At 41.7% G+C, this 142,359-nt stretch overlaps 7 protein-coding genes across 15 annotated transcripts; 3 read left to right on the top strand and 4 right to left on the bottom strand.

Moving 5' to 3' along the window:
* Positions 1–9,815: 9,815 nt before the first annotated feature.
* LOC136764541 (zinc finger protein 79-like) lies at positions 9,816–15,719 on the bottom strand. The gene has a single exon (XM_066718699.1). The coding sequence runs from the start codon at positions 15,717–15,719 to the stop codon at positions 14,577–14,579; it is 1,143 nt and encodes a 380-aa protein (XP_066574796.1). The 3' UTR covers positions 9,816–14,576.
* A 3-nt stretch (positions 15,720–15,722) lies between these two features.
* Positions 15,723–20,877, bottom strand: LOC136764548 (uncharacterized). Its single transcript, XM_066718713.1, has 5 exons — positions 20,578–20,877; positions 19,860–20,077; positions 19,030–19,196; positions 17,471–17,582; positions 15,723–16,036 (listed from the first exon to the last, which is right to left on the bottom strand). The coding sequence occupies exons 2-5, from the start codon at positions 19,918–19,920 to the stop codon at positions 15,723–15,725; spliced, it is 654 nt and encodes a 217-aa protein (XP_066574810.1). The 5' UTR covers positions 19,921–20,077; positions 20,578–20,877.
* A 3,499-nt stretch (positions 20,878–24,376) lies between these two features.
* Positions 24,377–29,097, top strand: LOC136764543 (zinc finger protein 235). 4 transcript variants are annotated; one of them, XM_066718706.1, is made up of 3 exons: positions 24,377–24,455; positions 26,054–26,124; positions 26,851–29,097. In XM_066718706.1, exon 3 carries the CDS (start codon positions 26,966–26,968, stop codon positions 28,064–28,066), a length of 1,101 nt encoding a protein of 366 aa, XP_066574803.1. In that variant the 5' UTR covers positions 24,377–24,455; positions 26,054–26,124; positions 26,851–26,965; the 3' UTR covers positions 28,067–29,097. The 4 variants fall into 4 exon arrangements, with proteins under 4 accessions (XP_066574803.1, XP_066574801.1, XP_066574799.1 ...); XM_066718704.1 differs by having other exon boundaries at positions 24,377–24,588; XM_066718702.1 differs by having other exon boundaries at positions 24,377–24,593.
* Positions 29,098–34,642: 5,545 nt separating this feature from the next.
* Positions 34,643–60,986, top strand: slc43a3a (solute carrier family 43 member 3a). 3 transcript variants are annotated; one of them, XM_066718689.1, is made up of 13 exons: positions 34,643–34,727; positions 42,263–42,578; positions 43,297–43,426; positions 49,557–49,603; positions 49,761–49,837; positions 51,306–51,398; positions 51,686–51,825; positions 52,486–52,631; positions 54,509–54,655; positions 55,926–56,039; positions 56,197–56,383; positions 58,589–58,712; positions 60,222–60,986. In XM_066718689.1, the coding sequence occupies exons 2-13, from the start codon at positions 42,398–42,400 to the stop codon at positions 60,357–60,359; spliced, it is 1,524 nt and encodes a 507-aa protein (XP_066574786.1). In that variant the 5' UTR covers positions 34,643–34,727; positions 42,263–42,397; the 3' UTR covers positions 60,360–60,986. The 3 variants fall into 3 exon arrangements, with proteins under 3 accessions (XP_066574786.1, XP_066574784.1, XP_066574785.1); XM_066718687.1 differs by having other exon boundaries at positions 56,194–56,383; XM_066718688.1 differs by lacking the exon at positions 34,643–34,727 and adding an exon at positions 39,904–39,953 and having other exon boundaries at positions 56,194–56,383.
* A 528-nt stretch (positions 60,987–61,514) lies between these two features.
* aldh3b1 (aldehyde dehydrogenase 3 family, member B1) lies at positions 61,515–68,817 on the top strand. Of its 4 annotated transcripts, none has more exons than XM_066718697.1 (10): positions 61,515–61,697; positions 62,663–62,832; positions 63,096–63,206; positions 63,922–64,042; positions 64,534–64,619; positions 64,738–64,819; positions 66,171–66,563; positions 66,801–66,967; positions 67,590–67,689; positions 67,935–68,817. In XM_066718697.1, exons 2-10 carry the CDS (start codon positions 62,671–62,673, stop codon positions 68,132–68,134), a joined length of 1,422 nt encoding a protein of 473 aa, XP_066574794.1. In that variant the 5' UTR covers positions 61,515–61,697; positions 62,663–62,670; the 3' UTR covers positions 68,135–68,817. The 4 variants fall into 4 exon arrangements, with proteins under 4 accessions (XP_066574794.1, XP_066574793.1, XP_066574792.1 ...); XM_066718696.1 differs by having other exon boundaries at positions 62,592–62,832; XM_066718695.1 differs by having other exon boundaries at positions 61,515–61,820.
* A 21,503-nt stretch (positions 68,818–90,320) lies between these two features.
* Positions 90,321–99,918, bottom strand: LOC136764523 (endonuclease domain-containing 1 protein). Its single transcript, XM_066718666.1, has 2 exons — positions 99,409–99,918; positions 90,321–92,233 (listed from the first exon to the last, which is right to left on the bottom strand). Exons 1-2 carry the CDS (start codon positions 99,688–99,690, stop codon positions 91,709–91,711), a joined length of 807 nt encoding a protein of 268 aa, XP_066574763.1. The 5' UTR covers positions 99,691–99,918; the 3' UTR covers positions 90,321–91,708.
* Positions 99,919–132,194: 32,276 nt separating this feature from the next.
* On the bottom strand, positions 132,195–136,229 carry rtn4rl2a (reticulon 4 receptor-like 2 a). The gene is made up of 3 exons (XM_066717925.1): positions 135,978–136,229; positions 133,718–133,944; positions 132,195–133,577 (listed from the first exon to the last, which is right to left on the bottom strand). The coding sequence occupies exons 1-3, from the start codon at positions 136,030–136,032 to the stop codon at positions 132,405–132,407; spliced, it is 1,455 nt and encodes a 484-aa protein (XP_066574022.1). The 5' UTR covers positions 136,033–136,229; the 3' UTR covers positions 132,195–132,404.
* Between the last annotated feature and the right edge of the window lie 6,130 nt (positions 136,230–142,359).

Raw genomic sequence — 142,359 nt, 5'->3', positions numbered from 1 at the left:
TGTAGTGTAGTACATACTACAGTATATTGTAGTGTAGTATTGGGTAGTACTGTGCAGTGTATAATGTGCATAATGTAAAGTGTAGCATAGAATTCAGAGAAGCAGGAGAAGCAGTTTATTAATTTAATTAATAAGTAAGTAACCGACTGATTGACTGTCCAGCTTAGGCCCTTTGCTATACCACACAGCACTGGCTCCAATCTGGTCCCTATACCATACTGTAGTTCACACATACTATAGTGCAATCACATTTGTTAAGGATTGTCTGCTCCCTATCTCTCTCCTTCTCTCCCTCTCTCTTATTTCCACTGTGCTGCATATTTTATTTGTAGTGGCTATTTATAAACAGTTTGTTTTTAACTGCCCAAATTGCTGTCGTAACGGACTGTTTGCATGCAATTTGTAACCTTAGACCTCTTTCTCTCTCTCTCTGTCTCTCTCTTTTCGTCTTTCTTTTTCCTTGATATGGCAGTTGGAAACATGTTAGTATCGATCACATAGCAATAAAATCAGATACTGTCTCTTTCTCTCTTGCGCGCTCTCTCTCTCCCCTCTCCTCTCCTTCTCTCGTTCTCTCTCCACAGGTCTCAAGAACAAGACCAGTCATTGACACTGGCATAGATAATTGATAGGGAGGATATTAGGTGGCAAGACATTCTTAAACAATTCAGAGAGAGAGAGATTAATCACAGAGATAGAGAGAGAGATAGAGAAAGCGAGAGAGGTAATGTAAGAAGGGGAGATTAAGGAGGGTTGCCTTTCAGTGTTAGTTACTGTAAACAGAGAGAGAGAGAGATGGGGAGAAAGAGAGAGAGACTTTTTGGACTTTTAAAACCTATAAATAGTTCTACACATAAAAAACAACATCACCATTATCCAATCTTCACCCCCTCTCTCCCCTTGACCATTAACACAAAAAACAACCCCTATACCCATTCAAACCTACACTAAAAACACCTTAAAAAAACACAAACCATACAAATAGTATATATACTGTATATATAAATAATTATATGTATATACTCAGCAAAAAAAGAAACGTCCTCTCACTTTCAACTGCTTTTATTTTCAGCAAACTTAACGTGTAAATATTTGTATGAACATAAAAAGATTCAACAACTAAGACATAAACTGAACAAGTTTCACAGACATGGAATAATGTGTCCCTGAACAAAGGGGGGGTCAAAATCAAAAGTAACAGTCTATCTGGTGTGGCCACCAGCTGCTTTAAGTCCTGCAGTGCATCTCCTCCTCATGGACTGCACCAGATTTGCCAGTTCTTGCTGTGAGATGTTACCCCACTCTTCCACCAAGGCACTTGCAAGTTCCCGGACATTTCTGGGGGGAATGGCCCTAACCCTCACCCTCCGATCCAGCAGGTCCCAGATGTGCTCAATGGGATTGAGATCCAGGCTCTTCGCTGGCCATGGCAGAACACTGACATTCCTGGATTGCAGGAAATCATGTCCAGCGAAGGTGGGTTTGTGTCCATAGGCGATATTGGCCCATATTGATAGGATAGCATCTTGCAGTTGATGGAGATTTGTGGGATGCACATCCAGGGCACGAAGCTCCCGTTCCACCACATCCCAAAGATGCTCTATTGGGTTGAGATCTGGTGACTGTGGGGGCCAGTTTAGTACAGTGAACTCATTGTCATGTTCAAGAAACCAATTTGAAATGATTCGACCTTTGTGACATGGTGCATTATCCTGCTGGAAGTAGCCATCAGAGGATGGGTACATGGTGGTCATAAAGGGATGGACATGGTCAGAAACAATGCTCAGGTAGGCCGTGGCATTTGAACGATGCCCAATTGGCACTAAGGGGCCTAAAGTGTGCCAAGAAAACATCCCCCACACCATTACACCACCACCACCAGCCTGCACAGTGGTAACAAGGCATGATGGATCCATGTTCTCATTCTGTTTACGCCAAATTCTGACTCTACCATCTGAATGTCTCAACAGAAATCGAGACTCATCAGACCAGGCAACATTTTTCCAGTCTTCAACTGTCCAATTTTGGTGAGCTTGTGCAAATTGTAGCCTCTTTTTCCTATTTGTAGTGGAGATGAGTGGTACCCGGTGGGGTCTTCTGCTGTTGTAGCCCATCCGCCTCAAGGTTGTACGTGTTGTGGCTTCACAAATGCTTTGCTGCATACCTCGGTTGTAACGAGTGGTTATTTCAGTCAAAGTTGCTCTTCTATCAGCTTGAATCAGTCAGCCCATTCTCCTCTGACCTCTAGCATCAACAAGGCATTTTCGCCCACAGGACTGCCGCATACTGGATGTTTTTCCCTTTTCACACCATTCTTTGTAAACCCTAGAAATGGTTGTGAGTGAAAATCCCAGTAACTGAGCAGATTGTGAAATACTCAGACCGGCCCGTCTGGCACCAACAAACATGCCACGCTCAAAATTGCTTAAATCACCTTTCTTTCCCATTCAGACATTCATTTTGGAGTTCAGGAGATTGTCTTGACCAGGACCACACCCCTAAATGCATTGAAGTAACTGCCATGTGATTGGTTGGTTAGATAATTGCATTAATGAGAAATTGAACAGGTGTTCCTAATAATCCTTTAGGTGAGTGTGTATATATATATATATATATGTATATATATATATATACACACACACAAACAGTGGCTCTCAAAAGAAGTCACCCCCCTTGGACTTTTCCTTTTTTTTTTCAACAATTGCTTTCCCATTTCCCATTACTGGAAGACAGTAACTCCTTTAGTTGCCATAGGCCTCTTGGTGGCCTTCCTGACTATTGCCCTTCTCGCCCGAATACTCAGTTTTTGAGGACGACCTGATCTAGGTAGATTCACAGTTGTGCCATATTCTCTCCATTTCTTAATAATTGACTTTACTGTGCTCCGGGGGATATTCAATGCCTTGGAAATGTTCTTATATCCTACCCCAGAATGGTGCTTTTGAAGAACCTTATTCTGGATTTGCATTGAATGTTCTTTCATCTTCATGATGTAGTTTTTGTTAGGAATTGTACTAACCAGCTGTGGGACCTCCCAGAGATGGGTGTATTTAACCTGAAATCATGTGACACACCTTAATTGCACAGAGGTGGACTCCATTCAACTAATTACGTGACTTCTAAAGACAATTGGTTTCACCACAGCTCAATCAGCTGTCATAGCAAAGGGGGTGATTACTTATGGGACATTACCTACGCAATGGGAAGTGGTGACAAAAACCAGGTGGTGGAGTGCACTTGGGACCAGTTTGGCAGGGTGAGCATGGTTCTCAGTCTGTGGCCCAGCAAATCCGTTGAGGATCAACATGCTTGCCTACAGATGAGGGCATAAGTCTCCTTCATGCCTTTCCTCCATTTTCACTCCTCCCAGCCTTACTGGAGAAAATCAGGAGAGAGAGAGATTGTCAAGCCTTCATCCTGCTGCTCTGTGGGGACCTCCTGTCTCATTCAGCAGAACACTGTGCAATTTGGACCCAGCGCTGTTCCAACTATGGGTCTGGCCCCTCTGGCCCTTTAGGCTCTCTGCCACTGTAGTCTGAGAGTTCCCTCTATGAGATACGTGTCAGCGAGCTGCACGCTTTGTCTGTACACCTGTCTTGTGCTTGCCTTTCTGGCGATGGCTCCAGGGTTTCCCTTCATACAAACCTGTTCCTGTAATTTCTCATTTCCATGTTAATTGGCCTGTGGAGTTGATGGCGTTCCATCCTCCCCCTTCTTATCAGAGGAAGAATGCTGTTTGCATCAGGCATTGAGGTGCATTGAGGATAGGACTAAAGGTGTCCATCAGAATGAACAGTTGTTTGTCTGTTACACAGCACGACTGTTGGGACAGACTTGTCTAAGCAGAGTCTGTATCACTGGATCATGGGCACAATTGCCATGGCTTATGAGTCTCCTGCTGCCTGAGGGACTGGTAGCACACTGGACTGGGGAAGCACAGGTTCGGCCTCTTCTATCAGCACCCCTGTGCTTGGCTCTGTTAAGCTACTCTGCAGACTCCTGCTCCTGAATTATTATTATTATACATTACTTACCAGAGGCCCTTATCCAGAGCAACAGCTCTGACAATTTACAGACAATTTCCCATTCATTCAGCTGGGTATTTAATGGAGCAATCTAGGTACAGTACCTGGCTCAAGTGTCCACCACCTAGGATTGAACCCATGACCCTAGTGGTTTGCTGCTCCTTAATACCTTTCTGTTATTCCCAGTGGTGGCCTCACATCCATGTAGACCTCTGGGCCTCAGCAACATGGCCTTCATGGGCTCTGTTAGCAATCCTCACTCCTGACGGCTTAGGTATATCCTATAGTCCCCCAAAACTCCCTCCTGGTTTCCAGTGCTTTTGCCCCACCTCCCCCCAGCAATACTTACTACTCGCTTTCGAAATCAGTGGACCACTTTATGGGTCTTGGCTGCTGCTGCTCCCCACTATTGTTCATCTCTCTGTGTGACATTGATCTCCAGCTGCCTCTATTGAAAGCCTGGGGAGGAAAGCACAGGTGAAAATGCATGGCTTGTGAATCTGTGTAGGGACATACCATCAAACAAGTAAACCATTCAATACAGAAACCAACTCACAATGAAGGGAGAGAAAAACAGCAACACAATTTCATGATAACAATAAATTAAAGAGAGCAATTAAATAATATAATAAATAGATCAATAATAAACAAGAAATAGCCTGAGTTGCAGTCACCTCCTGTGACCCTGATTCTAACCCTCCTTTGTCCTCTTCATGGAGTCAGCCCTCTTACAATCCTGACCTCCACATGTATTCAGTAAAGGATAGAAATCCCCTTAGCAGATTCGACTTACTACACTTCACTAATACGGTGCATATTTTGGGGGAGTACGGTCACTACAATATGATGAATCACATACATATTAACACACTTACACACACGTGTCTGTCTTGCAATATCTGGGGGGGAAGTCCCATTGAGTCCTATTGTTTTTTTATTCACTTTATTCTCCAGTCAAACCAGACAGAGGAAGTGTCACCAATACCAAAACAAACATTTTATTTGGTTTTATTAAAGCAGAATTAAATGTTAGAGTACTGTTAAGGTATCACTGATACACAACGATATACAATGATACATAGTCTTCCACACTGAGAGAGGCTGATATACTCTGATATGCACTGACACACACACAGACACTCTAGATGTGTTGTACTATAATGTACTGTGCTATATATTACTTTGTGACTGTAATATGTTGTGCTGTTCTGTGCTATGCTGTATTTTGTGTGTCTCTATGTCATTTGTATTGTTCTTAGGGGATTAAAGCTCTGAAATCTCTTCTCTATTTAATATTCTGAAAACCACAACCCACCTCTAATCCTGTCTAGGACTGGCCTCAATTACACCTCACTGAGAGAGAGTGAGGGAGAGAGTGGATGGGGGGAGGCTTAATACAATACTGACAGACACACTGACTGACTGAAAATGAAACTGTAGTCAAAGACATCAATTTCAAAACCTACGCCACCAGAATTGTATTGCTTCTTGCGTAACTAAGTTACTGATGGTTCTTTTCCCATCATATTGTTCAACAGTTGACCAAAACTTCTATTGAATGAGTCGTGTTAACCAAAATCAAAGCATTTGATTGAATTCCCATTGCATTAATGGATACCTCACATGTCCAAATGCTCAATTGATCAATTGATCAATCACCCATTGGATCTTAATCATAAATAAAAGTGGCCAAAGGCCAAGGCACAGTTGTTGGTGTCAAAGTGAGCAGGTCAGAGAGGGAGGATGTGAAAAACACAGCAACCTGGAGCCCTAATAGGCAGGGGTATCTGTAAATCTGTCACTAGGATTAGACACCATGACAAGGAGCAGTAAATACTTCAGTAACTTGTGTGCTGTATCACCTCCAGGAATGGTGTCATGTCCTTTATATTCCCACCACGGGCCCATACAACACAGAATGCCTACCAGTGTTTTAGATATGATGCACAATTGTCTTGTACCCCTACAGGAGAGAGGACTGGCAGGGCAGAGTTGTATGTAAGAGATCGGAGATAACTGTAACACTGCACTGAGGGTTAATACAGTACAGTAGAGACACACTGAGTGAGTGGTCACTGTAGTACGTTAACACTGCACTGAGAGAGAGAGGGTTAATACAGTACAGACACACTGACTGACTGACTGGACACTACAGTACATTAACACTGCACTGAGAGAGAGAGGGTTAATACAGTACAGACACACTGACTGACTGGACACTACAGTACATTAACACTGCACTGAGAGAGAGAGGGTTAATACAGTACAGACACACTGACTGACTGGACACTACAGTACATTAACACTGCACTGAGAGAGAGAGGGTTAATACAGTACAGACACACTGACTGACTGGACACTACAGTACATTAACACTGCACTGAGAGAGAGGGTTAATACAGTACAGAAACACTGACTGGACACTACAGTACATTAACACTGCACTGAGAGAGAGGGTTAATACAGTACAGACACACTGACTGACTGGACACTACAGTACATTAACACTGCACTGAGAGAGAGAGGGTTAATACAGTACAGACACACTGACTGGACACTACAGTACATTAACACTGCACTGAGAGAGAGAGGGTTAATACAGTACAGACACACTGACTGACTGGACACTACAGTACATTAACACTGCACTGAGAGAGAGAGGGTTAATACAGTACAGACACACTGACTGACTGGACACTACAGTACATTAACACTGCACTGAGAGAGAGAGGGTTAATACAGTACAGACACACTGACTGACTGGACACTACAGTACATTAACACTGCACTGAGAGAGAGAGGGTTAATACAGTACAGACACACTGACTGACTGAATACAACAATCTATCAAGAGAGAGAAGGTGAAGATAGTACAGTACAAACACATTGACTAATGGGACACAATACTGCATTAACACTGCATTGAGAGAGAGAATTAAGTTAAATAAGTTAATATAGTAGAGTACATACACCAATCAGCCATAACATTATAACCACTGACAGGTGAAGTGAATAAGACTGATAATCTCGTTATCATGGCACCTGTCAGTGGGTGGGATATATTAGGCAGCAAGTGAACATTTTGTCCTCAAAGTTGATGTGTTAGAAGCAGGAAAAATGGGCAAGCGTAAGGATCTGAGTGACTTTGACAAGGGCCAAATTGTGATGGCTAGACGACTGGGTCAGAGCATCTCCAAAACTGCAGCTCTTGTGGGGTGTTCCCGGTCTGCAGTGGTCAGTATCTATCAAAAGTGGTCCAAGGAAGGAAAAGCAGTGAACCGGTGACAGGGTCATGGGCGGCCAAGGCTCATTGATGCACGTGGGGAGCAAAGGCTGGCCCGTGTGGTCCGATCCAACAGACGAACTACTGTAGCTCAAATTGCTGAAAAAGTGAATGCTGGTTCTGATAGAAAGGCGTCAGAACACACAGTGCATCGCAGTTTGTTGTGTATGGGGCTGCGTAGCCGCAGACCAGTCAGGGTGCCCATGCTGACCCCTGTCCACTGCCGAAAGCGCCTACAATGGGCAGGTGAGCATCAGAACTGGACCACGGAGCAATGGAAGAAGGTGGCCTGGTCTGATGAATCACGAGTTCAAGGTGTTGACTTGGCCTCCAAATTCCCCAGATCTCAATTCAATCGAGCGTCTGTGGGATGTGCTGGACAAACAAGTCCGATCCATGGAGGCCCCACCTCGCGACTTACAGGACTTAAAGGATCTGCTGCTAACGTCTTGGTGCCAGATACCACAGCACACCTTCAGTGGTCTAGTGGAGTCCATGCCTCGACAGGTCAGGGCTGTTTTGGCGGCAAAAGGGGGACCTACACAATATTAGGCAGGTGGTCATAATGTTATGGCTGATCGGTGTATATTACAGTATTGACCGGACACTACAGTAAAGTCACACTGTATTGAGGGACAGAGTTAAAGAAAGGGTTAATACAGAACAGATACACTGACTGACAGCACACTGCAGTAATACTTACTGTTTATTCTACGCACCTGAACACACCAGCTTTACTGACAGTTCAGGCTGGAGTGTGACAGGGATCTGGTGGACAAACGAGGTACTGCAGGCCCTCTGGGAACAACCTTTCAGAGAAGCAGGGATGAGGTTTTTTTTAGTCGGTTGCCTAATTGCCTAAGTGGAGTTTGAAGCCTTTAAAACTACTATTAATTATAATTGTAAACACTGTATCTGTCCCTGTTTGCTCTCTTGTGGATGAGCTGTTTGGTGTTCAGGCTTTGCCCACAACTTAGACTCAAATTGGGTGCAGTGGTACACTGTCTCTCCAGCAGGCACACTCTGCTCTGTTTTAAAGGTGCTCACTGTCTGTGCTCTGAGGACAGTCTCTCCACTCCAGGACAGAAGCAACCTACAGTCTCTACTGACTCCTTCAGGCACTTCTTTTCAATCTTCAGTCCCACTGTCGTTCTCTCCTCTCCGATTCCTCTCTGCACTGCTGCTGCTGGGTGTGGGACTGTTCAGCTTCGCTATCTGTACTAGGTGAACACCGCAGCTTGGCCTCCTCTTTGACCTTGATACAATCCAAGCTAGTTACTCTGGGCTGATGTGATATGACATTATCACCTGAATCTTCAACCCGAACCTAAGCTCCTCCTCTGTGGCTGTCCTCTCTCCCAGTTCTCTTCGTGTGGCCCCTGCTGGGTGTGACCTGACGCAGCTCTTTCTCCTCCTTGTGTGTAGAGCACAGACAAGTGCAGCTCATTCACCTCTTTCTTTGTCTAGAGATCCTAAACAGGCTTGATTGGTACCTGAGCCCTGCTTTTCAGAGCAATTCCATTGGAGTTCATTGGTCTCTTCTTTAATGTGAACTGGATCCAGTCCATTCCTCTGCATCTTAGTGAGCACTCAATCGTTGGTGTGAATAGACTGGAGCTCAATAGCTTGTTCTGGTGTGTTAATGCAATCGAGTCTATCCCTCTGCATCTTACTGAGCTCCTGTGGGGCAGCCCTAATGAGCCATTGGCCCCCTCTCAACCTCCCACCCTAGCTGACTGAGTGTTTGTGTGCTGTGCTCAGGCCCTGACTCTACTATGTGGGTCCCCTCCATTGAGCTCTCCGACCCCTTGCCTCCTCCTGTGCTGCTCAGTGAGCTCATCTCTGCCTCCTGCAGCTGTGGACTCGGTCTCCTGCATCAGACTGGAGCCCCACTGCTCCTCACAGGGCTGCTGCTGTTGCTCAATAGGAGCTCTGTCCAAAGCCGCAGGGAGGGCAGTGGCCTCCACCACTCCCTGGGACACAGAAGAAGATTGTGAGAACAGGATGCACACATACTGAACTCAATAGGATTATAGTAGATGGAGTACTTTAAAGATTATTAAAAATGGTCAATCCTTTGCCAGCTTGTCTGAAATTAATCGTTTTTGGCTTTCTGCACTGACAATAGGTCATACAGTTCCCTGTGAAGAGAAACTGAAAACCCTCTCTATGGTTCAGCATAATACGTTTTACCTGTAGTCAACCTTACTACTTTAAGCAGTCCAGTTATGAGTTGTCCGTTCAAAAGGCAAAAGACACTAGGCTGTCCAATTACAGTTGTGTTATAAAATGACACTGACATGGAGGGAACACACCAACACAATATACAAAGCATGTTTTTTCTCAATAATAGTTAATTATAAAACTAACAAAAAGCATTTATTATGAGAAATGTTATGGAAAAAAAGAAAAAAAGAAGGAAAAGTAGTTTCTTCAAACTTCTTATGATTTATTCCTCTTACCGTATGACAGGTATTGGTGTATCATTTTACATGTAAACTGGGATTTTGAAACTACATATTTAAAACAAAGAACAAAAATCTAAACACCCAAGGCAGTGTAAAGAGATGCACACCATCAATCAGTCAATCAATCAATCAATCAATCATTCTGATTTAGCACTCTTTACAAAAACATTGCCCACAATGCAGATTTATTTAAATGACTGAATTAATTAAATGAAAATCTGATCCAACCATGTAAATTAAGGAGAAAAACTGCTAAAATTTTCAAATGTATAGATATATATTTTTGTTAGCATAGAGTTGCAAAATCTAAAAAGGAAAATTGACTATATGTATGTAAAATGTGCCCAAATTCCAGTCTTTTTGGTACAATTTGAGTCTTTTTAGAAGTTTTAGAACACCCCCATTTTTCCAGTTCTTATTGAAATTGAAGCAGTTCAAGTCCAGTGAATAACCTGAACTGGTACAAAGGTAAGCGGTAAACTGCCAGAGGTTAAAAAAAAAGTTTAGGTTACCAAAAACTGAAAAATAATGTACATTTCAGAGTTGTTATGTGTATTACTACACCATTATTTGGCAGTGTTATGTGCAGCTCCTAAGCATAGAAGTTACACTGTATTCCTACAATGCGCACATTGCTTGAAAGCTTATTCTCTTGGCTTGGTGCCAGAATATGTCATCATTGTCAATATTTTCTGAGATTTTGTATTCCTACACAGACCATTTATTAGATAGGTGAGCCGGTCAAAGTTGAAGCACATATATTTGTTTGGTTTTTTGGCACTATTTCTCGGTCATAATGAGCATTTGGTCGATCTGTGTGCAATGGCCGCCTTCATACCTCCGTGACATTCATTAGAGATATGGATCATTACAAAAAAGCATTAGTTCCTAAACATGCCAAATTAAGACTTATTTTCAAAAAGTTCTGGCTCTGCAGTGACAGTAGGCTAATTAGGCAATGGAGGATTTGGATGAGAACACATGACAGATGTAACATACAAATGTCCATTTTATTATGTGGGGTTCATATCCTTTTTATATCCTATTTATTGTACTTTAAATTGGGTGTCACTGGTGTTACAGTTATTCTCAATCCCTTTGGCACAATCGTCAAATGACTATCACATTTGGTCAAACAGTGTATGAAATACTCCACACCATTAGGTCATTGACATTGACATTCACTACAGTCATTTCTCATTGCTTTCACACAAAATGCATTGAGAAAGCCTTGCTGATCAAAATAGTTTACATTCATTTTCTGTTGAATGACATTATTCTTACATGCAATTATACACATGTTCATTGTGTAAATCCTAACATGCTAAATAGCACAACCAGCAGTCACAATAACCTGTCAAACATTTTGTAACAATACGGGCTTTTTGTTTGCCATATCGTCGTGGGAGTTCACCACCAACGGCAGGAATGACATAGAGGACGCAGCGTTAACCACAAACAGGAACTTTATTGAACACAGGCAGTATTCAGGCTGGAGCGACCCTCTGTCTCACTACTGCAACTATAATTACGACTCGAACTCCAACTCTCACCCACTCCTAATTTCAACTCCTCCGCGTGGGAACTGGGCACCCCTATTTATGCCCTCCGGCCCCGTGACTGGCTCCTCCAATCTAGGCGCCTCCCGTGTTCCCGCGTGGGGCAAACCCTTCACCCTGGAAATACCCCGCTACACTAACCAACACGCACCACACACGTGCACATCCAAGCATGCACTCACTCCATAAACTGCCCCACCACCCAACACACAGACAGACCCCCAAATACACACACACACACATGAACATGCACCCCCCCAAGTCCCAGATCGCTACACTATATTAGATAAATAGCAGTTATGTGGTATTGTTAGAATAGCTGACAGATTGATTGGCTTTGGCTAGATTTTTTTACATTTTAGAGCAACCAATTGCATATGCTGTCAAATTTATCCTACAGGTATAACTCATAACCTATCAGTTCTCAAACAAATTTATACTGCAAGGGCAAGACTGAATATGGAACAGGCAGGAGACAGACGGGGGCATTAGAGTGTGTGGTGGTGTGGTGAGGAGGAGAGGAAGAGCCAGAGGAAGGCAAAGGCACAGAGAAATCTCACATGATATACGGGCAACTATTATAGACCATGTAGTCAACCATGGCCTAAGTATGACAGAGGCTGGTCGGAGAGTGTAGCCTAATGTGTGCCAGTCCACAGTGTCGTCACTAATCCAGGCATTCAGGAGAGAAAACAGGTGTTTGATCATATATTGTACTGCAATATTTCTTCACATTGGTATTCCAGTAAACGTAGCCAATGCATGTTTCAGAATTCATGACGAATACATTGACTTTACTGTACTGTATTTACGGTCTAGGATTGAGCGTCTGCCCCATTGTAGTGGCAGAAGAGTTGTTTTCACTGTTCAACAAGAAATTGAAATCTATAATCTGGTCATAGCAAACAATGCTAGAAATTCAAAGTGCAGTCATACAAGATGACGGCATCTTTCAGAATGTCAACACCGTCAGCCTCTCCACAACTGATAGGGTGCTGAAGAGAAATCACATGAGAATAAAGCAACTCTACAAGGTGCCTTTTGAGAGGAATGGTGAGAGAGTGAAGGAGCTGAGGTACCAGTATGTACAGGTAAGAATTCATCACTGTACACTACACAGTGTGGTCATCTCTTCCTTTCAGTATTGACAAGTACAACCTGTATATGCAGAATATGTTACACCATGTGGGATATGTGTTGCTGTAATTGTATGATTTATAATGTCTACTGTAAATTATTTCCTAAATTGCTTTCGTATTTCTTACAGAGAGTGATGGAGCTGGAGGCTAATGAATGCCCACACATTTTTGTGTATGTGGATGAGGCAGGATTCAACTTGACGAAAGTCAGGAGACGTGGCCGTAATTTATTTGGTCACCGAGCCACTGTTGCTGTGCCAGGCCAGCGTGGAGGAACATTACAATGTGTGCTGCCATATGTGAGAATGCTGTCATCACCCACATTCCCACCATTGGGCCCTCTAACACACAACGTCTCAATTTCCTGGACACTCTTTACAGGGATCTCATTCCTGAAAATGAGAGGTGGCTGGTAAGAAATGACTTGCCAACTCATGTTAAGTTTGGGACAATGTAAGTTTTCATCGTACCAATACAATCAAGGAATGGTTTTTTGATGGAGTTTCTCCCACCCTACTCCCCATTCCTCAATTCCACTGAGGAGCTCTTCTCTGCATGGAGATGGAAGGTATATGATCACCGTCCTCATGATCAGTTGTCCTTACTGGGTGCAATGAAAGCTGGTTGTGAGGATATCACAGCAGATTGTTGTACGGGGTGGCTGCGTCATGCCAAAAGATTTTCCCCTCATTGCATTGCAAGGGAGGATATCAAGTGTGATGTGGATTAAATGTTGTGGCTAGACAGAGAGGAGAGATTGGATGACCCATGAGGTTGATAAACGTGCTGCATCTTTTCTTTATTCTTTTACATATACTGCAGTTCCTAATTTAAATAATTTTGCTGTTGTATATTTCTGTTCTGTACAAGCCTTTTTTATGTTCGGTTTGTTCTAAAGGAAGCTACATACAGTAATGAGAAATGTATGAATAAATGTTTTGTTGAAATTACAGTGTGCGCCATGACTTTTTGACAGCAATACTATTCAGTTGAACACATGTTGACAATGTTTAGTAATTTGACAGTATTTTAGAGTGGGCAACTATCACACTTTCGGAGTACACTGTCATTTGACGATATGTCTTGGCATTTTGACTGTTTTGGCTTAGGCAATGATAAAGGAACCTTTTGTTATTGTGGCAAAGATTTATTCATTGATGGATTTATTTACATTTGAAACATGCGATATCTCAAACAATTAACTCCTTTTGGAGGTGAAATAGTGTTGTGCTGAATGTACCACATGATGTGCGGATTGTACAGAAAAACTGTAATTAGATAAGGGGCTTTAATCAAGATGTTATAACTTTAATGTTGTTCAATTGCAACGCATTATTTATATTGTTCCTAAATCTGAAAATGTTCTGTTACAAACTGCATATGTAATTTGGGGAAAAATAATAAAACAACAATTCAAGTTCATAAATGATCCCTAACTGAGATATAAAAAATAAAAAGGTATGATTTGGGACATATTTAGTTTTCGTTGGGGTTCATTTTCTACTGCGCCCCCCCATTCTATGCAACCTTCGGAAATTGGCCCTCCATCACCAGACCCACTATCACTTTCCCATCACCATTTTCTGGGAATGTGATAGTGGGTGAATTACCTGTATGGTAATGAGCAACTGCCATGTATGCAAATGGGTCACCATCTTTTTTCATTTTAGAGGGAGGGATTGTATGGTAATGAGCCACTGCCACTGGACACTTAAGAGGGTGGGGCTTGTATGGTAACTGGCCACTTTGAGGGGTGTAGTCATTATGGCAGTGAGCCACTGGCACTTTGGAGGATGGGGTTGGACAGATCTGTGACTAAAAACAGAGACTGCGAATGTCACTCAGGGCATTGCATTAGCTTTACCTTGCTGTGCACAGTGTACAGTTCACTGTATTTTTCACTCTAAATTCACATTTAACCAGAATTGTCTTGGTATCATTAGCAGTTGTACTGGTGCGCTTTGAAGTTCAACTGAAAACAGAAGGTCTCTTTACAGCATAACATCGTCCCTTGGCTATGAGGCAGATTTTTAAGGTTGCCAAAACATGCCCACATTGCTGAGGGTGGGGGGGTCAATCATATGGTCACTGCTTTGTGTGAATCACTTGGTGCGCTCGGAAACAGTCAACGCACTGGTCGCAGCTGTAACTGGCCTCTCTCCCGTGTGAACCTGTCCATGTCTTCTGAGGTTGGATGCCTCGCTGAAGGTCTTCCCGCACTCTTGGCAGCAGTAAGGCCTCTCTCCGGTGTGCACACGTTGGTGTGCCCTGAGGTTGCACTTCTCAGTAAAGCACTTCCCACACTGGGTACAGCAATGGGGCTTGTACCCCCTGTGGCTGCGCTGGTGCCTCTTAAGTTTGAACAAGCAGGTGAAGCTCTTCCTACACTGGTCGCAGCTGTACAGTCTCTCTGTCAAGTGAATCTCCTTGTGTTTCTTGAGGCTACTAGCATGGTGGAAGCTCTTCCAGCATTGGTCACAGACATAGGGTCTCTCCCCCGTGTGAGTGCGCTGGTGAGTTTTCAGGTTGGCCAGGTGGCTGAAACTGTTGCCACAGTGGGTGCAGCTGTAGGGTTTCTCCCCAGTGTGGATGCGAAGGTGCTCCCGGAGCTGGGAGGCGCGCCCGAAGCTCTTCCCGCACTGGGCACAGATGTGTGGTCTCACTCCCATGTGCATGCGTTGGTGTGCTTTAAGGACACTGATATGATTGAAACTCTGGCTGCACTGGGAGCAGCAATACAGTCTCTCTCCCGTGTGAATGCATTGATGCACCTTCAGCGAGCTTGAGTAACTGAAACTCTTCCCACACTCGGTGCAGCTGTACGGTCTCTCTCCCGAGTGAATGCGCCAGTGTTGCTGAAAGGTGCTGAGGTAAGTGAAGCTCTTTGTGCACTGGGTGCAGCGATATCTGCCCCGAGTCTTTCTAGTGAGCAGTGGAGGGAGGCTGGAGGTCCCTGGCTGCTGCTGTCTGTACTGTGAAGACAGTCTCTCCAATCTAACTGAGCAGGGTTTCAGGATCATCATCAGCTGCTCTGAGGCCACTCCACTGAACTGCTGCCCATCTCCCCAGTCCTCTCTCTGCCCTTCCTGCAGGGGCCTGTCTGACTTGTCCGTGCTCTCCTCACTGTGTATAGACTGCAGGTCGGCCTCTTTGTGCGTGTAACTCACCTGAAGCTCAGTGTCCTCTTCTTTAATGCAAACTGCATCCAGTCCATCCCCCCCCACTGTACTGGGCACCTGTGTCATCAATTACTGCAGTTTACATTCTCTAAAGTTCTCAGACTCCAGATGATTGAACTCCTCTTCAATGTGGTCAACCCTTAATGGATTGAGTCTTTGTGTGCCATTCTCAGGCCCTAGCTCTGCCATGTGGTCAGGCTCCTCTTCACTGAGCTCTTCCACCCTCTGTCTGCTCCTGTGCTGCTCACTGAGCTTCTCTCTGCTTCCTGCAGCTGTGGACTCTGTCTCCTGCCTCAGATTGGAGTCCCAGTCCTCATCACAGGGCTGCTGCTTAACAGGAGTCATTTCCAAACCATCAGGGAGAGCAGTGGCCTGTACAGCTCCTGGGAAACAGAAGACAGAGAGAACACTCCCTGGGGATTTCGGAAACAAACCCCTGCACAAATTCTGCTGAATATTTGAGTCATTATCCCAATGACTCCTTAAAAGAAGGGAATTCACACCAGTTGTTTCTCTTTCAAATTCCCCTCCCCTCTCCCCATCCCTCCCTGCCCTCCACAGATATTGGACTGATGCAGTGGTAGAGCTTTGCAAGGAGCAAACAGAGAAGCAGTTTTCATATCAGGGGATACGTGGCATTCATACTAACATTCAGGTGTCTTTATATACAGTTGTATATCTATAAATCAACTGTATATATGATCTGTATATAAACTGTACATTTTTGCAGCAGTTGTATAGCATTATATATGTATATCAGGTACATACATATCTATATGTATATATTAGGTGTATGTGGCTAACGTTGTGGTCTTAAGCCCCATTGTTGGTGAAGGTTTAGCAAGGAAACTAAAGTAGACTTAATAATTTGAAACTGTGTTTTCTTTTAATCTGATGACATGCATGGTTTAAAACTGTGCACAGTAAAATATAACTTAAAAGCCACCTCTCCATATATCCATTCATTCATTACATGATAATGAGTTACAGCTTTGTGAATAGGACATGGTGGAATTTAAATCTTCCGTATGAGTTCGTCAGCTTTTTCTGTGAGTGTGACATACCAAGAAGCATGTGACAATGTTTCTCATGGCACAAGGAGATGCTGGAGCTGAGCTAAGAGGTTCAGGACAGGCTCAGATTCTGAAGTGGGCACGAATTAAGCTCTGTGTATTTATTTTATAATTTTATAATTCCATGCCAACAAAGATATAAGACAGAGCACTGCCTCTCATTAAAATCATAGAATAGATAGATTATTTTGTCTACACACAAAGATTGGTGGCCTCAAGATTTGAGTTTTTTATTTCAATACCTACTTTATTTATTTATTTTACCATGGACAATCCAGTATACATTGCAGGTTAAAAACACAGAACAGATGCACTGCATGCAGGGTTTCTAACCAAAGATAATTTGCAACCTCTGTCCATGATATCATAGCATAGAAGGAACTTCCATGCAGTGGCTTGTGTAGGCAAGCTCAGATTGGATAATATTGTCACTTGTTTCCAGGTATATGCTCACAATAAATGCTGAAATTCATTGCACTGCATAATTTACGGTGCAAACAAAGAGGAGCTCAATCCACTTGATTTCCATGGCAAGATGGTTGTGTTGCAGGATTAATCCCAAATGAAAATGTGATGAAACAAGGTTTGTTTTTAAATATATATTTAAAAACAAAGAAATACGGTTGCTCTTGGATGAAACACAGCATCACAGCAGGGCGGTGAGGACTCAGACTCTATGATGGAGGGGGGGCTGGATTATTAGACATGGTACAGGTGAGAATACATGACAAACTTTGCACTTACTGTTCACGACAATCCTCCAGCTTCCCTGTGGGTCACTACTGGCTGAGTTCTCCTCATATCGCTCTGCTTTGGTGAGGAGGGACTCAGGCGAGGGCTCTTCAGTGTCTATAGGCTATAACAGAAAAGAGGGCAGGGATTGACTTTGATTCTGTTACAAGTTATAGTGGCTTGAGTCTTGATCAGTCCTCTTAGTATATGTAGTAAAAGAAGAGAGTTGAGGGACTGGATTGCAGTTCTGCATGGCCCAGGAATTGTCATGGACACATCCTACATTGCTGAGTGTGGGACAAGTGGCTTCAGTGTCCATTCGTACTCTTATTACAGGGGTGGGCAGCCCTGTTACAGGACACCCACAATCATGAAAGTTTGACAGGTCTCTCTAAATCATAGATCGCTGGTATTCTTGAACACATGAAAATCTGGATAACTTACACCCAATTATTGGCTTAAGTAAACTATTTTCATAAAACAAAAACCAGAAGGTTTCAGCAGCTCTCCAGGACCAGGCTTGACCAACCCAGTCTTATCTTATATCACAAAGTTGGGATGGCAGCAGGGAGATACCATGTTCCTGCACATTTAGCACCACTTTATAAACACTGCTGCCTCTATGGGTGATGGGGCCTTTGTTGTTGTTATGCACCCAAATTCTGGAAATCCAGTCGTGAATGAAATAAGGAATTCAGTTTCTCTACTTCTCTTATGAATCTTGCTCTTTAGTCTGGAAGTTGTATGTGATATAGATTCAATTAACTGTTTTTCCTTGTGGTTTCCTTGAGGTGCTTTGTGTAGGTTTTATCACCGTTTTCTTCTTGTCGTTGTAAAGCGCTTTTAAAGGTGCTATATAAAATCATGTTTATTATTAGTATTAATATTAAAAAGTATAGGCAAGACAACAGCCTTGAGTGGTCTATTGCCAGCATGCAGGCTGAGTTGTGACCCTATGGAAGAAAAAAGCGCAAGTGATGGAGTGTCTAATTAGGGTATAAAAATGGTGCCATTCACACTATTCAGAAAGACTGTCGGAAGAATTCATCCCAAGACACCTTCCACCGCCTTGCTGAAAAAAGCAGTTTGGTTTGACTCGTAAGTGTCAGAGCTCATTGGGGGATAAGACTCATTTAAATTGGTGGAGCGAATTTGCCTGGGGGCTGTAGACTGCACAGCCAGTCTCTGTCTTTCTTATACATCTTATGAAACACCGTGCAGTTGTCCTTTAATAATCAGGGGGGGATCCGATCTTAAAAGGCTGGGAAGGTCATGAACTGGAGAGCTGGATTTTTATTTAACTGGTAGAGCTTGTCCAGGATCTCTCTCCTTGATGACCGGAGGTGGGGATACAGTCTTAACAGGGTTTGCAAAGATAACAGAGCACCCAGTCACACCTTCTAAACACACCCTGCAACACATCAATTCAATGCAAGTCAAACTTGCCTACCTGTGCCCTTCTTTACCTAGGAAGGAGGCAGGAAGAGGGGCACCGATGTAGCCAATTGGCTGGTAACTGAAAATAGTTTCAAATATTTGGAACCCAAGTCTGGCTCCTTCCCGTCACTGACCTCCTCTTTGATGACAAAGACTCGTTCCTTGGCAGAGTGGAGGGGCTGTGGCGTGCTGGCTTTTTCTCTGGTGTTCCTAGCCCTGGGCTCTCCAGCTGCCCCCAGAGCACTGCCCCAGAGCTGCCCAGAGAGCCACCTGGCAGGGGGATGAGCATCATTCTTCGTCCCTGCAGAGACAGGAGGGGACAGTGTGGGAGCCTCAGCCAGGCTGCAGAAAATCAGGAACGGCAGGCCAGAGCCCAGATTAGGACTTCTGCTCCTGGGAATGGGATCTAGAGCCCATCACCCCTGTGCCTCGGAGATCTGTCCATCGTGTACTGGGCATAGTGGGTTACAGATGCCTCGATTAAAACGCATGTACTGCATGTATTGTTTTCAGGTCCGTTTCTCAGTATTGTGAAAACCACCTACGGGTATGGCATATTCTGCATCTGCCCAGGGATTGTGGAACAGTGTCTGATTGGTCACCTGTGAAAAACAGGCAGAGTCAAAGGGGCTATTTCAGTTTAGGTTGTCTTGTTTATATAAACAAAGTATGTTACACGCACACAGTATTCAGAAAACTGGAGTGCATACAAGATCAATGTAACATCCCTCTGTTTGGTCACCGCATTGGGAGCACTGCCGTTTCTGAGCCTGCGCGACTGACGCGATCGAACAGCCCTTGAAGTTGTGGGAGAGTGTCAGTAAGGTGGGGTCACAGTGCTGCAGATGTTGAGATTGTACACAGGATGATCTGTTGTACTGATGTAATTAATAAATAGGCCAAAACCATTGCAATTCTCAATAACACATGCCTCTGGGTATTGTTTCTGGTATGGTTGACTCACCTCGATCCTGAGAACTGACTTGGGTCCTTGTGCTTTTCAGATAGGATTCAGCCATCTTCATCAAGGACAGAGCTGCAGACAGAGACGCAATGAGACCATGAGCAAACCTGAGCACATTTGAGCGATCTCTTCTACTCTGTAGGGTGTTCCAGGCGTCATGCACACACCACAGGATATTTGACACACAGTGGTCTTAGCCATAGCGGTGCTTGATCAGCCTGTAATAGGAGAAAAAAAAAAACATATATATTTTTTTAACGTACAAAAGGTCAACAAGTACAACAACATACAGTTACAAATCATTACATGTGGTGCTTGACTTCTTGAAACACACTGCAGAGGGAACAAGTTAATAATCACTCAGGTTTATGACGATTTGGACTGATGTTTCATTTTAACACTCTCCCAATATATGAATCTTGCACTGTATTTTGTTCCAGGCTGAAAATTACTTTAACCGGGACTATATCCAACCCAACACTCCGACTCCTACCTATTGTTGTGACTGCACCTAGCTCCCTACAGACTCATCTCTCCTTACACTGCCACTGTACACTGTCTCCGCTCTCCTTCCCCCCAGAGCCCCCTGCTTTTCATCCCGGGCCCCCTGCTTTTCATCCTGGGCCCCTAAGCGATGGCACGACCTTCCCCCTGAAGTCAGTACAGCACAGTCCCTGACCACCAGTGATCACTCAAGACACATCTGTTCACACCATACCTGTAATACAGCAGCCTGACCTCCTGGGCTGCCCAGCACCCTGTATTATGCACTTTATTTAAATATGCTTCCTACTTATGTATTGTAGTACTTCTATTTTTGTTTTACTATGATTTCTCCTATAACACACACACACCTAGGACTTAACTATATTTTGTCTGCACTTGTTAGATATTCATGCTAAGATGTATGCTTATTGATTGTATTATCAATTGCTCTGCACTTAATTGGGGAATATGGTATTTTACCATATTGGCATACACCGCCATTGCTGCATTGCTTGATTCATAAAGTCAGGAAGCGCCGCTGTGCCAATGCGCGCTGAGCCACTTCCGCATCCTGCCTCCCGGGATTCCTTTACCGTACACACCAGAGGAAGCGCGCAACTCGTTTTCATGTCCAGTAATCTTGTGTCAATTGTTCTGAGGTCAAATGTGTTGATGCCATTTCGGGGTTTAGGTTATTGTAACACGGGCGTAAAATTATAATTCTAATAATAATACATGCAATATTATAGTATTCATAATAATAAGAATTGGCTAGTGATTCATGTATAGACACTGCATTAAGGAACATGTCTAGGGTTGCCATCTGTGTAAAATAAATGAAATGTGTCGGTATCCCTCTTAACATTATGATTTATGTTCTCCCCTCTTCTATCCCGCCACTCATGAGGTCTTGCGTGCTCATTAAGTAGCAAGAAACAAACAAACAAACAGAACACCAACACCCAAAAGTCAGTTTTTGCTTTTTGGGGGGATATGTAGTACCTACAATTAACTGCGCCGGTCGCTTTGCAGAGCTGTAGACTTTTGAGGACGTGTTTATTTAGCATATGCTGCTTAAAATACGTTTTAGTGATTAGGTTATGCTGTGTGGTAGGGTGGGGTAATATGCCCAGTTGAGGTACAATGCCCATGCCCAAATATCCCAAAGCATGCATATAGAATTTAATGACAATATCATAGCCATCTTAAGCCAGAGATCTGTAATTGAATGCTTGCAGAAACTGATCTATCAGTAAAGGTCATTTTATTTTTACTCCACAATTACTTATTCAGAGAAATGCCCCTGTATTTGCTGATAAACACAGGCTAAGCCAAGGATGCCAGTTAAATCATTTTTAGCTTATCATGGTGATAGTGTTTGAGTGATAATAGCACTATACAATGCGTTATGGGAAATGTTTGTTCTGAAGCTCAAATTAGGTAAAATGCCCATATAACACAAGGGGGCAAAAGGTCTGCTGTGGGTATTTTGCCCTATCATAGAAAACATTGTTGAAATTGTGTTAGTACATTTTCTATTGACAGGCTGCAATGGATAGAAAATACAAAAGAAGGACTAAGAGGGGAAGTTATGGAAGTGAGCAGCTGTTTACTGCATAAAGACTATAGAGGAGGGGTCCTACCTAAACGAGCCAGTAATAATTATGTTATCCCTGCTGGCGTGTTTCAGACTCGGGGGCAGTAAAGTTAGGTCGACATCAACCCAAAGAAGTGAAATAGCAACACACAACCACATCCAGTACATGGTAAAAAACACTTTTGATGTCCGACGACTGGAAATTCAAGTAGCTGAAAAATGTTGAGGGAAGCATCCCTTTAATGAAGACAGCAGAGTGTCAGGTAAAGATGTATTAACATAAGAATAATAGAGAACCATAAGGAACAAGCCTAACCCATGCAGTGGCCTTCAAATGATATGTATTTAACCAAAGCATGTTTCCATTAAGAACAATGCATTTTAAAGGGGGAACAGCTGTTTGCTATGCAATAAAATGAGTATACAATTATCCAATATGCAATTCTGTGGAGTTGACTATATTCAAAATGAACCATAAAGCACAGACAGGTGAAACACCCACACATGACCCCATTAAAATATTTGTGTAATTTGTATCAAAATACAAAAATCTGACAACATAGACAATAACTCCCACTATAACCGTGTCTTCTTGTATTTCGGTTATACATAACTAACACAGTTATATGGTATATCTTCCTTAAGATGAGCTCCTTGCCCCCACCCTACCCTGCTGGCAATGGGAATTGTAGCCAATGAGGTGAATACTGCAATTTAAATCAATGTAAAAAGCAATCCAGTTGATGGTAATTCAGATCAATGTCTTCAGGTATTGTAACGAATGTATTTGTTTTGGCTTATCACTGGTATTATTATTAGTGGTGGTAGAACAGTACTAATACCTGACATTGTTTCCAAAATATATAATCTGTATACTACAGTACTTCCACTCGCTCTATGGAAACAGAAAGAGACCAAGAACCTTTACCGTAAATAGTAGAGCAGACGCCCAGCTACTGCTATTCACACGGCTCGAATACAGGTTACTATTAAATATAAATTGCGTCAAACGTGCAATTTTAAATCCAAGTGGGTTGCAATACTTAATTCATACATATTTACTGTATGATTGCATTAATGATGTCTCCAGACGAAACCCCTCCAGTTTTAAAAATAACCATCGCGTAGAACAATAATAATATTTAAAATAATGTAATTCCCATCATTATAACTTACGGTGGCTCGCTGAGGACATGAACAAATAGCCCTTCTGGCAGTGCCAGTTCTAGCTAGGTTGCCTACCTCTGTGAAGATGATTCCTTATTCCTTATTCCTTTTTTTTTTAATTCCTTATTTAAAAAATAATAATGAATGGTTACTTATTACTTATTTCTGATTTCTCAAAATAAGTAACGATTACATTTTTTTTGTCACTGTTTCTCAATAAATTAACAATGGATACTTATTTCTTGTTACTGTTGTCAGTTTTTCTGCAAAATAATTAATGCTAACTTATTTTTAATATCTGATTTGTGGTTTTCGAAAAAGAAGTAGTGGCCTCATTCCTTATTTCAGATTTTTGCGAAAAATAAGTAATGGTTCTTTTTCCTTATTTCTGTTTCCTGTTTTCGAAATATAAGTATGGTTACTTTTTTTTACTTTTGCTTGTTGGTCCTTGTTTGCCTGTTTGTTACTCATTTCTTATTTCTGGCCGTGGCCCCCCACCCCCGGCTCTGTAGTCCAGCGAGAGGCCGCAGCGCAGCGCTATGGAGCCCCGCACAGGGAAGGGACCTGTTGCCAGTATCTCTGTATTGTCATAGACCCCTGACGCTTTTTGTCACTGTTGTTCTGTATTGTTTTATATTGCCTTCATAATACAAATAAAAAGAAAAATCTGTTATAGTGTGTGACTCATCGATACTCATCGAGTACATCGATATTATAGGCTAACGAAGGCAACAGTTACTTATTTTTCATACATCAATTGTTGTTTTTGCTTTGATATCTTTTTTTTTTGTTTACAATATTTTTTATTTTGAATTTGTTACTTATGGCGCTAATTTGAGCCCATAGGTGTGAATCGCCTTGTGTCATGTCATGAATGATCTTAAGAATTTCATGCTAGATATGGCAAAGCACCACCACCATAATACCGTATACACCAAAAAAAGTTGTAATTAATTTGATCAGTATGTTAGTATTGAACCCTTAAGTGTCTCAACAAAGAGCAGGAATAAAACATTCTACAAATTAAACATTATGAAAGCGTCGTAAAGCTACTTAATCTGATATGAACTGATTAAATGGCACATTTTCTGATTACACTGTAAATTATGATGGAGTGGAGAACGAAGCGCACCCCCTCTGTCCTCCGTGTGCTCTGCTCCAGTCTGCAGCTGCACTGCCACAGCTGTCCGTCTGCGCAGACCGTGACGTCACAGCAGGCAGGGAAGTGTCGTAACGCCATGTCTCCACTTTACGATAAAAACAAAGACAGCCGCCTCCAGCGCCGCTGTGCAGGCGGGAGTGGGGAGTGAAGCGACACTAGGGTCCATCACCGCGTTGAACCGGCTGTGTGTAACAGTAACACGCCTGACTGTGTGTAACAGTAACACGCCTGACTGTGTGTAACAGTAACACGCCTGACTGTGTCTGCGTCGCAGTGTCCGGACAACACAGGGCAGCCCAGAGCAGTGACAGCAGCAGGTCAGGTCAGGCCTTTACGGTTTGCATTTCTTGTGAGTTGTAATATCGTGTCTTTAAAAATGATTATTTTCATTTGTTTTAGCCTACTGTCTGAAATATTTATGTTTAGTAGCTGTCTATTGTTGGTGTTGTGCAACAACAACTCCTGGCATGAAAGGCACTTAAATAAAGCTGATTCGTAGTCATATTATATCTGTACAGTCATTTTTGCTTCACCCAGTATAATAAGAGCAGTGATTGAGACTCAGTGTGGTCTAATTTATAATCTACAGTAGGAATGTGTCTATTATTATTACAACGCGTGTGCGATCCTTAAATTCAATTCCTATAGATAACGGATAGTAGTTAGTTGGTGACACAGAGGGGGAGGGGGTGTCTACAGTGCAGGCCCCGATCCTCCATATATAGGCCGTGCTGGGCTGAAAATAAAGGCAAGCTGTCAAAAAACATAACTAAAACTATAACTACTTTCGAGTATAATTATACTGTGACACGGGTCCCTCTCACACAGACCTGCATAAACGGGGCAAGACACGCAATTTGCAGTCAGTCCAAACGCAATCCAAATCCAGTTCACATCTTCAGTTTTCTTTTGGTATAATTATTTCTAAATGGTTTTGCTGTGTAATAAGGGAAGTAAAATAGAAAAGTATTATATATGTATACGTGTGTGACATCCATAACTCACAGTGCATATTCAAACAATCATCGGTTTTGACTGTATTGTATGATATTTGCATGATCTTTAGGGAATTCAGGAAAGGTCACCAGATTTGTAATAATGATTCTTCATCACCTTTCAAAACTGCACTGTACGGTTTGACTACTCCCCTTCGAGAGATCTGCTCTCATACAGTATTCTGGTACACATTGTTGAGCAAATAAACCAGTAACTTTCCATCAATCTGAAATAAATAGATGTCGGATCTAGGACAGAACTGTTGACAAAAATGAGTTATGAGTCCGTATGTATTCTGTGGTTTAACACTGCCCTTCCACCCATCTGTCTTTATATGTATCCAGAAATTAGCTATCACTGGGAGTGAACAACAAAATTACACATTTGTTTCAAGGCATATTTTTACACTTCATAAATGTAGGTGAATATACTCTCATTTTCCATTAAAAAGAGATACTCTTTAAACTGCAATGCAGAGAAACAGAAAAGTGCATTGCTCTGAAATGTTAACTAGTTGTGTTATCCACTGAGTACACTGTAAATGTATTGAAGTTACTAAAGTGTACTTAGAGTGTACTGAAGTACATTTATTTTTCAGGTTACAAAGAGATGATAAAAAGGAAATTAAAGTGTAACAGGCTGCCCTGACTCCACACAGTTGCCTGTGGCTCATATGCTTGCAGTTGGGCTCTGTAGCCACTCAATTGGAAACCCCTGCTGGCAATGATCTTGACCGCCTATGAGCACCTGTGCTTACCTTTTTTACCTTTGCCTTTTTTCTTACAGTGATGTCCCCTGCACAGACCGTTCTCCCTGTAAATCCCTTGCAGCCCACCATGGAAGCAGAGCAAGATAAGGTGGATCCAGTGTTTGTTTGTTTAGTTATATATTTTGTTTACAAAATTATTAAATTAATTCTATAAAGTATTTTTTAATGGGAGTTTGTCTTGAACTAGCACCATCAGGAATGCTCATTTTGAAGACTTCCCATGAGGGAGCTTGTTTTGATTTTTAGTTATATCATTATTTAATGATAATAAATAACATCCCTGCTGGGTTCTCCCATCCATGCCTCAGTGTCCTCCCTGCCCTGAATCGGCTGCAGAAAGATAATGGCTCACCGCTCCTCTTTCCGCTTTTCCTTGTCTCTTGCTCTCTCTCTTCCCCCTCACTCAGTTCAGTGTTAACCGACTAGTCAGTGAGTGTGACTGATACTCCCGTAGCTAGAAAAATAGAAGAACAATAAATAATACTGAAATGTTTTCTCCACACATCTTTCCTTTCACTCAAAGAATGTACGCAATGGCGTTCTGATTGATTGAGTGAGTTAATGACTGTAATGGGGCTTTGCACTGGTATCTCCCAATCAAATTAAATTACAGTGATTTGCCTGAAATGGCTGTATAACTAACCATGTCCATCTACAAATATTCTTATCCAGTTCCTTATCTCCTCACAGGGAGCTGTATAATTGATTGACAGGTTTTAATAATCTAGAGTCTGTCTACCAAGATACTTATTGAGTGCAGCATATATTCATCTTGTTTTCAAAATCCTATTCTCTGTGTCTTCTGTATCCCCAGGAGCTGTAGAGACTAGTGCTCTACCTGGTGGTGTGGGAAGGATTGTGAGGTAGAGTGGAGCTCCAGTCTGTGGCAGGAGACAAAGCCCACAGCTGCAGGAGGCAGAGAGGGGCTCATGCACCCACACCGGAGTGGACAGAGGGTGGAAGGGTGCACTGGAATGGAGTGGTGGAGCAGTAGGGTTGCCCCGCCGGAGCTGATGAGGATCCTGAGACCCTGCTCAGTTAGACTGGAGAGACTGTCCTCACAGCAGAGCAAGAATATAGCAGAGGCTAGCAGAAACTCTCGTGGTGCCCATCACTGCGCCCAGTGTGGCAGTAGTTTAACCACACTGGGCAAACTTAATAAACATCAGAAAATTCACACTGGGGAGAGACTGTACTCATGCACCCACTGCGAAAAGAGTTTCCATCAGTTTGCCCACCTTAAAGAGCACAAGCACATCCACAAGGGAGAGGGATCGTACCGCTGCGATGAGTGCGGGAAGAGCTTCATCCGCCGTGCAATCCTGCAGAGTCACAAAATGGTTCATGGGGGAAAGAGACGGTACAGCTGCAGTCAGTGTGGCAAGACTTTCAGCCGTGCAGGCCAAGTGAAGGAGCACCAGCGCACTCACACGGGAGAGAAACCATACCACTGTGCCCAGTGTGGGAACCGCTTCAATTTTTTAAATAGCCTCCGAGTCCACCAGAAAGCTCACACAGGAGAGAGACCATACTTTTGTGACCAGTGCGGGAAGAGCTTCAGCCAGTCGATCCACCTCAAGACGCACCAGCGCATTCACACGGGAGAGAAACCTTACTCTTGCGCCCAGTGCGGGAAGAGCTTTGGTCAGTTAATCCACCTCAAAACGCATGAGCGCATCCACACAGGAGAGAGACCATATGGCTGCGAACAGTGCGGCAGGGGTTTTGCTCACTTGGGCAACCTCAAAGAGCACCTGCAAATTCACGGGGGAGAACCTCTGCATATCTGCTCACAGTGTGGAAAACGTTTCCACAGGCTGGCCAATCTCACCACCCACCAGCGTGTCCACACTGCGGAGCGACCGTATGGCTGCGGGGAGTGTGGGAAGGGCTTCGCCGATCTTTCCAATCTGAAAGCACACCAACGCGTCCACACGGGAGAGAAGCCGTACAGTTGTGGAGAGTGTGAGAAGAGATTTCGCTTTTTGTCCAACCTCAAAGCTCACCAGGTGGTTCATGTAGGACGGTGATTCCATACTCCTGTGATGGGCAAGGCAGAAGAATTCTAAGAGATGAGGGGATGGGTAGGGGGGATGAAGTGGGGTTGGGGTTGTGTCTTTTGGGTATGTATTCCAATAGGAACTCCCAGTTTATCTATTAATTTAATTCATTTCTAAGTTTCCATCTGTGAAATGTATTTGGTTACTTTTAATTGTCTACATCTATCTATACATTTATTTTGGAGCTCTACATTGCTTGGTTTATTTTTTGCATCCATTATCATTGCAGGAGTACTGACCACCCTGATAGACGTATTTACAAGGTAAATAGTTTATTGTGGTGTAGTTTATTAACTGGCCATAAGAACAAGGCTAACAGTACCCCTCCAATTGGTGGAATGAGCCAAGGTGTTGTTTGAGGTGGGCTGCAAGGGCGTTTGTCGCCAGATACTTAAGCTTGTTAAGGCAAAAGTCAGGCATGAGACTGGGGTTCTCTTCCTCATGAATTAGATTAATATCCATTTATTAATTTCTCAGCAGATGACCCAATTTTGAGAATGGAGGGCTGCTCACACTTAACGACTATTTTTCACCAAATTTGTCTTTTATGTCATGAAGGATTGCAACTACACGATCGCTTAAGTCCAGGGTCACACACAACTGATCTGAAATCCTTTGTCGTGGGGACCTCCGACACAGCCTCTAAACTCCCCACAGCTTGCGGAATTGCAAGTGATCCATTCAGAGAAAAAGGTAAACGGACATGGACATGGACATTTACGAGGAGGATGTGTGTGAAGACATGGTTGGGGAGGTGAGGGCAATAGCCTGTCTACTCTGTGTGAGAGCTGGAGGTTAGCAACATTCACAGGCTCTATCCATCCCACAGTATGATCATCGCATTGTAGGACTCGATATTTTGTGCAGACCTGGGTCAATTACAGATACTAATGGGTATTTGTATGTGAAAATCTTATTATTTTCCCTGTATTAGAGTATTTTTACATAATGTGCCCCGAAACAACCATTGGTATTTTAATAAATGCGTATGAAAATCTAAATCTCCTATCATGTTTAGTCTTCCTGTTTGTTTTCTTCTTCAATCAGCTCAACTCTCATTGGCTGCTGCCTGTCTCGGTGTGACGCTAATCGCGTCATCGGTGTCAATCGTAAATATTAAACATGTTTGTTAAAATTGTAGAGGGAAAAGCGATTCCAGCGCAAGTGCAACATCCAGTGGTCACGATATTTAAAAAAGCTTTATATAATACACCGATCAGCCATAACATTATGAGCACTGACAGGTGAAGTGAATAACACTGATAATCTCGTTATCATGGCACCTGTCAGTGGGTGGGATATATTAGGCAGCAAGTGAACATTTTGTCCTCAAAATTGATGTGTTAGAAGCAGGAAAAATGGGCAGCGTGAGGATCTGAGCGACTTTGACAAGGGCCAAATTGTGATGGCTAGATGACTGGGTCAGAGCATCTCCAAAACTGCAGCTCTTGTGGGGTGTTCCCGGTCTGCAGTGGTCAGTACCTATCAAAAGTGCTCCAAGGAAGGAAAAGCGGTGAACCGGCGACAGGGTCATGGGCGGCCAAGGCTCATTGATGCACGTGGGGAGCGAAGGCTGGCCCGTGTGGTCCAATCCAACAGACGAGCTACTGTAGCTCAAATTGCTGAAAAAGTGAATGCTGTTCTGATAGGTGTCAGAACACACAGTGCAGCGCAGTTTGTTGCGTATGGGGCTTCGTAGCCGCAGACCAGTCAGGGTGCCCATGCTGACCCCTGTCCACTGCCGAAAGCGCCTACAATGGGCAGGTGAGCATCAGAACTGGACCACGGAGCAATGGGAGAAGGTGGCCTGGTCTGATGAATCACGAGTTCAAGGTGTTGACTCCAAATTCCCCAGATCTCAATTCAATCGAGCGTCTGTGGGATGTGCTGGACAAACAAGTCCAATCCATGGAGGCCCCACCTCGCAGCTTACAGGACTTAAAGGATCTGCTGCTAACGTCTTGGTGCCAGATACCACAGCACACATTCAGAGGTCTAGTGGAGTCCATGCCTCGATGGGTCAGGGCTGTTTTGGCAGCAAAGGGGGACCTACACAATATTAGGCATATAGTCATAATGTTATGATCATAAAGTGCTGTTAGAAATAAGTATTTGGGCAGTATTTTTTGTCAATGGGCGTTACTTGAATCTGATCCACAAAGAGACTAAGTAGCTTTGTTAAGCCTGCATCATTTCTTGTTTGCAATAGTTATTTTTACCCATCAGAAGGGGCTGTCCTCTCCCATATTATTGGAGCAAGCAGTAGTACAGAAGCAAACCACGACCAATGATAAGTTAGTCCAGCTGTCCACCTGGGTACCTTCAATTAGACTTATTTTTGATTAGCTAAAGATTGTTTTACTGAAAGCTCGTTGTCTAGGACAGGATGCATGACCTGCTTAGAACCATCTCTGGGGTCAGTCCCCCTGCCATGTGGGAGCGAGGCCCTGGTTAGCTCTGTGGTTGTGAGTATGTGACAAAAACAGAATGTGGTTCTATGGATAGACACCATGGAACTGGCATTATCAATATTAACCTTTTAGTCCCATGGAAAAGAAGAGACATAACCAGTTTTAAAACTAGCATAATCAATATTAACCCTTTAGTGGTGGTGGAGCTGGCATCATCATGAGTACAGTCAGGTGATTGAAAGTACTAGAGCAAGTACATGAATAGCAGTGTGAGGTAGGCGATTAGGACAAATTAGAAAATGCACGAACGTCAGACTTCTTTTTTAAGAAAGAGCTGAACCTAGAGTCTTACCTAGTTGGCAAAATGAACCTCTCCCTGTGAAAAAAAAAAGCCATTTCCCTGCCTGTACCTTGTATGACTATACTGGAATGGATTTAAATGGTGAAAAACAAAATGAGTGAATAATTAAGTTATGTGTCTGAAAGAGTACATTTTGTGATATTTTGTGAGGAGTGGTGGTGGTGGGGGGGGTAAGAAGAGATGAGAGACTGTAGGTGTATGGACCAGGCTGATCAAGACAACGTTTTGACCTTTTCTGCATTTTGTTTATTTTAAGTTATTGTTAAAAAGACTTGGCTGCTGGATCAGGCAGTACCGTGTGTCCGTACAGTAATGTGCTGCTTTAGACAGTTCAGTGTTCAGTCAGTAGGTATGTCTTTATTGTACTGTAATGTATTAAATCTCTCTGTCTCTGTCTCTGTCCATGCATTGTTACCGGTCAGTGTGTCTGTACAGTACTGTATTAACTCTTTGTGGTACAATAATACTTTGGCCACCAGAGGGAGCTGGGGTCTCGCACTTGTGTCGGTTACAAGAAAGGTTACAAGAAATGGTCAAAGTCACTGAATGCAGTATTCTCAATATTCTTCTTGCCGTTGGGAAGTGCAGGTCCAGCTGTGTAAACAGTCCCTCCAGCGCAATGAACAGCGGCTGCAGTAGCAGTGAAACTGTCTCTCTCTGACCACAGTGTAGTCGAGAGAGAGATGAGGGTCTGAGTATGTTTCTGTCTGTGAAGTTTTTAGTATTACAGTTCACTTTATCTCACATCTTCTCGGGATTTAACTTATAATCAGCACAGCCTACATAGTCACTGCGGGCTCACATATGAACTAGGTCACTGCAGGACTGCAATATGATAGGCCGGCGATTGATACAAATCTAAAAAGGCCTCATAGCGTTAATATAAAAAGTGTATTATTCTAAAATAAATTACTAGTGTTAATAGCTAGACAAAGACAAATACCCAAACAGTTTGTAATCTTAGTTTTATTTGATCGGCCTACTTAATAACATACTCATTAAAAGTACATCCCAGGATGAGTCACCTACTCGAAGTCTCAAAGAAAGCATGCATACTTCAACACAGCCCAAGAATTTGAGCTACCCTTAACCCCAAGATTTAATATATGCTTGTAAGTAAGTTGTGTTTTTGTATTTTTCAAAATAATTTGTATAAATTGGATGGTATTTATACACTCACCTAAAGGATTATTAGAAACACCTGTTCAATTTCTCATTAATGCAATTATCTAACCAACCAATCACATGGCAGTTGCTTCAATGCATTTAGGGGTGTGGTCCTGGTCAAGACAATCTCCTGAACTCCAAACTGAATGTCTGAATGGGAAAGAAGTGTGATTTAAGCAATTTTGAGCGTGGCATGGTTGTTGGTGCCAGACGGGCCGGTCTGAGTATTTCACAATCTGCTCAGTTACTGGGATTTTCACGCACAACCATTTCTAGGGTTTACAAAGAATGGTGTGAAAAGGGAAAAACATCCAGTATGCGGCAGTCCTGTGGGCGAAAATGCCTTGTTGATGCTAGAGGTCAGAGGAGAATGGGCCGACTGATTCAAGCTGATAGAAGAGCAACTTTGACTGAAATAACCACTCGTTACAACCGAGGTATGCAGCAAAGCATTTGTGAAGCCACAACACGTACAACCTTGAGGCGGATGGGCTACAACAGCAGAAGACCCCACCGGGTACCACTCATCTCCACTACAAATAGGAAAAAGAGGCTACAATTTGCACAAGCTCACCAAAATTGGACAGTTGAAGACTGGAAAAATGTTGCCTGGTCTGATGAGTCTCGATTTCTGTTGAGACATTCAGATGGTAGAGTCAGAATTTGGCGTAAACAGAATGAGAACATGGATCCATCATGCCTTGTTACCACTGTGCAGGCTGGTGGTGGTGGTGTAATGGTGTGGGGGATGTTTTCTTGGCACACTTTAGGCCCCTTAGTGCCAATTGGGCATCGTTCAAATGCCACGGCCTACCTGAGCATTGTTTCTGACCATGTCCATCCCTTTATGACCACCATGTACCCATCCTCTGATGGCTACTTCCAGCAGGATAATGCACCATGTCACAAAGGTCGAATCATTTCAAATTGGTTTCTTGAACATGACAATGAGTTCACTGTACTAAACTGGCCCCCACAGTCACCAGATCTCAACCCAATAGAGCATCTTTGGGATGTGGTGGAACGGGAGCTTCGTGCCCTGGATGTGCATCCCACAAATCTCCATCAACTGCAAGATGCTATCCTATCAATATGGGCCAACATTTCTAAAGAATGCTTTCAGCACCTTGTTGAATCAATGCCACGTAGAATTAAGGCAGTTCTGAAGGCGAAAGGGGCTCAAACACAGTATTAGTATGGTGTTCCTAATAATCCTTTAGGTGAGTGTATATTATACAATAACAATAAATCCAAAATAAATTAAATATATGTCAACAGTAACATTTTGAGTAACATTATTAATTTCTAATTATTAATACGTTTTTCCTTATGTAATCACTGTAGCGTTTGACCTTTTTGGCTGATGTTTACAGTGGATTGGCACATTTATTTGCATTTGCTTAAAATGGCCAGAATCCATCCAAGACTTGTGGTAATCAGTAGGGCCAGATTCATTCAAAATGATCTAAAAATGCACATTACAATTATGCACCCTGCAAGCTTCTCGGTGTCCAGTTAATGTGCATATCCTTTAAAACACAGGGTTTCTGTGCACAAATGGTCTGCAATTACATAGTTAGGATGATGAAATTGCCCACGTTGGTATGCCATTGTGACCAATCTAATATTTACTTATTAATGACAGGATTATTAACCTCTGTCTTGAAGGGTTAAATTGCTGTATCACCCCAAGACAAATGCTAGCAAGTGCAACATTGTTGTTTTTTACAACGTTTGGAAAACATCCCCTAGAGTTTACAAACTGCTGTCTCCATTAAACACTCTCACACACAAACCGCAGACAAATCCACTTTTCAGGCACAAGAAACACACCCACTAACACTTCCTCTGCCTGGAACTGACAGGCCACATCTGTTTCTCTTCTGAGAGCTGGATCCCAACACCGCATGGTTACGAAATACTAGGAAAAAACATATACGCTATAAGGTAATGCACATAGAGCTCAAGTCTCCAAAACGTCAATGCGTGAGATTTGTCACATTAAAAAAATCCGTGACAGACACCACTCGCCCACAGCAGCAGCCTGAGAGGGTGAAATGCATTTGGAGACGTTTGTAATGTATTAAGTTATGCATTCATAATTACAGATATAAATACATATTTAAGTAATGAGAGAGGAGAAATATGATCCTCTAGCCGCCCCACACCCTACAGTAACTGGAAGCCACAAGATCTCACACATCTTATTAATGCGCAGGAAAAAAAGAAAGAGAGAAAACTTCAAAAGGGACAACGTAAAAAACGAAACAGTGTATCCAAAGTATGTATCTATAACGCCTTTTTACATAACCGGATCAATTCATTTGCTCTATCTGGGGCATAGCCAGCATGTGGGTTCAGGGATGGCATCTACTGCGTTTGGGAGGAGTTTAGATGAAGAGCTGCCTTGGGAACGGGCATGCACTCTGACTGCATCACATTGCACGTTTCTAATGGCTCAGTTCACAAGAACCACACAGGAAATGTAAGATTGTCTCGATGCAAGAAAGTTATATGTTATTTCTCACAGGCCACACTGTCCAGTCTTTTCAATAGAGAGAGAGGGGGGGGGGGGTGCAACAGTGCAGCCGCAATTCATCCTCAGTCTCCGGGGACAGTGTGTGGGGGAGGAAGGGAGGGAGAAAGACACGGCGGAAAATACACTCACAAAAGGACTTAACAGTTTCTACTGGTAAGACGCAACAAAGTTTTGTTTTCTCCAACCGTGTTTGTCCCAAAAGTGAGCCGGAGGTTTTCTGTTAAATGCATACAGTATACAGTGTCGCAGCGGCAGAGGGGCCCCACATAATTTGAATCAAGTCATCGATGTATTAATCAATGTATTACTTGATGAATGCATCTCTCTGCTTGTGTCGTTTGCAAATACATCACACCCGTCCATCAGCTCTCTCTCTCTCTCTCTCTCTCTCTCTCTCTCTCTCTCTCTCTCTCTCTCTCTCTCTCTCTCTTTCTCTGTTGTTTATATATCTAAGATAGACTATCTACCGCTGTGTTCGTGCGTGTGTGTGTGTGTGTGTGTGTGTGTGTGTTTTAGATAAAGATGGGAATAGATCAAATAGGATGTCATGATTGTGACAACCCACAATCCCTTCAGTGCAGTTCAGGGTTAATGCTCTGCACTATCCAACCACAGCCAGTGTGTGTCATTTATTTATTTCGGGTTGCCTGCCTGTAAACAGTGCTGACTCTAGTCAGGGCCCCTACAGTGAGGGAAAAAAGTATTTGATCCCCTGCTGATTTTGTACGTTTGCCCACTGACAAAGAAATGATCGGTCTATAATTTTAATGGTAGGTTTATTTTAACAGTGAGAGACAGAATAGCAACAAAAAAATCCAGAAAAACGCATTTCAAAAAAGTTATAAATTGATTTGCATGTTAATGAGGGAAATTAGTATTTGACCCCTTCGACTTAGTACTTGGTGGCAAAACCCTTGTTGGCAATCACAGAGGTCAGACGTTTCTTGTAGTTGGCCACCAGGTTTGCACACATCTCAGGAGGGATTTTGTCCCACTCCTCTTTGCAGATCCTCTCCAAGTCATTAAGGTTTCGAGGCCGACGTTTGGCAACTCGAACCTTCAGTTCCCTCCACAGATTTTCTATGGGATTAAGGTCTGGAGACTGGCTAGGCCACTCCAGGACCTTAATGTGCTTCTTCTTGAGCCACTCCTTTGTTGCCTTGGCTGTGTGTTTTGGGTCATTGTCATGCTGGAATACACAGAAAAACACAATGTTTCCCCCTCCATGTTTGACGGTGGGGATGGTGTTCTTGGGGTCATTCCTCCTCCTCCAAACACTGCGAGTTGAGTTGATGCCAAAGAGCTCGATTTCACCCAGTTCTCCTCTGAATCATTCAGATGTTCATTGGCAAACTTCAGACGGGCCTGTACATGTGCTTTCTTGAGCAGGGGGACCTTGCGGGCGCTGCAGGATTTCAGTCCTTCACAGTGTAGTGTGTTACCAATTGTTTTCTTGGTGACTATGGTCCCAGCTGCCTTGAGATCATTAACAAGATCCTCCCATGTAGTTCTGGGCTGATTCCTCACCGTTCTCATGATCATTGAAACTCCACGAGGTGAGATCTTGCATGGAGCCCCAGACCGAGGGAGACTGACAGTTATTTTGTGTTTCTTCCATTTGCGAATAATCGCACCAACTGTTGTCACCTTCTCACCAAGCTGCTTGGCGATGGTCTTGTAGCCCATTCCAGCCTTGTGTAGGTCTACAATCTTGTCCCTGACATCCTTGGACAGCTCTTTGGTCTTGGCCATGGTGGAGAGTTTGGAATCTGATTGATTGATTGATTGCTTCTGTGGACAGGTGTCTTTTATACAGGTAATGAGCTGAGATTAGGAGCACTCCCTTTAAGAGAGTGCTCCTAATCTCAGCTCGTTACCTGTATAAAAGACACCAGGGAGCCAGAAATCTTGCTGATTGATAGGGGATCAAATACTTATTTCCCTCATTAACATGCAAATCAATGTATAACTTTTTTTAAATGCGTTTTTCTGGATTTTTTTGTTGTTATTCTGTCTCTCACTGTTAAAATACACCTACCATTAAAATTATAGACTGATCATTTCTTTGTCAGTGGGCAAACGTACAAAATCAGCAGGGGATCAAATACTTTTTTACCTCACTGTATATTCTGCAGTAGTCCAGTGGTCCAACTCTGGCCCTGGGGTACTCCCTACCCTTCTGGTTTAACTAATAATTTGCTGACATAAAATTGTGTTAAACTATTTAACTATATAAACTAATACAAAGTTGGTTCCTTAATAAGATAATAAGTTCTTTATACAACTTTAGACTTAACTGAAAACCCCTACTGTTTAAATTAATTAAAATGCTCTGATTTAGGATATTATCACTTCAAATAAGGGTTCAATTAAGAGAGCTCAGTTGGAACAAAAAACAGCAGGGTAGCGGGCCCTCCAGGACCAGGGTTGAGAACCACTGCTGTAGTCCATGCGACACTGGGGCTGTGTCCCAAAAGATCCCTGGCTCCCTCACTACCGTTCCCTGTGGGTGCGAGTAGTATCGACATCTTACGGGGCATTTATGTACCTCTGGGCAGGAGTTTTGCGCTCATCTCCCAGAATTCTTTGTATTCAATACAAGAGGAAAAATAGACACAAATTGTAGCAATTTATTTGTGAAATTTATTTTGAGTTGCATAGCTAAATAAAATCTAATTCATGATTCCAATATATGGTTAGAAAGTACACGACAAAAGTGTTGCACTATCTATCAATAAATGTCAGGGTTTAGAATTACTATGATTATTTATTTATTTATTAGCAGACACCCCTATCCAGGGCAATATACAGTTGACACAATAAATACTCTTAATAAGCATTACTAAATACAGTAATTACAATAAGTCTAAAGTGTAATAAGATGAGCATGTGTTCTAGTACACATGAGTTAAACCAAGTACAGAATACACTAAAAAAAATGCTTTCTATGAATTAATAATGAAGATATCTAGTTATATGATAAAAGTGAGCAATGTATTTGAAAGTTATTTGTTTTAGGTATTACAGGGACAGAGGAATGCACGTTATTTACCTGAATGCAAAAAAGGGAACAAAAAGAAGACATGTTGGTGTCCCACAGAACATTTTTCACTCTTTCCTGTACAAAACTCCCTCATTCACTCAAGTGCACACTGTGTGATATCAGTAAATTATCAATGAAGTGTTCACGTACCAAAGGGAGTGAGGGAGCAGTTTGGGATATAGCCTGGCTGTAATTTGGGCTCTATACATTACTACATTCCTCAAGGAATGGACTCCAGTCTGGGCCTTGTACTATGGTTCACAAAGTGCTGGCCCTAATCTTGGCCCCGATACTATTTTATTGTCTGCACAGCATTGGCATCAGTATGGGTTCTATACTACTACTACTAAATTATAATGTATAACATAATTAACAATTACATAAAACTGAATTAAATATTTCTGAACATTTCGTAACATCTTTGTAACAAAGCAGAAGTTAGAATCTCAGTGTGTATTATTATCTCTCCACTGTGTGTGAGTAGAATAGGAAGGAAAATGTGGCCTGGTGTCCCATGATAAAATATTTTGCTGACACCGTAAAGCATATTATTATTATTATTATTATTATTATTATTATTATTATTATTATTATTATTTATTTCTTAACAGACGCCCTTGTCCAGGGCGACATACAAAATATAAAACCAATACAAAGTGCAATAGCCCAGCGATGGCCTGGCATCCCATCCTGGGTGTATTCCTGCCTCGCTCCCTATGCTTGCCGGGATTGGCTCCGGCTTGCCCGCGACCCTCACCAGGATAAGCAGTTTTAAAGATGGATGAATGGACAAAGTGCAATAATACAGTGCAATTCAAGGCATAATACATTTTACGAATTCCAATTTACATAATTGTATACGAGATATACGAGAGAGAGAATGCTGTACTGTATTAACCCTCTCTCTCTCAGTGCAGTGTTAATGTACTGTAGTGTCCAGTCAGTCAGTGTGTCTGTACTGTATTAACCCTCTCTCTCAGTGCAGTGTTAATGTACTGTAGTGTCCAGTCAGTCAGTGTGTCTGTACTGTATTAACCCTCTCTCTCTCAGTGCAGTGTTAATGTACTGTAGTGTCCAGTCAGTCAGTGTGTCTGTACTGTATTAACCCTCTCTCTTTCAGTGCAGTGTTAATGTACTGTAGTGTCCAGTCAGTCAGTGTGTCTGTACTGTATTAACCCTCTCTCTCAGTGCAGTGTTAATGTACTGTAGTGTCCAGTCAGTCAGTGTGTCTGTACTGTATTAACCCTCTCTCTCTCAGTGCAGTGTTAATGTACTGTAGTGTCCAGTCAGTGTGTCTGTACTGTATTAACCCTCTCTCTCTCAGTGCAGTGTTAATGTACTGTAGTGTCCAGTCAGTCAGTGTGTCTGTACTGTATTAACCCTCTCTCTCTCAGTGCAGTGTTAATGTACTGTAGTGTCCAGTCAGTGTGTCTGTACTGTATTAACCCTCTCTCTCTCAGTGCAGTGTTGATGTACTGTAGTGTCCAGTCAGTCAGTGTGTCTGTACTGTATTAATCCTCTCTCTCTCAGTGCAGTGTTAATGTACTGTAGTGTCCAGTCAGTCAGTGTGTCTGTACTGTATTAACCCTCTCTCTCTCAGGTCAGTGTTAATGTACTGTAGTGTCCAGTCAGTGTGTCTGTACTGTATTAACCCTCTCTCTCAGTGCAGTGTTAATGTACTGTAGTGTCCAGTCAGTGTGTCTGTACTGTACTGTATTAACATGGTGACACAGTCAGTAACACTCTGAAGCAGGAACAAGGGGTATTGCATGTGCCTGCTGTCTTATGATACAGTGTGTGTGTCTATGTGTGTGTATGCACACGTGCACTCTGGCACACCATGACATCACTAGAAGTGCAAATAGAATACGCTGACAGTGCAATAGGCAGACACACACACACACACACACATACACACACAAAGACCAGAGAGACTGTGCGTGTGTTTGTGTCTGTGTGTGTGTATGAGAGAGAGAGAGAGAGAGAGAGAGAGAGACTGAGGGACACACTGCCACTGATGCTGCTACAGAGGACAACTGAGCAGCCCAGTGCTAGAGATGAAGTGGAAGGGACAGCACATCATAATAAAGAATAATAACAATAACAATAACAGAAATGACACTACTGATACTACTACTATAGTTAATATTCACTAATTAATACTGCACTGAGAGCAAGAGAGGCCAGGATGGGTTAAAAAGGCAGCTGTTGGCTAATCTTAACCGACAAACAGAGGGGGCGGGGCGTGGGGGAGTGGTTACTAAGGGTTGGAGAGAGAGTATTAATATATGTTGGGAGAGTATGTGAGTGTAATATTGACGATTTTGTGCTGAAAGGTAGGTACTGAAAAAATGTCACTACTACTATTACTACTATTACTACTACTAATAATAACAATAAAAATTATTAATCATAATATTTATTTAATTATGATTAGCTTTTTATAATTTTGTTTTACAACATGGTTTTGACAACATCCCCTGGAGTCTACAAATTGGTGTTGTCCTGTTCTCACTTTATTACTGTGTGTTACTGTGTTATATTATCCTGTGGTCACTTTATTACAATGTGTTACTGTGTTATATTATCCTGTGGTCACTTGGTTACAATGTGTTACTGTGTTATATTATCCTGTGGTCACTTTGTTACAATGTGTTGTATTATCTTGTGGTCGTGTTATTACTATATTACAATTAATAAGATGGCCTCCCTGTTCAAAATGCTGCCTAGATGAAGAATAACTAGATCAGGGACAGAAAAAGACCCCTATGTCCAGTGATAACACGGCCTGTGTACATTGTAAAAAACAATTGTTGTTTTAGATTTGGCGTCCTGTATACCCACATATCTTGTAAAAAACATTTTCACTGAATAGCGAGTCCTTGTTATGGCTGGGAATTCAAGACTCTGTTTATATGCAGTCTGTGTCTGACCCGAGGGTTTCCCCCCCACCCCCAGACGATATAAAGACAGAGAGGGTGGGGTTGGTGTAATAGAACACTGTGTTGCAAAGCAAAGAAAACACATGCACCCGCTTTGCAGCAGAACTGGAACTGTATTGTAAAGTTCTGTTACACACCTTCACACTTAGGCAAAACCACACATTCATAAGCCAGACCAGAAATGGTTGAACAATGGACTGGATTCAAAGCAGTACAAGGTGGGTGTAGAAGAAGAGAGGGGATCAGTGGGGAGCAAATGTGAACAGCAGGATAAACAGATGTAGAAAGTGAAAAAAGAGAAAATGATGAGAAAGAAGGGGAAGGGGAGGGGTGGGGGAGGCGGTAGCCAGTGGGAGAGTGCAGAGAAACAAGCAGAAATAAAGGAGAGAGAGTGATGGAGGGAGTTTACTGCACTTTGTGTTAGTTGTCAGTAGCTGGCACAACCCAAATATATTCACACAAGAATGGGTGCACTTCTATTGTGGAAATGCTGAATGGCTAATATTGAGAGGCAGTGGGGGTGATGAGATGTACTGTTGTTGACCTGAGTGTTGAAGTGTGTAAAGGGTGTTGATATTTCCCCATATGGAACACATATATATTTTTAAAAATAGAAAATGGCAGCGCTCAAAATTCACTAAACCATAGAAAGTTTAAAGCATATAGTTTGATACTGTACCACAGGTGTGTGGAGGTAGAAAAACTAATTAGAAATGAGAGATCCTGTCTACATTGGATAAAGACCAAAGTGAGCAAAAAATACCACATTTTATTTCTTTATGGAATCATCAGGTCATAAAGTGCTCATGTGAATTTATAAAGCAGCACTGATGAAAGCATGATCTCTACTTTCTGTTTAGTATATTGTAGAAATATATGTTCCTTCTATTTTTCATATGCCCCATTTTTATATATTTCAAGTATATATTTATTGTGTAATCCATAAATGTTTCTTATATCTTAAAAATATATACTACTTTATATGTGTGTGTATATATATATATATATATATATATATATATATATATATATATATATATATATATATACACATACACACACACACACACACACACACACACACACACGACTGGTTCATTTATACAATATATTTATTTATTCGTTTATGGCAGACAACATGTTTCAGTAAGACACCTTCAGTGTGGGTCTGGGTCTCTCCTACTATTGCTGTATTCCTACAGTGACCTGCCTATGAAATGCAACTGATCTGTAGCTGTGTTACCCAAAACCCGTTCAAAACTGAGTGGCACACTGATCATTTTGGAAACTTTGTTGTTTGTTGTTCTCATGCATGACTTTTCCAGGATTGAGAAGCGTGGTGTGTAGAATGGCATGGTGTTATCCGTCATCTCTAGACTGGATTTCAGTGATTCCCTATGGATTCAACATCACTGGTCTCCCATTATCAGCATGCCTTAGAAATATAGATCATGGTCCAGTGTAGTGCAGCACAGTGAAGGTGTGTTAAACCCTGTAGGAAACCACAGTAAATCTATAGGGCACAACCACAGTCACACTATGTTAAAAGTTTTACATTACACTCCACTACAATTAGGGGTGCCTTTTGCGTGTGTGTCTCTCCAGCACTGCAAAGAGTTTATGTCACTCAGAAGTGAAGTAATTGAACTTAAAAGATAGAGAGAGATTGGGCATTTATTTTTCTTTGCATTTTGTCATTGCAGGAGCCTTTAAAGGAACAACAAAACAAGAGAGATTACTCCTTGTGGGGCTGTTCTAGACCAATCTAGAAGCACACCAAAACCTGCCTCACACGCCACCACTTTCCATCCAAAAACTACCACAGCTCCACCGCAGAGATGGGTGTGCGGTGTGTGTTGGTGCAGCGATGGCTGACCATGGTGACGGGCCTGCTGGAGTGCATGTGTTTCTCAGGAGTGGTGTTCGGCTGGGCATCCCTTGTCTTTGTCCTGAAGGCCGATGGGTATTTTTCCTCCCTCTGTACCAACCACACTGATGGCAACGGCACAGTCAACACAGGTCCCTGAACAGTGTGTGTCTCTCTGTGTCTCGCTATTTTTGTGAGCTTCTCTGTGTGTGTCTGTGTCTTTCTGTGTTTCCCTGTCTTTGTGAGTGTCTGTTTGTGTTCTTTCTGTCTTTCTTTTTCTTTGTGTTTCTCTGTGTATATCTGTATAGGTGTTTTGGTGTGTCTCTTTGTCTCTCTGTCTCAGCATGTTTCTCTGTGTTTCTCAGTGTCTCTGTCTGTGTAAAGGAGTGTGTGTGTGTGTCTCTCTGTCACAGGTGTACTGTGACACTGCTCTTCACAAAACTCCCAAGTAGGCCACCCCTGTTATTTTTGAGGAAGGGGAACCTCATTACCCACCCTCATAAGCCATCCTGTGTAGGTTTGGCAAATCTGGGGACACAGACACATATAAAGGTTTCTGTTTTTTATTCCTTTCAGGAGCAGTAGCACTGGGTAGGAAACCAGCCTAAAGTAACAGAACCTAAACCTAAACTAACAGAAATAAAAAAAGTTAAGTTAAAACATGCTAATGTAATGCAAATAAAATACTATTTGATTCCCCCACAATATGCAAAATGGAGGGAAACAATATGCACAACCAGACAACAGATATAGATCAGATATAGATCTGGTTGTGCATATTGTTTCCCTCCATTTTGTTAATGTATTGTAGTGTCCAGTCAGTCAGTGTGTCTGTGCTGTACTGTTTTAACCCTCTCTCTCTCTTTTCAGACTGCAGTGCTCAGGATGAGCAGTTCTCTCTGGTGTTCACCATTGCCTCCTTCATGAACAACTTCATGACTCTGCTGAATGGCTTCCTATATGACCGATATGGTACCACTGTGGCTAGACTGCTGGCAATGTGAGTAACTGACTCACTGACTGACTGACCTATCAATTGACTGATAGAGTGATACACTTTTTGAATGACTGATATACTGTCCGATGCACTAACTGACTCATAGATAGAGAGGCATGCAGACTGCAGTGCAGTGGGACTGTGGTGCTGTGTATTTTCTTCTTATATCTATGCTCTCGCAGTCACAGTGCTAACTGTACTGAAGCTGTCTGTATCGATAAGAATAGGTTGTGTTATCTGCTGCAAACACTTCGGGCTGAGTCTGTGTTTGTGTAATCCATGTTAGTTTTACTGTTTTCATAGGTTTAATACAATATATAATGTAATTTTAGACCTACTGTGTTTTAATGAGCTAATCCACGTACAGATAACTTGATAAGAAACTTAGAAAATGGGTATTTTGCCATAGTGGTAGGGCAGGATGTCTTACTGTGATCTAACCACAGTATTGACACTGCAGAACAACACCATTCATGTGTGTTAACATGTATACAGTATTGTCAATCGCCTTAAATGATAAATGCATCTACTTAAATTAAATAATACTACTACTAATAATGTGATACATATCCATATGCTTAGGTCTAGGATGTTGTGATAGTTAAGGGAATAAAGGTTCTACATTGATTAATGTAGGCATGAATCTGGTAGAATACAATAGTTAGTTTCTGCAGCAAAAATATGTTATACATATTACAACGCTTACTGCATTGTGGTTTCAATTTAAAACTTTATTATCAGCTTTGTTTTCCATCCATCCATCCATCCATTTTCGAAACTGCTTATCCTGATGAGGGTCGCGGGGAAGCCGGAGCCGATCTTGGCAGGCATAGGGAGCAAGGCAGGATTAATTAATTTTCACAAATAATTTCACCTGGTTTCACTTAATGTTTTCGGAAGTAAGATGAGGATGATACTTGTTTTTCTGATACATATACCATGTCTGCAATGGAAATAAACAAACAAACAAACAAACTCAAAAAACAAAACAACAAAAAAATAGTTAAAAAACAAAAAACAAATCTAAAACACTATGGGTGTCATTTTAAAGTTTAACTTTAAATTGAAATCTGACCGTTAAAAGAAAACATAAAATACTCGTAAAAGCTGGCTGACTAGACACAGAGCTATACATTTGAATTAATGAGATGCAAAACATTGATTAATGGAGTATACTAGCATAGGGAAGGGTACTGGCAACAACATTTCTGAGGGGGCCCCCTGCCCGCACCCCGTCCCTTGGTGTGCATTTGTGTGAGTCTTTGTGTGTGTGTCTGTCAGAGTCTTGTGTGTGTATGAGTGTCTCTCTTTGCCTGGAAGCTGTTCAGACATATTATCTAATTAGACACACTCATTAAGCAGGTACTGTCTGAATGGTAGCCTTGTTCTGCTAACCAGAGGGTGAGAGCAATGTTTGTGTAGGGGGGGTGGGGGGGATAACATAGTACAGTACATACACTCTGACTGACCAACTGGGTGGAGATGACAGTACAACAACAGAGTGACAGTAGTAAGAGAGGGGGGGCAGGTTACAAAATAAATGGCTTAATCCTAACAGAGAGAGAGAGAGAGAGAGAGAGAGAGAGAGAGAGGGGGATGGGGGGGTTACAAAATAAATTGCCTAATCCTAACACAGAGAGAGAGAGAGAGAGAGAGAGAGAGGGAGGGAGCGTCACATATCCCTTTGTGTTTCTCCAGTACAGTAGTGTGATTGTGAGAGTACTAATACAGGACAGTAAGGACATACTAGGAGACTGACTGTGTAACTGCGACAGGACACTATAGTGCAGTAACACCTTGAGAGACACAGAGAGAGAAACACACACGCAATATGCAGTCATCTTTGATGTCCTTTCTGTGTTTCAGACAATAGAGAGTGTGTGTGTGTGTGTGTGTGGGGGGGGGTTATGTGGTTTTAGGTTACAAACTGGTAATTACAAGGTTATTATGCACAAAGGGTGGTTTATGAGGACATTGCCAATGTCCCCATAATTCAAATTGCTTAAAAAACATATAAAATGATGTTTTTTTGAAAATGTAAAAATGCAGAAAGTTTTTTATGAGGGTTAGGTTTAGGGTTAGCGTTAGGGGATAAAATCTATAGTTTGTACAGTATAAAAGTAATTATGTCTATGGAGAGTCCTCATAATGATAGCGGCACCAACATGTGTGCACGTGTGCATACACACACATAGACACACACACTGTATCATAAGACAGCAGGCACATGCAATACCCCTTGTTCCTGCTTCAGAGTGGGACTGTTAATGTTAATACAGTACAGCGTAGTACATACACACAGACTGACTGGACACTACAGTACATTAACACTGCACTGAGAGAGAGAGAGGGTTAATACAGTACAGACACACTGACTGGACACTACAGTACATTAACACTGCACTGAGAGAGAGAGGGTTAATACAGTACAGACACACTGACTGGACACTACAGTACATTAACACTGCACTGAGAGAGAGAGGGTTAATACAGTACAGACACACTGACTGGACACTACAGTACATTAACACTGCACTGAGAGAGAGAGGGTTAATACAGTACAGACACACTGACTGGACACTACAGTACATTAACACTGCACTGAGAGAGAGAGGGTTAATACAGTACAGACACACTGACTGACTGGACACTACAGTACATTAACACTGCAGTGAGAGAGAGAGGGTTAACACAGTACAGTACAGACACACTGACTGACTGGACACTACAGTACATTAACACTGCACTGAGAGAGAGAGGGTTAATACAGTACAGACACACTGACTGACTGGACACTACAGTACATTAACACTGCACTGAGAGAGAGAGGGTTAATACAGTACAGACACACTGACTGACTGGACACTACAGTACATTAACACTGCACTGAGAGAGAGAGGGTTAATACAGTACAGACACACTGACTGGACACTACAGTACATTAACACTGCACTGAGAGAGAGAGGGTTAATACAGTACAGACACACTGACTGGACACTACAGTACATTAACACTGCACTGAGAGAGAGAGGGTTAATACAGTACAGACACACTGACTGGACACTACAGTACATTAACACTGCACTGAGAGAGAGAGGGTTAATACAGTACAGACACACTGACTGGACACTACAGTACATTAACACTGCACTGAGAGAGAGGGGGTTAATACAGTACAGACACACTGACTGACTGGACACTACAGTACATTAACACTGCACTGAGAGAGAGAGGGTTAATACAGTACAGACACACTGACTGACTGGACACTACAGTACATTAACACTACACTGAGAGAGAGAGGGTTAATACAGTACAGACACACTGACTGGACACTACAGTACATTAACACTGCACTGAGAGAGAGAGGGTTAATACAGTACAGACACACTGACTGACTGGACACTACAGTACATTAACACTGCACTGAGAGAGAGAGGGAGAGAGAGAGATGGGGGGAGGCTTATTCAGTGAGTTATGAGCAAGTTAAAATAGGCTATATTCTCAACTCAGTGCCTGTTTACATTCCTTATCCCTGAATGTAAAAGATGTGGAAGGCAGATCTCCCTCCCCGACCTTCTCTTTGAAACACACATTCCTGTCAGTGAGACAGTATGCAGCACCCTCTAGATTTATTCCCCCCCACGAATAAATAGGAATAAAAAATAACCCATAACTGAAATATTTATGGATTGGACAACATATCCTGTTGATAAAAAACATCTAAACATGTTATATTGCAATCACTACATTACACAGAGCAAACTCATATTTGTCATAAATAAGTAACTTTATTCCAGAAAATACGAGGGTCACATTTATTCACATCTTTGTATTAAGTATTTACAAAATCCAGCTCTGGCATGGATTACTCTGACAAGATGCTTCCTGTAGTATTCTAGGAAGTTCTGGCACTTTTGAGAGGGGGATTCAGACCAATCCTCCAGTCAGAATTGCTCTAGGTCTTTCAGACCCTTTGGTTTCAGTTGGAACCACACATGTTCTATTGGTTTGAAGTCTGGAGATTGAAATGCCCAGTTGAGAATATGCATTTTGAGATTTGGACGTATGCTTTGGATTATTGCTGAAATGTCCTGGTATGTGTTGGATTTCCTCTTATCTTATCGAGGACTTGTGGTTGCAAAACAGCCCCACAAAATAATAGATCCCCAGTCATATTGCACAGTGTGCATGAGTGTTTTCTCAAAATAAGATTAACCTTTTTAACACCAAACATAACACTGATGAGCATGTTTAAAGAGCTCAACTTTTGTTTCTGACCATAAAACATAGTTAAAGCTGTCATTCACCTCTGTGGTTCACCCTCAGGAGAGGCTTCCTCCTTGTTACCCGGCCATGAATACCAGGTAGCACAAGGGTCAAATAGTGTTTTTCAGTGATTTGTATCCTGGAGATGCCAGTTTGTCTTGCAGATCTCTGTTTATGACAAACATGGCTTTGTGCAATGATATTAAGATTACAATATACATTTTTTAGGCTTTATTTAAGCAGGACATATTATCCAAGTCTGTTATATGATGTTTTTTGTTCTTATATATTCAGGGTTATGTATAATTCTGGCACTGTATTAACCCTTCCCCCACTATAAGAAATGGACCCTCCTGTAAAACTGACTTGATCTAAGACAATTCAGGTTAAATGCGATTTATTACAGAGTCAAGAATATAGAGCACAGTATCAGGATTGGGGTCAATTCAATTTAAACTGAAATTCATGGGCTAATTCCAAACTCAAATCTTATACTTGTATTGATCAATTCCAATTTGAATTCATAATGATTCTTGCAATTCAAATTCATGAATTGGAAATGTGATTCTTCTAATTGGAATTGAATTCGAATTGTGAATGTTTCAGTCTTTGGAATTGGAATTTATTGGAATTTAGACATTTTAAGCTGGAGTTGAATTTGTAATTGTCAATATTTCAAGTACATTAGTTTAATCATTTTACCATTTTACCCTTTTTAATCCATTGTGAATCCTCTATAATGATGTTCTTAAACTATTGTATTTTGTAATAATTGTGTTTTCATCACATTTTTCAATGATTTAGACAATACAATTTTTACAAGACAATGTTTTATTATCAAAATTACAGGCAAATGCTTCTCATCAGCTTCTCAGGTCAATTTTCCTGGCCTCCAAGCAACTGAGGAATTTACATTATCTGAATCTCAGCCAATGAGTTCCTCATCCACTTAATAGACACTCATACAAGACAGTGTCCTAGTCCTGCACTCTTATTGGGAAGGATATATCAGAAGAACCATCTCAATTACTTGGAATTACCCACTTTTCTAAAACGTACTATATAAGGACCTACCATGCTCTCCTTGTTTGTTGGGTAGAAGGATTGTGGTGGTTTGGATAATGAATTGATTTGATGAAATTTAAAGGGATAAAGAATTGAATTGGAATTGAATTAGTGGAATTGACCCCAACCCTGCACAGTATACAGGCATACTTGGTACAGCAAGGCAATTCTGATACCAAGACGTGATGGACAAGTCAGCTTTTATGATTTAAACCTCTGTCCAACTCCACCAAAGTGACCACCCCACCCACTGCCTATTAGTAAACAAGGTGACAATGGAGTCCTCACCCATATCTCTCTCGAAGGTGATTATTAACTTATCCCTCCCAACAGCATGTTAGACAGGCTGATCCTTCACCAATCTGTCAGACAGGCTGTCTCCTCAACTGTCTTTATCAATGGTTATTATTATGCTATTGACACAAGACATTCAGAACCCCCCCCCCCCAGCCCACTGTATCCACTTTCTGTGGAGCAGCACAAAAACTTTTAGAAAGATTGGACTTGTCCCAAACTGTGGAAGTCTACCAGGGTGGAATTTACCCTGTTTCAGATGGTTTTATTCCTTATACTCACTGTCTTCCTTTCTCCCTCTCTCTTCATCTCTTCTCTACACAAATACATTGAAATGATAAGTGTCTCTTAATATCTGACAACTAGGAAAGAAGACAGAAAGACCCGATCTTTGTTAAGCCTTTCTGTTCACATTAACTGTACAGTTAATTCACAGGTGCAAACATACCAATTGACATGTAAATAGTTTGGTATATTAATTGTGATATGGTCATTATTCCTGCAGATCACTGTACACCTCAGCCACATTAATGATTGCCTTCTCATCTGCAGGTAAAGAAATATTAAATTATTATAATAGTGTAATATATTCATATATATTTATTTGTACCTGATGTAACAATCAAAAGGGTAATCAATGAAATGCAAAGTTGATTTGATGTTGATTTGATGTCTGTCTCCCACCCCCCACCCCCCCTTTCTCTCTCAGCCACTTCAATACTCCTCTTCCCAGCCCTCTCTCTTGTAGCAGTTGGGGGGATTTTGCTAATGGTGACTAATATGCAGGTTTGTATCGCTCTCATTCTCCTAGTGCAGTGTTAATGTATTGTAGTGTCCATTACATATTCAGATTACAGTTATAATATTTGTGTTGACAAACAGAAAATCACTACCTATCTGGAGAGAATAAACTAAAGTAAATCCTGGTGTCATCCATTTTGTTTAAAGAAGTCGAGCCGTGGACAGGAAATAAATTACTATACAACATGTTCCGTCTCCCGCAGTACCACCACCTTTCCCGATATATATGGAAAACCAAATACATACTGAAAATACAAGTATAAAGACTGCTTTGTGACGAACAATCATAAATAAATAAAAAGGATGGAACTTGCATGATATAGGCTATGAATAGAAAACTGCTGTTAACAATCTAAATATCCTAGACACTTATTAGTCTCATAACTGTAACATTATATAGAGCTCTGAACACAAACCTATATTTTTTCAATTTTGGGGGTCCTTTCAAAACGAACTGATTATCATTGCCTTAGCTACTGGTCTTACAACTCATAAAACAATCCCTAACATGTACTGTTTGACTGCACCACATTTGCAGAATTTATGGCATTTCTTCCTGAAAGAGGCGCACGAGGGAACTGGAACATTAGCTGTGACTTCTTCAGTTATTAATACTTCTTCAGAGATAATTCATGTAATCAGTTTGGATTTGAAGTCTTACAGCTGTCATTCAAACCGCAAACAACAACAATAATAGTATTACAGATACCCCCTGCATATTACTGCTCTTGCTCGCACCCTGCAAAATGAATATATTTAAAAACCATTAAACATTATCAACACTTAACTCTAAATACACATGATGAACAATCGTGTGCTATGTCTAGGTAAAGCAGTATAGATTATTATTATTACATCAGTAGCAATACAATTGACAATTGTCTGGTAGTTTTTGACTGCCAGGGTCAACGGATGTTATTCACTACATTGAGAGTGATTAGTGGCTTAGTAAATTAATCAATACAATTTGATGTGAAAATTTGCATCTGTCACCTGCACAGAAGAATTGCATTGAAACACACATTCCTTATTTATTGGAATTCAGAAAAGGTTCACTTCATTCATTTCCCCCCTGCTTGACACAGCACTTGTGGACCATTTTTGCATGCGGACTACAGTGTCAACAATCCCTTGTTTCTGTAGGGACATCATAGGTTGAGGAACACAGAGTTTTGAATGATGCTTACCCCAAGACATTCCCCATGACTTCAGGTAGTTTAAAGTACTATATTTAGTAATATCGATATTAGTACCCTGTTGGAGAGGCTTTGACATAAACAAAATGCACAATTTAGGCTCGTAACATTTAAAGACCATGGTAACGTGGTTTTGAAAAGTCTTTACAATTTATCTTAGTTTTCATTAACTCTCTCTTTCTCTCAAGGCAATTTTAATGGACTATAGTCTATAGTCAGTGAGTCTCTCTCTCTCTCTCTCTCTCTCTCTCTCTCAGGTGGGGAATCTCTTCTCCTCTCGTCGATCGACAATCATCACTCTCTACAATGGTGCTTTTGATTCATCCTCTGTAATCTTCCTCATTGTCAAGGTGAGCATCATCTTCAGTATTGATTGACAGTCCACTGAATTACAGTTTGGTATTACCAAGCTATAGAATAGTAGGATACAGTATATATGGAGAGATTGCCCCCCCCAAAAAAAAAAACAGGAAAGTATAGGACAGTCCCATGTATAAAGTATAAAGTATAGTACTGTAGTACTGTAGTACAGTTTAGTATAATAGTGTTACTGCAGTATTCACAGCACTCAGTCAGTCAGTCAGTCAGTGTATCACTTAGTCAGTGTTTCATGGTTTCATTCTCTCTTTCTCAATAGCTGCTGTTTGAGAGGGACATATCTCTCCGCTCCATGTTCCTGTTCCTGTCGTCCTGCTCTGTCCTACACCTGCTCCGCACCTTCCTGCTGCTGCCACGGAAACACATTCCCTACCCCTTGCCCGACAACTACACCTATGGGTGAGAGAGAGAACTACAAATCCCATGCTGCACCGAGACCCACACATACTATGTATCGTCTTAAATAAAAATGTGATGTGGAAAACTGGCCTGATACAGTTGAGGGATGAAGCCAGATTGTCCACATTTATTTGATAATAATGATGCCAGTTTCTTAATGAGAAGTGGAAGCAGATACTGAAAATCAGAGACTTAGCTGACCTTTGACAACTTGAGAGAATCACATTACTCAAAACAAAATCATTGTTACGGTATATTTTACTATTTTATCCCTTTGTTGATTTTGACAATAGGTACATTTTATATGTAAATCCAGGAAAACAGTTGGAGACACATGGCTCCTGCAGGACCATTTGTTTTTTGTATAATATTTATGTACGTATATATGTATGTAAATATTTATTTATGTACAGATGGCACCTTTCACAGTGTGTCTTGCAATTGTCATAAAATACACACTTTAACTTAAATTAAAAGCAGAGTATCTAATTTCAGTAGTTCCTGGTACAAAACATAGCACATGATTTTTACACTGTGGTAGTTCAGAAATTGAGAAATTATTATTATTATTATTATTATTATTATGAATAATAAAAATAGTTGTAGCAGTTGTAGTTGTAGTAGTAGTAGTAGTAATGCACCTGTCTCTGTGTGTGGTAGGCTTTCTTGTGGCCAGTCCAGCAGTTACAGTGTGGAGGGAGCTGTGGGGGACCGAGGCAGCAATGCAGAAATAAGGAACATCCGGGAAGACAGCGCTCCTTGCAGGCTAGAGGACAAACTTCAGCCACAAACTGAGACCCACACTGGTAACTGATGCACATTACAAAATGATAATAACTTTCTTGTTTTCATTTATTTGCATGTTATTATTATTATTATGATTATTATTATTATTATTATTATCCTGGCACAGTTACGCTCACAGTCCGTCAATTTATCCCCCCTAGTGGACAGTATATGCAGCTGAAGTTGTGTGGAAATGGTTGCACTTTTAATGCACAGTATTCAATATATATATATATATATATATATATATATATATATACACTCACCTAAAGGATTATTAGGAACACCTGTTCAATTTCTCATTAATGCAATTATCTAACCAACCAATCACATGGCAGTTGCTTCAATGCATTTAGGGGTGTGGTCCTGGTCAAGACAATCTCCTGAACTCCAAACTGAATGTCTGAATGGGAAAGAAAGGTGATTTAAGCAATTTTGAGCGTGGCATGGTTGTTGGTGCCAGACGGGCCGGTCTGAGTATTTCCCAGTCTGCTTAGTTACTGGGATTTTCACGCACAACCATTTCTAGGGTTTACAAAGAATGGTGTGAAAAGGGAAAAACATCCATTATGCGGCAGTCCTGTGGGCGAAAATGCCTTGTTGATGCTAGAGGTCAGAGGAGATTGGGCCGACTGATTCAAGCTGATAGAAGAGCAACTTTGACTGAAATAACCACTCGTTACAACCGAGGTATGCAGCAAAGCATTTGTGAAGCCACAACACGTACAACCTTGAGGCGGATGGGCTACAACAGCAGAAGACCCCACCGGGTACCACTCATCTCCACTACAAATAGGAAAAAGAGGCTACAATTTGCACAAGCTCACCAAAATTGGACAGTTGAAGACTGGAAAAATGTTGCCTGGTCTGATGAGTCTCGATTTCTGTTGAGACATTCAGATGGTAGAGTCAGAATTTGGCGTAAACAGAATGAGAACATGGATCCATCATGCCTTGTTACCACTGTGCAGGCTGGTGGTGGTGGTGTAATGGTGTGGGGGATGTTTTCTTGGCACACTTTAGGCCCCTTAGTGCCAATTGGGCATCGTTTAAATGCCACGGCCTACCTGAGCATTGTTTCTGACCATGTCCATCCCTTTATGACCACCATGTACCCATCCTCTGATGGCTACTTCCAGCAGGATAATGCACCATGTCACAAAGGTCGAATCATTTCAAACTGGTTTCTTGAACATGACAATGAGTTCACTGTACTAAACTGGCCCCCACAGTCACCAGATCTCAACCCAATAGAGCATCTTTGGGATGTGGTGGAACGGGAGCTTCGTGCCCTGGATGTGCATCCCACAAATCTCCATCAACTGCAAGATGCTATCCTATCAATATGGGCCAACATTTCTAAAGAATGCTTTCAGCACCTTGTTGAATCAATGCCACGTAGAATTAAGGCAGTTCTGAAGGCGAAAGGGGGTCAAACACAGTATTAGTATGGTGTTCCTAATAATCCTTTAGGTGAGTGTATATATATATATATATATATATATATATATATATATATTCTCATCCTCCTCATTCTTTTTCATCTTCAGAGTAATACATGGCTTGTGAACTAGAAAAATGTACAGTGAGTCATTGTTAATGTGCTGTACAGTATAACTGTAGTATAAGTGTAGGATAATATAGTACAGTGTGGCATTGTCAAAAATTAGTATACAATAGTTTTCTATATATTGTATTAAACCCCTCTCTCCTTCCCTAAATCCCTTTCTCTCTCTCGGGGGGGAAGATACTGGCACTGTGTGATCTATATGCTGTCCTGTATTAACTCACGTCTCCCCTTCCCCTTCTGTGTAACTAGGTTAGGACAATTTCTGGCAGTGCGTTTTCAATATGCAGTACACTGTTAACCACCTCTCTCCCTCTCTCTGTTTAAAAGGGGAGGACAGCTTCTGGCAGTGTGTGTTCTCTAAGTTCTTCCTATTCCAACTGCTGTGGCTGTCAGTGATGCAGCTGAGACACTATCTGTTCATCGGCACCCTGAACCCCAATCTGATCCGGCTGACGCAGGGAGACCCCGCGCTGGGTAACTCAGAGAAACTCATACACTGACTGACAGACAGATATAGTAACTGACTAGAGTGATACACTTACTGATTAATAGTCAGTGTATCTGCACTTTCCTGTGTCAGATCTCTCTCTAGTGTCCAGTCAGTCAGTGTGTCTGTACTGTATTAACCCTCTCTCTCAGTGCAGTGTTAATGTACTGTAGTGTCCAGTCAGTCAGTGTGTCTGTACTGTATTAACCCTCTCTCTCTCAGTGCAGTGTTAATGTACTGTAGTGTCCAGTCAGTCAGTGTGTCTGTACTGTATTAACCCTCTCTCTCTCAGTGCAGTGTTAATGTACTGTAGTGTCCAGTCAGTGTGTCTGTACTGTATTAACCCTCTCTCTCTCAGTGCAGTGTTAATGTACTGTAGTGTCCAGTCAGTCAGTGTGTCTGTACTGTATTAACCCTCTCTCTCTCAGTGCAGTGTTAATGTACTGTAGTGTCCAGTCAGTCAGTGTGTCTGTACTGTATTAACCCTCTCTCTCTCAGTGCAGTGTTAATGTACTGTAGTGTCCAGTCAGTCAGTGTGTCTGTACTGTATTAACCCTCTCTCTCTCAGTGCAGTTAATGTACTGTAGTGTCCAGTCAGTCAGTGTGTCTGTACTGTATTAACCCTCTCTCTCTCAGTGCAGTGTTAATGTACTGTAGTGTCCAGTCAGTCAGTGTGTCTGTACTGTATTAACCCTCTCTCTCTCAGTGCAGTGTTAATGTACTGTAGTGTCCAGTCAGTCAGTGTGTCTGTACTGTATTAACCCTCTCTCTCTCAGTGCAGTGTTAATGTACTGTAGTGTCCAGTCAGTGTGTCTGTACTGTATTAACCCTCTCTCTCTCAGTGCAGTGTTAATGTACTGTAGTGTCCAGTCACTCAGTGTGTCTGTACTGTATTAACCCTCTCTCTCTCAGTGCAGTGTTAATGTACTGTAGTGTCCAGTCACTCAGTGTGTCTGTACTGTATTAACCCCCTCTCTCTCAGTGCAGTGTTAATGTACTGTAGTGTCCAGTCAGTCAGCGTGTCTGTGCTGTATTAACCCTCTCTCTCAGTGCAGTGTTAATGTACTGTAGTGTCCAGTCAGTGTGTCTGTGCTGTACTGTATTAACCCTCTCTCTCTCAGTGCAGTGTTAATGTACTGTAGTGTCCAGTCAGTGTGTCTGTACTGTATTAACCCTCTCTCTCTCAGTGCAGTGTTAATGTACTGTAGTGTCCAGTCAGTCAGTGTGTCTGTGCTGTATTAACCCTCTCTCTCTCAGTCAGTCAATATACCAATGCTTTTGCGATGACCCAGCTGTGTGGAGTCCTGTGTGCTCCCTGGAACGGCCTGATCATGGATCGCCACAAGAGGGCGCAACACAACAAAAAACACGGTGAGAGGGAAGGGTCTGTCTCTGTAAACACTGTGTGTGATCATATCTCTCAATCAACGCATTAGTCAGCCAGTGTGTCAGTCAGTGCGTCAGTCAGTCTATCATAAAGTGTGTGTCTGTACTATATTGTATTTACCGTCTCTCTGTCTCTCAGCAGCAGGGGGAGACCGTGAGGCAGACCTGCGCTCCAGTGTGCTGTCCCTGTCTCTGACAGTGCTGCAGTGCGTGCTGTTCTCAGTTAGTGCTGCCCTCCCCCTGTTGCCCGCCCAGTACTTCACCTTCTGTCTGCAGGTGCTCAACCGCTCCTTCTTGTACGGGGGCAACGCGGCCTTCATCATCATCGCGTAAGAGAGGGGAAGGCGGTGGGGGTGATGTAATGTAGCACCGACTGACTGACTGACAGATACCCTGACTGACTGATACTCCATCTGACTGACTGAGTGAATGATACATTGACTAACTGACCAACTGAAAATGTAGTGCTATACAGTACAGTATAGCACAGAACACTATAATACAGTGAGGGAAAAAAGTATTTGATCCCCTGCTGATTTTGTACGTTTGCCCACTGACAAAGAAATAATCAGTCTATAATTTTAATGGTAGGTGTATTTTAACAGTGAGAGACAGAATAACAGCAAAAAATCCAGAAAAACGCATTTCAAAAAAGTTATACATTGATTTGCATGTTAATGAGGGAAATAAGTATTTGATTCCCTATCAATCAGCAAGATTTCTGGCTCCCAGGTGTCTTTTATACAGGTAACGAGCTGAGATTAGGGGCACTCTCTTAAAGGGTGTGCTCCTAATCTCAGCTCGTTACCTGTATAAAAGACACCTGGGAGCCAGAAGCAATCAATCAATCAGATTCCAAACTCTCCACCATGGCCAAGACCAAAGAGCTGTCCAAGGTTGTCAGGGACAAGATTGTAGACCTACACAAGGCTGGAATGGGCTACAAGACCATCGCCAAGCAGCTTGGTGAGAAGGTGACAACAGTTGGTGCGATTATTCGCAAATGGAAGAAACACAAAATAACTGTCAGTCTCCCTCGGTCTGGGGCTCCATGCAAGATCTCACCTCGTGGAGTTTCAATGATCATGAGAACGGTGAGGAATCAGCCCAGAACTACACGGGAGGATCTTGTTAATGATCTCAAGGCAGCTGGGACCATAGTCACCAAGAAAACAATTGGTAACACACTACGCCGTGAAGGACTGAAATCCTGCAGCGCCCGCAAGGTCCCCCTGCTCAAGAAAGCACATGTACAGGCCCGTCTGAAGTTTGCCAACATCTGAATGATTCAGAGGAGAACTGGGTGAAAGTGTTGTGGTCAGATGAGACCAAAATCGAGCTCTTTGGCATCATCTCAACTCGCCTTGTTTGGAGGAGGAGGAATGACCCCAAGAACACCATCCCCACCGTCAAACATGGAGGTGGAAACATTATGCTTTGGGGGTGTTTTTCTGTTAAGGGGACAGGACTACTGCACCGCATCAAAGGGACGATGGACGGGGCCATGTACCGTCAAATCTTGGGTGAGAACCTCCTTCCCTCAGCCAGGGCATTGAAAATGGGTCGTGGATGGGTATTACAGGATGACAATGACCCAAAACACACAGCCAAGGCAACAAAGGAGTGGCTCAAGAAGAAGCACATTAAGGTCCTGGAGTGGCCTAGCCAGTCTCCAGACCTTAATCCCATAGAAAATCTGTGGAGGGAGCTGAAGGTTTGAGTTGCCAAACGTCAGCCTCGAATCCTTAATGACTTGGAAAGGATCTGCAAAGAGGAGTGGGACAAAATCCCTCCTGAGATGTGTGCAAACCTGGTGGCCAACTACAAGAAACGTCTGACCTCTGTGATTGCCAATAAGGGTTTTGCCACCAAGTACTAAGTCGAAGGGGTCAAATACTTATTTCCCTCATTAACATGCAAATCAATGTATAACTTTTTTGAAATGCATTTTTCTGGATTTTTTTGTTGTTATTCTGTCTCTCACTGTTAAAATACACCTACCATTAAAATTATAGACTGATCATTTCTTTGTCAGTGGGCAAACATACAAAATCAGCAGGGGATCAAATACTTTTTTCCCCCACTGTACATACAGTTCAGTATAGCACCATAAAACATAATACAATATAATACACTGCAGTGTAGTGAAGGACAGTAGGAAATCTGACACTGGTAATTAGTGACAGGCACAATAATGTGACAAAACAAGACTTTGACTCAACACATATTACCGGTTTGACTACATTAACCTGTCTCTCAGTCTCTTCCACAGACAATGTAACTAATTCATACTCTGTGCTCACTGTAGACTCTGTCCATAACACTCAGGCAACACCAATGAATCCAAATTCAAACTGAACTGAATCCAAACCCATTTATACTGACAGTGTTGGCCCGTTGACTCACTGAATGTACTGAGTAAAAGGTAACTGTCTCCCATCTTTCTCCCTCCCCTTCTCTCTCTCTCTCTCTCTCTCTGTTCTTCTCCCTCTCTCCCCTGTTCTGCACCTCCACTCTCTCCCATTTCTCTGCAGTTTTCCTGCCTGTCACTTTGGGAAGCTATATGGTCTATTAATGTCACTGTCAGCTATCGTGTCAGTGTTGCAATACCCCTTTTTCACCCTGGTCAAGGGACCCCTGGAGGGGGACCCTCTCTACGTGAGTAACATTGCATGTGGGCACCAGTACACTGAGACAATGACATAATGATACACTGATATGGTTATACACTGATGTATTGCAGACAGACAGTGAATACTGTGATATACTTCCTACAGACACTGATATGCTGAATATATTATGATACACTGATACGATATGCTGATACATTGAACTTATGACTAATACACTGATATACATAAATACGATAATACACAAAAATACTGAATATAGACACTATTACACTAATGTATACACTTATATACTTCATATAGACACCGATCTACTGTTTACCCTCAAGTTGTAGGGGGGTGTTTATTCAGAGTGTTTTGCGGAGTTACTTCTTCATTCTTGGATTCTTTTGTTGTATTATTTTTAGGGGGTCTGAGAGAAAATACAAGGGGCGGACTGTTTAACCATGCCGTTACTTCATAATCATATTATTTTTAGGGTGGCTGATACAGGGGGGCTAAACCCCCCCTAAATACGGTGTAGCGATGCCCCTGACTGAGACACTATGTAAACAGTATTACAAACACTGATGTGCTGTGTATATACACTAATATATACCAATATACTGTATATAAACACTAATACACTATGCACAGCCTTGTTTCTGTTCAGTATTTTACTGTACTGTATTAACCCTCTCTCTCTCAGTGCAGTGTTAATGTACTGTAGTGTCCAGTCAGTCAGTGTGTCTGTACTGTATTAACCCCCTCTCTCTCTCAGTGCAGTGTTAATGTACTGTAGTGTCCAGTCAGTCAGTGTGTCTGTACTGTATTAACCCTCTCTCTCTCAGTGCAGTGTTAATGTACTGTAGTGTCCAGTCAGTCAGTGTGTCTGTACTGTATTAACCCTCTCTCTCTCAGTGCAGTGTTAATGTACTGTAGTGTCCAGTCAGTCAGTGTGTCTGTACTGTATTAACCCTCTCTCTCTCAGTGCAGTGTTAATGTACTGTAGTGTCCAGTCAGTCAGTGTGTCTGTACTGTATTAACCCTCTCTCTCTCAGTGCAGTGTTAATGTACTGTAGTGTCCAGTCAGTCAGTGTGTCTGTACTGTATTAACCCCCTCTCTCTCAGTGCAGTGTTAATGTACTGTAGTGTCCAGTCAGTCAGTCAGTGTGTCTGTACTGTATTAACCCTCTCTCTCTCAGTGCAGTGTTAATGTACTGTAGTGTCCAGTCAGTCAGTGTGTCTGTACTGTATTAACCCTCTCTCTCTCAGTGCAGTGTTAATGTACTGTAGTGTCCAGTCAGTCAGTGTGTCTGTACTGTATTAACCCTCTCTCTCTCAGTGCAGTGTTAATGTACTGTAGTGTCCAGTCAGTCAGTGTGTCTGTACTGTATTAACCCTCTCTCTCTCAGTGCAGTGTTAATGTACTGTAGTGTCCAGTCAGTCAGTGTGTCTGTACTGTATTAACCCTCTCTCTCAGTGCAGTGTTAATGTACTGTAGTGTCCAGTCAATCAGTCTGTTCTGCACTGTATTATTTCTCTCTCTCTGTTTCAGGTGAACGTGGCTCTGATTGGCCTAAGTGTTCTGGCCTTTGTTCACCCCATAAATGTGTACCTGCATTGTCGCCGTGCGGCTCGTAGGAGAGCAGGAAACAGCACCCCAACAAGCGAGCAGGACAAACTGCAAGACTGAGGGGGCAACACTGTGAACTACCTACTGCCAATGCAGACTGAAAGGGAAAATATAATTCAGCCATTCAAACAGCTATATATACTCAGACACAGAATACAAATGCATGCAGAAACACACCGAGACACAGAGACATGCAGACACATACAGACACAGAGACACACAGAGACATAGTTACATGTTGCCTGGACAAAAGTGATGAGACACTCACAACTTCCCTGTCTCAAATTTTGGAAGGGCAAATATCAAAACAAATGTATTTGAATATATAATGGGATTTTTTTTATATAAAGGAATGCCCCATTCACTATAACATTACATTATAGTCCTTTTACAGTATAGTACAGGACAATACACTCACACAGCCCCGTCACTGCAGTCCCTGTGGAGTACTGTTCTGTCTCCTCTCAGTCACAACTTCCACAGAATTACAAAGGATCTATTCACTTATATAAATTCAACTTAATATACCTCTGTATTCTTCTTTTAACCAATGTAAAAAATAAATTACTATATAAGGAAAATAAATACTATGATTGTATTATGTTTGTACTTTTTCAACATCTCCTTTTAGTGATTTTTATTAGTATTTTGTAATGGAAAGAAATAACGCATTAAAAAAGTATTGTTTTTCTCAGTGGATGTCTGAGTGTTGTTTTTCAATTCGTGGTTTCATTTCAGTACATCATGAAAAAAGTCTGGTCAATGTTTTTGGCTATACATTTTGGTAAAATTGCGTGCATCCTTTTATATAAGCTCAAGAAATTATATTCGGTGGAAACTGGGTTGAACATTTTAAAAAGTACACAAATCTGGAGAAATGCAGTTAAATACTTCCTCAGTATGAAAAAGTTACAAATTGGGTACAGAAGAGTTTGGATCAAGTTTGCAATGTTTTTAAAAGGTAAATGAATAATCAGCCAGGTTTGTTTCTTCAGATAAACAAAATATACACGACGTCACTGCTTTCATATACACAGTGTAAGCATATCAGTGGATTAGGTCTGCGCGGATCTGCGCTGCGCCACCAATGGGATCGATTGAATCCTGCACAACTGCGCAGAACTGCGGACATCTGCGCTGCAAGAGCGCGGCCTTACCTTCCGGTATAGAGGCGCACAAATCCGCTCGGGCTCTGATTGGCTGTCGCCCACAGGAAGCCCTCCCTCATCGCAGCTTCTCCCACCTGTGCCCTCGGTCTCTTCCCGTTTCAAAACAGCAGCTCCCAGCATGGTCTCCACTTAAACCCAGTAACCGCTTTTATTTTACGACTCTGTTAAACCAGACTCGGGTTTCGAGAGGAGAGCCGAGTGTTCCCGACGACGAACGAGGAAGGAAAAGGTCGGCTTCAAACCAACGAAAACAACACATAACTTTTTTTTATATGTGCAATTATTAATAATAATATAACCTCGACGTTTTGCGGGCTGGGTCACGTTGACGATCTGCCACCGTCAGTGCGAAGTAAGATTTACAGTGTCAAGACGTAACATCACCCGGATGTAGGATGTAAACACGGTGCACTTTCAACAGTGCAGAGCAGAGAGACTGTTATTGGGCTGTGTTACTCTGTTGCAAGTGTACAGCTTTAATGTGGACTGCACTGAAAAGTTCTGCATTATCCTGTATTTATAATTATACTGGACTGTTTAAAAAAAAGCATGCTCCTGGACTGTTGAAAGTGGGCTATTTTAACAAAGTATTTATATGCAGGACTATATGAAGCGGCTCTGTAATGTATGCACATGAACAATAATCAATTAACAAAGTATTTGTAATGTATCATAACTCAATTACAGTGGACTATATTAAACAGTCGAAATAACTCTTCTGTAAGGGGTGAAGCCACCATTTCGTTGTGCTCTGGGTGGCTGGTGCGTCTGCCTAATAACACGGGGCTTGATGCTGTGACACTGACTGATCCTGCGGCGGGGAGGGAATGTGAGAAATGCTTGCAATGTCTGCTCTGTCTGAAATGTGTTGTTACCTGCAGTGATGTTTGTGTTAGGAGAAAGAGAAGCACTTTCTCCATCACTGTAATGAACAGAACAAATTGAATCAAATGTACAGCTTACCTCCCTCATTTCCCAGAGAGTGAGCACTCTGTACAGTGGAGATCAGTATTGCAGTTTTGAAATATTTATGCACACATACACACACAGTGCCTAGACAAAAGTATTTCTATCACATAATACCTAAAATATATGTACAAATGTAACTCCCATTTCCTTACAGTGCAAACCACTCTCGGCATCTATTCGGTCAGTGTGTCTGTACTGGGCTGTATTCACTCCCTCTGCCTCCAGTCCTCAGGATGGAGGGACAAAAGGAGGTATTGGAGCGACTGCGCCGCTCGTTCGAGGGGGGTCGGACACGGGGGGCGAAGTACCGGAGGGGGCAGTTGGAAGCGGTGGTGAAGCTTATACATGACAATGAGGCGGCCATACTGGAGGCCCTGCATAGAGACCTGCGCAAGGTAACCATGGCAGTTGATTGGTTGGTTAATTGGTTGATTGACCAGTTGGTAACTTTAATTGCTTGCTTTACTACTTTTTGTTAATTTGTTTTTATTTTGTTAGTTATGTTATTACATTGTTACTTTATATAGGTAATTGACATTTTACTTAATCTCCATTCCCCACCTATCTCTCCCCCTCTTCCTCTCAGTGCAGTGTTAATGTACTGCTGTAATGTCAGTCAGAGTATTTACACTGTATTAACTCTCGTCTTTCTCTGCAGCCCCACTTTGAGACGGTGATGTCTGAGATTGATATTACTCTGAATGAGGCCAACTTTGCCCTCAATCACTTGGAATCCTGGATGCAGCCTGAGTACGTCAGTAAAAATCTGGTGAGTGTGTGCGTGCGCCTGTATGTGTGTGCGCTTCTGTGATTGTGGGCTCTCGCACTCCTGTATATATCGGGTGCCTGTGTGCATGTGCCTATGTTTGTGCGCCTGTGGGCGTGTGCTCTGGTGTATGGAATCTTTCTAGTGCCTCAATATAAACCAATACATCTGTTGAAATACAACACATATATGTGTGTTGCATTACAGTATGTTGCAAATTTGTCGTGCCATAATGAAATTCAAGCTTAATATTTTTTGTCAGCCCAGCTGAATTGCTTTTCAGACTCATAGTATTTTAATGCCACAATTAAATATAGGCCTAATACTAATGTTGATAAAAAAAAATCCTTTTAGTCTTGAATGCTTTGGTCAATGGTAGTGATCGAATTAAATGTAATACACACATTGCATAGCGATGCATCAGTGTTTTGTTTTACGGGATGGCTCAGCATGAAGACTGCCAAAATTAAAGATCATCTGGGGATGGAGATCCAATCAAAATCTTTGGGTGGGATTATAGGCATGGTTTTAGTTGTTGTGCAGAACAACTACACAGTTATTTTTGTGTGTATTCCTTTACTCTGTTCATATATATCTTTTAATATATATATATGAACTGTCTTGCTCTGTGCAGTGTTGATGTGCTGTAGTGTCCAGTCAGTCTGTACTGTATTATATGAACCCTCTCTCTGTCCGTCTCTCTCTCTCTGTCTGTCAGGCAACCAAGTTTGATGACTGTTTCATACGTAAAGAGCCCTTGGGGGTAGTTCTGATCATCGGGGCCTGGAACTATCCCCTCCAAGTCATTCTAGTGCCCCTGGTGGCAGCAATAGCAGCCGGTACAGTAACACTGAGAGAATAATTATTGTTATTGATAGTGTTTCTCTTATTGCTAGTTGCAGTACTAGTATTAGGGTGGTAGATTTCATAATCAACACAACACTTAACACTTAGTGTGCATTAGTTCTTGAAATATTATTGTAGTAGTAGTCGTACATTTAACAATCGTTGCAGTAGTAAAATCGTGTACATTAATAGTAGTAGCAGTAAGTATTATTGTAGAAGTATTACATTTTAGTAGTAGTACAATAATGTGCTTTAATAGGAATATAAGTAATTATTATATTGTGATTATTATTATTTCTGTAAAGTGCTAGAGAGGTGGTGCTGTTGCTCACCTTTTTAGTATTCGTATTATCATTATTTTGTTTAACATTTATTATTGTTGTTAGGGTGGTAGTTTTACTAGTAGATATGTTGAAAAGTATAGGTAAAGAAGTTACAATGTCTGAATTATTATTAATTCATTGCATTATTGATTATTGATCAGGTAACTGTGCCATTCTGAAGCCATCAGAAGTCAGTGGAGCCACAGAGAAGCTACTGGCTGAACTGGTCCCCAAATACCTGGACCAGGTAACTGTCTCCGTCTCTCTCTGTGACTGCCTTTCTCTCTGTGTGTCGCTTTACACAACAGAGTGCACGTTGTGAACGATTGTGTGGGTGTTACTGATGTTGTTTGTTGTGTGTACAGGACTGCTATGCGGTGTTGTGCGGGGGAGCTGAGGAAACCAAAGATTTACTGAAGAACAGATTTGACCACATCTTCTATACAGGTATACTGATACACTGAATGATGCCCTAACTCAGGGGCTCCCAACCCTGTTCTTGGAGGCGACTTACAAAATATAAGCACAATACAAATTGCAAAAATACAGTGCAGTTCAAGGCATAAAACTTTACAAATTCCAATTTACATAATACAGTGCAATTCAAAGCATAATACATGTTACAAATTCCAAGTGTATACAGTATATGAGGTCTTACATCCTGGATTGTAAAAGCTGAGTGCAGTCAAGATGTTAGGTCACAGTCAAGTGCCAAGGGAAAGGTAGCATAAGGGAAATCAAAATAAATACAAGTAATGCAATGCAAGTAGTATGATAAAACGTTTAAGTGCAATCTTACAGGAGAGTAAATTACTAAATTACAAGTACTGTCTGAAAAGATGCGTCCTGAGTAATCACCGGTATGAGGACAAGGACTCTGCTGTTTTGACTTCGGTGGGCAGGTCGTTCCACCACTTAGGGGCCAGGGAAGAGAAGGAGCGGCTCTGGAGGAAGGAGATTGGAGAGGAGGCAGAGTTAGTCTTCTGGCACTGGAGGAGCGCAGTGGTCTGGAGGGGATGTATGGGGAGACGAGTGTCTGAAGGTAGCTTGGTGCAGTGTGGTCGAGACAGCAGTAGGTGAGGGTCAATGTCTTGAACTGAATGCGTGCCGGTATCGGGGAACCAGTGGAGGCAGCGGAGCAGTGGAGTAGCGTGTGCGAATCTGGGCAGAGAGAATACCAGACGAGCCGCAGAGTTCTGGATGAGCTGGAGCGGCGGGTAGTAGTTGCAGGCAGGCCGACCAGGAGGGAGTTGCAGTATTCCAGGCGGGAGAGGACCTGGGACTGGATGAGTAGTTTGTGAGGAAGGGTCGGATTTGGCGTATGTTGCTCAGGCGTAGCAGCGTAGTGATGTGCTGGGTGTAGAAGAGCGCAGGATTGAGAGTGACTCCTAGGTTCTTAGCGGAAGAAGAGGGAGAGACTGTCGTAGATTCCAAGGGGATTGAGATGGAGAGGTCAGCAGAAGGTGAGGAAGAGGTGGGGGGAAAAGAGGAGATCTGATTTGGAGAGGTTGAGCTTGAGGTGGTGCATCCAGGCAGAGATAGCAGACAGACAGGAATAGATGCGAGAGGGGTTGAGAGGGTCAGAAGAGGGAACAGACAGGAAGATCTGGGCATCAATTCAATTAGGTGTTAAATTAATTGAGAATTAAGTTGGAGGATCCCCTGCTTAACTGATACTTTGACTGACTGATCCTTCTTCTTCCCCCCCCTCCTATCCAGACAGTTAGTGTGTCTGTACCGTACTGTATTAACCCTCCCTCTCCCTTCCTCACACTGTCTCTCTCTCCTTCTCTCTCAGGCTCTCAGGCAGTGGCCCGGCATATCCTCCTTGCAGCCGCCCCCCACCTGACCCCAGTGACCCTGGAGCTGGGAGGCAAGAGCCCCTGTGTGTTGTGGGGGGGGCTGGACATCCCCTCCGCCGCTCGCCGCCTTGCCTGGGCCAAGTTCTTCAATGCCGGCCAGAGCTGCGTGGCCCCGGACTACGTGCTGTGCCACCCTAAGATTGTTGAACCCCTCCTGGCGGCCCTCAAGGTGACCCTGGAGGAGTTCTATGGCGCCCAGCCCCGGGAGTCGCCCCACTATGGCAGAATGGTGGCTGACCGCCACTGGGACCGAGTGAAGGGGCTGCTGGAGAGGAGTCAGGGGAGGGTGGCCATTGGGGGAGATAGCGACAAGGAGGACAGGTACATAGGTGAGATTAATAGTTATATAATTTTTTATATTTATTCGTGTACCATCCAATGATCAGTCCATGTGTCTGTATTCAACTGTATGAGGTATCGTGTGATTTCAGATGTCACAGCCCTTAGGATAATGTCATGCGGATAGCTTATATTTATATAAAGGTTTTTCAATTTTTTAAATACAAACAAGAAAATATATACTTATAGATAATAAAGTAAAAATAAAATATATTGATCTCTCTTAGCTCCCACAGTGCTGGTGGATGTCGATGAGTCAGACTCTCTGATGGAAGAGGAGATCTTTGGGCCTGTGTTGCCCATTCTGACCATCCCCTCGCTGGACAGCGCTGTGGACTTCATCAACCGCAAGGACAAGCCCCTGGCCCTGTACGTCTTCTCTGAGAGCTCAGAGGTGAGACAGTAACATTGCATACCCCGGCTGACTGACTGGACATTAACACTGCACTGAGAGAGAGAGGGTTAATACAGCACAGACACACTGACTGACTGGACACTACAGTACATTAACACTGCACTGAGAGAGAGAGGGTTAATACAGTACAGACACACTGACTGACTGGACACTACAGTACATTAACACTGCACTGAGAGAGAGAGGGTTAATACAGTACAGACACACTGACTGACTGGACACTACAGTACATTAACACTGCACTGAGAGAGAGAGGGTTAATACAGTACAGACACACTGACTGACTGGACACTACAGTACATTAACACTGCACTGAGAGAGAGGGTTAATACAGTACAGACACACTGACTGGACACTACAGTACATGAACACTGTGTAAAGTGTAAACTGAGAGAGAGGGTACTGTATAGTCAATCAGGCACGTTTTCTTTGCTCCACTGTATGAAAGTTGCCACACAGTCTTTTTATAGCACAATGAGAGAGCTGATCTGGTTTTATATTATCAATTGATGCTGTAGTTGCATGTGTGACTATTACTGACGTGAGGGTATTATTTTTTGGGTGTGCTGCTACTGAATTGCCCTTCCCTCTCTGTTTTAAGGTGGTTACCACGGTGCTGGAGCGTGCCAGTAGTGGGGGGTTCTGCTCCAACGATGGTATGGTCCAAATGACTTTACCTGGCCTGCCATTTGGAGGTGTAGGTGAGTCAGTTGGTGTCAGTGTCATCATGTTCACCTGTGTCTGTGTGCGTCCGTGTCTCTGTGGGCATCCTGTATCTATCTATGAAGTCTTTATTATTTTGTAACCCCCCAAAGTACATCCCCCCTAAAACTGTACAACAACCCCCCCCTCCCCCTCAATTTACAACAAAATGGTGGGGACATGCACACACAAAAAATCACTTCAAACTTCCACCTCACTCTCTCTATCTCTCTCTCTCTCTCAGGTGCTAGTGGGATGGGCCGGTACCATGGGCGCTGGGGCTTCGACACATTCTCGCACAGCCGGGCGGTGATGCTGCGGGGGTGGGGCCTGGAGCGGGTCAATGTGCTGCGCTACCCCCCCTACACCCCCCCGCGGCTGAGCTGGCTGCGTTGGGCCACCACCATCTCTCGCAAGGACGGGTGGGGCTGCTCTGTCATGTGACTCTGAGACACCCATACTGATATTAAAACCACTGATATACTGACACTAGTGCTGATAATACTGACTGTAACACTGTTTCTCACGAGTGATGGTGGCTGACAGTTTGTCTTTCTGTGATACTGACACTCTGTCTCCCTCTTGTGGTTTGTATGCTTTATTGTTGTCTAATCAGTGACTCTACTGTACTTTATTGTGTGTGTGTGTGCATTTGTCTCGTTCCTTCTCAGTCAGTGTATCAGTATTGTTATGCGTTATATTTACCCTCTGTCTATTTTTGGTCCAATCAGTGGAAGGTATTTTCTTGTTTACACTAATCATCTTAATAAAAATTAACCTTTAAAACAAATAATTACATGAAACTACTGGAAACCCTCTATATTTAAATGTTACAGTACAGTTGCTTCAGTCAGTACTTGGACTCCAGGTGTACATACAGTACTGTGTCGTTACCTGGTTAATCTATACAGTATAGTGGCTATATGTTTTTTATAAAAAATGTTAATGAAACAAACATTTTGGTGTAAATACAATGGGAACTTTAACTATTTGCTTTATTAAACACTGTTTACTATTATAGACATTTACTTCCTATTACAAATATATTGTTTAAAGCTAATATTGAAATGATAAATGTGTATATCAATATTTTGGTGTGTGGGGCAAAAATAAAGCAGCAAAATATACTTTGGTTTAAGCTGAATCTCCAGATTCAAACCGGTTGAAGCCTGCATTGTTAGTGGTTAGGAGTTTGTCTACCACACTGTAGCAAGCACTGATGTTTAATTAGCTGGGAGCATGGGAACGCTTTAGCCAATGGAAGTGGAGATCTGTTTTTAAACTTATTAGAATGAATTTAATTTGCGAAGAGAGAGAGAAGGCATTAGAAATAAGGAAAACAAATGTAAAGTACAAAAATAATCATTACACTTCTATAGTTCTTTATCAAGACACCCAAAGCTCTTTACATGCTACGGGGTCCCACCTCCACCATCACCAATGTCCAGCACCCACCGGATGATGCCACAGCAGCCATAGTGCGCCAGTACACTCACTACACATCAGCTACTCAGTGGGGAGGTGGGTAGAGAGCGATTAATGCCAATAATTTATATTGTGAGGGACACATTTTAGGAGGCCATAATAGATTCGGGCCATGGTAGAAAATCTGTGACACCGAGGTAATACCCCAACTCTGGGATTTTTAATGACCAAAGAGAGTCAGGACCTCAATTTTACTATCATCCGAAAGAAGATGTATATCTATATCTATATCTCTCTCTCTCTCTCTCTCTTTCTCTCTCTCTCTCTCTCTCTCTCTCTCTCTCTCTATATATATATATATATATATATATATATATATATATATATAGAATCTGATATAATGAGGTAAGCTTGACAAATGTAGCTTAAAATATATTTTCACAATTAAACTTTTTTTATTGCGTTTGTTACTAAAAGATTAGAAATGCAAACGTGAAATACAGGAATATAAATAACTGTAAAAGATGGATGCACGGTAAAATGTAATCATTTTACATAATTTGGGGTTGGGAAAGATTAATAGGAACAAATAGGAAGGGTGGTAATGAAATGCAAAATGATCTATCCAATATGTATATTTCAGAGGCACTGTTAAACCCTATTTAGTGGGGCTTCAGCTCCCATGTACAGTAGCTCTCAAAAGTATTCACCCCCCTTGAACTTTTCCACATTTCATTGTGTTACAACATGAAATCAGAATTTTTTCCAACCAACTGTGGGACCTTGCAGAGACAGGTGTATTTAACCTGAAATCATATGACACACCTTAATTGAACAGAAGTGGACTCCATTCAACTAATCACAAGATTTAAGAACATAAGAAAGTTTACAAACGAGAGGAGGCCATTTGACCCATTGTGCTCGTTTGGTGTCCATTAATAACCAAGTGATCCAAGGATCCTATCCAGTCTGTTTTTAAATGTTCCCAAATGTTCAGCTTCTACCACAATGCTGGGGAGTTTGTTCAGATTGTGACTAGTCTCTGTGTGAAGAAGTGTCTCCTGTTTTCCGTTTTGAATGCCTTGAAGCCCAATTTCCATTTGTGTCTCCGGGTGCGTGTGTCCCTGCTGATCTGGAAAAGCTCCTCTGGTTTGATGTGGTCGATGCCCTTCATGATTTTGAAGACTTGGATCAAGTCCCCATGTAGTCTCCTCTGTTCCAGGGTGAAAAGGTTCAGGTCCTCAGTCTCTCAGTAGGACATTCCCTTCAGACCTGGAATAAGTCTGGTTGCTCTCCTCTGAACTGCCTCTAGAGCAGCGATATCTTTCTTGAAGTCTGGAGCCCAGAACTGCACACAGTATCCAGATGAGCTCTAACTAGTGCATTGTACAGTCTGAACATCACTGCCCTTGTTCTCAATTCTACACTTTTGACAATATACCCTAACATCCTGTTTGCCTTTTTTATTGCTTCCACACATTGCTTGGATGGAGAAAGTGAGGAGTCCACATAGACTCCTTGATCTTTCTCATGCGTTACTTCTAGATCTAGATCTAGATCTATACCTCCCATAGTGTAATTATAGTGGACATTTTTGTTACCTGAATGTAATACCTTTCACTTGTCCACATTGAATTTCATCTGCTAGGTGTCAGCCCACAACTGAATATTATCTAAGTTGCTCTAAATAGCCTGTGCTGCCGAGATTGTATCTGATGAGCCACCTATTTTAGTATCTGCAAATTTGACACATCCTTGCTACATGCAGTCCTAATTACACTGTACAATGCAGAATCTTTCTGAATATCTGAGTTTGGTGGTTTGTAACACACTCCTACCACTAATCCTCCAGATCTCGTTCAAAAGTTTCACCCACAAAGGTTCTGTTTCGTTACTGGTATCTTATTTGAGTTCTTCTGCCTCAGTGTCATTTCTGACATATACTGCTACCCCACCACCTCTTTGATTTTGCCTGTCTCTCCTAAACCGTGTGTATCCTTCCAACTTGTATTCATCCCCATCATTTTCTGTAAGCCATGTTTCTGTAACTCCTACAACATCATAGTCACACACCAGCACTGTGGCTTCCAAGTCTAACATCTTGTTCCTTATACTCCTGGCATTTAGGTAGAAACATTTCAGGACTTTCCTAATAGCAGTTTCACTTTGTTTTCTTTCCTTAGAGGAACATCTCCCATTGTCAGAGCTCCCTGCCCCCCTGGTTCCTAGTTTAAATGATTCTCAATTTCAATGCACATACGCTCTCCCAATGCATTAGCCCCCTTCTGTTTAGATGTAGACCGTCCGGTTTGTACAGGTCCCATCTATCCCAGAAGAAAGACCAATGCTCCATAAATCTAAAACCCTCTTCCCTACACCAAGCTTTCAACCACGTGTTAAACTTTCTAATCTCTGCCTGTCTCCCTGGCCTGGCACGTGGTACTGGAAGTATTTCAGAGAAAACTACCGTGGAGGTTCTGCTATTTATTTTGGTCCTAACGCTTTAAATTTGTCTTGCAGAACCTCTGTCCTACCTTTTCCTATGTCATTGGTTCCAATGTGGACCATGACGAGTGGATTCCCCCCGGCTTTGGCCAGCAGCCTGTCTACTAGTTTAGGGAGATCTGCAACCTGAGCACCAGGCAGGCAAGATACCATGCGGGTCTCCTTATCATTAGAACACACTGTGTGATCTACACCTCTAAGAATTGAGTCTCCTACTATAACTACCTCCTTCTTCTGGGGGGGAGTGGGCACCTTGGTGCTCTGGTGCTCAACTGCCCCCCCATCACCCTCTGAGCTGTCACTGTCCAACTCGGTGTCCAGCAGTTGGAACCTGTTGGGCAAGTCTAGCTCTTGAGGTGTCTCTAGGGGTTGTGCGCGCCTTTTTCTGCAGTTATGACCTACTGTAACCCAGCAGTTCTCTACGCTGTCCTGCTCTATGGTCTCAACTCTCCTAGGTTTTGGCGTGCACACCATCTCTCTCATGGGCTGATTGACTAATTCTTATATTTCACTAATACAGCGCAGATCAACAAGCTGAGCCTCAAGATCACGAACCTTGATCTCTAGGATTTCAAACTGCCAACAACATTCACAAATGAAACCTTCTTGGACAGCGCAGCTCTTTCTCAACAGCTGCTTTAAGTAGCTTTTGTCTACCTGCCCCCAATTCACACCTAACTGGCCCCACCTGCTACACAATTCCTGCTAGTCCTTGACAAAATCTCCCTACTTTCACCCACTCAGCAGCTGAACTGAATTGACTTCAATTTAGGTAAACTACAGACAATGCTAACTTCAATTAAGGCCAACTTAAAACAAAATGAGCAATGCTAAGACTGGTCTGAAACTAGTCAAACAACAAGATGGCTGCCTCTCACCTGTACTCTCCTGTCTCTGTCTGTGGCAACTTGTAAATACTTCTGTTCTAAAGACAATTGGTTTCACCACAGCTCAAACAGGTGTGTCATAGCAAAGGGGGTGATCACTTATCCATTCAATTATTTTCTGTTTTTAATTTGTAATTAATTTAGAACAATTTGCAGATTATATTTTTCACTTTGATATTATGGACATTTTCTGTGATGATCAGTGGCAAAAACTCCTAATTAAATCCATTCTGATTTCATGTTGTATCACAATGAAAAGTCCAAGGCAGTGAATACTTTTGAGAGTCACTGTTTACTGTTGTGTCCTGGCCAATATTAACTGTACTTCATTAACTCTTCTATCTGTGAGCAGTGAAAATACACTGTATTGTCAAGTTTCATCAAGGACTATAGTGTATAGTTTGTGTTACAGCTTTGTTTAATGTATAGTCCTGTGTAAATGTGTGTAATCTTATTGTCCAACCTTGACAAAATCGATGTTTGTTACACTATTTCATTATTACTGCTTATGCATACATTTCAATCAATGCAGGTTATCACTACCAATTATGCAGGCGGCCCTGTGGAAATAAACTCTTCATGTATCTGAAGAAGTTGCTGATCGTCTCCTACTATGGTGATATTGACAACGACCCTTGCCTGTCTCCAAATGCTCTCGAGGAACGCATGGCGAAAATATCGGCTGGGGATCTGGGCACTGGAGGGAATACACACTCGTGCGAAAGAGGAGCATTGGGAGGTGGGGGATGGCATATTTCGATGAATGTGAAGATCGTAGTACACTTGACCAGGCGTTGTTATCAGATCCTGTGAATCGATACGGAAGTGTTTGGTGACAACGATGCCAAGTGTGTTGTGACTGCGCAGGTAATCGCTCTCCCAGAGATGCACCAGCTCCTGCAGTTCATCCAGGTAGCTCATCCCACTGGTTACATTGATATCCTCTTCGAACAGCAAAGTAACTATGGTGCTGCTTCCATACTCTGAGCACTCTAACTGCTCTGATGATGCAGAGGTATCCTCTTTGTCTGCCATCTTGTACTTGCACTCGCTCTCCTGTATCATTCCACAGTAGTCCCAGGAAGACTCGGTCCAACACCAGTAGTAGCTGTAGCTGTATTTGCCACAGGAGTAACCAGCTCGGCATGGCTGGTTTCTGTATGTCACGTCTGGTAAAGGGGAGCAGTAATCCCACCCCTTTATCTGTCCATTACTCCAGTCCTTTGCGGTGTGGCACCAAAAGTACCCCCCCTTCTTGTCATATGTGCATTCGTCTGTGCAGAGTGTTCCATACTGTGAGCTCCAGTGCAACACGAGTTCAGGTTTCACAAGTCCGCAGGGACTCCACTCCCCATTCTCTAGTTTACATCTGTAGGTGTCTGCACAATCTGTCCCACAAGGGAAATCAGAATTACACTGCTTTTCTGTATAGTCGACTTTGGGGCTAGGGGAGCAGTAGTCCCATCCTTTATCTGTGTGGCACCAAAAATAATTATGTCCTCGTTTTTCACAATAATCATGGCATATTTCATTATATGTTGAACTGTAATAGTAATAGCTCCTTTCTACTGCCTGAGAGTAGCCCCATTTTCCATGAAGAAATGTTGCTGTTGTGAAGATCAATGTCAGCAGAGCCTTTTGGGGATACATTTCTGTGTCTGAAATGATAAACACACATTGTTAATGATGTATAATTGACCAATAAATCAATCCATTGATCTATCAATCCAACTCTCTCACTCGCTTACTCAAACACAGACAGAAACGCAAAGCTGATAGGTAGCACTGAGCACCAAACAACACACAATGCATATCAGCAGGGGCATTTCTAGGATTCTAGTTAGTGTCAGGTATCTGTTGTGTTGATTGATTCAACTATTGTATTGGCCTTAAATTATATTGAATGTTCAAGAAAAGCATATTTATATTTCACTTGCAATTGCAGACAATGCACATATTAGCGGTGTCTAAAATGCATGACAGAAATAAACTTGATTTTTATTTACAAAAGACTACGTATGAGTTAAAATATCTCCAATGTTTGATTTTAAGGTGTGATATTTCTTTAAGTTGCTAATATCACAGCTATAAATTACTACTTGTATATGTGGCAGAAACATTTTTAAAACACTAGATGGTCTTCAAAATCTTGCCTGTACTCCCTCTTTATTTTCTCTTACATTGCAGTTGACTCTTTCTTCCGCTCCGCAAATACTTTCATATATCCATCTATGGAGATCCGAGAAACACATTTGTGGCTGTGCAAAAACCTTTACTATGGAGAATGATCAGTGCCAAAATTAAGATGAAAGTGATTATGACGATGAACATGAAGATGATGATGAAGATGAAGATGATTATGAACATGAAGATGAAGATGAACATGACGATGATTATGAAGATGAACATGAAGATGACTATGAAGATGATTATGAAGATGAACATGATGATGAAGATGAAGATGCAGACGCTTGTACAATGTTGTCATAGAAAGTGGTCGGAAGTCAGACGTACAGGCAGAGCGATGGCAGACAGACGTGTTTCAAAACTTAATAGTTTCCAGTTCGTTTTTATTCGGGATAATTTACAAAGACACATCTACTCACTCACACGGCATATATAGATAAAGGGAAGTGTTAAATTAAGTCCTACATTTTACTTTATACGATGTATATATTATTAGTTACTTAGTTCGTTTTTTTGTATCTCCAAAAGTGTACATGTAAATTAAGATGATTATGAACATGAACATTAAGATGATTATGAACATGAACATGATTATTAGACGATTTCAATGTTTTGTCATATTGAAAAAGAAAAAGAAATACAAGAGAAGCTACGAAATGCAGAAGCGCACTGAGAAATGCAAATAGCAAAGAGGCAAACGGAAAATAATGTTGAAAATAATGAATTCGTAAATACATGTTGAAATAAATAAACAAATAAATAAATGTTAATAAATAAATAGATAGGCCTAAATTTCCATGTATTTATTTAAACATGTATTTATTTTCTCTGCGTATTTATTTCTAATTTTAGTATGGATAGTCCTCCACACTCTGAAACCGTGTAACTCCATGAAATTAAATATATTTGTAACTCACGACTGTGAGTGATATTTTGTGGGTTCGAATTATGATGTATGGATGATGTTTTATATATATATATATATATATATATATATATATATATATATATATATATATATATATATATATATATATATATATATATACATACACTCACCTAAAGGATTATTAGGAACACCATACTAATACTGTGTTTGACCCCCTTTCGCCTTCAGAACTGCCTTAATTCTACGTGGCATTGATTCAACAAGGTGCTGAAAGCATTCTTTAGAAATGTTGGCCCATATTGATAGGATAGCATCTTGCAGTTGATGGAGATTTGTGGGATGCACATCCAGGGCACAAAGCTCCCGTTCCACCACATCCCAAAGATGCTCTATTGGGTTGAGATCTGGTGACTGTGGGGGCCAGTTTAGTACAGTGAACTCATTGTCATGTTCAAGAAACCAATTTGAAATGATTCGACCTTTGTGACATGGTGCATTATCCTGCTGGAAGTAGCCATCAGAGGATGGGTACATGGTGGTCATAAAGGGATGGACATGGTCAGAAACAATGCTCAGGTAGGCCGTGGCATTTAAACGATGCCCAATTGGCACTAAGGGGCCTAAAGTGTGCCAAGAAAACATCCCCCACACCATTACACCACCACCACCAGCCTGCACAGTGGTAACAAGGCACGATGGATCCATGTTCTCATTCTGTTTACGCCAAATTCTGACTCTACCATCTGAATGTCTCAACAGAAATCGAGACTCATCAGACCAGGCAACATTTTTCCAGTCTTCAACTGTCCAATTTTGGTGAGCTTGTGCAAATTGTAGCCTCTTTTTCCTATTTGTAGTGGAGATGAGTGGTACCCGGTGGGGTCTTCTGCTGTTGTAGCCCATCTGCCTCAAGGTTGTACGTGTTGTGGCTTCACAAATGCTTTGCTGCATACCTCGGTTGTAACGAGTGGTTATTTCAGTCAAAGTTGCTCTTCTATCAGCTTGAATCAGTCGGCCCATTCTCCTCTGACCTCTAGCATCAACAAGGCATTTTCGCCCACAGGACTGCCGCATACTGGATGTTTTTCCCTTTTCACACCATTCTTTGTAAACCCTAGAAATGGTTGTGCGTGAAAATCCCAGTAACTGAGCAGATTGTGAAATACTCAGACCGGCCCGTCTGGCACCAACAACCATGCCACGCTCAAAATTGCTTAAATCACCTTTCTTTCCCATTCAGACATTCAGTTTGGAGTTCAGGAGATTGTCTTGACCAGGACCACACCCCTAAAGGGATGGGCAGTATTTATGATACATGTATTTAAAATACGTATTTCAAATACAAAATAGGATTTTGTAATTTGTATTTGATAGGGTTGATGAAAGTGGCTTCATATTTTGTATCAAAATACTTTAGTGTTTTGTATTTTGTAGTTTAAAAATACTGTAAAATACTTTGTGAGAAGACTACATGATGACATCATAAAAACGCTGCCTCTGATTGGTGCCTACAATTTGCCCAGACTGGTTGAGATCAGAACAGAAAATTGATCCATACCCGAAGAACAAGGTCAAGGGTGAGAAATGTGTAGGTTGCCAGCTTTCCATCGATTTTTAGCATAAATTGCTACAATTTTTAACAGTTCATGTGAAGTTTTGGTGTTTGTTTTAGTAGCCTAGGCTAAATCGTTTACCAATTTACGTCATGTTCTAGCTAACTATTTGACCCGAGTAGCAGCCCTCACACTTAACGTTAGTTTGCTACTTTCAGCCTATGTTAAGTTTTCGGATGTGGACGTTTTCCAGAAGCCAACTCAGAGCAAGGCAGAGCTGGAGTCTTTGCACTACTTTGAGGATCAAAGGAGGGACTTGGCATCTTTGGAGCAGTATCCCCTAATTAAGCACCTTTTTGTGAGGTTTAACACAATCATCCCATCCTCAGCTCCAGCAGAGCATTTATTTTCCTTTGCTGGACTGATCAACCAGCCCTATCGACGACGTCTAAATGCCACACTTTTTGAAAAGTTAGTTGTGCTTTAAGGCATCAGTAACTAAAGAGACGTCTGCAATGTAGGCCACAGGGCACACACATTCATTCAATACACTCCCTCACTCACACACACCCACACACTCACTCAATCAATCAATCAATCAATCACACGCTTACTCTCTCACCCACACTCACACTCACACATAAGTTTGTCTGTTTTTGGTAGACCTTTTGAACAGTTTTGGAATACCTGGTCTGTAGTATCTCTATTGTAGTACCTCTATTGTAGTATTCTCTATTGGAGTTTAAGTAAATGTTCTTACTACACTATTAATGTGTAAGTGTCCTCTATACCTATATTCTGAGGCTCTCAATAGATTCAGTGGTTGGAGTTGGGTTAATACTCCTTGACAAGTTCTGTTGCTACTTTCTGATTATGTTTCCGGCTACATTTAAAATCAAAACATATTGATCATTTAATAATTGTTGACAAAGTGCTAAAATGTTTGTTTTCAACTTTCAACAGGTGTCCAATGATTGATAAATAAATAATTGATTGCTAAATGATTGTACCCTAATTGAAGTAGCCGTTTAGTAGGATCATGATTTTGCATACCATTGCATGAATGACTGTCTGACACATAATTTATTATTATATTTATGATTAACAATCAAATGATTAATTACTTAGAAACTAGTTGCTATGAATAAAGGTGGCATCAGGTGTCTTCTTATGAATGACTTGTTTGTCATTGAGTCAGTGTTGCTGATGCAAAGTAGGCTCTTCACCAAGTAACTAAATTAGAATACAATTATGAGTCATTAGCAAACTGTTAGTTAAACATTAAACTGTTGGCTACTTTAAAACTAACCTTCATCTGGGTGATCACAGGGATATGTGAATATTTGATCTGTTAACTGGTTGCATATGTCAGATTTATCGCATGACTCGTTAGGCAGAGGAAAGCTGTTGCTATCAAACATTGTCTACTTAATACTGAGTCAGTGTACTGGTGAAGGGAGAGAGCAAATAGGCCGATAGATGGAAGGTTTGCGAAGTGATTTCATGCTCCCTTGTAAAAGTATTTTTAATATATTTTGATACATGGTGTGGCTGCTGTATTTTGTAGTTTATTTTGATACACTTAAAATTAAGGTATTTGGTATCTTATTTTAAAATACATTTTGATGTATCTTTGCCCATCCCTGCGTGCACTTCTGTAATTCTAAACCTGTAATTGTATTATGTTTAATTTGTAATTAAAAACAGTATTATTGTACTTTTGTATTGTAAGTATAAGTCATCCTGGAGAAGGTCTGGATAATAATAATAAAAACACACACACATACGGACAGTCTTGTACATAAAAAAGTTAATAATGGGAAGAAGTTTGAGAGAAATATGATAACATGCATTCTATGTTAATTACATGTATACATTACAACCTTTTTATTGTATGTTTCTCTTGGCCTCAGTTTGTCTCCATATGAAATTAAATCCCACCAAATTTCCTTTCATGTGGTATCTGAAACAATTATAGGGTAGTGTCACTTGAGAAAAAAGTGAGAAAATATTTGTTTAATTTTGGTATTATTAACTATTGTACATCCAACCCAACTGAACCCTAGATCTTCTCAGGCTCCATCAGTTCCTGTCCAGTCAAGGTCTTTAAGCAGTGTATCAGATTAGTCTGTGACATTGTTTTCACTAACCCAAAAAAATATGAGTGAGTGCCTCCTCTGCACAGCTCTGAAACCACACTCTCATTAGGTCTCCTTGTGGTTTTATTCCTGACAGATTTGTCCAGTCTTTACCATTTCCTCCTCACTCTTTCCTCTACTCTACTTGGCTCACACTGTTTATATGTGTTTCCTGTAAAAAGGCAACACTAGGTTATTTTTTTTAACTATTTAAGAAAACCAAAACATTCCTATCACCGATAATATGTAAACTCCCAATATTGAAATAACTCCCTGGAAAAACATAGGGAAGAATAAGACAAAAACAAGAAAGTAAGAAAACATGACAATAAAATAGATGCAATAGCAATACATTGGATTATGTTCTTGTTTTCATACAAGCAGAAGACTACTTTTCTGTTTGACAGCACACACTCCTTAAGAGGAATAAACAAAGCTCACTTTAGTGTCAAGCTGAAGTTTCAAATTTAATAAGAAAAGTTTTTTACCTGTCTTACGAATTGTAAAAATTAGTCGATTCTCTTACTGTGTCCAACAGCATGGATTGTTTCTTCCACCAAATCTGCGATGCTCAGTCTTCACTCGCTGTATTTATACAGCCAGACACCCCTCTGATCAACTCCCTCCCACATGAGTCAAAGTAAGGGGAGGTGATATGGGGGAGTTTGTTTAATATTTATTTTGCAGTGGCACCGTGTGGGGATGGACATGGTACTGGGCTTGTAGATAGGCAGGTCTAGGCAAACACATCAGGGATGTGGTAAAAGGATGTGATATTTATTATATACAATGTGCTGATCATATCAAACTAAATATATTCAAATATAATGTATTCGATCTCCGGCACGCAACAATTAAAAAATGCACCACAACACGAAATGTCATGTACCCAGTACTTCCAATTGCAACGTCATTACCTTTGTTTTTACCAGACAACCAGTGATCTAAAGTTTAAATAATATTTTACGCATTGTATTCAAAATGATATGAACAAGATAGCAACAAAAAGCAAGCTGTAGATGTAAACAAAAAGTCCACTCACCATTATGGTTATCTTTTTTTTTTTAAGTCCATTATCCTGTCCTTCTTTATGAAATGGGCAATGGCAGGTTCATATAGCTTGTCTTTTGATTTTAAATCCGAAATAAGTTATTTTTCGATTGAAAAAAGCTGCAAAAAGCTAGCCAGCTAGCTAGGCTCAAGCGTGAGAAAACAAGATAAGGCTTGCTATTGGCTCTGAATTAGTGATGTATACTTGGGCCCTCTAGAGGGCCTTGAGGCATCATACAATTGTCCCACCTATTACAAGACAGTTTGAGATTGGTTGATTTTACTGTCATTCCAAAATGCTGCTGTAATTGAAGTAGTAGGTGCAGTAGTGTGCGGTGGCGGTGGTAATGGTGAAGACGAAATCGAGTGGCTTTTTCTTTATTCCTGTGGGGGATTACAAACTCAATACCAGAGGACGGTACTGATTCGTGGTAAATCACAAAGACTTGGCAAAGGCAGCTGGAGAGGACAGTTCTTTCAGGGCAAAGCTATGTATCCATTCCCTTGAAACTTTGAGTGCAAATGCATATGAAAAGAGAAGACAGGATAATTTATTATATTATTATTATCTTCAGTGCCGATTTATACATTGGAACTACACAAACTGTGTTGTGGTCAGATGAACCGAGTGGTGCTTTAACAATGGATTTATATCCCCCTTTTATAGTACCGTAACAGAGATGCAATATTTTTACACAGGGGTTAAATTGGGCCGCCGTTCACCGGTTCTTAGTCGGTTAGTCAGCCCCTCCAGTGCTTCCTTTCTGTCGGATTCCAAGGAACACTCTTATATACCTGTCAGACAAGGACTGGTTAATTGTCGCTTTGAACTTTACACTGACCTTTACTCATTGAACTATTGAATTAACTGTTGTCTGCTGTCCCTGGATAAGTTGCAGACTATCGGACTTACCTGTCGTCACCAGCCGGAGTCGCTTAATCAAGGGTGTTTCAGTCTTCTGCCTTCTGCCAGGTTGCGGTGGCTCCTGGAAAAGAGAGAGAGGCAACAGGATGCAGTACAGTATTTGGATCGCAGCATCAGATGGAGGCACTTACCTTTGGTGGTGAGGGGCACTGTGTAGTTTGGGAGCACCTGAAGATAAACATCGGAGTTAAAGGTAATAGGCTGCAAAAAGCAAATACCACAGAGATGCAGACTCAGAGGTGTGGTGTTGCTGTCTGTGAGGACAAGCTAAGGGTTGGTGTTGCACGCTTCTCACTTTACGCTCCTGTAAATTAATAGGGGAAAGTCTTAAATCATTTTATTACAGTTTTAGGTAGGATCCTTATTGATTTATTTTGTAATTTCCTTTGTTTCGTGTTGGGTAGGGGTTTTTATAGTAAATAATTGCCCGGGCTATTAAAGGCATTTTAATTAGGTTTTATGTGCCCAAGTACCTAACAAAATTTACCTTAAAACCCTGCTAAATGTGGGACAGTAGCTATGAGTGATTAACTATTTTTGTTGGCAAACAACTTAAACTAGAAACATACCTCTGTTATTGGAAATAATCTGTCAGCCGCCTCCTCTTGCTGCGGCTTCATTGTTCTGGTGGAGCACACAAGTGAAAAGACAACTTTTTCAAAATGTGCACACTTTCTGAAGGAACAGCAAGCTAGTGTTGTGGCAGACTAGCTAAATTAGCACAGCACTCGATACTGCTCACTCACAAACGCTAACGTTACAGTAGCTATCTTTCGTCATCCTCCTTAGCCAGTCTAAAGTAATAAAACGATCGATATGACTTCAAACTTAATCTATTCACTTATTTTGACAAATGTGCTAGCTAATATCATCATCAGCCTGGTGTTTCACAAGCATTCTCTAGCGTTACTTCGCTAGATGCAACCTACCATCAGAATGTCTCATAACGAGAGAAAGAATTGTGCTCATGTGCAGTTCAAGTAAGCACGCCTTATTGTTGGAACGCACAGCAAGGATAGTTTCATTTTGTCTAAATATATTTTAAGCTTAAACGTATTGCAGACTTTTTCCCCCGACCATGGAGGCTGCCGGAGCACGGCTCCGGTGAATGGCGGCCCAATTTAACCCCTGTGCGAAAGTATTGCATCTCTGTTACAGTACTATAAAATGGGCATATAAATCCATTGTTAAAGCACCACTCGGTTCATCTGACCACAACACAGTTTGTATAGTTCCAATTTATAAATCTGCACTGAAGAGAGGAAAAACTAAGGGAATATCCGTTCCGGTCTGGACCGAGGACTGCGTTCAGGAATTGCAGGAGTGCTATGAGTGCACGGATTGGGACATTTTTAAAGACTCTTGCTGATTTCAATTTTTTTATTGATTGTTGTATTGTCCAGTGATATTTGTATGTGTATGCATGGTGCTTTAATGTCTTTAATGTTTTTTTTTATTTATTTTTGATTGCTGTCTGCAAAACAAGTTGCCCTTTATGGACTGTTTTATTTGGACTGTTGGAATGTGCGATTAGATATTGAAGGCTGGGGGGCTGTGTAAACTAGTGATGGCTCGATACCACTTTTTCTTTTCCGATCCGATACATCAACTTTTACTATCTGCCGATACTGATACCATCTGATATTTTTGTTTACTACTAAGCTGTTAATATGCCATATGTATGGATACAATGTGAAACAAATTCACTATTTCCTTATGCAATAATGCTGCTTCCTCTTATGTAGTGACTCTTTTAAATTAAAACATATATATTTAAGAAGCATTTAAACATTCAAAATGTATGCTGAAATATCACTAGATTTGTCAGTGGATCATATCGGATTTCAACATCTATTATTTCCGATATCCGATCCAGTGTTTTTGGCCTGTTTCGGACCGATACCGATACGGATTATCGGATCGGCGCATCTCTAGTGTAAACTATCCAGTTTCTCAAGGAAGTGAAGCTGCCTCAACTCAGGAAGCACTCGGCTCACTCTCTCTCCCTTTCCAAGCGGGGATTTTTCATAGAAGCTGTTTTGCATAGTTGTATTGACACACCACATGAGCGTGACAAAGTTTCCCACTGTAGCAGAACAATGCACCACCCCCCAGGCTTTCACTCATTTTGATCAACTGGAATATTTGCGCTTTTCTAACTTAATGAAGTGAAGACAAGATGTGACTGTGGGTTGAGTGAGAGGGCAGGGATGGGGGGATGGGATGGGTACTGAATATATTGGAACAAGTAACTTCTCTCTAATCCCCTGCCAACCTAAGCAGTATTACTATTGTGCAATTATTTTGTGCATAAATGTGTTCCCCTTTATTGCTCTCTATTTTTATTCAGTTAGCTATTCCTTCATTTGTATAACGGTACTGTAACTACAGCTCTGGAAAGAAGAAGGCCCTCTTTGCCGTAGCCTACCTTTATTTAATGCCTGACTTCCTTGCACAAAGCCATTGTACATCCTTGAGCCCTCCTGCTATGTTGTTTATTACTTATAAACATATCAATGTACAAAGTATAAGTAATTAGAAATATTGTCATGTTATTGTATTATTGTGTATTTAATGGTGTTGTCATATCCTAACATTCGGAAACAGGAAAATAAAAAATAAGTAACAATTTAGCCTATATTTTGTACAAAATAGGGAAATGGAAAAAAGTAACCCACAGGGAAATGTAAATGTAAGTATCAAGTATTTATATTTAGAAAAAAATCTGAAATAACGAATGAGCCCATTACCTATTGTTTTGGAGCCGTGGTTCAGAAATAAGAAATAAGGAACCATTACTTATTTTGTTGAAAAACTGAAAACAGTAACAAGAAATAAGTATCCATTGTTAATTTATTGAGAAACAGTGAAAAAAAATGTAATCATTACTTATTTGGAGATATCAGAACTAAGTAATAAGTAACCATTACCTATTTTGTGAAAAATAAGTAATAAGGAATAAGGAATAAGTAACCATTACTTATTTAAAAAAAAGGAATAAGGAACCATTACTTATTTTTCTTTAAATAAGGAATACGGAATCGACATCACAGAGGTGTTGCGTCATCCATGTGCGCAATGACAACGGCCTGGTTTTTGGGTTGGAACCGCAGAACAGCCTTGCGTTTTCATTGGGCCATATCTGGCAGAGATATATGACGATACAACCTGTTTATAGTCAGAGAGCAAGAGATGCAGACATGTGCAGCTATTCCAGTATTGATAGCCTTAATCAATAACATTACATAATATATACATCATATAACTGGGTGAGGTGAAATAGATTCATACATAGTCATATAGATATATAGACATATATCGTTACATCGAGACATTGAGAGAGAGAACCCCCCGTGATATGTCCTTCCACCCCCCCATATCCTCTCCATCTCGATCCCCTTGGAATCTACGACACTCTCTCCTTCCTCTTCCGCTAAAAATCTATGAGTCACCCTCGATCCTGCGCTCTCCTACACTCAGCACATCACCACGCTGACATGCACCTGTAAATTCTTCCTGAGCAACATACGCCGGATCCGTCCCTTCCTCACCGACTACTCAACTCAGCTGCTCGTCCAGTCACTGGTCCTCTCCCGCCTGGACTACTGCAACTCCCTCCTGGCCGGCCTGCCTGCATCTACTACCCGCCGCTCCAGCTCATCCAGAACTCTGCGGCTCGTCTGGTGTCTCTCTGCCCCGATTCACACATGCTACTCCACTGCTCCGCTCCCTCCACTGGCTCCGGATACTGGCACACATTCAGTTCAAGACATTGACCCTCACCTACCGCTGTCTCGACCACACTGCACCAAGTTACCTTCAGACACTCGTCTCTCCATACATCCCCTCCAGACCACTGCGCTCCTCCAGTGCCAGAAGACTAACTCTACCTCCTCTCCGCTCCCCTTCCTCCAGAGCCGCTCCTTCTCATCCATGGCCCCTAAATGGTGGAACGACCTGCCCACCGAAGTCAAAACAGCAGAGTCCTTGACCTCCTTCCGGCGCTTACTCAAGACACATCTTTTCAGACAGTACTTATAATTTAGTCATTTACTGTCATATAAGATAGCAGTTATAAAACATTTTGTCATACTTCTTGCTTTGCTCTACTAGTACTCCTATTGTTTATTGTTTATTTTGATTTCCCTTATGGTCCCTTTCCCTTAACTCCCTTAACTTTCCCTCTTAACTTTGACTTAACTTTACTTATCTTGTCTGCACTTACCAGCTCTTACAATCTAGGATGTAAGACCTCATATGTTGTTTACTGTATATCTGGTATACACATGTGTAAATTTGAATTTGTAAAATGTATTTTGAATTGAACTGCACTGTATTGCACTTTGTATTGCTCTTATATTTTGTAAGTTGCCCTGGTAAAGGCGTCTGCTAAGAAATACATAATAATAATAATAATAATAATAATAATAATAATAATAATAATAATAATACTGTGTAAAGGGTTAATCTAACAGTGGGGGAGCACTACTTCAATTTATTCACAAATTAAATTATTGGTTGATTTTAATTATTTAATTATGCATTTGTGTAATTATTAGTATTTTAAAAATAACTTTCTGATGTGTTCTATATTTGTGAAACGGTATGAAATATGGGCTACCATTTAAATTACTAATTAGCCTATATATACAGTGGGGGAAAAAAGTATTTGATCCCCTGCTGATTTTGCCCACTGATAAATAAATTATCAGTCTATAATTTTAATGGTAGGTGTATTTTAACAGTGAGAGACAGAATAACAACAAAAAAATCCAGAAAAACACATTTCAAAAAAGTTATAAATTGATTTGCATGTTAATGAGGGAAATAAGTATTTGACCCCTTCGACTTAGTACTTGGTGGCAAAACCCTTGTTGGCAATCACAGAGGTCAGACGTTTCTTGTAGTTGGCCACCAGGTTTGCACACATCTCAGGAGGGATTTTGTCCCACTCCTCTTTGCAGATCCTCTCCAAGTCATTAAGGTTTCGAGGCTGACGTTTGCCTACTCGAACCTTCAGCTCCCTCCACAGATTTTCTATGGGATTAAGGTCTGGAGAGTGGCTAGGCCACTCCAGGACCTTAATGTGCTTCTTCTTGAGCCACTCCTTTGTTGCCTTGGCTGTGTGTTTTGGGTCATTGTCATGCTGGAATACCCATCCACGACCCATTTTCAATGCCCTGGCTGAGGGAAGGAGGTTCTCACCCAAGATTTGATGGTACATGGCCCCGTCCATCGTCCCTTTGATGCAGTGCAGTTGTCCTGAAAAACACCCCCAAAGCATAATGTTTCCACCTCCATGTTTGACGGTGGGGATGGTGTTCTTGGGGTCATTCCTCCTCCTCCAAACACAGCGAGTTGAGTTGATGCCAAAGAGCGCGATTTTGGTCTCATCTGACCACAACACTTTCACCCAGTTCTCCTCTGAATCATTCAGATGTTGGAAAACTTCAGACGGGCCTGTACATGTGCTTTCTTGAGCAGGGGGACCTTGCGGGCGCTGCAGGATTTCAGTCCTTCACGACGTAGTGTGTTACCAATTGTTTTCTTGGTGACTATGGTCCCAGCTGCCTTGAGATCATTAACAAGATCCTCCCGTGTAGTTCTGGGCTGATTTCTCACCGTTCTCATGATTATTGAAACTCCACGAGGTGAGATCTTGCATGGAGCCCCAGACCGAGGGAGACTGACAGTTATTTTGTGTTTCTTCCATTTGCGAATAATCGCACCAACTGTTGTCACCTTCTCACCAAGCTGCTTGGCGATGGTCTTGTAGCCCATTCCAGCCCTGTGTAGGTCTACAATCTTGTCCCTGACATCCTTGGACAGCTCTTTGGTCTTGGCCATGGTGGAGAGTTTGGAATCTGATTGATTGATTGCTTCTGGCTCCCAGGTGTCTTTTATACAGGTAACGAGCTGAGATTAGGAGCACTCCCTTTAAGAGAGTGCTCCTAATCTCAGCTCGTTACCTGTATAAAAGACACCTGGGAGCCAGAAATCTTGCTGATTGATAGGGGATCAAATACTTATTTCCCTCATTAACATGCAAATCAATTTATAACTTTTTTGAAATGCGTTTTTCTGGATTTTTTTGTTGTTATTCTGTCTCTCACTGTTAAAATACACCTACCATTAAAATTATAGACAGATCATCTCTTTGTCAGTGGGCAAACGTACAAAATCAGCAGGGGATCAAATACTTTTTTCCCTCAATGTATATCATGGCACCTGTCAGTGGGTGGGATATATTAGGCAGCAAGTGAACATTTTGTCCGTTGATGTGTTAGAAGCAGGAAAAATGGCAAGCGTAAGGATCTGAGTGACTTTGACAAGGGCCAAATTGTGATGGCTAGACGACTGGGTCAGAGCATCTCCAAAACTGCAGCTCTTGTGGGGTGTTCCCGGTCTGCAGTGGTCAGTACCTATCAAAAGTGGTCCAAGGAAGGAAAGCGCTGAACCGGCGACAGGGTCTCGGCGGCCAAGGCTTATTGATGCACATGGGGAGCGAAGGCTGGCCCGTGTGGTCCGATCCAACAGACGAGCTACTGTAGCTCAAATTGCTGAAAAAGTTAATGCTGGTTCTGATAGAAAGGTGTCAGAACACACAGTGCATCGCAGTTTGTTGCGTATGGGGCTGCGTAGCCGCAGACCAGTCAGGGTGCCCATGCTGACCCCTGTCCACTGCCGAAAGCGCCTACAATGAGCACGTGAGCATCAGAACTGGACCACGGAGCAATGGAAGAAGGTGGCCTGGTCTGATGAATCACGTTTTCCTTTACATCACGTGGATGGCCGGGTGCGTGTGCGTCACTTACCTGGAGAACACAAGGCACCAGGATGCACCATGGGAAGAAGGCAAGCCGGCGGAGGCAGTGTGATGCTTTGGGCAATGTTCTGCTGGGAAACCTTGGGTCCTGCCATTCATGTGGATGTTACTTTGACACGTACCACCTACCTAAGCATTGTTGCAGACCATGTACACCCTTTCATGGACACAGTATTCCCTGATGGCATTGGCCTCTTTCAGCAGGATAATACGCCCTGCCACAAAGCAAAAATGGGTCAGGAATGGTTTGAGGAACACAACAACAAGGTGTTGACTTGGCCTCCAAATTCCCCAGATCTCAATCCAATCGAGCATCTGTGATCTCAATCCAAAGGCTCATTGATGCACGTGGGGAGCGAAGGCTGGCCCGTGTGGTCCGATCCAACAGACGAGCTACTGTAGCTCAAATTGCTGAAAACGTGAATGCTGGTTCTGATAGAAAGGTGTCAGAACACACAGTGCATCGCAGTTTGTTGTGTATGGGGCTGCGTAGCTGCAGACCAGTCAGGGTGCCCAAGTGTTGACTTGGCCTCCAAATTCCCCAGATCTCAATCCAATGGAGCATCTGTGGGATGTGCTGGACAAACAAATCTGATCCATGGAGGCCCCACCTAGCAACTTACAGGACTTAAAGGATCTGCTGCTAACGTCTTGGTGCCAGATACCACAGCATACCTTCAGAGGTCTAGTGGAGTCCATGCCTCGGTGGGTCAGGGCTGTTTTGGCGGCAAAAGGGGGACCTACACAATATTAGGCAGGTGGACATAATGTTATGGCTGATCATTGTATATATATGCATAGGCATATATATATATATATACACTCACCTAAAGGATTATTAGGAACACCATAATAATACTGTGTTTGACCCCCTTTCGCCTTCAGAACTGCCTTAATTCTACGTGGCATTGATTCAACAAGGTGCTGAAAGCATTCTTTACAAATGTTGGCCCATATTGATAGGATAGCATCTTGCAGTTGATGGAGATTTGTGGGATGCACATCCAGGGCACGAAGCTCCCGTTCCACCACATCCCAAAGATGCTCTATTGGGTTGAGATCTGGTGACTGTGGGGGCCAGTTTAGTACAGTGAACTCATTGTCATGTTCAAGAAACCAATTTGAAATGATTCGACCTTTGTGACATGGTGCATTATCCTGCTGGAAGTAGCCATCAGAGGATGGGTACATGGTGGTCATAAAGGGATGGACATGGTCAGAAACAATGCTCAGGTAGGCCGTGGCATTTAAACGATGCCCAATTGGCACTAAGGGGCCTAAAGTGTGCCAAGAAAACATCCCCCACACCATTACACCACCACCACCAGCCTGCACAGTGCTAACAAGGCATGATGGATCCATGTTCTCATTCTGTTTACGCCAAATTCTGACTCTACCATCTGAATGTCTCAACAGAAATCGAGACTCATCAGACCAGGCAACATTTTTCCAGTCTTCAACTGTCCAATTTTGGTGAGCTTGTGCAAATTGTAGCCTCTTTTTCCTATTTGTAGTGGAGATGAGTGGTACCCAGTGGGGTCTTCTGCTGTTGTAGCCCATCCGCCTCAAGGTTGTACGTGTTGTGGCTTCACAAATGCTTTGCTGCATACCTCGGTTGTAACGTGTGGTTATTTCAGTCAAAGTTGCTCTTCTATCAGCTTGAATCAGTCGGCCCATTCTCCTCTGACCTCTAGCATCAACAAGGCATTTTCGCCCACAGGACTGCCGCATACTGGATGTTTTTCCCTTTTCACAGCATTCTTTGTAAACCCTAGAAATGGTTGTGCGTGAAAATCCCAGTAACTGAGCAGATTGTGAAATACTCAGACCGGCCCGTCTGGCACCAACAACCATGCCACGCTCAAAATTGCTTAAATCACCTTTCTTTCCCATTCAGACATTCAGTTTGGAGTTCAGGAGATTGTCTTGACCAGGACCACACCCCTAAATGCATTGAAGCAACTGCCATGTGATTGGTTGGTTAGATAATTGCATTAATGAGAAATTGAACAGGTGTTCCTAATAATCCTTTAGGTGAGTGTATATATATATATATATATATATATATATATATATATGTATATATGCCCTCTTTGCGATTGTGCCTCGTCCAGAGTCTGTTGTAAAGCTGCCGCTGATTCGTCCACACATCCACCCCCCCACACACACAAAGGTTTGAACCCATGGAAATTCCCTCTGTTAGAGATTGACCTCGCAATGCAGCAGAAACACTCCACACAGAGACTTTGAATGCTGCACCACTTTATTAATGATTTGTTTCCCTGTTAATCAATCAAGAAATTAGTCAATCATACACCTTGACAGATCAGTAATAAAGGACAGAACCATACGTACCACAACCTGTACAGTCTGTAAATTATACAGCAAAAGCACACCTACAATTACCAACATAATCATAATAATCATATTAATCTTAACAATAATCCTAATCAAAATAAATCATGTCTTCCTGCTCAATGACTTTAGCAGTGATTCTATAGCGGTGAGACTCCGGTACAGAAGAGTCCCTTTACTTTGATAGGGAGAGAAAACTCTACGATTTTCAAACATGGAGTTAAATCATAAACTAACATCCTAAATTTAACAGAGGCAGGTTTAACTCATAAAATGACTGCCTAAATGTAACGCATTCATTTACATGTATGTCATCACAAATGTGTTTTAATAATTAAGAATTAAACCTGCAACTATGACATAAATCAGATCAGGTGATTACAATTAGTGTTTCAGATTGTCCGTTTCTGAGTTGTTGTAACAGGATTATAATTATAAAGTTTCTTTGTTTGCATAGTTTCAGTTTTTCAGTTTTATATTTATTCACTTTAGTTCATTCCTTGGTTTATTTTATGCTTTATTTCACTAGGTTATCTCCCCTCCCCAGTCTATTCTAACTATCAAACATTTTAATTGATTAACTGGATAATTGGGAAAAGCTTTTTCATTTAGTATCAAACTCCTGTTTTTTTGTTTGTTGCAGGATGGCCATCCTGGAGTGATTTTGTGTGTGTGTGTGCATGTGTGTGTCCATGTGCGTGGGAAATGAAGAGAGACTAAAATGAAGACATTAAGACTAAGGAGACATTTAAATAGAAACTTAATATATTCGACTGGTGGTGTTATGGAGAAAGAGAGTGTATTTTAAAGAAACACGCAAAAGAAAGTATTTTAGTCTAGTGTGCTAGTTTATTTTCCTGCTCTCTCCTGCACTTCACTTGTGTGATTGAGTATAAGATTATTTTATTGTAGGGCTCTGTTCTGTATTTTGATTGTATTTGTATGATTGTATTTACCCAAATGCCTCTTTTAAATATACTGTTTTGTGAAAATAAAGACTTAAATCTTACATTTCTGTGCCCACTTAACTGGTTAAAAGATCCTGGGGAAGGTATTGCAGAAGTAGATTTAGGGGACCCTGACCCCTTAAACAAATCAACAGGGTGGCATAGTTGGACAGTGTTTAACAATGTTAAAGCTGTATAAGTGACAAAGTTAATGAAGGTGATTCTGAATCCTAGTGCATTTCCGCTCAGCACGGTATTGGAGGGCAGTTCCACAGGTGGACGTCTCCCTGGAGCTGCTATGTCCAATACTGATGTTAAAGGAGCTCTGTAGTTAGGGAAAGGGGAATATGTCTATATTATAATGTTTTTTGAGTTCATTTTTAAGGTCAGTTAGAGAAATCTCTTTCAGGTTACTGGTTTGATTATTATCTGCAATGTTGGCAAACACTACGTTTGTATTATTCACTACACAGGTAAAGGCACTCCACATGCGGCTGGGAATATTAACCCTGTCTACTTTCACCCAGTTATTGCCAGGTATGGCACCTGTAATGAGTTTGGCCAGAGGCTTATTATTCTGATCCTTCTGACAGTTTTTCATAATGTAAGCTTTCAGCTCTGTCTCCTGCACTCTCCACTTCCCTCTGTTAAAGCTGGGGTTCTGTGGAACGGCGTTGGTCAGAGTGAAGGTGCTGATTTTGCTGTCCTTGCTGCTCCGGTGACAGACGGGGACCAGGTGGCCTTTGTCGAAACCTGAGTTCTCATAATCTTCAATTACAGCTTGAGATTGCATCACAGCCGGATTCTTCAATTGGCCGGCTGTCATCATGTTCTTTTGCAATTTTTCATCAACGAGCTGGAACGAAAAACCCACATAATTTGAGGAGAGCCAAGGACAGTAAGCATATATGTGGAGGAGTATAGGAGGCAACAGTGGCACATAGAAGGTAGACCTTAAAGGCATCTTCAGCTCTCATTCCTTTAAAATGATTAAATAAAAACAGATTTCACTTGCAGAAAGACTTGCCATTTCTTTCATCTTAAGGAGTGATTTACCGGTCTATTTAATATTTAATAATTCATAGATTATTATAATTATTATTATTTTGTTAAATGCATCAATAACAAGCTAGGGAATCATTTTGAGTAGTTTTGGTGTCTGTGTATTATTGCTGCGCACCGCATCTTTCAAATTACCCACGTGCTGTCACAAGTGCTCTTCTGCTGCTGGGTAAGCATCACACATCTGCATAAAATTGTACATTTTGTTATTTATATTGGTTTGTGAACATCTAAAACTATTAATTTAATGTATATATTAAAAAAATACTATTTGATAAATTACTAACAAAAGTGCACACGAGATGCTGCACTCGAAATTCATATATATATATATATATATATATATATATATATATATATATATATATATAATAGGTTTATATATTACATATACTTATATAGTACATATATTACAAAAAACATTATATAAACCAATGTTGAGAGCAGACAGTTTCATATACAGTATAGTTATGTATAACATCATATATATAACATTATTTCTTACACACACACACATATGATTATATGGGGTGTCGTTCAGGAAAGAAATATTAGTTTGTAAAAATATACATTGGTTCAGTTGGTCCACTTAATATATATCTGAACCAATCTATTCCTACCAATGTATATATTTTTAAAGGAGTGCATATTTATGTAATCCATATATAATGTTTAATCCATATATAATGTTTAATCCATATATAATGTTTATATATATATATATATATATATATATATATATATATATATATATATATATATATAGACGGGTTACAAATTAAAGGAAAAACCAACATAAAGTGTCTCATTAAGGTGTTGTGCCACCACGAGCTGCTAGAAGAGCTTCAATGCTCTTGGCACAGATTGTACGAGTCTCTGGACTCTACTGGAGGGATGAACACCATTCTTCCAAAAGATATTCCCTCATTTGCCGTTTTGATGATGGTGGTGGAGAGCGCTGTCTATGCGTTGGTCCAAGATCTCCCATAGGTGTTCAATTGGGTTGAGATCTGGTGACTGCGTAGGCCATAGCATATGTTTCACATCATTTTCATACTCATCACACCATTCAGTGATCCTTGTGCCCTGTGGATGGGGGCATTGTCATCCCATCAGGAGGGAAATGTGTCACCATAGGATAAGTTGATCACTCAACTTTAATAAAGGGATAGTCTGTCGCAAGGCACTGGTGTGGGTGGAGAATAATAACGGTCCATACCAGAAGGTTGGTGCAAAAGCAAAAACAACAGGGCTTGTTTATTAATATCAAAAATAAAAAAGAATAATAATAATAATCCACAGCTAAACTCCCAGGCTTACATAAATAAACAAATAAAGTATTTACACGAACCCCAGCTCCCTGGCGCAAGCTGTTTGAGCAGGGCTTGAAATTAACGTCGTCCCGTCATCCCGGGGATGATAAAAAAATATGTCTGGGACGTTTCAACACAGACTTTGGGACGATAGGCCATAAAAATATAAAATGCATACACCAGTGGTTCCATACTAACATGTGTAAACACAAGGCTCATGAAACAGATCATCACATTTAGCTTAAAAGTTCATAAACTATGAATAATTAATTCACATTACAGGCGCTGCAGTCGTCGGGTGGATGGCTGCGCATGGGGAGAACACATTCTCACACATGCGCACTGGATGGAGCGGGTTGTGATGTGATGTGACAGAGGGACAGGCCTGGCTACTGTAGCTAACGGTAAAAACATTTGAAAGAGGAAAGATCTGAAGATACAACTGTAGGATTGTGATTTTGGACAGTCCAATAAATATGTTGTAAACTGAATACGAAAAAAATGCAGGTTTCAATGGTAAATCAGGAAGTCTTAAAAATAATCCGCATTTTTTCTATGGTCAGATTTTGGCTATGGGCTATTAAAAGCAAGCTAAGGTAGGCTATGTAAAACGTCCAGGTTTCAAACAATGATGTCTGGCTAGACATCATTATGCAATTATTTAGGTTATGTAAATGTATAATCATTCTAAAAAGTCATTATAATGTTAGACATAGGCATATTAGATTGATAGAATTTCACTTTCTCCATGCCTGCAGGGGCGTGTTTGTTAATTGTGGGGCCCCAATCAAAGCGCAGTTTAGGGGCCCCTCAACCTCTACCTGTCATGACAATTTTAGCGTCACCACACACACCAGTGTCTGCCACAGTCCTGTGTCATTATAAGGGGGGGCTAGAGTATCATCAGTGCACTCGAACTATAAAACAGGAGAGTGAAGGATTATCTTACCTTGGAAAACTTCTTCACTTTGTGCTCTTTCACTGACTGAAGCAGACAAATGTGTCATGAGGCTGAGTTAAATTATCGTTTGTAAACAGATAGAGTGCAGATGGGGTGTGTAGGGCGCTATGAAATCCGCATTGCGGAGAACACTGACAGAACTGCGGAATTCAGGGGCTTTGTTCCGCTTTCTGAAAAAGTATGAGGAGTCTTCAGTTTTATTGTTCAACCAAACAGTACAACTAGTTACTACACAAATACAAAATAAAGTTAGTATTAATAAATACACAACACAAACTGAATAAAATAAATATTTAAAAGACGGATGTGCAAATTACATTGCAAATTATTTCATTGTTAATACATTTCAGATTTAAAATCCCGACTTTAAAAGGAGCATTTGAAATACACTTTTTAGATTAAAATATATATTTAAAGAACTATATATAAATGAATCTGATTCATTGTTGTTATTATTGTTTTTAAATTTTACAGACGTGTGATTTCAGTGAAGTTGTGTGTGGAGGTTCTGTGCCACAAATACCGACATGACTGTCTGGCTTTAACGATGATCGGAACTGCAAAGTACACTATTCGTTTTAAAAAAACACTTCTTAAATGGAGCATAAGGTATCCCGTCAATTTGCCACGCACATTTAATCACAAGCTTTATCACAAACAATAAGGTCACTGACAAAAGATTGTCATCAAGTTATCTTTTGGAAATCACTACTTAAGCTGTGCTAAAAACAAATAGTGCTATAATAAATAATACATAACAGATACAGTACGTATTCAGTTCAGTCGCTACATAAATAAAACCTGATCACTGACTCGTTTCATTTAGATCGAATACTTCTAAATGTCCTACACTTCCAAAACAGCCTTTAATTATTAAATCATACAGTTAGCCACGGCAGTTGTAGTCTTTTCAACTCTTTAATCTCAGCCCTTTTTATCGCTAAATCCGGCTACATGGTTGTGATTAAGCAGCATCCTATAGAAACTATAGAACTACAGGCATCTCTCTGTCGGCTTGTTGACACGGGCTGCGTTCACGCTGCGCAGACTCTTGTCATTCTGCAGGAATCTGACCATTGAGTCAATGAATGCTCAGACTTTCGTCCGATTCGTGACTTCAGAGCTATGAATACCAACACACTTCTTAGCATAACAATACTAAATACTGAAACATAAATAGCCCACAATGTTAAAAAACAAATGAATAAATGCCCACATTTTCTGGTATAATAGGCTATGATGATTCTAACTTAAATGAAACTCAAAAACTGCTCATTGAACGGCCGCAGTGAGATTGGAACCACAATGCAGAGGCCTTACGGCAACACCACACAGACAGGCTTAAGAATCGCTACATTAAAAATAAAAGGCGGTATTAACAATACATTATTTTTCATCTGAGAAAATAAATAATTTGTTGCAAGTTACAATTCAGCTTGTAATGTAACACTGCTACTAGGCATCAGGGGGCCCCCTAGCCCCTCGGGGCCCCATGCAATTGTGTGGTTTGCGTGTTGGGAAACCACGCAACTGCCTGCCTGTCTGCAGGCCATGATTGCGTTTTCTGGGAGTTGCTGTGGCATTTGAATTGTCTGTATAGTATCAAGAGAATATGGTTGTATGAGCTACCTGGCCTGAAAGGAATGCACACTGTAATACAAATATGCAACATTAGTTTTGTAGTGGCATACGACATAGACAATTTTTACTTCTTCCTCACTGTCCAAATATGTGGATTGCGTCCTTCAGACTAGTGGAATCTGACGTTGTGATTATGGAATCTAGATCCATGTCAAAATGCAAAAAAACAAGTATTTTAATTTTGGGACAGGTCAAGTTCAGTTTGGGACGGTTGAAATTGCACTCCCTCCAGCTCTAAACTAACCATTTAAATACTTTCCCACAGCCCTACCGTAATAGGGCCATACCACTAAAGCAGGTGGCTACAGGGGTAGCCAGCTAAGAAAATAAACAATTTAACCAAAAAGACTTTGACAGTCCAGTACATTCTCATCTATAAAAAGTCTCCAGCATAAGCAAGTTACATACTAGAGACACCAGAATTCCCTGCTGATATTATATTATTCAGGGCACGGGTACTCCCACCCCTCCAATAATAACAGCTTCAGACACCAATACATGCGGTGGTGCGCAGTAGCGCGCACCCTGAAAAGCAGGCCAGGAAGTGCAACAGAGGGATGCAGCCAAGAGACGGCAATGCCACGTCCTGCTCTGTAAGTTTAGACAAGTTTAAATACTCCAAGACATCCTAAAGCACAGATATAGATTTAGCGATAGACATAATATATATATATATATATATATATATATATATATATATATATATTCTACCCCAGCAAACTGCGTTCATGTTTAATTAAAAACCAAAATGGGCATTAGTGAACAACGCCGCAATGCCGGTAAACATGGGCTACAGTGATGGCTGTAAGGAGGCATGGGGTAGTGAAAAAGGTACGGAAGAACCTTTTCACAATTTGCAGTGACCCTTCCATCTAAGGGGACAAGTGGACCCAAACCATGCCAGAAAAATGCACCCACAGCATAAAAGAGCCTCTGGACCCCCTCATTGTAAGGGTCAAGCAGTCAGGCCTGTACCGTTCCCCACACATGCACTCGCCCACTTGTCGAGAATATGGTGAAGGTTGACTCATCTGACCATAGCACTTTTTTCCACGTCTGTAGACCAGTGCCTATGGTTTTTGCACCACTGATCTCTCAAATGTGCATTTGTCTTTATAATGAGGGTTTTATGCACTGCAGCCCTACTATAATATCCCTCTCTGTGTAGTTCTCGATGGACTGTTCTTGCTGACACAGTCTGATCACGTCCTGCATTGACACTCTCAGTCACCTGGGAAAGAGTTGCTCTTGTGTTTTTCCTTACATATGGCAGTAATACATGAGCATCATGGTCATTGAATGTGCGCATACAACCACAATTTCCAACCCTATTTACTGATGTCTTTTCCATAGATCTAAATGCAGATGTAACTTTAGTCACTGTTCCTAATGAAACACTAGCCAGTTGAGTGTCTTTGTGACTGAAGCTCCTGCCATTCGTGCCCCAATAATCACCCCTCTTTCAAAGTCACTGTACAGGTTGTGGTACGTATGGTTCTCTCCTTTATTACTGATCTGTCAAGGTGTATGATTGACTAATTTCTTGATTGATTAACAGGGAAACAAATCATTAATAAAGTGGTGCAGCATTCAAAGTCTCTGTGTGGAGTGTTTCTGCTGCATTGCGAGGTCAATCTCTAACAGAGGGAATTTCCATGGGTTCAAACCTTTGTGTGTGTGGGGGGGTGGATGTGTGGACGAATCAGCGGCAGCTTTACAACGGACTCTGGACGAGGCACAATCGCAAAGAGGGCATATATACATATATATATATATATATATATATATATATATATATATATACACTCACCTAAAGGATTATTAGGAACACCTGTTCAATTTCTCATTAATGCAATTATCTAACCAACCAATCACATGGCAGTTGCTTCAATGCATTTAGGGGTGTGGTCCTGGTCAAAACAATCTCCTGAACTCCAAACTGAATGTCTGAATGGGAAAGAAAGGTGATTTAAGTAATTTTGAGCGTGGCATGGTTGTTGGTGCCAGACAGGCCGGTCTGAGTATTTCACAATCTGCTCAGTTACTGGGATTTTCACGCACAACCATTTCTAGGGTTTACAAAGAATGGTGTGAAAAGGGAAAAACATCCAGTATGCGGCAGTCCTGTGGGCGAAAATGCCTTGTTGATGCTAGAGGTCAGAGGAGAATGGGCCGACTGATTCAAGCTGATAGAAGAGCAACTTTGACTGAAATAACCACTCGTTACAACCGAGGTATGCAGCAAAGCATTTGTGAAGCCACAACACGTACAACCTTGAGGCGGATGGGCTACAACAGCAGAAGACCCCACCGGGTACCACTCATCTCCACTACAAATAGGAAAAAGAGGCTACAATTTGCACAAGCTCACCAATATTGGACAGTTGAAGACTGGAAAAATGTTGCCTGGTCTGATGAGTCTCGATTTCTGTTGACACATTCAGATGGTAGAGTCAGAATTTGGCGTAAACAGAATGAGAACATGGATCCATCATGCCTTGTTACCACTGTGCAGGCTGGTGGTGGTGGTGTAATGGTGTGGGGGATGTTTTCTTGGCACACTTTAGGCCCCTTAGTGCCAATTGGGCATCGTTTAAATGCCACGGCCTACCTGAGCATTGTTTCTGACCATGTCCATCCCTTTATGACCACCATGTACCCATCCTCTGATGGCTACTTCCAGCAGGATAATGCACCATGTCACAAAGGTCGAATCATTTCACATTGGTTTCTTGAACATGACAATGAGTTCACTGTACTAAACTGGCCCCCACAGTCACCAGATCTCAACCCAATAGAGCATCTTTGGGATGTGGTGGAACGGGAGCTTCGTGCCCTGGATGTGCATCCCACAAATCTCCATCAACTGCAAGATGCTATCCTATCAATATGGGCCAACATTTCTAAAGAATGCTTTCAGCACCTTGTTGAATCAATGCCACGTAGAATTAAGGCAGTTCTGAAGGCGAAAGGGGGTCAAACACAGTATTAGTATGGTGTTCCTAATAATCCTTTAGGTGAGTGTATAACATAAAAGCCAAAAAAATGACTCACCTGTGGCTCAATCATCCATGTTGGGGTTGGTCGTGGCTCCTGGCAGCTAACATCCTCGAAGACGTAGGCAGAGTACACAGGTATTCGGCGTTTTGTGTCGTAGAGAGTGGCGAACCTCACTGCATTGTTGTAAAACTGACAGATCTGTTTGTATTGCTCACCTTGATTGTTAATGTTTGGGACCCGGATAAAGAACTCTTTACAATTCTTAAATTCGGTGACCTCTGTCAGGCAGGGCAGGAGGATGCAGGCGAAAAAGCAAAGCTGTGATTGCAGCCTCATGTTTCCTATTGGACTAACTTTTGGAAGATACTGCAGAATGATACATTCATTCACTGAATGACACACTAACTCTTGTGTTTTCCTGGTACATAGCCCTGTTCTCTTTGGGGTCCGCCCTCTGCTAATCTTCCCGGGGGCGGGACGAGCATTCTACGTCATATTACTGTAATCAAGTCTCCCATAGGTGCTCAAGGCTGCCACTCCCGAAAACCGCAGGTCTCTAGCTTTCCAATGAGCCTAGTTACAGCCATTTCCGTATAAGCAGTGCTGAGCTACCAGCCATTTAAGAAACGCGTATGTGAGGAGAGAGGGGGGCCGCATTCCAGGCCCTGTTACCCGAATCCTGTCCCTCACCCGGATCTGTCATTCTCTTACAGGGCAGGGCTGTAGCTTTCCAATGATAGCAAACACGCCCATATCCGAGCATGCTAGGCTGCACTGCGCTGTGTGTTTGTGTGAGAGGCACAGAGCGCACCTGGATAAGCAGGGCTCATACAGAATAGGATAGACACGATTCTCAGACAGTGCAGAAAGACGCAGAGAAATGGAATCTGACACAAAAAATAATACACCTTACCATTCAAAAACAAATCACAGATGCTGAGTCTGTTTACAGCACTATGAAAGACTCAGACAGTGAACTCTGTGAAAGAATGAAACGCCATGGCAGTGTTGTGCCTGGAATGAGTTGTGGCTGTAATCTCTGTTCTGGAGGTCAGATTTGAGTTTACACAAGTTCATAAGACTTATATATTGACCATAAATTCACTTTTTTATTATAAGCTCTTTTGTTTTTCTTCCCTTTTTTTGATTTCTATATTAACTATGGTGGGGCAAACACCTGGACACCGCCTACTACCACCACCTTCCCCAATACAGAACAATGATAAGGGAAGGGGTTTTCATATTTTATTTTGGATTATGTTCTGGCCAACCCAGCTCTTATAGCTTCTTAACTGATCCCATTATATGATTCCAACTGATACAATTTTAATGGTTGACATTGACTTATACCCCAAAATACTATGCCACCCCATTGTTCAAATGAGGAGGGGAACCTCCAACCTCACCCTATGGGTTTCCTCACACAACTCCTGGTGCGGATGCTGGAGCACCCATATGACACACAGGTAGGTAACAAATTGTATTCTGTTCTTTCTTGGCACAGAACGAAAACCCCCAACATGGTCTACAGCAGGGGTCTCAAACTCAATCCCTGGAGTAATTAGACTTACTTGGTCTAATTGTTTAATTAGCTAGATACATTTAAACACCTATCCAGGCCCCGGGATATTATATAAGCATCTGTACATCTTTTATACCATCAACTGTAAAATACCTCTCAGTATAGTTTTAAAATATGTCAAATTGAATAATTAATTTGATTACAGATTACTGTGAACTTCACACCTCACAAACACCCCACATGGAAGATGGATATATGTTCAATACTTAAATTGATATGTAATGATATATTTTTAATATTTTTACAATAGAATACTCACAATGTATAAACATTACAGACACCTTTCAGGTAAATGTCATTAGTTACCAACAATGTTTCAGGACACTGAATTCAAATGGTGCAAGTGTTGCAGGATGTACATTTGGTTATAATAGTTATGTTACATTTAAGCAGCATGAAAACACTGAAGTAAGTAAAAGTAAGTAAAAGTGTGGAGGAGCTGCTGGATTGATGCCCCTGGAGCACTGGTGTCCGAGGACAGGACTACCTGTTGTGGATACCCAAGCTAAGTATTGTGTTCAAGACTTTACCCAGGGCTTAGTTTATCTCTGAGGGAAGATGGGCCCTGATTGAGAAGAGATAGAGACACAACAGATAAATGTCTAGACAGGAAAATGCCTGATGGTGCCCACAGGTACTGAGTGAAAAGCAGTGAGGAATGCCAGCTATAGGTGAGGCATATTATGGTTTATTAATTGTGCTGGTGTATCATTAAGAAAGTAGACTGGAAACATGTTAAAGACCATTTACAACACAGTCTACAAGAAAGTGTGACAAGAGCTGGTTGTTTATACCTGCCCATTGTCTTATCAATATTTTTTTTTATTATGGTTTAAATTAAATCACAGCTGTAAAGGAAAGGGGATAACACTAAAATTACATAATTGGGGTTAATAATATATTTCAAACATTTAAAATACTGTTGAAATAAATAAAGAAACTTGTGATTGGTAAAATACATTCAAATCTGTATAGTAATCAATGAGAATGAGAAGTCAATATCATTCAAAGCTCATTACTCTTAGACCCTTAATTGAAATAATATTGATCAAATATAAGAGTTACATCCATCCATCTTCTATTAGAAAGTTAACAGAACCCAGTCTGCCATGCTATTTAGCTCTCTGATTATCCCGTCATTTCCTTCCAGCTCTTCTCTCCACATGGTAGAAGTCTTGTTGGAAACCACATAGGAAACCACTGTATCACTATATATTGATCACAGCCTAAGAAAAATCTGAAAAAGTGCATCAACCCATACAATATTATGATTATTATTATAATAATTGGGTGGCACGGTGGTGCGGTGGTTAACGCTGCTGCCTCACAGCTCCAGGGGTCTGTCTGTGTGGAGTTTGCATGTTCTCCCTGTGTCTGCATGGGTTTCCTCCGGGTACCCCGGTTTCCTCCCACCATCCAAAGACATGCTGGTTAGGTTAACTGACCATACTAAATTGTCCTGTGTGTGTGTGTGTGTGTGTGTTTGTGTGTGTGCCCAGCAATGGACTGGCGTCCCATCCTGGGTGTATTCCTGCCTTGCGCCCTATGCTTTCCGGGATCGGCTCCGGCGTCCCCCGCGACCCACATGGATAAGCGGTTTTGAGGATGGATGGATAATAATAATAATAATAATAATAATAATAATAAATGGTAGAAATGTGTGATCCTTACCTACAGTGTGGGAAAAAAGTATTTGATCCCCTGCTGATTTTGTACGTTTGCCCACTGACAAAGAAATGATCAGTCTATAATTTTAATGGTAGGTGTATTTTAGCAGTGAGAGACAGAATAACAACAAAAAAATCCAGAAAAACGCATTTCAAAAAAGTTATAAATTGATTTGCATGTTAATGAGTGAAATAAGTATTTGACCCCTTCGACTTAGTACTTGGTGGCAAAACCCTTGTTGGCAATCACAGAGGTCAGGTGTTTCTTGTAGTTGGCCACCAGGTTTGCACACATCTCAGGAGGGATTTTGTCCCACTCCTCTTTGCAGATCCTCTCCAAGTCATTAAGGTTTCGAGGCTGACGTTTGGCAACTCGAACCTTCAGCTCCCTCCACAGATTTTCTATGGGATTAAGGTCTGGAGGCTGGCTAGGCCACTCCAGGACCTTAATGTGCTTCTTCTTGAGCCACTCCTTTGTTGCATTGGCTGTGTGTTTTGGGTCATTGTCATGTTGGAATACCCATCCACGACCCATTTTCAATGCCCTGGCTGAGGGAAGGAGGTTCTCACCCAAGATTTGACGGTACATGGCCCCGTCCATCGTCCCTTTGATGCGATGCAGTTGTCCTGTCCCCTTAGCAGAAAAACACCCCCAAAGCATAATGTTTCCACCTCCATGTTGATTTGATGCCAAAGAGCTCGATTTTGGTCTCATCTCCCCACAACACTTTCACACAGTTCTCCTCTGAATCATTCAGATGTTCATTGGCAAACTTCAGACGGGCCTGTACATGTGCTTTCTTGAGCAGGATTTCAGTCCTTCACGGCGTAGTGTGTTACCAATTGTTTTCTTGGTGACTATGGTCCCAGATGCCTTGAGATCATTAACAAGATCCTCCCGTGTAGTTCTGGGCTGATTCCTCACCGTTCTCATGATCATTGAAACTCCACGAGGTGAGATCTTGCATGGAGCCCCAGACCGAGGGAGACTGACAGTTATTTTGTGTTTCTTCCATTTGCGAATAATCGCACCAACTGTTGTCACCTTCTCACCAAGCTGCTTGGCGATGGTCTTGTAGCCCATTCCAGCCTTGTGTAGGTCTACAATCTTGTCCCTGACATCCTTGGACAGCTCTTTGGTCTTGGCCATGGTGGAGAGTTTGGAATCTGATTGATTGATTGCTTCTGGCTCCCAGGTGTCTTTTATACAGGTAACGAGGTGAGATTAGGAGCACTCCCTTTAAGAGAGTGCTCCTAATCTCAGCTCGTTACCTGTATAAAAGACACCTGGGAGCCAGAAATCTTGCTGATTGATAGGGGATCAAATACTTATTTCCCTCATTAACATGCAAATCAATTTATAACTTTTTTGAAATGCGTTTTTCTGATTTTTTTTGCTGTTATTCTGTCTCTCACTGTTAAAATACACCTACCATTAAAATTATAGACTGATCATTTCTTTGTCAGTGGGCAAACGTACAAAATCAGCAGGGGATCAAATACTTTTTTCCCTCACTGTATATTATTGCATTTATAATAATAAATAGATACATAAATAAATAAACCCATACTAACATATGAAGTTAGGGTTGAAGTAACAATATTTAGTATTAAGAGCAACCTTCCTCTTAAGTAGGATATTGTTACTTTTATGATCACTTATATCCCTTACTCCCTTTAATCATACAATTTATTTTTATTTTACAATTTAAACTATCTATTGTATCTATTAGCTTTATAATTTTGCAAAGTCAGTTTACCTTTGTTTCATAATAAAGAGTTTGTATCTTTTGAACTTGTTTGTGTCTGATCTCTAATGAATTGAGCTCTACTAGTCAAACGTCTCAAGAGTTATTTCATACGGGAAAACCAACTCTTACTATATAATTGCACTGCATTATAAATATGTCCCTGCTTTCCACATGACTGAAATACACTTTAAAAGGCCACATCATGAAAAACACAAGCCTCTAATTCTAATGTGGTACAGGCAAAAAGTGAATTTCTTTACATTTATTTTCTGGGGCTACAGGAGCCCTAGCCTGCTCTAGAATGGAGACTGATTCTGCAAAGCTCAAAGCTCTTACTCAGGAAGTTGCTCTTCATTAGAAATGCCAACCATTTTGCTCACAGGACAAGATGCTCTTCCTCTTCCTGTGACCTGCAACAAAGCAGCAACACTTTAACAATACGTGAAGACGGTCCCCCCTTTCCTAGGACCAAAGCAGACAGCAGTGAACTGCAGAAACTCATAAACTTCTCTCCTTTACCTTTTTAATCTGCATCTTTAAATTTCACATTTCTTCTTAAAATGTTTATTATAGTGCTGCTTCACGGAGCTGCCTCCGCATGGCATATTCACATTACAATAATCTGAGACAATCACTGTGATCTTTAGGTATGTTTATTAAAGGATTTCAGCACATACACACCATAGCCTACACACACAGGATACACACACACAATATACATGCGCATGTATGGACACACACAGTATCCGCAAGTTCAGCAGAGTGCCAGTGCAGTATAAATCAATTAAGTCACGCAGATACTGTTCTGACTCAAATCTCAACTGAACAATAATAACTAGAATTTAAAGAAAAGGAGCAGATTGTCAAAAGGTAGTAATAATAACAATATAGTATTTATAGCAGTTTATTCTCCTGAGCTATTCAGCATTCTTGTAATTTTGCACTTTCTATACCTATAGGTATACTTTCTATACCTATGTTTCAAGCTCCTGAATACTTATACATTGTTAGACCTCTCATTGTTTATTGTGATTTCTCCTATGCCCCCTAACTTAGCCGTTTTCTAGGACTTCACTGTATCATGTCTACTCTTGTTACCTCTTGAACTAGGATGTAAATATCTTAGGAGGATATTATGCTGTAACCACTAGGTAGTGCTAGTGAGGAGACTGCAAGTGAGGTTGGCCAGTGTGCAGTAACATAACGTAATAAATAGGGCATCTACCCTGTTTCTCCTTCTTATACTATGGTACCACAGTTGTATACTTCCTATACTTCCACACTTTTGTAAAATTGTATTTGTATTTATGCTTAATTTGAATGTTATATTGAATTGTATTACTGCACTTTTGGAAAAGTGTAAAGTGTAAATTGCCCTGGATAAGGGCGTCTGCCAATAAATAAATAATAATATTCAGTGCTATTAAACACACTGACAGGAAGAAAAAAACAACATTGAAATCTCATTGAAATACAACAATATGGTTGGTTTTCAACCCTCATCTTTAAAACAAATGTTCAAATTCACCTCTCTCCTGCAGCCGTCTACAATAGCTTCATAATCTGCCAAAATGGTGCGGCACTAAACTGAACTTTCGGTTCTGCTGTACTGCAGAGATGCTGAGATGCTGCTATTTGTTGTTAGAATAGATCTGCTGCTTCCTTTGACACATATCTGAGCAAGAAACCCACAAACAACACTGTTTTTACACAGCACACTTCCTTCTGTTAAAGTGTTAAAATCAGCGCAAGCAGTCAATTCAAATTGAACTGTTAAAACAAACAATTGGAAACACTTTAAAATAAGGGGTCACACTTGAATATAAGGTGTTGTGATTCCTCATGAATTAATATATGAATGCCACAGGATAAGCGCATGAATATGTCAGGCACTTAATTTGAGTTCTGATGTTAATCGCATGTATTTCAGGGTTTGGTTTAGGGTGTGGAAGAAAATTAGTCTTCACTCTAAGGTTGGTTTGCAGAAGTAGTTTATTCAAGCAACTGCAGGGAGAGAAATTAAAACGGCCTGACAGAGTTTCCTCTCTCAGTCACTTATCTGCACACAGGCAGAATCAGTCAGCTTATATGCATTGTAACATGCACAGGCTTGATAAAATTACATTCCTTATATGGTGATCATATAGAACTTTCCTTATATAAACTTACAGCAAAGCAACAATATCAGAAGTACTAAAAGGTCAAAGATAGCTCACTTGCAGTTTGACTTTGTCTCACTCATTTTAGCATTCACAATGGAAATAAATAGTCTCTCTCTTTTACCACACCCATACCTATCTGCACATACACAGCCTGATCAAATCTGAGGCTTGTTTTTAGTTTGTTTCAATCAGGGTTAGGGTTCACATGCTCATGTGCTGGATGGCACTGACTCACATCCAGCTATACTCCGCTTTAATTGACCCTAACCTTGTTATTCAGCTTCTGTCTTCTACTCTCACTCACATGAGCTCTTAGGTTCAAATGTAACTTCTGCTTTTGACTGCAGTGTTATTGTACATCAATACAGAGCTGGGGTTCAAGCATGTTTCAGTTCTGATTCCTGTGACAAAACTTTCTTTTCAGAATTACTGCAAGCAGCAGCACTGCAGTGAACAGAGCTTTACTGTTAAGAAATACTGCAATGACTACAGAGCTACCGCAGTTTTCTTACAGGAGAGATAACGGCACTGTCACTTTAAGTATCAGATGCATCAGATCCCGATACATTTTAGAGGCTTGAAATCATATCTAACAATCTATACAGATGAATGACAACTGCTCAAATTAAATTCAAATTGTTCATACTATTTCTGCTAACAATAATACCAACGCACAATTATTTTGCATGTGCTATCACAGATTTTCATGGATAATTAAGTATTTATTTTATTTCCACATTTATAATTAAATAAGTAGAAAAGAGAGATCCTGTCCACACACTGCATTGAAAAGGAAACAAAGTCAACAAAAGTGCAGCAAAAACAACGCAGATGTTTCACCTCATGCTTTCCTCAGTGAGGCAGGGCAGTTCGCGGAGCTCAGTTTACAGACCTGTGTCCAGCACTGCCACTGTTCATTTAACTCTTACCTCGTTATTCGGACTCCTGCCCGCGTTAACCGCCTTCAGTTTAAAATGGTGCTGTTTTCAACCTGTCCTGTTTCGCTTTTGTCACAGTGTCTCCGCTTCCTGTTGACACAGACCAGAAACACCACAGAAACTAATATGTATATACACTCACCTAAAGGATTATTAGGAACACCTGTTCAATTTCTCATTAATGCAATTATCTAACCAACCAATCACATGGCAGTTGCTTCAATGCATTTAGGGGTGTGGTCCTGGTCAAGACAATCTCCTGAACTCCAAACTGAATGTCTGAATGGGAAAGAAAGGTGATTTAAGCAATTTTGAGCGTGGCATGGTTGTTGGTGCCAGACGGGCCGGTCTGAGTATTTCACAATCTGCTCAGTTACTGGGATTTTCACGCACAATCATTTCTAGGGTTTACAAAGAATGGAGTGAAAAGGGAAAAACATCCAGTATGCGGCAGTCCTGTGGGCGAAAATGGCTTGTTGATGCTAGAGGTCAGAGGAGAATGGGCCGACTGATTCAAGCTGATAGAAGAGCAACTTTGACTGAAATGACCACTCGTTACAACCGAGGTATGCAGCAAAGCATTTGTGAAGCCACAACACGTACAACCTTGAGGCGGATGGGCTACAACAGCAGAAGACCCCACCGGGTACCACTCACCTCCACTACAAATAGGAAAAAGAGGCTACAATTTGCACAAGCTCACCAAAATTGGACAGTTGAAGACTGGAAAAATGTTGCCTGGTCTGATGAGTCTCGATTTCTGTTGACACATTCAGATGGTAGAGTCAGAATTTGGCGTAAACAGAATGAGAACATGGATCCATCATGCCTTGTTACCACTGTGCAGGCTGGTGGTGGTGGTGTAATGGTGTGGGGGATGTTTTCTTGGCACACTTTAGGCCCCTTAGTGCCAATTGGGCATCGTTTAAATGCCACGGCCTACCTGAGCATTGTTTCTGACCATGTCCATCCCTTTATGACCACCATGTACCTATCCTCTGATGGCTACTTCCAGCAGGATAATGCACCATGTCACAAAGGTCGAATCATTTCAAATTGGTTTCTTGAACATGAGAATGAGTTCACTGTACTAAACTGGCCCCCACAGTCACCAGATCTCAACCCAATAGAGCATCTTTGGGATGTGGTGGAACGGGAGCTTAGTGCCCTGGATGTGCATCCCACAAATCTCCATCAACTGCAAGATGCTATCCTATCAATATGGGCCAACATTTCTAAAGAATGCTTTCAGCACCTTGTTGAATCAATGCCACGTAGAATTAAGGCAGTTCTGAAGGCGAAAGGGGGTCAAACACAGTATTAGTATGGTGTTCCTAATAATCCTTTAGGTGAGTGTATAGTAGCGTTTAACTGCTGTTTTGCTACGCTCTTGCTCTTGCTCTTGCTCTTGCTCTTGCTCTTGCTCCTGCTCCTGCTCCTGCTCCTGCGCTGCGCACCCCTATTTATATCCTGGTGTTTACACCCACCGAATTAGCATTCCTGCTAACTATTGTACAAGCATATTTATAGCAGATATGACAGAAGTACCATGAAATGTACCTATCTGGACTTCTCGCGTTATAATTCCTTTTACAGGACAACCGAAAACTGTTTACACGTTATGATCTGTAAGTACAAATTCTCTGCTCAAGTTCTGATTGGTGCGTTACTACTTTTTGTTTTTGAGCAACAGGCTTGGTTGCTGGCTTGGTGGCGCTTTGCAATTGAAATTCAGATACTCCGAATAGTAAATGCTGTTTGCAGATCTGTAAACGCTTAAGTGTCATTTTTTGTTTTCTTTTGTTTTATCTTTCATTATTTCATACATTTTTTTTTTAGCTGTTGGTTAAATTGGTTTAGTTGGTTAAATGCGGTGGAATAATACATAAGAACATAGGAAAGTTTTACAAACGAGAGGAGGCCATTCGACCCATCGCGCTCGTTTGGTGTCCAAGGATCCTATCCAGTCTATTTTTGAATGTTTCCAAATTTTCAGCTTCAACCACATCGCTGGGGAATTTGTTCCAGATCGTCACCTTCCGCCGTAATCTGTAACCTTCCTCCTCAGTCCTTATCCTTCTTGATCTCTCCACAGCGTTTGACACCGTCGATCACTCCATCCTCCTCTCCTGCCTCGCTGACCTTGGGATCTCTGGGACTGCTCTCACCTGGTTCTCCTCCTTCCTCATCGACCGGACCTACCAAATGACATGGCAAGGCTCCTCATCCACCCCCCAGCCTCTCCTCATAGGCGTTCCCCAAGGCTCTGTCCTGGACCCGCTCCTGTTCTCTCTCTACACTCGCTCCCTGGAACCCCTCATCACTTCCCATGGTTTCTCCTACCACTTCTATGCTGATGATGCCTAGATCTTTTCCCTCTTCTGACCCTCTCATCCCCTCTCGCATCTCTTCCTGCTTGTCTGCTATGCACTAACACCACCTCAAGCTCAACCTCTTCAAATCGGATCTCCTGTTTTTCCCCCACTCTTCCTCACCTTCTGCTGACCTCCCCATCTCGATCCCTTTGGAATCCACCACACTCTCTCCTTCTTCTGCTAAAAATCTAGGCGTCACCCTCGATCCTGCGCTCTCTTACACCCAGCACATCACCACGCTGACACGCACCTATAGATTCTTCCTGAGCAACATACGCCGGATCCGTCCCTTCCTCACCGACTACTCGACTCAGCTGCTCGTCCAGTCACTGGTCCTCTCCCGCCTGGACTACTGCAACTCCCTCCTGGCCGGCCTGCCTGCATCTACTATCCGCCGCTCCAGCTCATCCACAACTCTGTGGCTCGTCTGGTATCCTCTCTGCCACGATTTGCACACGAATTTGAAATTGTAATGTTTGATGCCTTCACTGTATTTTTGCACTTTGTTTTGCACTTTTGCCTGGATAAGGGCATCTGCCAAGAAAAATAAATAAATAAATAAATAAATAAATAATAAAAAAATAATAATATTAATTGTGACAACTCTGTGTGAAGAAGTGTCTCCTGTTTTTCATCTTCAAAGCCCAATTTCCATGTGTGTCCCCAGGTTCATGTGTCCCTGTAGATCTGGAAAGCTCCTCTGGTTTGATGTGGTCGATGCTTGAAGACTTGAATTAAGTCCCCACGTAGTCTCCTCTGTTCCAGGGTGAAAAGGTTCAGTCTCAGTCTCTCAGTAGGACATTCCCTTCAGACCTGGAATAAGTCTGGTTGCTCTCCTCTGAACTGCCTCTAGAGCACCGATATCTTTCTTGAAGTGTGGAGCCCAGAACTGTCCACAGTATCCAGATGAGCTCTAACTAGTGCATTGTACAGTCTGAACATTACTGCCCTTGTTTTAAATTCTACACTTTTGACAATATACCCTAACACTCTGTTTGCCTTTTTTATTGCTTCCCCACATTGTTTGGATGGAGAAAGTGAGGAGTCCACATAGACTCATTGATCTTTCTCATGCGTTACTTCATCTAGTTCTATTCCTCCCATAGTGTAATTATAGTGGACATTTTACTCTGCTTTCATTTTCAATTGTAATAGTTGTTACAAGTTTGGTTTACATAATCACATTAATTACTGAAAAGTTTATTTGTAAACCCTTATCAATTTGTTTACTATTTGTTTCACTTTGTTATTTAAGTATTATCTTGTATTTAGTCCATTAACTCTCCCCAGCTGTGTGGTGCAAAGTGACATTGGTTGCTCTGCCAGTTACAGCACTTCCCTTTGTCAGCCTCACTGTGGAGACAGACACAGGGCAAGCTGCACTGAGAAAGAAAACAGACTGCTGCAATATAAACCGATCAGCCATAACATTATGACCACTGACAGGTGAAGTGAATAACACTGATAATCTCGATATCATGGCAGCTGTCAGTGGGTGGGATATATTAGGCAGCAAGTGAACATTTTTTCCTCAAAGTTGATGTGTTAGAAGCAGGAAAAATGGGCAAGCGTAAGGATCTGAGCGACTTTGACAAGGGCCAAATTGTGATGGGTAGACGACTGGGTCAGAGCATCTCCAAAACTGCAGCTCTTGTGGGGTGTTCCCGGTCTGCAGTGGTCAGTATCTATCAAAAGTGGTCCAAGGAAAGAAAAGCGGTGAACCGGGACAGGGTCGTGGGCGGCCAAGGCTCATTGATGCATGTGGGGAGCGAAGGCTGGCCCGTGTGGTGCGATCCAACAGACGAGCTACTGTAGCTCAAACTGCTGAAGAAGTGAATGCTGGTTCTGATAGAAAGGTGTCAGAACACACAGTGCATCGCAGTTTGTTGCGTATGGGGCTGCGTAGCCGCAGACCAGTCAGGTTGCCCATGCGGACTCCTGTCCACTGCCGCAAGTGCCAACAATGGGCACGTGAGCATCAGAACTGGACCATGGAGCAATGGAAGAAGGTGGCTTGGTCTGATGAATCATGAGTTCAAGGTGTTGACTTGGCCTCCAAATTCCCCAGATCTCAATCCAATCGAGCATCTGTGGGATGTGCTGGACAAACAAGTCCGATCCATGGAGGCCCCACTTCGCAACTTACAGGACTTAAAGGATCTGCTGCTAACATCTTGGTGCCAGATACCACAGCACACCTTCAGAGGTCTAGTGGAGTCCATGCCTCGACGGGTCAGGGCTGTTTTGGCGGCAAAAGGGGGACCTACACAATATTAGGCAGGTGGTCATAATGTTATGACTGATCGGTGTATAGTAATGTGCAGTAACACACTGCACAGTACCATACAGTAGACATGCCAATTTTTCTTGAATAAATTACTCAAGTTCTCAAGTTGGATGGGCACCATTGGTTAACGGCAACTTTCAAGTCTTGCCACAGATTCTAAATTGGATTTGATTGGGCCATTCTAGGACACTAAGGTTTTTGTTTTTAAACCCCTCCAGTGTAGCCTTGGCTTTGTGTTTAGGATCATTGTCTTGCTGCAGATACCGGCAAGACAGGACAAACACAGGCTGGGCAAAAGGGGTCATCGTGGTCACAAGCAAGGGTTGGGCATTCAAGCAAACAGAGAATCAGAGGATGTCTAAGGTCGTGGTCGAGAGGTAAAGCCGGAGGTCGAGGATTCAGCGATTATTAAAGACAAGGGGATACTGCTCAGAGTTGTAGTGGATACTGACAAAACTTTGCATTGAATGAGAGTCAGGGAGCTATTTATAAAGACCGGTAGGAGACGCAGTAAGTGAGTAATCAGCATGCTAGTTGTGAAGATTGCATGAGTGACTGATTGAAATTGGGAGAGGAGACAGGTATGAAGAGGGCAATTATACTGTATTTACCCTCTTTCAATCTCTATATTAAATTCAGAAACACATCCAGCCCTACATTTAGGCACTTACTATACCACATCCTGTGCAGTCCAATAATACTGCTCCTCTACTTTTCATAGATAGACAGAAGGACTGACACACTGAAACATATACAGGAGTCTGTGTACCCAGCATCCTTTTCTCTACTGTCGGTACAAATGTAAAAGTGTGTCAAATAATTAACTCATCACAACAACACAACAACAATCCCTGCCAACGTTAAATACACAATTCGTACCCTGACAACCTAGTTACCTACATTATTTATGTAATTAAATTTGCATATATCTGAACTTTTCCAAAATGTGCCCTTTGTAGGGTGCATAGATTAAAATACATTTTATTTTCAGAGGACCGTTGTGTCTTTTTTATAACCTATGTGTATCTTAGAAGCCTCCAAACGGGGGCAGTATAAGCCTATTCACAGCTAGAAACTGTGCAAAGAATTAACGAACACCAGGACAATAATACAAACGTAAATGACAGGGAGGCACCGTCACAAAACACTGGTCCATAATTAAGAAGATTTAAAAATAGCGCAATTTGCATCAGTAGTATAATGTAAAGTCATGTTTTATTGTTTTGAGTTTATTTTTATCAGCTTTGTTTAGATTACTATTTTTGTTTTACACTGGCACTGAGAGAGAGAGAGAGAGAGAGACAGAGGGGAGGGTAAGGTGGGGGCGACATGGGGAGACAGAAATAAGGGAACATTAAAAATAATCTTTTTGGCAGAAGAAATTAAAGGAGTGAAAGAACAGGGGGAGGAGGAAAGGAAGATAGAATAAGCAAATAGATAGATAATGAGAGAAAGAGGTAAAAAGGTGAGGAGGAATGGAACAGGGTGAGAAAGGGACAGTGTAAGAGAGAAAGACAGAAGGGGGGATAGGGGTGAGAGAGAGTGAAAGTGGGGAATTGGACATAGACTCCCTCCACCCCCCACCCCTCTCTCTCTCACACACACACAGTAATTAAACCACTGTGATCAAGGGATTAATTAAGTACAGATTGTGGGGGCTCATGGTTGGGCTGGTGGACGGAGGTTGGGGGATGGCAGAGCGGGGAAACAGATGGGCTCTGTGTATGTTTCTCCTTCTGCTCCCTCACTGAGATACTCTGATTTCCACACACTGATCGCACAGATATACACACTGACATACACACTAACACTAATATACACTACTACACTGCTCTACACTACACTGTTACATTACACTACACTATTCTGCACTACATTGCACTATATTACACTTTAATACGCTGCACTACCCATTACACTACACTACACCACGCGGCACTACACTTTTCTGTACACGCTGCACTGTACTTCTATATTAGACCCTTGCCTAATCAATATCTTGAAATCAGCCCTCTGATGAATCTCGTCTATCCGGATAATTGTGGAAATGCTAGGCAGACTGAAACACACACACTGACATACACAGTGACACACACACACACACACTCACAAATGCCCACTCTCTCTCACACACAGTGACGCTGTCAAACTCTCACAAGGTTTCTAAGAATAAGTATTTTTTGGAAAGGAGATTTTTAGAACAAACATCATTGATTCCAGGACTGATATAGACCAGACAGGGGGTTTGGGGTTCAGATTATACATCACAGCCCCCCCCCCAGAGTAGCAGATTAAAAATAGAAACTTGTAAATTCTGCAATGCCATTCTGAAATCCTCTATCTTAAATATTATTATTACTCCATCCTTATAAGTATTACAGCATACACCGATCAGCCATAACATTATGACCACCTGCCTAATATTGTGTAGGTCCCCCTTTTGCCGCCAAAACAGCCCTGACCCGTCGAGGCATGGACTCCACTAGACCACTGAAGGTGTGCTGTGGTATCTGGCACCAAGATGTTAGCAGCAGATCCTTTAAGTCCTGTAAGTTGTGAGGTGGGACCTCCATGGATGGGACTTGTTTATCCAGCACATCCCACAGATGCTCCATTGGATTGAGATCTGGGGAATTTGGAGGCCAAGTCAACATCTTGAACTCGTGATTCATCAGACCAGGCCACCTTCTTCCATTGCTCCGTGGTCCAGTTCTGATGCTCACGTGCCCATTGTAGGCACTTTCGGCAGTGGACAGGGGTCAGCATGGGCACCCTGACTGGTCTGCGGCTACGCAGCCCCATACGCAACAAACTGCGATGCACTGTGTGTTCTGACACCTTTCTATCAGAACCAGCATTCACTTTTTCATGCCATGATAACGAGATTATCAATGTTATTCGCTTCACCTGTCAGTGGTCATAATGTTATGGCTGATCGTGTATATTACACACACATTGCACACACAATGCACATGCAGTACAACACACATCAGCCTTGTGTTCTTGCTGACTTCTAGTCAGTCATTAACTCCTGGACCATTTCTGCCTTTACTGCAACAAACCAATATTGTTTTATATATGATAAAAGATGTATGATCCTTATATTTTGTATATACCAATATATTTAATTTAAATTGATTTTATATGTTGAAAATAAATGGTTGAAATTAACCTCACCTTATAGTTGGAACATGTCAAATGAATGAAAGGATTAAAGATGAAAATAGATTATAAATATATCCCATATATTTAATTTATGAGGGAACAAAACAATAGCATAAGGGAAATATAAGGATCAAAAATCAAATATTCAAAATATATTTTATAATACTAAATCATTTGTCCCATATAGGTTTGGAAGATTAATGTTATATTACAGCTAATATGTCACAGGTAACTTTGTTTTCAGATCATCTTGCATTGCACACCAGTGGCCTTTCGTGACCTCTGGGCTGTCCCAGCGCACTGTACAGAGGTCACACTTCAGGGACACAAAAGACACTAGTATTATATTGAAGTGAAGCCTTATAAGCCCCAATTTTTTGAGCATGAGTATTTATTAAATGTATGATTACGCAGAAAAGATGTATTCATAGAAACATAGTTTACTGGAGTGTAGATTTTTTTTTCTATGGAAGAATGCACTACAGATGATTTTCATAAACAACTTAATCGCAAATGTCAACAGGGTTGCAGTACAGCTCTGTCTGCATAATATGACGTCCATCTTGGCATAATTTCCTCCGGTGCTCACAGTACTGTAGTGTGTAGTTAGCTGATGCTCTTACTGCTGTTTTTACACAGAATGATTCTCATTTCCACTCAGTTCACTAGAACGTTTCATGCTGTACAGAATCACTAAACATTAGCCTTGTGTTATATCATATTGTACTACAATGCAATCTACTATACTATACTATACAATATATACAATTTACTATACAATATACTACAGTGCAGGTAGTATAGTCAACTACTATAGTATGGTGAAGTATGGCTTTCTACAACATAATGTAATAATGTAATTAAAAAGCTGTAATCAGTTTTATTATTAACTGAAATCTGGAAAACAAAATACCGTACAGCACGTGGACTTTTCATCATGTCTGTGCATTAGGAAAAACCTGTCACTGATTTATTACACACAGAACATATATACAAAAAATTGCATTTCACATTTCAATATTATATTTTCTTTTAGCACACACCCTTATCCAAGGCAACAATATATCGCCTTATTTTTACTTACAATTACCCATTTATACAGCAATCTAGGTAAAGCAACTTGCTGCATTTTTTTAATAAGTAAAGTATATATTATTTATTTTAAGTATATTTTAGTCTGTAATCCATATATTTATTGTTTATGTTGAATATATATTGAAACAATTAACCTCACAATATATCTACCACTTACACGATATACATATGGGTTACAATTTAAGTAAATCCCATATATGGTAAATACATGTATACAAATGAGACGAAATAAAGAATAAAATAACCACGCATTTCTACCATATATAAAAAAAAGTATTATTGTTCTCTATTGGTCCTGAGGTCCGTAAGAATCTATAAGAAGGCAATTGGCTGTAAAACGTGGCAAATGAATAAGGTTATCTCATTGAGGACAGTTAGAACAGCAGTAATATAAGCCCAACTGTAAACAGTGCAGTAAAGTGTATCAGCTGTGTGTAGAGAGAGAGAGCCGTACTGTGACTGTATCGGCCCCAGAGATTTAAACTGGAGCTCCGATTTTGGCAGTTTTTAATATTGACTGTGTGTTGATTGCGTGTGTGTGTGTGTATGTGCTGGCGTGTGCGACTGCATGTGATTGTGTGTGCGTGTGTCTGTGAGCTTTTGGAAATGTCAACATGACACCAAGTCTCCGAAATAAGCCTCCCCATCTCACATATTCCCTTCCTCTCCCCCCTCTCTCTGTCAGTGCAGTGTTAATGTCAGTGAGTCTGTACTGGGCTATATTAACCCTCTCTAAGCCTCTTTCTCTATTCCTCTCCCTCTAGACTTCTCTCTCTCTATTTCTCTCTCAGTGCAGTGTTAATGTACTGTAGTGTCCAGTCAGTCAGTGTGTCTGTACTGTATTAACCCTCTCTCTCAGTGCAGTGTTAATGTACTGTAGTGTCCAGTCAGTGTGTCTGTACTGTATTAACCCTCTCTCTCTCAGTGCAGTGTTAATGTACTGTAGTGTCCAGTCAGTGTGTCTGTACTGTATTAACCCTCTCTCTCAGTGCAGTGTTAATGTACTGTAGTGTCCAGTCAGTCAGTGTGTCTGTACTGTATTAACCCTCTCTCTCTCAGTGCAGTGTTAATGTACTGTAGTGTCCAGTCAGTCAGTGTGTCTGTACTGTATTAACCCTCTCTCTCTCAGTGCAGTGTTAATGTACTGTAGTGTGCAGTCAGTGTGTCTGTACTGTATTAACCCTCTCTCTCTCAGTGCAGTGTTAATGTACTGTAGTGTCCAGTCAGTCAGTGTGTCTGTACTGTATTAACCCTCTCTCTCTCAGTGCAGTGTTAATGTACTGTAGTGTCCAGTCAGTCAGTGTGTCTGTACTGTATTAACCCTCTCTCTCTCAGTGCAGTGTTAATGTACTGTAGTGTCCAGTCAGTCAGTGTGTCTGTACTGTATTAACCCTCTCTCTCTCAGTGCAGTGTTAATGTACTGTAGTGTCCAGTCAGTGTGTCTGTACTGTATTAACCCTCTCTCTCTCAGTGCAGTGTCAATGTACTGTAGTGTCCAGTCAGTCAGTGTGTCTGTACTGTATTAACCCTCTCTCTCTCAGTACAGTGTTAATGTACTGTAGTGTCCAGTCAGTCAGTGTGTGTGTGCTGTATTAACCCTCTCTCTCTCAGTGCAGTGTTAATGTACTGTAGTGTCCAGTCAGTGTGTCTGTACTGTATTAACCCTCTCTCTCTCAGTGCAGTGTTAATGTACTGTAGTGTCCAGTCAGTCAGTGTGTCTGTACTGTATTAACCCTCTCTCTCTCAGTGCAGTGTTAATGTACTGTAGTGTCCAGTCAGTGTGTCTGTACTGTATTAACCCTCTCTCTCTCAGTGCAGTGTTAATGTACTGTAGTGTCCAGTCAGTCAGTGTGTCTGTACTGTATTAACCCTCTCTCTCTCAGTGCAGTGTTAATGTACTGTAGTGTCCAGTCAGTCAGTGTGTCTGTACTGTATTAACCCTCTCTCTCTCAGTGCAGTGTTAATGTACTGTAGTGTCCAGTCAGTCAGTGTGTCTGTGCTGTATTAACCCTCTCTCTCTCAGTGCAGTGTTAATGTACTGTAGTGTCCAGTCAGTCAGTGTGTCTGTACTATACTGTCTTGTTCCCCACCTCAATCAGTCAGTGTCTGTATTTAACCTCCTCTTCCTCTCTCTCTCCCTTCCCTCTCTTTCTCTCACTACCCAATCCCCCCCCCTTCTATTTAACAACAGATGGGCTGGGAAATCCATCTATCTCTCTCTTCCTCCCTCCTCCCGCGCTTTCTCTTTCTTTCTCTCTCTTTCGTCAGGAATCCACGCACGTCAGTGTCAGTGTCTGAGTCACTCTCTCTTTTTCGCTCCCTCGCTCACACTCCTCCTACAGCAGAATGGCATCACTCATTTACAAGGATCGCAGACTGACAGACAGGCAGACGGTCTGACAGACGCACGGAAATGGCTAGACCATCTGTGCCGAGGCGGGGGACAGACACACAGATAGACACAGACCGAAAACGACACACAGACTGACAGAGAAATTCAAACACAGACAGACAAACAGACACTGACATACAGACAGGCAGAGACAGATACACAGACATGCATTGACACTCAGACACAAAGAGAGACTCACACACAGAAGCACTGACTTACAGAGAGACTCACAGACACACACAGACTGACAGAGAGACTCAAACACAGACAGACACACACTGACACACAGACAGACAGAGACAGATACACAGACACACCATTGACACTCAAACACAAAGAGAGAAACACAGAAAACAGTGAGCCACACAAACTTACAGAGAGACTCAAATACAGACAGACACGCACAGACTGGTATACGGACACACAGACAGAGAAGAACACAGACAGGCACACAGTGAGACTCTTACACAGACACACACAGAGACACAGAGAGACTCACAGACGAAGAAACCCAGACTGAGAGACTCACAGACACACAAGCAGATACACATAGAGACAGATTGACACAGGTAAAAAGTGATATATATGGAGAGCATGAGCTACAAAGAGGCAGAGAGAGAGGGAGAGACACAGAGAGACAGACACTGACAGACAAGACAGGGAGACAGAGAGCCACATAGACAGAGAGAGGGAGACACATAGAGAGAGACAGCACGTCTTGTGGAAACTGAGAAAGAGAACGCAAGAGATGGACAGTAGAAAAGGAGACAGGAAGAGAATAAGATATGCACACAGAAATCGATAGAGAGAATACCAGAAAGAGTGAGGGATAAAGAGACTGACAAAGAGAAACTGAAAGAGACAGAGAAACTAACAGACAGAGTGAGACAGACAGACACACACACAGACAGAGAAACAGACTGACAGACACACACACAGATGGACAGGGGGAATGGGACATACACACACAAACAGACATGCAGATACAGATATAAGATAAACTGAGCTAATTTACATAAATCAACTTAATTGAAACTAACACACACACATGCATGCAAACTCCCAAAGCTTGGAGAATTCCTCGAATCCATCTGCCCCCTCTCTCAAGCCATCCCTTCGTCTTCTCTACCTCTCTCTCGCTCTCACACCCCCACACTCTCCCCCCTACAGAGCAGGTCTGGAGTCGTATCTCTCTCTTTCTCTCTCCCACACTGACACGCACAGACACACTCTGACCTGCACAGACACACGCTGTTAAGGCATAAGGGAGTACTGACTCAGTAACGCACAGTAACGCGCTGTGCTGTGCATGATCGCCAGAGATTCCAAATGGTCACGAAGCATCTCTTCCATTTATGTTAGTGTTGTGTGTTTTTGATTTTTTTCAATTAAATCAGGGAATACCCATCTGGAACACACACACACACATATATATATATATATATATATATATATATATATATATATATATATAATAATAAATTATGTATGATCTTTCTATTTCTCATATACCAAAACTAGCCTTAGAAATTTATTTAGATCATTTACAAATAAGTTTTAGTCTGTAATCCCTACATTTTTGTATTAAAATATATGAAAAAGTAACTATATTTGGTATATGGGAAATACAAGGATCATTCATCATTCACCATACACTCAAATATATATATATATATATACACTCACCTAAAGGATTATTAGGAACACCTGTTCAATTTCTCATTAATGCAATTATCTAACCAACCAATCACATGGCAGTTGCTTCAATGCATTTAGGGGTGTGGTCCTGGTCAAGACAATCTCCTGAACTCCAAACTGAATGTCTGAATGGGATAGAAAGGTGATTTAAGCAATTTTGAGCGTGGCATGGTTGTTGGTGCCAGACGGGCCGGTCTGAGTATTTCACAATCTGCTCAGTTACTGGGATTTTCACGCACAACCATTTCTAGGGTTTACAAAGAATGGTGTGAAAAGGGATAAACATCCAGTATGCGGCAGTCCTGTGGGAGAAAATGCCTTGTTGATGCTAGAGGTCAGAGGAGAATGGGCCGACTGATTCAAGCTGATAGAAGAGCAACTTTGACTGAAATAACCACTCGTTACAACCGAGGTATGCAGCAAAGCATTTGTGAAGCCACAACACGTACAACCTTGAGGCGGATGGGCTACAACAGCAGAAGACCCCACCGGGTACCACTCATCTCCACTACAAATAGGAAAAAGAGGCTACAATTTGCACAAGCTCACTAAAATTGGACAGTTGAAGACTGGAAAAATGTTGCCTGGTCTGATGAGTCTCGATTTCTGTTGAGACATTCAGATGGTAGAGTCAGAATTTGGTGTAAACAGAATGAGAACATGGATCCATCATGCCTTGTTACCACTGTGCAGGCTGGTGGTGGTGGTGTAATGGTGTGGGGGATGTTTTCTTGGCACACTTTAGGCCCCTTAGTGCCAATTGGGCATCGTTTAAATGCCACGGCCTACCTGAGCATTGTTTCTGACCATGTCCATCCCTTTATGACCACCATGTACCCATCCTCTGATGGCTACTTCCAGCAGGATAATGCACCATGTCACAAAGGTCCAATCATTTCAAATTGGTTTCTTGAACATGACAATGAGTTCACTGTACTAAACTGGCCCCCACAGTCACCAGATCTCAACCCAATAGATTATCTTTGGGATGTGGTGGAACGGGAGCTTCGTGCCCTGGATGTGCATCCCACAAATCTCCATCAACTGCAAGATGCTATCCTATCAATATGGGCCAACATTTCTAAAGAATGCTTTCAGCACCTTGTTGAATCAATGCCACGTAGAATTAAGGCAGTTCTGAAGGCGAAAGGGGGTCAAACACAGTATTAGTATGGTGTTCCTAATAATCCTTTAGGTGAGTGTATATATATATATATATATATATAGTTGTTTGTTCCATTGAGTAGTAGCATATTCATTTATTTCTCTCTCTCTCCGTTTCTTTCAGTCAGTCAGTCAGTCAGTCAGTCAGCCGGTCAGTCAATCATTGTATCAGTCAATCAGCAAATATCAGAAAGACAGGATTGGATTTAAAAGAGAATTTAAATTGTAAAGACAGAAAGGGGCATAAAATGACACATTTCTAATTAAACAAATGATCACTCTACTGTATTATAGCTCTCATTCAGGTCTGCATTTGCTCATAGAATAAACAAGAAAGAAAAAGAAAGAAAAAAGAAAAAAGAAGATGTAACACAGTTGGTCGTGAACCTGAGAAGAAAACACACACACTGAAAGTTTGTTGTGTGAGCTTTGTTAATACTGCGAGGGAGGGACAACAAGTACAGAGAGAGAGACCGAGGGATAGAGAGGAGTCAGGCACGTGGAAGTGGATTTCCTCCCAGAGAGAGAGAGGGAGGCAGAGAGGGAGCGAGGGAGTGTGGAGAGGTGACATGTGGGCTGTGTGAGAGTGTGCTAAGAGGGAAACTCTGACAGCCATTGACAGACCTGGCTGCTCTGTGTCACTGCATGTGTGCGAGTGTGTGTCTGTGTGTCTTTGTGTGTGTATGTGTAAGGCTCTGTGTGTATGTTTCTTTGTGTATGTGTGTCTTTTTCTGTATGCTTCTGAGGGTCTGGCTATAAGTGTGTGTGTTTCAGTTGGTGTGTGTGTGTGTGCGTGTGTTTGTGTGTTACTGGGAATGTATTACTGTCCAAATGGGGACAGAATGTGGGAAAGTGTCCTAGTAATAGAGTGACACAACTCCACAGTCTTCTGAAACAATGGTATTGTGGGGTCAACCCTTTATAACAAAGTTTCGAAGTGCTTCAGCCACACACTGCCTGAAAACAACAAGTGACCCTAGAATAGAGGGAATCTCCTGTAAAACAAATAAATAAATATATATAGTGTATATATCTCAATATGTGTTTGTGTATCAATGTGCGTCAGTGTTTTTTATGTCAATGTAAGTCAGTGTGTCTCAGTGCATATAAGTTATTGTCAGTGTATCTCTGTGTGCAATTGTGTCAGTGTATCTCAGTATGTCTGTATTTCTGTACATCAGTGTGTGTCATTGTGTGTTTGTATATCAGTGTATGTCAGTGTTTGTGTATCTCAGTGTGTGTGTGAGGGAGAGGGGGAGGTGTTCTGATACAAAACAGTGTCTCTCTCTCTCTCTCTCTCTCTGTCTCGCTCTGCCTCTCTTTCTCTCTCAGTTTCCGGCACGAAAGTGACATTTCAGCTTCCTCCTCTCCTCTCCTCCCCGCGCCTTTGATTCATCCCTCCATCATTATCCACTATTCATCAGTTCGCCTCTCTGGTTATCTATGTGCCTGGCCAATCCCCCCCCACCCCCCCACCCCACCCCACGTGTGCCTCTCTCTCTCTCTCTCTCTCTCTCTCTCTATCTCTTCTCTCTCTCTCTCAGCCTGCTTGTTTTTTCCTGTTTCTTGGAGCACTTCCTTCCCTGTGATGAATCCCAGAGATCGTTAAAGGTTCTGCACTGCCAGAGGAGAAGAGAGAGAGAGAGAGAGAGAGAGAGAGAGAGAGAGAGAGAAAGGAGGAGGGAGAGGATAATATAGACAGTACAGACATACGGACAAACTGGACACTACAGTACAAGGGCAGCAGTGCGGAGTAGTGGCCAGGGCTCTGGACTCTGGGTTCATGGATTTAATCCCAGAGAGGTGACTCTGCTGTTGTACCCTTGAGCAAGGTACTGAACCTACATTGCTCCAGTTCAAACCCAGTTGTATAAATGGGTAATTGTATGTAAATAATGTGATATACAACAATTGTAAGTTGCCCTGGATTTAGGCTGTGGAGGGAAATCAGAGCACCCAAAGAAAACCCATGTGAAAATGAGGAGACCAGGCTCACTACATAAGCAAAATGAAACCCAGATACCAGGAGCTGTGAGGCAGCACAGCTAACCACTATAGTTGTTATTATTATATTTGCTTCCATTGCAATGTGAAGTATTTTATATATCTTAGACAATCTTACGATATCTCCCAATAGGGTCTGTAGTAACAGTGCAGTAGAATAGTGCCGTTACAATAGGGGGCTGTAGTAACAGTACAGTACAATAGTGCTGTTACAATAGGGGGCTGTAGTAACAGTGCAGTACAATAGTGCTGTTACAATAGGGGGCTGTAGTAACAGTGCAGTAGAATAGTGCCGTTACAATAGGGGGCTGTAGTAACAGTGCAGTACAATAGTGCTGTTACAATAGGGGGCTGTAGTAACAGTGCAGTAGAATAGTGCTGTTACAACAGGAAACAGAGAGAGGCGTTAGTGCGGGCTATATAAGGCAGTGGCTGTAACGGTGTCTCACAGTGCTTTGCCGCCTACGAGCTGTATACAGTGTTGGAAAATGTGAGTGACTGAAACACTATATAGAGCCAAAGTAACTGGATATACAGGGTTAATGCTCTCTCTATATATCTCTCTCTGTGCAGTGTTAATGTACTGTGGTGGCCAGTAAGTCAGTCAGTCTGTAGTGTGTTAACCCCCCAGACAGGCAGTCAGACAAACAGTGCTCAGTTCATTTCCTGCAGTAAACAGTTTAAGAGGCTGACATCTGACATCTTAAGAGTCTTAAGGACTTTATAAAAGAGCATCGCTTGAGGATTGAGTGAAATAATTAAAACAACAGGAACACAAATCGCTGCTCTTTAATGGGGACCATCTGTGCTGGATTAACACTCACTGAGAGAGATACACACAGAGACATTCTCCATTGGGCTGAACTGAGCTCAATGGCTTATATTGCATTATACTGTACTGTACTCCACGGTACTGTACTGCATTTTCCTGTTCTACACTGTACTGTACTGTTCTGTATTGCTGTGCACTATACTGTACTATCATGTAGTGTAGGGTACTGCATTGTATTATAGTCATTATTTATTTCTAAATAGACTCCCTTAGCAGAGCAACCTGCAGTGTTGTTTTCACGATAAACCTTTTCAGAGCATTACAAAGTGCAGTAAATGCAATCAGTACAAATAACAATAAGCACACATCCTAATACAAATCATCTAACAAGAGCAGATGCAATACAGTTAACTCCCAGGTATGTGCTAAAAATACATAAGTAATCAGGACTATAGTTTAAATAGAAAAGTCCATAAGACAATGAGTGCTGAGCTGTCCATGGGATAAGGCTGCGCTATCACAGGTTTAACACATGTCTTGAGATGTACTGTACTGTACTCTTCTAGTGCTATTCAGGGAACTATTCTGTTCTGCACAGTACTGGACTGTACACAGTGTACTGGACTGCACTGTATTGGGTTGTACTGCACTGTAGTTGTCTGGACTGATGTGGTCTGTAGTGTACTGGATTGATCAGCACAAAACTATACTGCAATTTAGTGTATTATACTGTACTACACAGTCTTGTGTTATATTTTACTGTACTGATCTGTATTGCACTACACTTGACTATTAGGTGCTTTTACACTTCCGTTTCTGATTTGATCTGATCGAACATTTGATTAGGATCAGTGGTGTTGCGTTTACACTGCCATTTGATCAGGATCAACTTTCAGCCTCCACAAGGGTCTTCGCAGGTGCACTGGCAGTCAAGTCCAGACTTATATTTATTTATTTATTAAATTAGTCCTTTAGAATTCTATATCAAAAAATATTCTAACATAAAGTAACAAGCCATTTAGTGTTAATTTTCACAATATTGTATTTATAATAACGGAAGTAGGGAAGTGTTCTCCCATCTGCTCCACTGGTGCAGGTCTGCCGCCTGTCTTTAAACAAGTGCCGCCGCACTGGCTTGTAAGTCCACACTTAATTATATGTATATTTTCAATTAGTCCATCAGAACACAGAGCTATATCGAAAATGGTCTTTATCTCGTTACCAATTATTCTACCAAGTAAAACCAATGCATGTGCCTATTCTTTCACAACTGAAGCATCTAAAATAATATATACAATTATATGTTTTTGCTAACATAAAATAAAGGCATTTACTGTCAATGTTAACTATTTTATTTATTATAAGGGAAGTAGGGAAGTGTTCTCCTATCTGCTCCACTGATGTGAAGCCTGTTTGTCTGCCCTGTCTATAAAACACGCCGCTGCAGTGCATGCTGGAACTTGAGCCAGTGGAGCGTTTACACTGCCAGGATCAAATGCTACCGATGCACCTGATCCTGATACCGATGCATTTGATCACAAATCAATCAGATCAGAAAACGCAGTGTAAAAGCGCCTATTGTCAACTGTGCAGGACTATACTGTACAGGACTGGGCTCTATGCACTATATTCTGCTTCCCTATATTATACTGTACTTGTATTAAATCTTTATAAACCTAACAGCATTAGATTGGACTGGACTGCACTACAGTGTACTGTACCGAGTGACTTTACACTGGCCTGTACTTTACTGTAGTGTAATAAAATGTACTGTACTGTGCATCACTGTACAGGATAGCATACAATTGTACTTTTTACACTGTAACCTGTTGTACAGCAGTATAAGTGTTACTATTGCACACAATGTACTACCTAAATTGCAAAGTACATCTTGTGTACCTAACTGCTCTGTATTGTGTGATTAATATGTTAATATGTTAATATGTTAATATGAAGAGGGACTCTTATGGTCCTCTCAATCAAACTGCATGATGACCTCTTTTGGAAAAGAGACATCATTCACATGATGTATTAACATTATACATTAAACACATAAGGATCAGGCACAGAAACAGTGAACAAAATGTTTATTTTCGTTCGATATAACAACCAACCCCCCTTCTCCCATCTAAACATGTTTTGGTTCAGGATCCGCTGTAACTGACCTAAAGCAATCCATCTGTGTTGTGTTTTTATGCTAGTTAAATGTATTGAAACAATTAATTAAAAACAAATGTACATTCTATGAAACTTGTACCACTAGTGTCCTGAAATGTCGTTGATGACTGAAGAATGTTTAAATACTGATAAATCTCTGCACATGATGACATTTATACACAACATTATATAGTTATAGGTTATAGGTATAGGAATGTTTGGAAATGCTGCTCTGTGATTGGCTGGTTTCTCATGTGTGATCGATAATGCACTATAGTGAGACTTTATTGCATTGTACTGAATTGCAGGTCTATGCAATACTGTGTTGATACTAGTGCCTTAATTATTTTCTTTGACCTCATCCACTTCCCTTTATCAAATCCTCAGCCTTTTCTTTATCCTTCTCTAAATGTCTGTACTTCAGGTGTATTTGTAAAGTACACTGCAGTACAGTACAGTGTCTGTACTCCAGGTATATAAATTCAGAACAGTCCAGTGGGTTCAGTCAGTGTCTGTACTCCAGGTGAATACTTTATCAATTATCTATACTTCATTATTTGTGATTTCATGTCACAGTAAATTATGTTGGATAGACAGATAGATAGATAGATAGATAGATAGATAGATAGATAGATAGATGATAGATGGATAGAGCATATACTTTTGAAACTAGTAAAGAGTACTGCACACATATGTATTTTTTAAACCAAAGAACATTTATTGTTTTTTGTCTTTCATTTTTTTTGAAAATTTTCTTAAAATCCAAAACAACAAAGAATATATTTTTTTATATATATTATTCTTTTCGATTCACAACCAAACAGATATCACTGCATTCAAAGTCAGGGTTTTAAGAAACACACACACACAGTCACACGTATTACAATAGGATTCACACAGTTTAAAGAGCACCTGCCCCGACCACAATGGCTGCCGGGGCGAGCAGGTTTTTGACCTCACCAACATGGCTGCTGGCAAGAGGCTATGGGAAGGTGGCATGACCTGGCCAAATGGGCAGACAAAGGGTGAGAATACTTGACCTCACCAAGATGGTCACCAACAGGTTCTGGATGAAAAACTCCAACTTGACCTCACCAATATGGTGGCCAACATGAACTTGTATGAAAAAGTATTCAAAACAAAAATAAAACAATAGTAATTTTGACCTGCCCAAAATGGTGGATGTGATTGCATCCAATTAAAAAGAAAAAAGTACAAAAATAAAATAATCTAAAAATATATTCAAAGCAGTTGAAAGCAAAGTTGAAATGCAAACATACATAAATATCACTCAATGTATAACAGTAAACAGTTTAGTCATACACATAGAATGAAGTCAGTTGAAAACAGATTAGACTCAAATGAACTACTTTAGTTCACGTTGCTGTGAATTATTAACTCTCTCTTGCACTTTGCTGTCTATCTTCCTTCCTTCTTCCCTTCTCTATCTCCCCTCCTCTCCTGTCCCCTTCATATCCTCCCAGTCTCCTCTTTCTATACCATCTCCTTCTCTTCCACTCTCCCTCCTCTGTCCCTTTCCTTCACTCCAAACTTTCTATCCTTCTAATTCTCTGCTGTCTTTCTCTGTCCCCCCCCTCCCTATTCCTCTCTTTCTCTTGTCTCCCATTTCCCTCTGTGTACCCTTCCAATCCTGTTTTCCTATTTTCCTCTAAGGGTTCTCTCTCTTTCTCTACCTCCCTCCAGATTACACATTACTGTGTACAGTATAGACCAGCAGAGCATTTCTAACAAAAACCTGCAGAGAGGAGAAAGAGAACAGAGGAACGAGGGAACATAAGACAAAGGAACAGAAGGAAGGAAAGTGACATATGCCCAGTGTGATTGTATGTGTGTGTGAATATTTATTTGTCTGTGTGTGAATTTATCTATCCTAGTGTCCATGTGTCTGTGTATGTTATGTGTATGTATGTGTGTGTGGGGTGGGGGGGGGGAGGCACATCAATCCGCCCACTCCCCCCTCCCACAATTCACTAGGGGGTGTTACAGAGATGCACTTTGTTGGAAGAGAGGGAGAAAGAGAGAGCGTGTGGGAGGGGAAAAAAGGAGACTGACTGACATTTTCAAGGAGCAAAGAAATAAAGGAAGGAAGAAGACAGCAGGTCTCTCTTCTCACTCTTTCAGCATGTCTCTTTCGTTTTTCAGTCTGTCAGTCAGTCAGTGTTCAAGTCAGTAAGTCAGTGGTGTATCAGTCAATCATTCAGTCAGTCAGTCAGTAAGTCGGTGTATCAGCCAGTCGCTCAGTCAGTCAGTCCGTGTATCAGTCACTCAGTCAGTCAGTTACTCAGTCAGTGTATCAGTCAGTCAGTCAGTCACTCAGTCGCTCAGTCAGTGCATCAAGCAATCAGTCAGTCAGTCGCTCAGTCAGTCAGTCAGTCAGTCGCTCAGTCAGTGCATCAGTCAATCAGTCAGTCAGTCGGTCAGTCACTCAGTCAGTGTATCCGTCAGTCAGTCAGTCGCTCAGTCAGTCACTCAGTCAGTCGCTCAGTCAGTCACTCAGTCAGTCAGTCAGTTGCTCAGTCAGTCAGTCACTCAGTCAGTGCATCCGTCAGTCAGTCAGTCGCTCAGTCAGTCACTCAGTCAGTCGCTCAGTCAGTCACTCAGTCGCTCAGTCAGTCACTCAGTCAGTCGTTCAGTCAGTCAGTCAGTCACTCACTCAGTCAGTGCATCCGTCAGTCAGTCAGTCGCTCAGTCAGTCACTCAGTCAGTCGCTCAGTCAGTCACTCAGTCAGTCAGTCAGTCGCTCAGTCAGTCATTCAGTCAGTCAGTCAGTCACTCACTCAGTCAGTGCATCCGTCAGTCAGTCAGTCGCTCAGTCAGTCACTCAGTCAGTCAGTCGCTAAGTCAATGCATCAAACAATCAGTCAGTCAGTGCATCAGTCAGTCAGTCAGTCACTTAGTCCATCGCTCAGTCAGTCAGTCAGTCAGTCATTCATTGTATCAGTTACTCAGTCGGTCAGTCGGTCGATCAGTCAGTCACCTTATCAGCCAATCAGTCAGTGTATCAGTTGGTGTAGTCCTCTGTCAGTGCCACAGTCAGACAGGCTGTCACAGTAGTCCATCATTCGGTTTGTCAATCAGTCCATTAATCCATTGGTTAGTCAGTCAGTCAGTCAATCCATTAATCCAAAAGTCAGTCCATTAGTCCATTGGTCCATCACTTAGCCAGCCAACCAATCCACTTGCCCAGTGATCCCAGTTTCCAACCACTCCAGGGACCTCAAGGCGATGGTGGGGTGGCAGTTCACAGTCCCACAATCCACTGGTGCAGTGGGCCACAGTCCTGGTGAATGCTGGAGGAAGCGAGGGGAGGAGGGGGAGGGGGAGGTTTGTAGTAAAATAAAAGGGTGGATTGAGAGAAAGGAATATCCAGTTGAGTAAAAAAATAAACGCTTTAAATTAAATGTTCCCACTGTTTTAGTCTCAATCCGTGAGTTTAAGCTTTAACGGCTTTTGGAAATGTCCCACAATGCACATTCATCAAAATGTGAGGGTTGTACACCCAGCAATTCTCAAGACTTCAGGAATCAATGAAAGGAAAATTGAAAAATATATAATTAAGAAACAGAATCAGAAAACATAAAGGGGTAAACAAATAGAGTATACATTACAAATACACTGAGTAAAAAGAAGATGGTTAAAAAATCTTAATAAAAAATTACTTAAAGATTGGTTCCCAATTTTAAGCCATCCTGGCCGTTACACTGCGAACGATCTGGATTTGGACTAGTTAATAGTGCCGGTATATTATCTAGAGTCCAACTAGTTAATTCGTGGATCAGTGTAACGCCTTGTGCACCCTGTAATGTTCCCGCTGCCTATTGGCTACTCTATCTGCAACATCTGTTCCCGCCTCTGCGGTTATCATGTCGGTCTATTGTTGGGACCTGTGTCCACGTGTCTCGTGTTTCTATCATGGGAGTTTGCAAATGATTATAATCAGGATTTAAAAAAATAGAGAGAATTCATAGAGCATGAACAGCGAATACAAAGACGACCATCGCACGGCACCTAGTACGGTTTAAAAATATAGACTGTGTAAATATATTGTCTATATATATATCTTTATATATATATATATATTTATATAGATCTGAACGTATGTACAAGTGTTTCAGCATGTACAGTACGGTACTACCGTGTCTGTACTGCATTATTGTCAAATGAGCGCATTCTACAAAATATTTGTGTATTTATTTTGTCAGTGCGGAGCCAATGTACCCTACTGCTGCCTCCAGGGAGTCCGTTTGGCTGTCCTGAACTGTCTGTCTCTCTCAGTACAGTCTTAATGTACTGCAGTGTACAGTCAATACTGTAATGTATTAACTGTATCCTCTAATCTCCAGAATCTTCTGTATTAACCAGAACTTGCTGAGGCATTTCCATTATTAAAGATTGTTTTCTTTCTTTCTCTGTTGTTCTTTCTTTTTCTCTTTACTTCTCTTGTGTTTCTGTATAGCACTCAGAATCGACCTGGTTAGTAGTAATAGTATTTTTATGTGCATGTACCAGGAACAATTGCATATTTCTCCGTGTTTACGAATGGATTAGTTCAATTTCAGTAAAATGCATAAGTAGCTCGTCTTAAAATTTTGAAGGCTGCGTTGAAAATGCAAGATGACAAGTAACTATCTAAAATAGCGAAATATAGACTACTACTGTTGGTGTTTTAGAAAATAGTAGTAGGAGTAGCAGCCAGTAGCAGTAGCTGCAACAGTAGTAGCATAATTACTACTTGTTTGTTATTAGTAGCAGTTGCAGCAATATGAGTAGTAGCAGCTACTAATCAGTATAGTGGCAGAAATAACAGTAGTTGAAGTAGAAGTAGCAGTCATAGTAGTAGTAGAAGCAGAAGTAACAGTGCTTCTTTGTAGAAATAGTTGTAACAGTAGAAGTAGTTGCAGGAGCAGCAGTAGCTGTAGTAGGAAAAGTAGAAGTAGCAGTAGTAGTAGCTGTAGTAGGAAAAGTAGAAGTAGCAGTAGTAGTAGCTGTAGTAGGAAAAGTAGAAGTAGCAGTAGTAGTAGCTGTGGTAGGAAAAGTAGAAGTAGCAGTAGTAGTAGCTGCTAGTGGTAGCGACAGCAGGAGTAGCAGTCAAAGTAGTAGAAGTAGCAGTAGAAGCAGGAGCAGTCATAGTAGTAGTAGTAGTCGTCGTCACTGAAGTAGTAGAAATAGTAGTAGTCGTCATTGAAGTAGTAGAAACAGTAGTAGTCGTAGCTACCATAGTAACAGTAGCAGTAGTAGTAGTAGCTACAGCAGTAGGAGTAGTAGTAGCAGTCGTAGAAGCACTAGTAGTAGCAGTAGCAGTACTAGTCATTATAGATTCAGTGCTAACAGTACTAGAATGATGGATATTTGTACTTATAGCTGTAGCAGTAGCAGAAACTGTACCAGCAGTAGCTGTATTACTACCAGCAGTAACAGTAATAGTACTAACAGTAGCAGAACTGTCAGTCCCTATACGAGAACTATCGTTAGCCTCTCCTATGACAGCTGTGGCTAGTTAGCTACAGCCCCCCACTCTCAGTACCACCAAACCCACTTCCCACTCAGAAATAATCCCCCTTATCCCCTCTACACCCCCTTCTCCCCCCTGCCCCTCCCCTGCCCCTGTCTCGCCAGGGCTGAAGGGAGAGAGAGAGAGAGAGAGAGAGAGAGAGAGAGGAGAGAGAGAAACTCAGGGGTTACAATCTTTCAAGCCATTATTGAGTCTGAGTGGGAATCAAAACGAGTGGGTAGGTGGGCGATAGAGAGAAATAGAGTTATAAGTAGAGAGATAGGGAGAGAGAAAGAGAAAGGGATTCTTTGGGTTGGTCTTAGGGGAATTCAGCCATAGAGGAGATGGAGGGAGAGGGCGAGGAAGGCGAGGGGTAGGGGGTGGCGGAAGAGGAGCAGGAGAAGTGAAAAAGGGGAGGGCGAGAGGGAATGGGAGGAGACGGCAGAGGAGGAGGCGGGGTTGTCAAAGCCAGGGGGGCACTCTAACTCGAAGCAGCGCACTGAGGAGGCATCTTCACTGCCATAGTTGGCCCAGTACTCCTCCACGTCGATCTTAGGCAGGGCAGCTTCCTCTTCTCCCATCTCATACTTGGAAGAAGGAAAGGAGGAAGAGGCGGAAGAGGAAGAGGAGGAGGGGGGGAGGGAGTGGAGGGGTTTGACTGGAGAGGAGGAAGAGGATGAGAAGGGGAAGGCCTTGAAGGTCTCAGAGGTCTTCCCGAAGATGCCCTTGGAGTTGGACACTGGCTTGGCTTTGGAGAACCACCACCGGGTCTTGGTGCTGAAGGTAGTTGTGGTGGTGCCAGCCAGGGAGCCTGGATCAGGGAGCGGGCAGGTGGCGAAATCCATCTCCCGGAGGAAGCGGAGATCCAGGCCGCGCTTGGGGGAAGGAGAGGAGCAGACCAGCTCTGAGCTGGACACCCTGGTTTTGCGGAAGTACTCCCAGAGGGGACGAGCCTCACAGCCACAAGACCAGGGGTTGCCGTTGAGCCTCAGGAACTGGACTGAAGACGTGTCCCTCAGCACCTGCCCGGGCAGCTCAGCCAGGGAGTTGTTGAAGAGGAAGAGGATGGTGAGGCGGCCCAGATCTCGGAAGGCCTTGCGGTTGACCTGTCGGACGCGGTTTTCGTGCAGCAGGAGGCGGTCCAGGTTGACCAGGCCTCTGAAGACATTCTCAGAGAGAACTCGGATACGGTTGCTGTGGAGGAAGAGGTGGGTGAGGTTGACCAGGTCGGAGAAGAGGTCGTCTTGGAGGTGGTGGAGCTGGTTCTCCTGCAGGTAGAGGAACTGCAGGCTGTAGAGCTTGTGGAAGAGGTCATGGGGAAGGGTGGACAGGCCACAGCGGTGCATGTGCAAAGCCTGCAGGCGCTCCAGGCCCCGGAAGGCCCCCCCGGACAGGCGGGTCAGCTGGGGGTTATCTCCCAGGTCTAGCTCCTCCAGCTCCCGAAGCTCGCTAAATGCCCCTGCTTCGATGGACGAGATGTTGTTGGAGTACAGCCACAGCACCTGGGGGGAGAGGATGAGAGGGAGAGACAGGGGTGGTTAGTTTACAACATGGTAGAGCACAGTGCAATACAGTACAGTATAGCACGTGCAGTTGTACACCATACACACAATCCACACTTTCTCCCTGTGTCTCTCAGTACCTGGGTCTCGAAGCCAAAGGAGTCGGCGCGCAGCTCGGTGATGCGGTTGTTCTGCAGGAAGACGCGCTGCGAGTCAAAGGGGATCCCCGCCGGGACGGAGGTGAAGTTCTGTGACTGACAGCTGACCGTCATGGGCGAGGGGTAGCACACACACAGTCGTGGGCATGGAGCAACGGGTAGTGGCCGGCACAGCACACACCAAAGCACCAACCACAGAGTCATACCACCTGAGACACAGAGATAGGGAAGAAATCAATAGTTTCAATCAACTTCAGTACAATCAAAAGTGAGATCTTGACAGTTCTTGAAAGGACTGAGATTTACACAGCATCAGCTGCTTACAATAACCGTTGTTGTTGTTTTGTTTTTTTTCAATTGCAAGGTTTGAAAACTTTCCACTACAACCAAATCAAAACCTGGCGTATTTATGAAACTCCAAATACATGGCGGAAAGTAATATAAAACGCGTCCTTCTCGGAAGCGAAACAAACAAACTGGCCGACACTTGCACTGTAACCTATAGAAACTACAAGTTATCTTAGCCGGACTTCATTAACGCAGTCACGCAAAATCCCCAAATTTAAACCTTTTTCTCTGTCCCCGATTGGCGTCACAGCGCAGTAACTGTAGCCGACATGGTGAATTATTGAGCGGGGCAGAGGCTATTGAGGGTCTGGTTACCGGAGACAATGCGCCGCTCCCCATTGAGGAAAAACAAAATGACCCGAGTCGGTACAATGAGCGCCGGGAAGTTTCCACCGACTTTGTGAGGCGAGGTCACGACTGTGTTCTGTATCGGGATGTTCATGTGTGTGTGTGTGTGTGTGTGTGTGTGTGTGTGTGTGATCTCAGTTTTATTAAGCTGAAGCAGGAGCGTCCACTCTACACAGAGAGTTGTAGGAGTCTGTATCACAGACACTCTCGTCAATACAAATAAAGACTTATAATATTGCTATTGCTTCTACTGCTACTAGTTTTGCTTTTACTACTACTAACCAATTCTATTAAATTCGTAGCAGTAGAATGAGTAGTTGTATCATTAGCAGTAAAAGTAGCAGTTCATGTTTCCAGTGGTATAATACTGCTAGCCCACTAGCGCTTGTTTCAACTGTCACTACAGCTAATATTGCATCCATAGCGTTTCTACTGCTGCTATCTGTAACAATCAATGGGCTGCTACACACTGCTGTAGTGCTGTCTGGGACCCTGGCAGCTCCAGAACACTTCTACCGCAAACTGCATTAGTGAATTAATCTGAATTAAATCAGACCGTCAGTCTGTCAATCAGTTATTGACGCTTTTACAGTCCAGATTATTACTAAGAGGAAGGAGTGTAAAAGATAGACATGCAGAAGAAGCGAGATTGCAATAGAGAGCAGGGAGAACGCAGGATAGGACAAAGGGCAGAACGAATAGACAGCAGCAAAGCAAGAAAGAAGAACAAAGCTCTAAAAACACATTTGTAAACTTGATCAAATTCTGTGTTTGTTCAAGGACTACACAATTGTGTGTTAAAATTCACCAAAGCACAACACAATAATGTGTCTTTTTAACACAAGACAGTGTCAGTTGGTTGTGATACAAATACACGTTAATGTGCTAAACAGACACTGTTGTGTTGCGGTCTGGTAAATCTGAACAGTTGTGCTGTGCTTGAACAAACACAGAATGTGTTAACTTCAACAAATTAGTTCTGAGAGAAAGAAAGCAAATGCTGAAAACATTGTCCATGTAAAGAAAGAAAGAAAGAAAGAAAGAAAGAGGAAAGATCCTTGCCCTGGTTTTACTTGTGCTTGTTATGTTGTATTACGATCAACAGCTTTCCATTAGAAAGGCGACCTGTTGAGTATTTTCCCCACGCTGGCACAGCAGACACACGCCTGAACTAGGTCCATGGCAGCGCGGAAAGATGCCTGTATTGCTGTACAACATGTCCTATATCTGTCTGGTTTCATATTTAACTGCACAACACCAGGCTACTTTATTAATTGTAATAGAGGTCGACTCACTTCAATAACTTTCGAAGAACTAAATGAAATCTACGATGATAATGATCATAATCATCCACATCATAATACGCTCATCCATAATACACAGAACTAGAATAATGTATTTACTTAGCCTACTTTAAAAATACATAAGCCTCCAGTAATAATAATAAGCAAACATGCGCTGGATAACACAAGAAACACATGTTTAAAATGCATCCCAACAATAATACACTAGATTTCATTACAAGCAGACTAATATGAAAACTTACTTTTGAAGTTGCGAGCGGTGAAGCGCCGGCTCCTTGCTGTCGAGCGCGATTCCATGTCTGTCCAAAGCCGGGAGCGAGTTAGCCTGAGGCGGGCGGCACTGCGTGCTATCTGCGCTGCGGGTCCGCTCTGGATGGAGACACGCTGGGCCGAGCCGGAGACTGCGAGCCGGTGAGTGCCGATGGGAACTGCGCAGCCCGAGTTATAGTGCCGCGCTGCCTACGGGCGGGGGGCAGCGGCTGCTCCTACACGCACTCGCCGGGTCAGGACTGAGCGAGGGCGGGGAGAGGGGGGTGACGGCGCGATGCCCGCTGATGACGGAGCGCTGAGCCGGTTTGCAGTCGGAAAAGGGAAGAGGGGGGGGGGGGGGGCGGGAATAGAGAAGTCAAGATGCTTGTTTTTTTTTTTTTGGCATCACATTTTTTTTCTTTTACTCCTTTCTTTTTTCCGTCTTTCTTTCTTTCTTTCTTTCTATGGTTAGGTCTCCCTCTCTTTTATCTCTTTCACTTCCACTTCTTTCAAAAAGGTTGAGAGAGAAAGAGATGGGGATATCTTATAATAATAATAATAATAATAATAATAATAATAATAATAATAATAATAATAATAATAATAACATCTCCAACACTCACAACAACAACAACAACAACAACAACAATAATAATAATAATAATAATAACAATAATTAGAAATCTACACCACTACTACTACTACTACTACTACTACTACTACTAATAATAATAATAATAATAATAATAATAATAATAATTGTGTTGTTTTTATATTTTTAAATAGTTTGTTTCTTCTTCTTCTTAGTCTTAGTGTTCCTATTAGTGTAACCTATTTCCTTTAATTCGTTTCAGAATTAAGGAGCTATATTAATCTGTAATGTATTGTATTGTATTTTACACAGATACAAATATTCTAACTAAGGAATTCTCCCCATTATTCAGTTTGTCCAGACGGAAAGTACACGGACATATAAGCACATCTAACAAAATACTGCACTGCAATATACTGTCAAATTTCAGTCCTGACGCACCTGTTTCCTGGGGTAGCGGCCCTTGTCCCGGGCAGACACATTGCCATCCCTAGGCCTCTCACCTGGAGGGACAGAGCACACGCAGCGACACCCGGCGGCCAGTTAGCTACTGATTCCCTTTATTTTTAGTAATTAATATTATTGATTGATTTATTGATTGATTGATTAAATATTATGTATGTATTAATTTTTGACTGGTTTATAATACACTATTCTTGACTGGGTTGTAATTCATTGGATTGTAATACACTGTACTGGACTACACTGGACTCAATTATAGTATACTGGACTGGACTGTTGTTTACTGGACTAAAATACACTGGACTGGACTGGACTGTAGTGTACTGGACTTTAATACAGTATACTGGACTGTAATACATTGGACTTCACTGTAATCACTGAGAAAGAGTGAGAAGAGAGAGAAGGAGATACAGCCGTCTGGGGGGGAATTTTGGGGGACATGTCCACTATGCTTATGGAGCCAGGCATTATTGGGGGCACTATTAAATATTCTCTCAACATGGGGGGTGACGCGTCCCCCCGCATCCTTCCCCCTAAACATACGGCTATGCTTTATTTGTTCAAGTTTTACAGATCAAGCATTGAGCATATTGCCAACCAGCATATCATACTATATATATAAATAAGCGTTGACTGCATTGACCACTTTCTGACTCCATGATCCTGTAACATTTAGACATTTAGTGAAAAACATGTACCACCCAGTGTGTCTGAACTGCGTTGTATTAACCCTCTCTCTCTCTCTCTCTCTCTCTCTCTCTCTCTCTCTCTCTCTCTCTCTCTCTCTCTCTCAGTTCAGTGTTAAATATACTGTAGTGTCTAGTCAGTCAGTGTATCTGCTGTATTGTGCTGACCTTCTCTCTCTCTTTTTCTCTATCTCTCTCTCAGCACAGGCTGGAGGAGTGTTGGTGAGATAGCAGAACCTTTTCCCTTGAGAATGGTGTCCCCAAAAATTAGCACTCAGACCGCACCAGGAGTGCTACTGGACCCTGCTAGGCTCGTCAGTTCCTCCTTCTCTGTGGCAGAGAAGAAAAGTCTTGACAGTGTGTGTGAGGGTGATGCACGCCTCGGCCCTGCAGGGGGTTCGGGACACACCGAGGAGGGAGTGTATGGGCAGGGGGGGAGCAAGGCTTTTGCACACTGTCATTGCCATTCATTTGTTTATTTCCACCACTAATCCCAATACTTGAGACTTTTGTCCTTTCTGTGGTGAGAGGGAAATAATAATAATAATAATAATAATAATAATAATAATAATAATAATAATAATTATTATTATTATAATTATTATTATTATTATTATTATTATTAATAATTTATTGGCAGATGCCCTTATCCAGGGTGACTTACAAAATATAAGCGCAATACAAAGTGCAAAAATGCAGTTCAGTACAAGGCATGAAACAGAACAAATTCAGATTTACATAATACAGTGCAATTCAAAGCATAATATATTTTACAAATTCCAATTTACACAAGTGTATACGAGATATGAGGTCTTACATCTTGGATTGTAAAAGCTGAGTGCAGTCAAGATGTTAGGTCACAGTCAAGTGCCAAGGGAAAGGTAGCATAAGGGAAATCAAAATAAATACAAGTACTAGTAATGCAAGGCAAGTAGAATGATAAAACGCTGTATAAGTGCAATCTTACAGGGGAGTAAATGGCTAAATTACAAGTACTGTCTGAAAAGATGTGTTTTGAGTAAATGCTGGAAGGAGGTCAAGGAGGTCAACTCTGCTGTTTTAACTTCGGTGGGAAAGTCGTCCCACCATTTAGGGGCCATGGATGAGAAGGAGCGGCTCTGGAGGAAGGAGAGTGGAGAGGAGGCAGAGTTAGTCTTCTGGCACTGGAGGAGCGCAGTGGTCTGGAGGGGATGTATGGAGAGACGAGTGTCTGAAGGCAGCTTGGTGCAGTGTGGTTGAGACAGCGGTAGGTGAGGGTCAGTGTCTTGAACTGAATGCGTGCCGCTATCGGGAGCCAGTGGAGGGCGCGGAGCAGTCAAGTAGCGTGTGTGAATCGGGGCAGAGAGACACCAGACGAGCCACAGAGTTTTGGATGAGCTGGAGCGGCGGGTAGTAGATGCAGGCAGGCCGGCCAGGAGGGAGTTGCAGTAGTCCAGGCGGGAGAGGACCAGTGACTGGACGAGCAGCTGAGTCGAGTAGTCGGTGAGGAAGGGACGGATCCGGCGTATGTTGCTCAGGAAGAATCTACAGGTGCGTGTCAGCGTGGTGATGTGCTGGATGTAGGAGAGCGCAGGATCGAGGGTGACTCCTAGGTTCTTAGCGGAAAAAGAGGGAGAGACTGTCATAGATTCTAAAGGGATTTGAGATGGAGAGGTCAGCAGAAGTTGATATGTCCAGGTGGAGATAGCAGACAAACAGGAAGAGGTGTGAGAGGGGATGAGAGGGTCAGAAGAGGGAAAAGACAGGAAGATCTGGGCATCAACTGTGTAGAAGTGGTAGTAGAAACCATGGGATGTGATGAGGGGGCCCCGGGAGCGAGTGTAGAGAGAGGACAGGAGGGGGCCCAGGATGGAGCCTTGGGGTAAGCCTGTGAGGAGAGGTTGGGGGGTGTTCCATGCTTTAATGACTTACACCCACCTTAAACCTCTTTTTAGACAGCTGATCTTTTTATTCCAAAGATGTTCTTTGTATTTTAGTGAAGAGGTTTTTATCATGGGAGAGCAGTATAGGAGAATTTAGAGTTTTCAGTGCTGGATGGAAAATTGTATTCTTGGGCAGAAAGAGCAAAATGATGGATCTTGAAGAGCATGAAAATGAAAGTGGTTGGGACTGAAAATGTGTTGCTGGTTACTCAGATTGAATGAAGTGTTGTGGTGCGTGGACTCTGTGAAGTGAATGGAGAAAATTTAATTCTGTTTTAATAATAATAATAATAATAATAATAATAATAATAATAATAATAATAATAATAATGAAAAAAAAATATTTTGATTGATTTACTTTGTATGTTGAACATTGAAACATTTTGTGTTAATAAAAGTGTTAAAAGTCTCTTTCACTCTCTCTCCCTCTCTGCCTTTCTCCCCTCTCCCCCCCAACAGTGCAGTTAATATACTGTAGTGTCCAGTCAGTCAGTCACTGATTCAGTCTGTCAGTCAGTGTATCCGTCAGTTTGTCACTGATTCAGTCAGTCAGTGTATTAATATGTGGGCTAGAAACCAGCTACGCACAGAGAGGAGTTAGGACTAAATTAAGACACAGGAATCATTGCTATCTCTCTCCTCTTTCTTTCTCTTTCTCTCACTCTTTTCTTTCTCTCTCTTTGTCTGAACTGTAAAACTTTACCCTCATGTCTTATCTGTCTGTTTGTCCCTACTGTGGATATATATTTCGGCCTAAAGAGATTGATTTCTAATGAGTAAAGAAGAAAATCAGAAATTACTACAGACAACTACTACTACTACTAATAATAATAATAATCATTAATATTATTAATAACATTATTATGTATTATTATGAATATTTCAATCAGTAATGTATTAAAGGTATTGGATTGCCCTCATTAACATAATTAACAAGTCAATTCACTTGATGAGTTAACAGTTGATGTAATTTCTAATGTCTGTATTAATGATATGCGTGACTGTGTTTATTGTCTTCTGTTTCCACAGCAGTGCGTGACGGTTTGGCAGTAAAATTAACTTCCTTTTGTTTGTCACACAGTCGACACTGTACAGTAACTGGAGTACAATACGGCACCGTGTCACTTTGTGTACTTCAACTGACACATAGTAATTTCTCATCATTTGTTTCTCTTTCTTTATTTCTCTCTCTCTCGCACCCTCTCCAACCTCCCACCCACCCTCTCCCCCGCTCTCTCCCCCTCTCCTTCCTTTCTCCTCCCCTCTTCTTTCCTTCATCCCCTTTCACCATTTTCTCTCTTTCTCTCTCTCTCCTCTCTGCCATTTTCCTTTCCTATCGCTTTCTCTCTCTCTCCCTGTCTCCCAATGGAGTTAACTGTAGCTATGATGAAGTTATCTTCTTCCCTCCCTCTCTCTCTCATTCTCCTTCCCTCTCTCACACACCAACGCACACATGTATGTGTGTGTGTGTCTGCGTGTCTTCTTGAGGATGAGATCAGAGGAAACGTGTAAAAATAGACACCCCGTGTAGCACTTCTTCACATTTACTAATTTATTTATTTATCTCTCTCTCTCTTTCTCTCTCTCTCTCTCCCTCCCTCCCTCCTTTGATTCATTCAATTTGTTTATTTTTAAATTGTGATGTTGCTTTGAGCTCATCAATGATGCTCCCTCTCTCTCTCTCTCTCTCTCTCTCTCTCTCTCTCTGTCTCTGTCTGCCCCTCTCTGGAAAAGACAGAAACCCTAATTAAATTATAGGAAGGCAGAGAGAAAAAAGAGAAAAAGAAAGAAAGAAAGAAAAAAAGAAAGGAAAGAGAAAGTACAAACAATTAGGGGACTAAATGAAATGAAGGGATGAAATATTAGTTAGGAAAGATTATATTATTTGATATTAAATATTTCATAAACATAAACTAACACACATATTCTGTGTGTGCCTGTGTCCGAGTGTATGTTTGTGTGTATCTGTGTGCCTACCAGTGTGTGTGTGTGTTTGTGTGTGAGTCAGTGTCTCCCAGTTCAGCCTATATGTGTCAGTTATGTGCGTAAGGCTGTCGAACAGTTTGTAGTTATATAATTCCCACACCTATCTTCACACTATATATACACATACACTTCCGGTTAGACTGAGAGAGGTAGAAGGAGGAAGAGAGAGGGGTGTATTTTTAACCTTAGTGAGCTAGTCTTACAGACTGACAGATAGATCGATTAGATAGATAGATAGGTTTAGGTTTGAAAATGAATTTTATTCCACCGGTCCAAGAAACATCAACAAAGTATACCCCCATCCACCAAACCACAAAAACTGCAAGACCCCAAAAACCTCCCATCCCCACCCCCTCACACACCACCGACCACTACAAGCAAAGATAAAATAACACAGTATAATCTTACACACAATACAGATAGATAGATAGATAGATCAACTGTATTATTATTGGTGGTTGACAGTCCATAGATTGACGTTCAGTTCTGTGTCGTCCTCTTGTGGCGGTCATACGTTTCTGCAGCACCACCAATAGGTAGCGGTAACATACTAGCAGATAACGGTGCCTGTCAGTCAGTCAGTGTCTGTGCTATACCGTATACCCCTCTCCCTCATTTCACTAGTGAGGCACAGTTATACCGAGGCACTCGTACTTGGTTAAATACAATGACTATTCAAACAACCATAACCATAACGAATCAGTGCCGATATTAGAATATATTCCAC

This window comes from Amia ocellicauda, chromosome 12, assembly GCF_036373705.1.
Source record: "Amia ocellicauda isolate fAmiCal2 chromosome 12, fAmiCal2.hap1, whole genome shotgun sequence".
NCBI lineage: Eukaryota > Metazoa > Chordata > Actinopteri > Amiiformes > Amiidae > Amia > Amia ocellicauda.
The sequence above is the reverse complement of the archived record's forward strand: the minus strand, read 5'-3'. Positions and strand labels throughout refer to the sequence as shown.

What these genes read in the sequence shown, in the direction of transcription:
- LOC136764541 (XM_066718699.1), bottom strand. Translation starts at nt 15,719, where the DNA reads ATGACACAGGTGCCCAGTACAGTGGGGGGGGATGGACTGGATGCAGTT.
- LOC136764523 (XM_066718666.1), bottom strand. Translation starts at nt 99,690, where the DNA reads ATGAGGCTGCAATCACAGCTTTGCTTTTTCGCCTGCATCCTCCTGCCC. An exon ending in CATGGATGATTGAGCCACAG is followed by an intron (nt 92,234 to 99,408) that starts GTGAGTCATTTT and finishes TTTTCGTTCCAG; the next exon opens with CTCGTTGATGAAAAATTGCA.
- rtn4rl2a (XM_066717925.1), bottom strand. Translation starts at nt 136,032, where the DNA reads ATGGAATCGCGCTCGACAGCAAGGAGCCGGCGCTTCACCGCTCGCAAC. An exon ending in CACCGCTCGCAACTTCAAAA is followed by an intron (nt 133,945 to 135,977) that starts GTAAGTTTTCAT and finishes TCTGTGTCTCAG; the next exon opens with GTGGTATGACTCTGTGGTTG. An exon ending in CCTTTGGCTTCGAGACCCAG is followed by an intron (nt 133,578 to 133,717) that starts GTACTGAGAGAC and finishes CTCTCCCCCCAG; the next exon opens with GTGCTGTGGCTGTACTCCAA.
- aldh3b1 (XM_066718697.1), top strand. Translation starts at nt 62,671, where the DNA reads ATGGAGGGACAAAAGGAGGTATTGGAGCGACTGCGCCGCTCGTTCGAG. An exon ending in TGCATAGAGACCTGCGCAAG is followed by an intron (nt 62,833 to 63,095) that starts GTAACCATGGCA and finishes CTTTCTCTGCAG; the next exon opens with CCCCACTTTGAGACGGTGAT. An exon ending in TCTTCTCTGAGAGCTCAGAG is followed by an intron (nt 66,968 to 67,589) that starts GTGAGACAGTAA and finishes CTCTGTTTTAAG; the next exon opens with GTGGTTACCACGGTGCTGGA.
- LOC136764548 (XM_066718713.1), bottom strand. Translation starts at nt 19,920, where the DNA reads ATGAAGATGGCTGAATCCTATCTGAAAAGCACAAGGACCCAAGTCAGT. An exon ending in AGTCAGTTCTCAGGATCGAG is followed by an intron (nt 19,197 to 19,859) that starts GTGAGTCAACCA and finishes CTGTCTCTGCAG; the next exon opens with GGACGAAGAATGATGCTCAT. An exon ending in TCTTTGTCATCAAAGAGGAG is followed by an intron (nt 17,583 to 19,029) that starts GTCAGTGACGGG and finishes TTTCTGTTATAG; the next exon opens with CCTATAGACACTGAAGAGCC.
- LOC136764543 (XM_066718706.1), top strand. Translation starts at nt 26,966, where the DNA reads ATGCACCCACACCGGAGTGGACAGAGGGTGGAAGGGTGCACTGGAATG.
- slc43a3a (XM_066718687.1), top strand. Translation starts at nt 42,398, where the DNA reads ATGGGTGTGCGGTGTGTGTTGGTGCAGCGATGGCTGACCATGGTGACG. An exon ending in CAACGGCACAGTCAACACAG is followed by an intron (nt 42,579 to 43,296) that starts GTCCCTGAACAG and finishes CTCTCTTTTCAG; the next exon opens with ACTGCAGTGCTCAGGATGAG. An exon ending in CCCGACAACTACACCTATGG is followed by an intron (nt 51,826 to 52,485) that starts GTGAGAGAGAGA and finishes TGTGTGTGGTAG; the next exon opens with GCTTTCTTGTGGCCAGTCCA.